A 121,366-nucleotide genomic window follows, 5' to 3' on the forward strand; every position below is an offset into this window, starting at 1 on the left:
GAGTTATCCGAGTTTATTTGCAGTCATTGTAGGAGTCTTGCCTTAAAATATGAGGTTAAGTGCTCAGTGGAGGTTCCTTTGAATCCCAGTTTGTTAGAAACTTTATTCCACCTGTTGCCTGCCAGGTTTGTCTCCTAAGGAGATCTGGAGGCAGAGAATACAAAGGATAAAACATTAGAGAATGAGAAAAGGCAAATCAAGGACAAAGATGTGGAAAGAGTAGAGTATATAGGTTACACTGTAAGCAAAACATTCCATCTATTGCTCCTGGCATGTGGTCTTGGGGACCTGTCAGAAAACAAGAGGGTCTTTGAGTGGACCACACTTCAACTCAAATGTTTTAAAAAAAGGTCAGGATAGGGTCCCATTCTCAAATAATGAAGGGGCAGTTTCCTTAACAGCTTTTGTTATAAGTATTGGACAATTAATTCATGTTTTATAGAAATATACTGTATCAGATAATTCTACTTCCACAAAACAGAAGTGATGGTGAAACTATAAGCCGCTTCCAGGAATAGGGGGAGCCACCCATCTGCAACACAAAGGAGGGTGTCCCCACCAGGAGATGGGTCCTCTCTGGAGATGAGATTGTCAACGACCTGGTGATCAACACCTGATCAGAACCTTATCTACATCGGACTGAGTGGGCATGTGAATGCCAAGTTCCTGTAAATGTAATCAGAAGCCTCAGCCCTGCCTAGAAAACCATTCACCAGACCGGCAAACACAATGGAGTGGACAATGGAATGAGGCAATCTTCCATCTGGCAAGAAAACCTGTATAAAAGTCAGCCCTGCAAAGGCAGACTGTGTGAACGGGGAGAGATACCGCATGCTGCTGGATCTGAGGTTCACCCGGTATCGATCCTGGGCTCGATGCTGTCCATTGATTGTGGCTTTTTCCAAAATTCCTATTTCGCAATATTTTCTAATAAAATGGCATATTTCATATTGATGAAATTGGACTGATCATTTATTACAGCTTTTATTGCTCTTACCAGTATTGCTGAGGAGTCTTATTGCTAAATAAGATTTCTTGACATTCAGCCTGAATTTGCCATCATCCTTCAGCTTTACCTACTCTGCCCGTTCAGCTTTACTCTGAACATTTTTCTGCTGCCTTGATCTTAACTTTCCTGTAGTTTCTAGGTGGTGATTCTGCTTCCCTCTCTTTAAATTCATGCTCTTTTAATGAAGGTAAAATCATATCAAGGCAAACAAATGACAAATGTGTTGTAAATAGGTATAATTTTTCTCTCTCCCTCTCTGACTTTCCTGACTTTTGTCTGTTTCTCACTGTCCTGCCTCACTTTAAACTGGAAATCCTCAGGCACCTCTGCTAGTGCTGCTTGCATATTAAATTAAATAGTGAAATGTGGCTTCATGGAAACTCTAATGTCCTGAGGGCCTGAATGCCACGTCCCTGTACAAGTTGAAACAAAACAATTTAGGCTGGACAGATATTCTTGGTATCTTACAAGATGCCTGGAGACACACTGGGAACACAGGATGGGATTAGGGTGCCAATGAGAAGAGTAGAACCATTTTCAGAGCATCCAGTTTTGTTTAGCTAAGAGAATGAGGTAGGAGTAGTTAAAAAGTGAAGAGAAAGTCTCATATGGCTATTTGCAAGCTTTTTTTTTCTTTAAAAAGCCCCAGCATGAAACAGCTGGTGGGGGCTGTGCCTTTGAGCCTTGCAATGGAGTTAAGAACTTTCTTCAACTCTTCCCATGGTTCTTGGGATACTTCCCAGAAATCACTCTACCTATATGCAAGGACAGGAAAAAGCAGAATATACTGGTATGGGCTTGTCAATACATAGAAATATAACTTATTTCTGAAACCTGTGTTCCTTGGTTCATTAGGTGTGGGCAAAGTGTATTGAAAAGAGGTGTTGAACACCTCAAAGAGGTGTTGGAAGAGGGGCTTCCCTGTTACTGACTCCAACAACACCCTGATTTCCAAATATTTGTGACTGGAAAATTGCAGTAGTGGTAGTTCAAGGGTACAGTGCTATGCAAATATGCAAGAAGACTTAAAGCCACAAAGGAAATCATAGGTCTAGGCTTATGCATACATTCAGCATGCAAAAAGAGGGATATAAGCAACTTTTGTTGGAATCCTGGAGCTTCCAGGCTACTGTAACACCTACTAGAAGGCAGATGAATAGAAAATAACCTGCATGCATCAGTAAAACAGAATTTTACTTTTACAATTTGAATCTCAGCAAGCAGTAGACCCTCCAAAATTTAAATCTGTAGATAACCTTCAGAAAAGGCTCATTCTGAGCAGTGGAGAATTGTTTCCATTGTTCTCTCTCAACTTTTGCAGCCTCCCCTTTGAACAGCCTCATTCCAGTAACTGCTTTCCTCTGGCTAAACGAGCTGTTCATCCAGCTGCTTAACTGTTTACTCTGTTCTTCCCCTGTTATCTTGCTGTCTTTGTGGCAGCAACTGGCATCTGAAAAAGTTTCAGTCTGTCTCACCTGCCCCACTTCGGGCCTAACAGTGACTAAAACTCAAACTGTGCCCTAGCTTCTCCAAGATCAAACTGGCAGACTTGACAAGTCGTAGCTGTAAGGCCAGATCGAATTGATTCCTAGTGACAATCTGATTTCTCCCAAGTCAAGGTATCTGGGAAAGATTCCAGGACATTGTGCTGTTTGTGTCTTGTAAAGATGTTTCCTAGGTGAGTCAATCAGTACCTTTGAGCTGTCTGTTAAATCTCACAAAGATGAGCTATCAAAGCTCACATTTGTGATCTTCTGCCCCTTCAGGCTCAGTGGAAATAGCAGCCACAGCACAGGAGCTGTTCTGCTGTGCTGGTGAGTTTTAGACAGAGCTTGGTCTACTGAGAGCACCTACCTAGTAATACTCAGGAATTTTTCCTGTTTCAAGTACTTTACAGCTTGGATGGATGTTGGATGAAAGGTCTGATGGCAAAAGCATAGCAAAGGCCTAGGGAATACCATGGGAAGAGGAAGGGAAGGAACTGGCACCTTGGTTGGAGTGTTCATGTATTATTCTTCACTTAGGGAGCTCAGGATACAATCGGTTCCCAGTGGGTGTACGTAGGTGGATATAATGTGATAGGGGAATCACGAAGAACACTTAGGAGATTTTTTTCCCCCCCATGGGGGGGGTGGGGAAAGAAAGAACACTTATGGATTTTTTCCCCCTTTTGCAGCCAAAAGGACTAAAGGAGGGAGAAGCTGGACATTTTTGTGGTTTAGTATAACTTTTTTGTGGGGGGACTGTAACAGGGGCTTTGAAGAGCCACTAGCTTTTTGCTGAGAACCTTTTAAAAGAACTACTCAACTAGATACTATTTCCCCTCTCCAGTTTCACACTCTCTTTTCTGTTCTTTGTAACGTAGAAATAGAGGAGAGGGATAGTGAAAACCTCCTCCTCTCATTCCACTTGCCATGGGTTTTTCCCTACAAGGAATAGCTAGTCACTGCCAAAGTGTCACAGAAGGCCTAAATAATTAGTTCAGATGTACATTGCTTCAAGATGGCCAAGATGAATCTCACACTCAGTAAGTCATGTTCTCTCTGCATAGCTGGTTCTTTCCTCTATTTTCTTTTCAAGAGGAGTTTGCACATAGGAATCATGTGTATTAGCTGGGGACATACTATCAGAGGGGGTATTTACACCTGCAACCACAGTGCAGCACCCCAGGAGATACCTCAAAGCCAGGGCTGTGCTTTGGGTGCTGGCCCGTGCTGGAGCAGGAGGTCTGGATGGATTGTGATATTCACCCTGTGGATCACTTCCTTGTGAGAAGTGAGAGGGGACTTCTGCATGAGGCAGTGGTGGCCAAAGCCAAGATGCTGTGGGTAATCGAAAAACTGGTCTTGACTGCAGCTTTTGTGCTCTGTGCTTAGTCCTGGAGGTGGCTGTTGGGTACAGTCAGCTATCCTATTCCACAGCATCTTTCCACCCCTTTTTGCTGTTGGTTCTCCTTTTCTTCCAGGCAAAGTAACGAGCTGTGACCTTTGCACTCATTTAGATATCCCCAGGTGCATTTCTCTGCTGCTTCACTTCTTGCTGTCTGATCTCATTGTATTTTTCATGGCACTAATAAGGGATGAAGAAATGTGAAAGATTTGCAGAGAGGGGAATTTTCAACTGGACATGCACTGCACTCTCTTTTCCAGGTAGTGGGAATGACAGGCTTGCTGTGGATCTTCAGAAACTCCTTGACCTCGAGAAGGATGTTGGAAGTCTGGAAAGTAGTTTCTGAAGTAAAGGACACTGCATCCTTTTAAATGCAGGAACACCTCCAAATAAGATGGCATAACTGAGGAAGGCATGTCTTGGTGGGCTGGGGAAGGATTCTAGGGGGGAATAGTGTTAGATCTGGCTAATTCAGCTCTGACTTCCTCCTTTGTCCTAGCTCTGAAATTCTCTCTTCCCATTCCTCTTTCTGCTTCTTACTCTGCTCCCAGCCCCTCACCAATAGACAGCAGGTCTCAGTGCTGGGAAAAGAGATGGACTCACAACTGCAATATTTCCGAGGTCAACTGATGCCAATTTAAGTGCTATAAATTATTTGATTAAATAGATTTCAATGAGCAAAGGAGAAGTCTTTGTTTAATCAATTTCATCTTTGGAGCTGGTAACCAGTACGCACTGAACAAATATTGTCAACATTGCCTTTTAAACCTATTTTTGCTATCCAAAAGTGTGTGCTGTAGCTGTGCATGTTTGATCAACCCTGCTAGGATAGTGCTTTAGAGTATTCACTTTTTGTAGTTTTTCATGACAAGAATATAATGAGATAAATATAATTTTTTTTTCATTTCACAATTCATTCCTGTACAGCTTAATGGAATGTAGACTTCAATTACTGCACAAATCCCTCAGCACCTAAAATTCGTCATTAAGTAAAGCTACCTTAGATGTTTTGGATTCACTGAAAGTAAGCTTGTCTAAACACATTTGACATTTACATGGATTCAATTTAAACAAGGCAAGATTTATCACTCAAAAAATAATTAACTGATTGATTTTTTTTCCTCCCTCTTTTTCTGGTCAATGTGTTCCTCAGGGTTTCAGAAATTGTAGAGCTTAGCTCCTCACTACTTCCTATTTGCAGATATAGAGGGCAAAAGCAATTTCCACACTTTTGCAGTCCCCAAAGGCTTTTTCAGTTTGAATAAGCTAGTCAGTGCTTTGAAACAGGTGAAAAAACAGAAAAAAAAAAAAAAGAGGAAATATTCTGTGGAGGCATGAACAGACCTCTCTTGTTAAAAACTGGCAGAACACTTTTGTAAAGTGTTTTCTGGACATTCACCACTGACTTTTACTTATTCGATGGTTTGCCTTTTAGACATTGTAGTAAATGCATAGGGCTTTATTAACTTTTTTACTGTAATTACTTGACTGTATTCTGAAACAAAACAGTGTCCCACCACCCTCATGGCACATAACTTATTCCTTATATCCAAACTAAATCTACCCTCTTTCAGTTGAAAATTTTGCCCCTTGTGCTGTCACTCCCGGCCCTGCTAAAAAGTCTTTCTCCACCTTTCTTATAAGCTCCAGTTAGGTACTGGGAGGCTGCTCTAAGGTCTCTCTGGAGCCTTCTCTTCTCCAGGCTGGACAACCCCAAGTCTCTCAGCCTGACTCCATAGGAGAGGAGCTCCAGCCCTCTGACCAACCTGATGGCCTCCTCCGGACTTGCACCAGCAGGTGAATGTCATTCTTGTACCAGTGTCCCCAGAACTGGATGCAGCACTCCAGGTGGGATGGCATTAGAGCAGGGTAGTGAATAATGCAAGTGAACATGGAAAACTAGTTCTAAAGTCTGAATCTGAGCCTGTAAAGCTGCATGGTTTTTTTCTTTTCTTTAGTCCTGCAGACCTTTATCCTGGAGTCTGATTTTTTGCTCTGCAATGTCTCAGGTCAGTCTGCTGGAACTATTCCTGTAGAAGATCAGTTTTGTTAGGTTTTTCCACTGAGGAGTTCCTTGGTTGTACTCAAAGTTGCCAGTTAACTGAGAAAGTAAGTGGCTTGGCCAAAATTAAGAATCTAGCCTAAAACCTGACAAATGTTCCCACAAATACATTACAGGTAGTTAAATCTTTACCACAGATTTTCAAGGTAGAACCTGCTTTATGTAGGACCCCAAACTTTACCACTAGGTTCTAGTTTGGGTTTTGAGTCTTTGTTAATACCAGAGATGATTCCTAAGCCACAGTTAAGATCTGGAAATTGCTGTGGGCTTGGCTGAGCCATTTTATTAATTTGTAAACAGTTTTCAATTTCTGTGACTGCTTATCTACTTGATGACCAGATTTGAATTAACAAGTCAGGATGTTGTGGTTAAGAGAAGTCACTCTGCCTGGAGTGCTGCTGAGATTTCCTCCATTTGGTGGGGTGAGTAAGAGAGATGAAGCAAGAGCAGGGTTTGGTATTGGTGAAGGTTCAGAAGGTTCAGAAGGGAACAGACTCTTTTAATGGCATGTGTGGATTTTTTGAGCGTTAGCTGGTGCACTAGTTACTGATCCCTTTTGTGAGAAGTATGGAAAGTTGCAGGTTTCAGGGTTCACACTTCTCTTTTGAAGAGAGATCCATGCCTTGCCTGTGCTTTGAGCACCTACTTATGACAGTTTCCAAAATCCCTTGGGCATCATTTCGAAATTGCCCAAACTGAATTCCAACTAAAGAAATTAAAGCCTACAGTCTAAAAGCTGGGCAAAAAAAACTACTAAGATTTGCAGCTCTTTGAATGATCTTGGTGTAGGGGCCAAGCATTGAGAGAGGCATAGAACAATTTACACTATGTTGCCTTCAAGCTTTCTGACCCAGTCAGTTCCTGCTCCTTCTGCTGTGTTTGTCCAGGTGTGTTCTCAATTCCTTGCTTGGTTTTGGTGCAATGGACAAATCTGCTGTCAAGGCAGCAGAAAGAGGGTGCACAGTCTACTCTGCCATTGTGGAGAGATTATTTAAAGGGATTCCATTATGTTACGGATGCTAGTCAGGTTGCAGAAACACTAAGGCCTGATAGATTTTTATGAACCTTACATGAACTATGAAATATCCTTAATGCGAAAGTTTACTTCACTATCAGAGCACAAGGATAACAAATCTCATTGTCTTTGAAAATGCTACATAGCAGTTATGGAGTGAGCGTGTGTGTGTGTGTAAGAGACGAGTTGGAAATGTCACTGATAAGGAGCATGAAGTTTGTGATTGGGAAGGAAAGAAGGCAACAATAGAGGAGGCCCAAGGCCTGTACGATGGCAGTAAGTGTCTAGAGGAGGATGAAGAGTGATTCAGCTGCTTTGATGAATTACTCTGCACTACAGGCTCTCCAACAGATGTGATTCTTCAAAGAAAGTGAGGACTTCCTCCTCTCTGCACAGTCTCCTATCAAAGTGCTCTGCAGACATCAATATTTCTCTGGTACTCTTCTCATGCAGTTCATTGAGACCACTGCCTTTTTATATTCTTCAAAGACATTAAAACACAGGAGTGATTTCCAAGGTTCTTTTCCTCATTCTGAACCATGGACAATGTTATCCATTTATCATAGGTATGACCTTTACTAAGACTTCTCTTCTTCCTTTTCAGTTTTTGACTCAGGTTTTAACTGTGGAGAAGAGGTGTCTATATGGTTTTGCATTACCAATATGGACTATGTGCTTTGCTCCAGCTGAAGTGTGTTTTCAGGAGGAGTAGATCCCTTACTCCCCATGGGAATCTTGGCTCAACACTTCTATCAAAAAGGGCTTGTTGGAATCCATTTAGAGAAAGAAAATGAAGAACTAGAAATGCTGCACAACCTTCCTTGCTTTCTCTGTTGCAGAGACTTTGTCTGGGTTTGTGACACCTGTGCAGCTGTCAGTCACTGCCTTCGATGCAGATCCTTCAAATGTACGTTCAGGTGACCAAAAGCCAGGTTTGCCAAAGCTAAACAAGGAATAGAGAGCACACCTGGGCAAACACAGTAGGAGGGCATGGTGGGACAGGGTCAGAGAAATCTCCCCAGTGCTGGCCGCAGTGGGTGCAGCTCCTGCCAGAAATCTGCCAGCATCTAGACCTCTCCGACTGTGGTAGATCTGGTTCAAGCTTTTTGAAGGAAAATCTGGTTTTAGGGGAAAAAAAAAAAAAAAAAGAAGTAAGTTTGCCTGGCAGACTCTTTTCAGTAGTGCTAAGCGATAGGAAAAGAGGCAAAAACTGATGCACAGGAAATTCCACATGAATATGAGGAAGAACTTCTTACTGTGAGGGTGACCGAGCACTGGAATAGATTGCCCAGATTCAGAATTGTGGATTCTCCCTCACTGGAGATATTTGAAAACTGACTGGGTGAAATCTGGTGCAATGTGCTGTGGGAGGAATCACCTTCAGCAGGGAGGCTGGGCCAGATGACCCACTGGGGTCCCTTCCAATCTCACTCATTCTGTGATTGATTCTCTGCCTGTCATTCTCAGTAACGTGACTTCTTTCTTAGAGAAGGACACAGAGACAAGAATGGGGTGAATGTGTCCATCAAAATAAAAAGCGTCTGGTCTCCCTTGCCAAGGAGCCTAACAGTGATTTAGACCAAGTCAGAATTGACTTCTATCAGCCTCTGGCCAGTTATCTCAATCAGCTGAACAGTGAGATGTTCACTTGAGACAGAGGCAATACTACCTACCAGCAACATCCTGTACAAAATTTGCACCCCCCACGATGCATGTCAGTCTTCCCAACTCCATCTGGGAACAGACTGTGGAGGGCCTTGGGAACAGGGCTCCTGAGTTAGTTGAACATTTTTGTGCCTCCTGCTGGTTTTGCCAGCTGAAGAGATCCCAACTACCTGCTTGAGTAACATCATGTTGGGACCCAGGTATGGAAAGCTTAGGCTGCATTGTCACTATTAAACAGCACTGGGAAATATTTCCAGGCACAGAACTGTAGCTGTCTGTATTATAAGGGCAGTCCCTTGTACGTTTCAGCCCAGGCTAACTAATGCTGTCTCACACAAGACTTAGATGTAGTTTGTGGACTGCTCACAGCAGGCAGTTTATGTGGTGACTGTGCTTTTCTGGAGGCCAAACTGGTTAACCAGGACTACAGGCTGCCATCAGTGCTTACAAAATGTCCCACATATTTAATTTGCAAGTTTTAACCTGACCCTCAGGTCCATAAGCAGAACCAAAAGGGTGTATCCCAGGATGCCAGACCTTTTAGATCCAGACACGAATAATGAAGAACGGGGAGCTGTTCCTGAGGCCCCCTCTTTGCAGATGGTGCTGTGACTAAGGGGTGTTGCAGGACACTGCTGGAGACCTCTGTTGCCCCGTATTTGTTTCCATTTTCCTCATGGTGTGCAGGGAAGGAAAAGGCAAAGTCATTAGCTCATTAGTGGTTGCTGGCTGGTGGCAGTGTTGCTGCAGCCCTTCCTTATGCACATGCAAGGATTTGCTCCATTCTCAAGCCAGAGAGCCTAAAGACATCCACATGTCCCTAATCTGATCCAGAGCTCCTGAGCTCTGTCCTGAATGAGGACACTGCTGTGTGCAGGGGGCAGCTCTTGCTGCAGGCTGCACAGCAGCAATCCATCTCCAGCTGAAACAAAGGGATGCAAGTGACAAGTGATCAGGACCTGGCCTGGGTCACTGATCAGCAAAGTTCTCACTGTTTTTGTGCTGTGAGAAGTCCATTTGGTCAGGTGTCTCCATGGCAGCCTTGCAGGAGGGGATGTTCTGAACTGGTGGATGGCAGCCAGAGTGGCTGCTATTGGCTAAAGGACACTTGGCACAGTACATTTGTCCTTATAGCTGCCTGTGTGGAATCTCAGGAGAGGGGGAGAGGTGAGGAGAGGCTGGCTCCTCCCCACATCCCACCTCTTCATTTAGGCTGTGCTAGAAAGAAATTACACCCCCTATAAACAGCCTCAGAGATTTCAGAGGAAGAGAGCCATTTGAGATTGGGCAGCAAGAACTCCCAGGATGAGGATAACCATCCTCCTGAGCCTTCTGTTCCATGCTGCAGCTTCTTCTCACCAACTGTGAGTGATGTTGAACTCTTGTTTCAGTCTCCTTCATGAAGGCATCAGTCTAGCTAGATGGACCACATCCCGTGCCATCATGCTTCCTACATGAGATCAGTTGTGATCTATTAGACCACCCCAAGGAGTAGCTGAGTCATATACCTTGCCTCCCATGCCTTAATTTGACTCCTGCAGGTCAATATAAGCCAGCTTTTTGGGGGTCGTCCAGGTCAGACCTTAGGCCCAGAGATGATTTGCTCTGCAGTTGCAATGCCAGATCAAGCCATCAGTGTCTAGACTACAAGGTTATGAAACTGCTTCTGAAGACTGTACGGGATGTTTTTGGGGTGTTCAGGAGATTGCTTGAATAAGGGGTTTGAGAAAGATTATAGGGCTATACTTAAGCTAATCAAGCAGAAACTGTTTCTCAAGTTTCAGTGAAGCAACCACTTTGCTGGGCTCAGTGTTGCTTTTGAATGCTGATGGAAGCCATGGCACATTGCTGAGGGATTCTGCAGTAGTGGGCCACAACGGGGAACCTGACACCTCTTGAGACCTCAGACTGATACCACCTTTGCTGCCTCCCCCCCCCACAGACACTACCTGGTGGTGATCCCTGCAGCTCTCCGGTACCCATCCACCCAGGTTGCCTGCCTCCATATCACCTGTCATGAAGCAAAGATTCAAGTGAATCTGGCCTTGGAGCGCTCTGCAGGACAGGAGATTTTGATGCAGGAAACCATCCAGAAGAAGAAGACTTTCCTGTGCACTAAGTTCTGGGTGAGCCACCCTAGGCAAATGCCATCACTGATTTTCCTTTCAGGAAAATGCTTGTGTGACTCTCTAATCAGGGATGATGTGGGTAGGGTCTACTTTGTCTTGGTGTGAACCTTTCAGGAAGGGAATGGGTGGTGTCTAGGGATACACAACCCAACACAATCTGTTAGTTAGCACTGAATTTCCTCTCTGAATCAAATTTTTAAATGGAATTTACATTTGTTAAAATCTGCCAGAGTTCTGGATACCATCTATGTCCTTCTCTTCTGTTACAGACCAGATGAAGCAGCTTTAGCTCTTTCTGAAGGACTTGTGCAGGTTCACAGCTAAAGCTTGGGGAAATGGTGCCTTGCAGAACATACTGCAGTTTCTGTAGTGCTTGAAGTCAGGCAGCAACTCAGCTCTTGGGAGCTACTGAAGACTAGCTGGATGGAAATGGATACACTTGTTGTTTCTAAACAGCATCTTAGAGGTTATTTATTGTTGGTGAGAACTTAGCAAAGATCTGGGATAAGGCAGATGTGTCTAAGCAATGTCCCTTCTGTTGTACTGTATATTCTGTGCTGAGGCTGCCTGGGGTCTTTGGCATCCAGAATCTTTCTGGTTGTGTTTTCTACTTTGGATTTCTTGCCTGTAGGTTCTGGGTACTTCTAAAAGCCTAACATTTGAGGCTGTGCAACTGCTCAGTTGCTCTCTTTTGATTCTCTGCTACCATCTCCTACCTTCCTGTCATCTGCCCATCTTCCTGAACAAGTCTGAAGACTCAAAAGTGTCAGGTGCTTTCTTGTCACCAGCGGGAAAAAGGACAGATTCTAGGGCCTCCTACTGTTCATGTAGGACTATGTAAGATCTGGTATCAGAGGTTGTTGGTGATTGTTCCCTCCTGGCACAGTGGGAGGGAACTAGTTAGTTGTTCTACTTTACTCTCAGAAGATTACCTGGGGCCTGTGTGCTCTCCTCTCTCTGTCTGTACAGGTTGCCCCTCCAGCTGATGGCACAGAGGAGGTTGCCACTGTAAAACTGACCATCACAGGAGATGGGGTCAATGTTGAGGAGCAGAAAAAGGTCCTGATCTCCAAGGCCAGGAGTGGCACCATCATCCAAACAGACAAGCCCATCTATGAACCAGGGCAGACAGGTGAGATCCAAATGGGAGCAGCTGAGGGTCCAGGCTGTTTGCTGGTTGCACCATATGGAAAGACTGTGATGCCCTGAAATGCATGAACAGGCCTAGCAGGAGGCTTTGGGACCATGTCTCTTGCTGAGTGGTGTTTTCAGTGTTTGTCATGTCTGGCTTGTGATGGCTGTGGAGTTGCAGGAGGGAGTAGATAATGATAGCCATGTCCATGGTACCTTACATGTGGGAATGGTAGTGTCTGATGTTGCCACAACTGTGTCTAGAATGGAGACAGGAGCTGGGGAAGCACACAGAACCAGGAGTCTGCAGGGAAAAACTGAGATCTGATAATATATTCCCTGATTTCCTTGCCTTCAGTGAAATTTCGCATTGTGACTCTGGATGAGGAATTCCTGGCACTCAACGATTCGGTAAGCAAGTCCTGGGGGCTGTGGAAGAGGCTGCCTTGTACCACACATGGATCCTACCTCCTTTCCACCCTGCTCATCTGCCAAAGCTCCAACTTTTCCAGGTTCCTCCCTGGCAGGTTGTATGAGTATGCAGAGGGGAATAGTAAATGCCAGGAAAATGGTAGAGGTGGCAATGTCTCTTGTTCATCTTGGTAGAATAAACACGCAGCTGCAAGTATGGGACACATCGATTCCTGATGTGATGGTGTCATGGGGGAGTGAATAGATTGTAAATCAGGTTTTCCTTCTTGTGGGGAAGGGTGCTTTTAATCTGCACCCTACAAGCTGGAATGTGGGAAATGCTGCTTAGACATTAGGACAAACTTTTTGATTCCAACAATGTGGAAATGTGTCCAGAAAAGGCATTTTTATCTCTGGAGATGTTCAGGTCACAGCTGGAGAAGGCTATGAGCAATCTGCTCAGGAACACATGTTTCAGCAGGATGTTGGATTAGGTGGCCTCCAGAGGTCCTTTCCAAATTATGTGATTCTATATCTCTGTAACCCTTTTAAGACTGCACCTGAACCAGAGCTAGGTTTGTTTGGGTTATCACTTCTGAGTTTTTCTGTCAGGAAGTCATTAGCAAGTTCTATGTGGCCTCTAGATTAGTTTTTGCTTTCCATTTCTCCAGACCTTATTGTAATGATCCCACTTGGTATTTCTCCTTTTCAGTGGCATTTGTTTTACTTTGTATTGTTGTCAGCGCTCTTAAGTTTCCAAATCACCAGTTGCACATCCTTCAGAGAGGGCTCTGAGTCTGAAGTACCTTGTGTGTGGCGCTGGCATGTGTTTCTCTTTTCTAATGTTTTTGCTTTTTTTTTTTTTTTTTTTCCTCCCCAGATTTCCCTGTTTCTTCTGGTGAGTGATGCTGAAATCTCAAGTTAGAGTAATTGTGATGGCAGTCATTTCACTGTGCTGTTCATGTTCAATTTCTGGTAGATTTTACAGACCTCTGAGTGGAATAGTAGACCTTCTTTTTTTGTTGTTGGATGTTAAATTCTTAAACTAAGGTACTCCTTTCACCTTCTTTTTTATGCACTTCTTCGAGGTTGTGCTCCCAGGCGCTTAGTGGAAATCTGTTGTTCTAGACTTACAAGAGAATAAATAGAAAATGTAGATGCTTATGAAAGAAAGTTAGAACTGTGAAGGATCTTTGCTTAAGATCAGAATTTAAATAAGTATAGAAGAAGGCTCAGATACTGGGAGCAGAATCTGAACATTATCATGTCATCAACATTTCCTGATCAGTCTATACTAAACCCCATTTCATTAGCTGTAGAACCTGGTAGCCTACAACACCGAAATCCTGAAGCTCAGTTTCTGCGGGATGTGGATCAATGAGATGCTGGAACAACTCTTTCTTTTCCTGTGTGTGTGTGTGTAGGACCCTAAGAACAACCAGATAGAGCAGTGGCAGGACGTGGTCCCTCGGGATGGCATTGCAGACCTGTCCTTCCAGCTGAGTGACGAGCCCCTGCTGGGGACGTACGTCATCAACGTCACCAGTGCCGGAGCCTACGGCAGCTTCTCCGTCAAGGAGCACGGTATGAGCACACAGGGGCTTGTCTGAGCTGCTGAGAGGACCTGGCACTCCTGGTTATTCCTTGATAACCATCCCAGGAGTAAATGGGAAAGTAGTAGCATCTGTCATAGAAAAGAGTCTAAGCTGAGGCTCAGGAGAGGAGACCACTTAGGGACCTTGGTTTAGTGTTTGGGAGGAGTGTTGTGCATGACCCCAGACCTTTGACACAGCTGATCCCTATGGATCTTGGAGTCAGATAAAAGAAGGCAATTTAGGATGGACGTTTCCAGAGAATATGAAGTCCAGTGCTTCCTCACTTCCCTTCTATTCCCTAATCAACTGTATTGGGAGGCCAGCCTTCTCTCAGTGAAAACAGCTGTCAGAAGGGGAGGGACATGGTGGAGGGCATGTTTGGATTAGTATGGGAAGGAGCAAATTATCCAGGGCCTACACACAAATCTGTTAAAAATACATGAAAAATCTTTCCTTTCCCCTTTTCACCACCTTCCTTCTCCATTTCCTGTCACTTATTCCACCACAGTCTGCCTTTATGTTAATTCTTTGTGAAGGCTGTCCCTGGCCAGTGTTTCCTACAGTCGTCTGTTTTTCCCTTCCAGTGCTGCCAAAATTTGAAGTGATCTTGGAGGTGCCAAATCAGATTTATTCACTAGATACAACCTTCCTGCTCCGGGTGTGTGGCAGGTGAGGACTCTGATGGGAGGGATGGTCCTGTGTTAATTTCTGGCCTGATGTGCACAAGCTGGATGGGTAACCATGAGGAGCTAAGGGCAAGTTTACTACACTTCAGTCCCAGGAAGACAGAATCTTCCATGGCAGCTGTTTGCACCCTGAGGCAACACAAAACACTCCTGTAACTATCATTCTGATACTCAAATGCTGCTTTTCTAAAAACACTCCACAAATCTCCACATAAAAAAAACCTGGGGGAACAATTTACCCTTTGACTGTAAGGGTAAAATTTACCCACAGACAGAAGAAACTGTTTGTGGGACAGGCTGTAGCAGATATGAGGTGTTCCTCTCCCTGAAGAACAAACTCATGAGAAATGATGGGAAGCTTTTCCAGATTATGCTCAAGTGGAAACTAGAGGGAGGCAAAAAGGAATTGCCCCAGGTATGATCCAAGGACAACGTTACAGTTAGCCCCAAGTAAAGGTGATTTTTTAATAGAAGGCACTTTCTTAGTCACCCATGTTTCTGCCCTTAAGATGATGAATGCCTTCAGCACATCCTGGGGTTATTGCAGGTGATGCTGATACGTAGTGCAGTCAGCGCCTACAACACTCTAGTTACTCAAAACAATTTAGTTTGATGCTAATTATATCATAAAGCCCTTGATCTCCCATCACTGTACAGCCCTGGCCTGACCCAACTTGCTGGGTCAGGGCTCCCGGGCCTGCTGCATGGCTGCCACTCTTGTGCTCTATTGTGAATATCCAGCAGTGAGTGGTCTCTGGAGCTATGCAAAGCAAGCCATGTGGTCTCCCACTGTCTGACTGTCTCTTCCTTTTCCTGCTCCCCCAAACAGATACACTCGTGGGAAAAGCGTCCAGGGGAAGGTTCATGTGAGCCTTTGTCAGAAGATAGCCCCATTCCTGCCCAGTGATTCCAAACCCGATCTCTGTCACAAATTCAGCAACCAGGTGAGATGCTTAGGAAGAGCTGAGCCATATTGAGAGGCATTTGTGCTCAGCCTCAGGGTAAGACAAGGCTGCTGGGTCCTTTAGCTGAAGTAATAGCAATGTTAGCCCATAGTTTTGGCTGCTTGGCCACTGCTACTGGTGCTGCCTCTCAGCAGCTGTGTTTGATGACTGTGCCTGGGCGTCATCATGTGCCTGCTCCACACCCTGGGCTGCAGTGCCAAAAGGCAAAGCACCTCGAGAGCAGCAGTTTCGTGCCACTGTTCCTCTGCCATTTCCTTAACTTCTAATCCAAGTGCCTCACTCAGACCGTGTTTCTCCTCTCTGTACTTTCAGACAGATGAGGCAGGTTGCTTCCTCACAAATGTGAGCTTGTCCTCCTTCAGCCGAGACTTTCGGTACTATCAGGACAGCATTGTCGCAGACGCCTCGCTGGTGGAGAATGCCACAGGTAACTCTGGAATTTCTGGTGCCTGGCAAGAGGCAGGTGAAGATGTGCTGATGTGACCAAAAGCACTGGAGACTTTCAGGCTTAGCAAGGGATTTGAGCCTTCTGAGCCCATTGGGGCCTGGTATCCAGCCCCACAGATAGAGACAGCAGCTCTTGATGGCACGACGTGCTGAGTCTGAGCGGGGTGCCAGGTGGTGAGGCTCTCTAAAAGCTAGAAGTTAAGTGGGAGGAAGATCAGACACCCAGGATCTTGGGCAGATCACCATTGGGAAGTGAAATGTGTGTGCAGCTCAACATGTCCATCTGTGTTACCAGTGGGTCACTGCAGGGAAATTACTGAGGAGTGCTTGGCTTTGTTGCTCCCTCTCTCATGTTTCTGTCTTGCTGCTTTCATTCAGAGATACAGGTCAATGCTTCCCGCAAATTACTGATCTCCAGGATTGGTGGGATGGCTTTGTTGGATGATGTGAATTCTTACTACCATCCTGGACAGATGTACACAGGAAAGGTAATTCCCAGTTTCAGTTCTTTGAAGGGGAGAGCATGAACAATATTTCACAGTAACCTTTACTTACTGTCTTTTCTGACCTCATCTCTAGTCAGGGGCTTGGGAGGGCACAAATGACTCCCGGAGACAAAACTCTTGAATTGTGCAGTGTCAGAATAACACCCAAGACTGCCATTTACCAAATAACCCATGAGGGGGAGCAGCTATGGGCTTCAATATGGGGGGTGCAAACCCAAACGTTTGGAATTTCAGCAGCCAGGCAGTCTTCTGCTGTGAAGGAGTGGAGAGCATTGGAGGTTGGACCAGATGACCCACTGTGATCCCTTCCAACCTTACCCATTCTGTGCTTCTGTGAATGAACATGGTAGTGCAAGTGGTAATATGAAAGGAGCAGTGGCAGTGTTGATAAAATTATTAGTGACTGAAAGAGTGATCTTGCTGTCTTTGGAAACACTGCTCCTGACTTGGGGAAGCCAGAGATTCTGTCTGCTGACTAGATTCTTCTGCACTTCTCTTGCTCCCCATGATGTTCTCAGATTAAAGTAATTGATTACCAAGGCAAGGCACTGAAGAACAAAGAAGTCCTCCTTGTAGTAAACTGTGCTGAGCGGCAATTTAGGCAGAAGTACATCACTGGGGACTCTGGAACAGCTTCATTTAGCCTGGATACCTCTGCCTGGAACAGCACCTTGGTCTCCCTGGAGGTAAGTGAGGAAGGGTGTGTCTTGTGGCAGGGGTATGTGTGCATGTCAGAACTTTTTATTATGCCCCACAGACATCTTCCTTGTTCCTTCCTGAGGGAGAGTAACTCAAACCTGAAACACCTCATCATGTTCTAGTTCTTGGCTGAGATCTTGGCTCTCCCTCTGAAAGCTTATTCTCCAGGTCCCGGTTGATTTTTTCATGAGCTCTCCACAGAGACACCTGCCCTTTGGCATTGCTCAGATCATCTCACCAAGGTGATTTGCAGCTGACTTGCTTAACTAGAGAAATTAACTGGTTTGGCTTTTTTGTCTCACCAGGCAAGTGTCCTGCATCAAGATCCAGATAGAGAGCCTGGGACAGCTGACTCGAGTTACCAGCGTGCCTCTTATTTCATATATCCATTCTACAGCACCAGCAGGAGCTTCCTCTCTATTGTCCGTGTGCCAGAGACAATGCCCTGTGGTAAAACACAGTCTGTCCAGGTGGACTTCAGAATTTATGAGGAAGACCTGGAGCATGGGCCCAAGCGTGTCATTTTCTCCTACTTCGTGAGTTTCTGGGAAAGCCCTAGTGGGGAACAGCTGAAGGCCCAAGATCAGCATCTCTTAGAGGTTCAAGCCTGATATTTGATAGTCTTGGCTCAGGCCAGGACAGGGAGTTCCTCCAGTCATCATGGAACAGGATCCTAGTTTTGATTCTGGCACTGCAGTAATAGCAAAAAGGCAGAACCTTTCTTTTAGGCTCCGCACAAGTGCAGGGCAGGTATTGGCCTTACCTGTTCTCCTTGTCACTTCATCCCTGAGCTCTCCTTACTAGCTGATAGCAAATAAAGCTAATATTTCTGCCCCAACCCCCATTTAATCTCCCAATTTAGTTTCAGGGTTACTTTGATCTTCTTGGTGATCCCAAAGGCTATGTGAATATGTGACCATCCCTTTCTGTGTTCTTCTCTAGGTCACAGGGAAAAGAGGGATAGTCCATGCAGGTCAGCAGACTGTTTGGGTTGGGCTGCCAAGAAGTAAGTGCACTCCCCAGTGTCATGTCTAGCAAACACTCAGTGGTCTGTGGCAGCCACTCTTATTTGGATTTGTGGCATAAACCTCCCCACAATGTAGGGGTGGCTCACCACTTGTATGCTGCATCAGAGCACAGTGCCTTTCCAGATTTCATGTTCCCTTTGCCCTCCTGCTTTGTACCAAGAGAAGAATACTCAGCATTTCCCAGCCCATAGACTCATCTGTTTTCTTCAAGTCTCCTTTTGTTTCTGCTCCAGCAAGCAGCATGAAACTGTCGCTTTACCCTCCATAGCAGATCTATCTACAAATAATCCGGGTAATTAGGATGCCACAGTTCATAATTTTGATGTCTGTTGACCCACTGCTGTCTATTTCTCCAGCTCTTGTTTTTCAAAACCTGAATTGTAAGTATTTTGGGACAAGGTCACCTCTTCATTGGTGATGGGATGGGAGATGTTGGGTGAGAGGAGGCTTTGAAAGATATCTGAGACTCTCACTCTTTGTGGAGCCAAACTTGAGCTCCAAAGTACTGTTTCGTGTCCCCAAGGCAATAAACAGGAAAGTCTTTTGCTGGTCTTGAATACCAGATCCAGAGATACGCTGATTGTTTCAGCAGTCTCCAGAAATCTCTTTGGTCTTGAAAGACTTCACTAAAGGAGGAAAGGATTTAAGCAGGCACATGCAGAACAGCAAAGCTGATCAGACTCATTTTTCATTACCAAATCTACTTCGTCTGTTCCCTCTCTTCTCCATCTAGTGCTGGAAAGCTCCTTTTCCATCCCTCTTACATTCAGCTTGACCTATGCCCCTGCTCCAAGACTTGTTGTTTATGCCATCTTCCCTAATGGAAAAATCATTGCTGATTCTGCCATCTTCAGCGTCTCCACGTGTTTCAGAAACAAGGTAGGGTTTGTGTTGGAGTGACTAATGATTGAATGTGTGAGCGTGGACATGCCTGCTGCAATGAAAGGACAGCTGTGTGTGGCTGTGTGATGCTGTCACATGAACTGCAGTTTGTGATTGCTGAGGTGTGCTGTGATGTTCAGAGCAAGTGTGTGCTCAGCATTGTGGGGGCTGCTGCAATGTTTGGAAAAGGCAGAGAGTTGCTGTCTGTCTCCATAGGCAACTGCAGCCTGGTAGGATCATAGATAATCCAGCCCAGCACAGGTCATTTGTGTGGTTCTCAGTAGAGCTGCTGCTCTGCTGCAGCAGCAGGCAATTAGATTTGTTAGTACATGGTATTGGGATGACATCTGAAAGTGGACGATGGAAGAAGTGGATTTCACTGGCCATCCAGAAAGGGCTGAGTGCATCTGGTCATTGTGACGTCCTTGGGAGTCTGCTTTCTTGGCTGTGTCTTGCACTCCAAAGGTGAATTTCTGAGAGGGCATTACCCCTGCTCCACAGCTCCACAGCTGTTTGATTGCCGTAGACAGTCAGATTCGAGCAAGAGCAGGAAGAGTTTCAGGAAACTGAGGCCAATCCCACAAACAGCCTGGAGATAAGGACTAGGCTTATTTTTGATCTGGAGCTCCAAAAGAAGGGGCTTCAGAAGACAGCTGTGAGATGTGTGACCATGGCTTGCTGATTTGCTGGGTAAAGAAGAGGGAACTGTTCTCTGACATGGGAATGTCTCCATGTGCACACTGATGTCTTCCCCTCTGCCATCTTTCCTGTTAGAACCTCAATGTGGTGTTTTTTTAATACCTCCTGGGGGTCCTTGGGAGGTTCCTTGGGTTTCTATTCAAAGCAGGTCTTTGGAAAATGTCTTTATGTAGGTCCCTTCCTGCCTGGGAAGTGGTAGGGTAGTCACCCTTAGAAATGTCACTTAGGCGTTGCCTGCATTCTTCCCACCCAGGTGGAGCTGAGCTTCTCAGTGCCAGAGACTCTTCCTGGCTCACAGGTTGGCCTCCGCCTGCAGGCAGCTCCTGGCTCCACGTGTGCTGTCTGGGCTGTGGATCCAAGTGCCTTTCGGACAAAGCCAGGGAAAGAACTGAGCAGCCACTTGGTGAGCTTTTTCCTTTCCCTGCTGACACGATGCCAGTGCACCTGTGCAGAACTTAACTCCAGGAAACTGAAAGCACAGCCTGGAGGGATCAGCACTGCTTCTAGTGTGGGTGGGTAGGGATTAGGGATTAAGGAAGAGGTTGAGCATCACTCAGTGGTAAAACAGCTTCTGTGCTGGCACTATCAGAGGAGAGCCCAGGAAATGACAGCAATCCTGAGCTTTCTGGAATGCGTTCACACACAGTAGCCAGAAACAACTCAAACAGGCCTTGGATGCATGAGAGGAAGGAAATGCCAGGTTTATTTGGCACTGATTTTTTTTTTCCTTGCTTTCTCAGATCTATGGGCTGTTCCCATCTGTTTATAACTCCAGGTATCCTCGCCAAGTGTCTGAAGATGATCGTTCATGCGGGTTCCCAAAATCTGATGAGCCTGATGTCTTTACAGCATTCAGGGTAAAAAATGGTTGATTTGGTGGGTTGAGATAACTCATGAAATGAGAGAAATGTGGCCCCTGACTTTATCAATATCCAAGGGATGCCAATTGCAGATGAGGCAGTGAACAGCTGCAGTTTAGGCCTTGTAATTCACTTATTATTTGAATAGGTGACTTGAAATGTATAAGGAAAAATCATTGTGCAGTTGCCACACTTGGATTGTGTGACTCAGGATGCCAACGATTAATCATTACTTTAATTGGATTTCATGCAATTTGTTTAATCTTCATAGCATGAGCAATTTGCACCCTGCAGGCAGAGAAGGCATAGTACCCAAATGACCATGTGTTTGAAAAGGAATAAATTTGGCTGTCTCAGGCCAGATGAATAACCTTAGAAGACTTTGTTTGCCATTGCTGGGGATCTGAATTATTCCTTCCCAAAATGAAACAAAAGAATACAGAGGACAGCCAACTGTCCACCCCACTTCATAAGGGAACAGGAAGGCACAAGGGCAGAGGGCAGAGAGGAGAGGATGATCTTATGGTGCTTAATTTTTTCCTACAGGAAATGGGTTTGAAAATTATGTCCAACACCAATATCAAGAAACCCAGAGTATGTCCAACCACTCCACTGACACCTTTACTACGGGGAACAGGAACGTTTATTTCCAGGCCCATGTTGACGTTTGGCCAGCCCTATAAAGTATATAACAGTAAGCATTTACCAGCTGTTTCTTCTTACATGGGAGGCTTAGTCTTTCATGTGAAAGCAGCCGTGGCTTTGAGCCAAGAGGCAGCACTTGCTGCGAGTGCAAATGGAGGAGAAAGAGGGTTTCCTGTCTCTAAACCTGTTGTGCTAATGTGAAGGATGTCTGGATCCCAGGTTTTAGCTCTGGAGTGAAGGAAATGTTGCCTGTCCCATGGTGCCTCCACATGCAAATAAAGCCCAAAGCATCTCTGATATTTGAAATGAGGCAAGGGATTTTAACATTTGGGATAGCAACATTTTGTCCTGTTGCCATGCTTCCCAAGAGCTGACTGAATCTGCAGCAGCCTGAGCTGAGCTGGAGCTCCTCTGCTCCTAACCAGGACCTAAGGACCCCGTGCTGACTGTAGGTCTTTGTTGTTTCCAACAGAGCATCTGACATCAACCTATCAGCCCACTCTGTTTCCACCATTTTCTTCAGCTGAAGGGAAAGTACACAAGCATTTTCACCAAACCTGGCTGTGGGATTTGTATTCTGTGGGGTGAGTAAACTGAGCAGTGGGGGTTTAGTGGGTCGTTTTGTGTGGGTGGGAGTGGCAGCAGATGCAACTGAGTTTAGATGATAGGCAACTGTGCAAGACACTTAAGGACATACATCTTGGAGCTCATACCTGTAGGCTGTTCATTGCTGGAGCTGATCTATGCATTAAATGCAATCTCCTCTACTGGAAGTGCTGGTCATCCATGAGAGGTGGCTAGCACAGGAAGATAGAAAAGCATGAGGTGCAGCAAAACAGCTTCATTTACTGCCTATGCTCTGCTTTTGATAGTCCTGTGGGCTTGCATCTCCCAAAATGTGCTCACAGATGTATCCTGGTATCCAGGGGAAGCTGATGTCCATAGAAGCCCTTCACAGGACTGAGGAGTGTGTCCTGTGAGAAAGGCTCAGTGTGTACACAGGGTGTGCAGAGAGAGCTTTCGGAGATTTTTCATCTGAGACTTCAAGATTTTCCTGTGTGTTCTCTGAGGACTGAAATATGCTCAGGTCAGATCCTGAGTATATTTTCCATCAACATCTGCCCTCTCCCACCTCCACCGTCCTTACAGATACATCCACCTCTTCACCCCTAGCAGCAGATATTTCCTCTGTGACTTGTTCACCAACCTGATCTGAGCCACCAAAAGGTTTCCGTGTTGTGTGCTGCCTTCCTATTTCACACACCTGGTGAAATAAGCCAAATAATACCAGTATCTTTAGCAATGTCTGCTTTTTGTGTCAGCTGTGGTGGTAGCTGCAGAACAGTCTGCTCCTCTCAAAAGTTATGATGTGTGCACAGGACAAGTCTTTGCCCTTTCCTCATGTTGGGCTTTAAGCTGTCAGTGTCTCACAGGACAGGGAATGGCTGGATCAACCCTCTCTGCTAAGCCCTACTGCTGCTAGTCTTGCTGCTCTGCTGGTCTCTGGTTCTCCATTCCTAGGCCAAGAAGGATATGGCTGACATCTGTAAGCCATATTTAGATGTGCAAAGGGCAAGTGCTGTCTGTGATTGATGGCATCTTGTAGCCATGTAACCTATTGACCCAAGTGTTCTGTCGATATAAGCACCTGAGGCGGGGCGCCCACTTCTACAAGGACTTACTTGTAACCCTGCAAGGGCTGCAAGTTCAGCAGGGGTAGGACTGAGGTGAGGGGATAAGGTGCTCTGCAGAGGACACAGATCAGGACACCTGGCGTGGCATACAGCATCATTCAATTAAATGCTTCTGTCACTGTCTACTTCTCCCCAGCCCCAGTGGGAATAAGAGTATCCCTGTCACTGTGCCTGACACCATCACAGAATGGAAAGCAGGAATGTTCTGCACAGGAAGTCATGGCTTTGGGTTTGCTCCGGCCTCCCGGCTCATTGTTTCCAAGCCCTTTCATGTGGAGCTGCCACTGCCATCTTCTGTCGTCCAGGGTGAGACCTTCAACTTGAAGGCCACAGTCTTCAACAACCTGCAGCAGTGCATGAGGGTAGGTGAGCCCTGATAGCCTCTGCGAGGAAAGTGGGACATGGCTGACCCCTGTGATCATAGAAACACAGGGGAAGGGACCTTGAGGATCACCCAGTTCCAAGTCCCCTTTTGAGAAGTCATGGAAATTCAGTGATGTTCCCTCTGGCTGGAAAAGGGAGAACATTACCCCCACTTTTAAAAAGAGATATAAGGAAGCACCCTTGATAGGCCTGAGAGATAGGCCTGTGCAAACCCCATGAAGTTCAGCAAGGCCAAGTGCAAGGTCCCACACCTGGGATGAGGCAATCCCAAGCACAGACACAGACACACTTGTTGCCCTTGATAACCCTGGCCAGGCGGGCAGGACTTTAGCTTTCCCAACCTGATCCTTGGCTAATCAAACAATCTGTGTGTATTCCTCTCAGGCTGTGCCCCTGCTTCCATCCTCTGTAGGCTTCCTTTTTGTGTTGTTGATATTTATTTATTGCCACCTGCCATCTCCCTGCTGCCCCTTCAGATCCAAGTGACCCTGGAGGAGTTTGCACACTTCCAGCTGAAGCCATGCAAAGGCTGTGTCTACAGCAGCTGCCTATGTGCTGGGGAAGCCAAGACTTTTCAGTGGAGTGTCACAGCTCAGCAACTGGGTGAGGAGCATGGGGAGGTGGAGTGGTGGACTTGGGAAGGGATGGGACCAAGGTGGGGATGTTTTGTAAGAGCTGACATAGAGTGAGGAGCTGTTTGCTCTGTTACCCAGAGAGACCTTATTTTTGCTTATCCTATGGTCATGGTTACTCGCAGGCCTGTGCTAGGAGGTACAGGGACCTATAGGGCTCTGATCAAATTTTTTGTTGTCAGCAGGCAATGTCGATTGTATTAATGGGAAGTGTTTCCTCAGAAGGTGTCTTATGCACCTAAATGTGTGTTATTTTCAGGGCTCGTGAACATCACCCTCAGCACAGAGGCTGTGGCCACCAAAGATCTCTGTGGAGAGGAGATACCATTCATCCCAAAACAAGGACAGAAAGACATAATCACCAAACTCATTCAAGTCCGGGTCAGTCAAGCTGTTCTGTTACCTAAGCCTCAAAGTAGGCTTTGTGCAATTTCCAGATTTTGTGTGTGTTATTTTTGGGAGTTACCCCTTGCTATTCAAAATGTGTAATTATCATCTCGGGGTGTGAGGGTTGATAGATGCAGAAGGTAGAGGGAAGACCTTCACTTCATACCATGGAAAACTTTAAACACTCTTTTATGTCCTTGCCCCCTGAGTTCTCTGCTGAATCTTACAGCACCATTTTCATAGATATTCAGAATTTAGGATATTCTGAAAATGCATGCTGCTTTCTGATCTGAAGTGAAAATGATTGAAAGTATTTTGCATTTTTGTATGATAATGATGATACTCCAGCTGACTGTCCACCCTGAACCAGGATTCCAAATATACCTTCTTCTAATCCACTTGTAATCCCATTTCTCTCCTGGGTGCTCATTAAAATGCCACTTTTATGTGCTCCAACAGCCAGAGGGAGTGTTGGTAGAAAAGGCTCACAGCTCCATCCTGTGTCCTGAAAAAGGTAGATGGATTTTCTTCTTTCACCCTATTTATCCCCCTCTTCCTGCCTAACCACCTTCTGAGTATTTCCACATGTTGAACTATTTTCTCTGCTGCATGATGAAGCTACAGACTTCTACACTCTAATTGTGGGGCCAGCTAAGGCTGTCTCCTAGGCAGGGATGTGGGGACATCTCTGGCACTAATGTGACATCTTGAGGCCTTTCTCACCTGTGGAAACAAAGCCACACTACTGAGCATGGTGACACTGGAGGACATGGCTTAGGATTGCTGCTCCTGTATTGAATTTTATGGTGTATGATGGGGCCATCAGATGATTTTGAGAGCATGAGGAGCATTGAGAAGACAATCCTGCAACTGAAATCTTAAATGAGATGGACTAACTTCTATAGAGAAAAATAGGTGGCTTTGACCCACGAGGGTTTCCAGATTTTTCATCTGAGACTTCTGAGACTTTCATCTGAGGGGCATTAGAACAGCACAGTTACCATGAAGTGGATGGAGGAAGTCAGGGGTGGAATGGGACATGTATTTTTGAAGTGATTTACAGTCTCTGTGACAGGAAAATGGGAAGCTATCACAGAACATCCTTGAACAGCTTCTGGGGATTTTGAATGCTTTTTTCAACAGAATCTCTTTCTTTTTTGTTCTCCCCACACCTTACCTGACTGGTTTCAGGGAATCCAGCAGAGGAGTCTGTGTCCCTGGTGTTGCCTCTAAATGTGGTTGAAGGTTCAGTCAGAGCCACTGTCTCGGTCACTGGTAAGGAATTAAGCTATGGTAGTACCCTTGCAAATCTCATATCTCTGAGTTTAGCCCTAGGAAAGTCCAAACCTAAACTCCCCCCAGACCCCTTTTGAGATTTCCAAAGCTCCACTGCCCTGTTCCTCCCACGTGTGTGGCTGTGTTTCCTGGTTACTGACAACCTAAAACACTCAGCAAGGGAGAGAGTGTTGTGTTACTGAGCTTCCCTGCCAGGATGGGAATGTGTACAGTTCATATGAGGGACACAGCAGAATGGAGGTGGCTGGACAGAGGTGTCCCCACACTGCTGGGACAGGCCTACCTTGCTTGGTGCACTGCTGGGAACGGTCACAGGTAGGAGGAGGTGGATCCTACTGCCCAGGAGATGGTCAGGGGGCTTATGTTTTGTCTCAGGGGACCTCATGGGGATGGCACTGCAGAACCTGGACCACCTGGTGCAGCTGCCCCACGGCTGTGGGGAGCAGAACATGGTGCTGTTTGCCCCCATTGTCTATGTGCTGCAGTACCTGGAGAAGACAAGGCAGCTGAGCCCTGAGATCAAGGACAGGGCAACAGGATTCCTGCGCAATGGTGAGTGCAACAGGCCCACCTTGCCCCTCTGCCTTCCCCTGTGTCCAACAGTCTCAGGTTCCTGCTCCCCTTCCACCTGGAGCACTCAACCACCCCATTCCTTACAGTGATTTTGCTGCAAATACCACTGTGAGCGCTCATGTCCTGTCCTGCTTCCCAGGGTACCAGATACAGCTGCAGTATCAGCACCCCGATGGCTCCTACAGTGAATTTGGTACCAAGGATGAGTACGGTAATACTTGGTAAGCCCAGGGCTCTCTCCCTGCTGTCTACCTGCTCTCTGACAGCCAGGAGATGGGCAGCTTTCTGCATCCAGCATGAAGCCCTTGCTGTCCTATTGGATCCAAAGTGGTTTAGAAGCTTTGTGGACTAGGGCACTCCATGGGTAGGCATCCCCAGTCCTGGGGATGAACTGACCTTGAACCAGAACATTAGAAATAGCACAATAGGTAAAGAGAGATCCACCAGTTTCAAACTCCCACTTTTTTCCCCTCAACTTCTGCTTAGATTCTTTCTTTCCACTCATTCTTCCTGCTCTTTCATGCACTCCACCTCAATCTGATTCTTCCTTCCTTCTTTCATGCCTTTTTTTCTGTTCTCCTCAATCAGGCTGACTGCATTTGTGATTAAATGCTTTGTCCAAGCCAAGCCATACATTTATCTGGACAACCGGATTATCCAAGCTGCTCTCACCTGGCTGGAATTCCACCAGCTTCCCAGTGGTTGCTTCAAAAACGTGGGACAACTTTTCCACACATTCATGAAGGTAGGAGCCAGTGCACCTTGAAGGACAACACCAAGCAGTTCTTGCCAAGTGTGCTGGTAATTGTTTAAATTCACTTGCCTGTGTTGTTGTGCTTTCTTGAGAGGGAGCAAGCCAGGGGTAGGTGAGAACTCTCCTGAAAAACTTCAGTATTTGCCTATTAATTTTCCCAACTTTTTGGATGTATATGCTTTTTTTTTAGGGAGGTGTAGATGGGGAAGTCCCCTTGGCTGCCTACATCACTGCTGCATACTTGGAGGCAGGAGCAACACCAGAGGTAAATACTGGGATTCTTTGCCATGCTGTTGCCTTAAGACCTGAATCTTAAAGAGCTTAGTGGTGACACTGGGGTAGGCAACAGAGCACCTTGGAGGGACTTTGTGGGCAAAGTGATAGGGTGGGTGAGGAAGATTTTGCAACTTCTCAGGAAAAGCTCTCCCTTTGAGGAGGGCATCCCTGCCAGGGAGAAGGTGAGGTTAAACTACTGGGGTCTGCTGTGCTTCATGGCTAAATATTCTGTTAGCCATTTCCCAGGAATGAGCTGCTCATTCCCACTCCCCCCACCTTCCATCCCCTTGTTGATCCTATAAAGCTGAAGGCTGATGGTGAGGGTGGGTGGAACTGCTCCCACAGTCAAGTAAATAGACATAATGTAACTCCTAATAGGGTTTAGCTTCACAAAAAAAAGCAGGAGTCTGGGAAAGGAGTGCTGTAGGGCAGCTGGAACTACATGCTTAAGTAATTACAATAAGAGGAAGCTCTTACAAGTGTTAAGGATTGTAGCTAGTTACTAGACTGTGGTACAGGCAAATAAAAAACCAATTAACTTGATGGAGAAACACAATTGTAGCCATTGAGAAGTGAAGTTCTCTGGATCACAAAAGTAAGTGAAACAGCAACGGTTTTCAGTGGAACAGAAAGCAATGGGCTTAGGCAAAAAAAACCAAAAACAAACAAACAAAAAAAAAACAAACAAAAAACCAAACCAAAACAAAAAAAACCAAAAAAAACCAGATAGAAATTAACCTTCTTTCTGCAATAGATATCCTTCAGGTCACCCTTTTTTCGCCACAAGTACAATTATTCACTCTGAAGGTGAATTAAACACAGTTCCTCTGCTCAGCACGTTATGTGTACACATTTGCAGTTGTGTGATTTTGCTGTTGTTGTGTTTGGAGTGGGAAAGTAAGACATGGTGGTGTTATTCCCGAAGGAAAGGTGTTCATTTCATTGAGAGAGCACTGCTGAAGCCCAAAACCAGCTCAGGGGGGGAGGTCTGTCTAGCACCTTCCACCAAGGGCTGAAGACACTGGCGCTGCACTGATACAGAGAGAGCAGGTCTGGGCACAGAGTCACCTGAGTGAATGAGTGGGGTGCTTTCTGTGCTGGCATATCCCAGTGCACGCTTCTGCTCGTGTCCCAGGGCCTGCCTGGCTCACAGGGGTCTGTGTGTGTGACCAGGACCGTGTCCCTCTCTCCTGCAGAGCACAGTGGTGCGCAGGGCTCTGGGCTGCCTGGCTCCTGCCCTGCCCAGGGCTGCCAGCACCTACACCCAGGCCCTGCTGGCCTACACCTTTGCCCTGGCCAAGGACTTCCAGCACACCCAGGAGCTCCTCGATGTGCTTGACCGAAAGGCCATCAGAGCAGGTATGTGGGCCTCAGTGCCAGGGCAGCATCAGAGAAGGGACAGGTGACCTTTCTGAGCCCTTGGTAACATGCAGCCTGGGAGCAACACAGCCTTACCCTCCAGTTCCTTCACTAAGGAGGGTTTTTAGACATCCACTGAAAGAGCTCATGGCCTGTGCTGACAACACTGTGGTGTGGGTGCTGATTTCCTTCAGATCTCTTGCCCTTTTCTGGTACCTAAAGTGGAGGTTGGGGTCTGGGGAGACTTGGGCATTCTTGTGCAGGACTGCAAAATGCCAGAGAGGAAAGCAAGCTGCCCCCATGTCTTGTTAGTCCCCAACCCTCAGGGCTGGCTAGTGGACAGCTGGCTAGTATCAGGTAGTTAGTGAACCTGGCAAACAAGGCAATACAGAATTTGGACAGCTGGGAGGTCATGCATATGCAGAATTTTGGCATATTAGTTTTTGTATGTCACCGTGATGTGGAATATGGAGTGTTAGGTGTTGCCAAATACATTGGTTTTCAGCTGCCCTGGTGATGTGATGATCCAACCAAAAGGTGTTTACCCAATGGTCTCTGCAGACACAAGCCACTGTGTCTAGGAGGCTAGGCTACAGTTCTTCCCTGGCATCCCTCAAGATTCCCTCTACTACCTTCCTTTCCCAGATGGGCAGATCCACTGGAGTCAGACCTCATCCAGGCCCAGAACCAGTACCAGCCCTTGGTCACAGCCAGTGTCTGCGGATGTGGAGCTGACATCCTACATCCTCCTGGCCCTGCTCTCCAAGCCAAATGTCACAGAGTCTGACCTCACTACAGCCTCTGGCATTGTGGCCTGGCTCACCAGGCAGCAGAATGCCTATGGAGGCTTTGCCTCAACACAGGTAACTCATGGCCAGGGAAAGAGATGTTTCTTGAGAAAGAGCCTCTGCAAGATATGCACACAATGTATGCAAGTGTAAATGCTTTGGGCAAATGAGCCCTTGGATATAGAGGTCCTCAGGATGCTGATTTCAAGTGTCTCTGGATGTCAGAGATGCAAATGTAATTGTGTTTTCCTTTCCAGGACACAGTAGTGGCCTTGCAGGCATTGGCTAAGTATGCAGCACTGACACACAGCACACAGGGGGATGCAGAAGTGAGGGTGAGGTCCCATGGAGGCTTTGGGAAGAAGTTCCAAGTGTCCTACCAGAACAGGCTGCTGGTGCAGGAGGCGGCACTGACAGAGGTCCCGGGCAAGTTCCTGGTGCAGGCCCACGGCAGCTGCTGTGTCTTTACCCGGGTAGGTTCCCACAGACCCTGCTGTGACCACCCTCACCTCCTCACCTTGTGGAAACCAAAACTGTGTGTGTGGGAGGAAACAGACAGAACCTGCCCAAATATGAGGACCATGATGATACCATGGCTCTCAAAAATGTCTTATAGTGGTCCCACTGCTGTGTGCCTGACTCGCACAGTCTCTATTGAAAGTTTGAGAAGGAGCCCGTGGAAGGCTTCCAATCTGTGTAACCTTTATTTTGGGTACTGGGATGAGTGTGCTTACTGCGTATCATTTATCCATTCACTCTCTGGGGTCCAACCTTGAGAAGTTGAGTAGCCACTGGAAAAAAAAAAAGGTGTCATAGATGATATCAAGCTAATTATCAACGTCTTAGTCTGTCTTTTTGTCTTTTCCTGCAGATGGTGCTGAGGTACAACACCCCCTCCCAGCAAGACTCAACATCCTTTGCCTTGCAAGTCAAAACTGACCCGGTCAATTGCACCAAGGACAATACACGCTCTGTTACTGTCCACGTCAATGTCAGGTGACTCTAAAGATCTCATCCCACTTGAGAAGGAAAGATGGGCAAGCGTGGAGAGCTGAGGGGTGCTTCTTGGCTGCAGTGGAGGCAGCAGGCAGCAGGAGGGCCAGATGGAGAGCCTTGGCTCTTGCAGGAGAGAGCTGTGCAGTAGTCAGCTCAGACTGAGGATGCTCAGAGCAGTGCAGCCAAGCCAAGCCATCCTCTGCACCCTGTGAGAGGGAGCAGTGACTGCCCTTGCTGGGCTGCCTGGCTCAGGGCACTGCACACAGGGGCTGGTGGTAAAGGGAAGGGAAAGCTGGGAGACACTCTCTTTTTAATGTTCTTCCCCAGAGACTCTCTTTTTAATCTTCTCCCCAGGTACAATGGAAAGAAATCCACTTCCAACATGGTGATTTTGGAGGTGTCCTTACTTACTGGATTTGCCCTGGCTCCAGGATCTGAGGTGTCTGTAAGAAGTGTGGAATCAGGGTGGGGATGTGGTGTCAGTGGAACCATTTGTGCCCAAGGAGAGGGGAAGGTTGCATAGGAAGGTGTTGCCTGTCTCTTCCTCAAGCAATCTCCCCATCCCTTCCCCTCTGCCACACAACTAACAAGAACACATACCGTTGGCTCTTTCTTTGAGTCTTGAGGATGGTGATACTTATGGCATGATCAGTTTAGCATATCCCTGTCACCTAAGCAGCTCTTGTCCTTGGGGATTGCAGGAGCTGAGTGGCCCTGTAGGGAGATCAGCCTGAAGAAATAATGAGTCCAAAATACATTTGGAAGAGAGTGAATGAGAATCTGCCCACTCAAACTTAGATAAACCTTGTTGGGATGTCTCACACTTTCCTTTCAAAATACAAAACGAAATTGCTTCCTCCTCTCTCCTGTCCTAGCTGCAGCATGGGCACTCTGTGAGAAGAACTGAGAAAACACAAGGAAGTGTTGCCATCTACTTGGACAAGGTAATGTCTGTGCTGCTGGAGAAGCTGCAGGAGTGGAAGGCACTGCCAGAGTTGTTGGGAGAATCCAGAGCTGGGGTTAGCAGATCAGAATACTCAAGATTCATCTTGAAGTCCAATGTTTGAGTCTACAGAGTTGTTATTGTCAGTTAATAGGATCAAATTCAGGTGAGGAATAAAAAGAACAGCTAGCAAGAGAACTGTCATTTATTTTCTCCCCCAGCTGAGCCATATCTCAGACACATATGTCCTGCAGCTGGAGCAGGAGATTGAGGTGACCAACCTGAAACCAGGCCATGTCCGGGTCTATGACTACTACAACCCAGGTCAGTGTGGAGCCATGGGGTGCCAGGGCTGCCTGGGTGTTTGCACTTGGCTCTGTGCAGGCATAACTTACATCTCTCCTGTTCTGTTGCAGAGGAGCAGGCCCTGGCTGACTATAATATCTTCTGTATCTGAGGTAGGTGCAAATCCCCTCCTCAGCCCCTTGTACAGACCTAGTAGCCCTGTTATGCTTCCTCTGCACCCCATCCACTCCTTTGTGTCCCACTGAAGCCCTGTGTATCTGATTCAGCATGTTCCATTCATCTAGGATTGTACCTGAAACTCCCTAAGCAGAATTCATGGTACTAGTTTCAGTTTATTATCCTTGGGTATGGAGAGTTTCTCTTTCCTGGGAGGGGCTGAAGTAAAACAAAGATTCTGGATCAAACAAAAAAATCCCCCTTTCCTTTCAAATCCTTAGCAAGAGCCTGTGCTCTCTAGCTGTTAGCATCCCAAAATTAATAATTTGGGTCATATCATTTGCTCTCTGGGTTAGTCTCTCTTCTCCTCTCATTTCTCCAGGGACTTGGACTGCTTCCTTACTGTCCACTGCTTTAGCTCACAGGAATCCCACTGGTGCAAGATGCCTTAAGACAGTGGGGCTGCTGCTGTTAATTGCTCCTGGTGTAATGAAACCTGTGTCATCTGGAAAGTTACCTCTCAGGCTTTGGACTTTGGTGTTGTGTTACATCTCAGGTTGGATTTCAGGACTAACTCCAGCCTAACGTATGCTGCTCATCCTGACAGCCACTACCTGGTGAATATTTGGGGGTATCTGATTAATTCTGATTGTTTTAATCCAGAGATTTCCTTGCTTGTAGAAAAAATGAAAATAAAATACAAATCACAAATTTGGGTACTCTGGTGTGTGTTTCGACTCTGTGACAGTGTTTACCTGGGAAGAATGGCAGAAGCAAACTCTGCATCTGAGCTGTATCACTGGCATTCATTTCCTCCAGCTCTGGATTCTCCTCCAGCAGTGTTGGGCAGCCATAATTATGGGGTGAGGACTCCTTGTCCTGCATGGAGACTGATCCCACTGAGCATCACCTAATGCACACAGATGTAGCTGAGCCATAAGGTCTTGGCTGCTAGTGCACTTATGTGGATGTAAATCTGCCCTGCTGTGTATCTCACAGACTGACTCTGTTTTTCTGGCATAGAAAGCAGAAAGGGAGTGATTTTAGTTTCTGCACCTCCTGTGGAGCTGGATCTTGTGCAGGACAAGTCAAATCTGGGTTGTCAGGAAGGGGTGGTGTCCTGGTGTTGAACCCCCTGCCAATGAGCAAGGAAAGTGAGCAGCGGTTTTGCCACATTACAAGGAGCTGGGTAGGCAATTCAACAGCCAAAGAGTATGTGAAAATTCAACATCTATCACTACTTTTTAAAATAAAACCTCTCGATTTAACTGCTGGTGATCATGGACCTCTTAGGTTGACAGTAGCATGTCCCTGTATAAACAGGTAGATCTCCACAGACCCTCCCTAGAGCTGGCTGCAAGAGTGTGATGGCTAAGTGCAAAGGCAGGCTTAAGAGTCTGGAAGACAGGTGAGGGTTGAGGGTCAGGATTTGGTTACAGCCCTGAAAGCTCTCCATACCCTGCAGCAAGGCTGGGATTTATGGTGGTTTAATGGGAGAGATTTAGAAAGCTTGTTCAAATTTTAACTGTGATGCTCCAGAGTAATCCTGAAGACTCAGCAAGTCCTGTCCATGAGACAAAGATATGAGTGTTTCAAGTTTTTTGTTTAGGAGCAAACACACCGAGGAGATGTGCCAGCAAGGCAGGCTGCTGACAGCCTGCTCTGTGCTTCATGTGCAGTTTAGCAGGGCTAGAATGAAAGTATGAGCTCAGCACAGCAGCTGGATGGTAGCAATATCTTGTGCAGTGCCAGAAGTGGCTGAGCTGATGCTGCAGGTGTCACTTTCTCCTCTTGCACCTTTATTTAAACAGGTGCTTTTCCTCCTCCATTTATTCAATTTTCCTCAGTAGTTCATGAGCAATGCAGGTCTCAGCTCTTCAGAACAGAACTTTATATTATTTTTGTTGAAACTCTTTTTTAAAAACACTTTACAAATATTTCTGCTTTCTTTGCAAACGTCTTCTCTCTCCCTTGCCTTTACCACTTGCTGATATCAAAAAGCAGAACTGCAGCCAGTCAGGCCTGCAGCTGGTAATGGTACTTGGAGAGTACATTGCCTAGAGCTTGGAATCTTGCAGAGTGGGAGGAACTCCACCTATCACTGTCAATGCCATCATGTTCTTATAATCCATTTTGCAGAGCTTAGCAAAGCAGAGGTCTGAGAAAAATCCCCAGCACAGAGATTTATTGTGAGAACAGCTTCCGTGGTGGTTCACACATACAGGAATCCAACCCTGCCCTTGCTGACACCATGAGGGGTAGCTTAATGCAGGAGCCCATCATTTATCAGGAGGTCACACACAACTCCTTGCTGCTCCTATGTGTATGTGTACACACACTCTGTGTAAAAATTACACATGGTGTCACTTTTGACTCAATATCCATAGTCATTTCTGTTACACTCTCTTAACAACTCTTCTCTGTCATTTGAAATGTTCTTTATGAGATTTAAACACTAATACCTGTGATGTCTGGCTACTAAGAGAGTATTTGGAAGGAGGGGGCTGTCTTCCAAGACAATTTAGACAGGGAAAAAAATCACTTTTGTACAAAACACATTGATTTCTCTCTGGCATAAATGTCCCTTCTCCGCTTAGAGCAGCAGATGTCAAACATCCCAGTCATTTTTTTATCCTTGACAAAACTGAAGGGTTGTGGTGATTCAGGCTGGAGCTTGGTGGTGCGCATCCTTCCATTTAGCTTGTGATCAGCTCACTGCTGGAGCACTGAGAACTGCTGGCCTCCATGGACACAAATCCACAATGAATGTGCCTCTTGCCTGTCTCTGGGCCAGGTGACGCATGGATCTGTGGGCTGAGGAAAGATCTTAGCACAGAACAGCACCCAGGTACTGTGTGCCCTGTCACCAAGTCCTAGGGGTTGCAGAGTCCTGCTAAGACATGCTCCCTTCCCCAGTGCCTCCTGCCCACCAGCAGCTCGCCACTGCGCTGGTAGTAGGAGATGGAGATAGGACTGAAGCAGATGAATCACACACACCTATCCTGCCACTTTGTTTTTGTTGCTCCTACATTTATTCAATTCTGTTTCATGAGGAGGTAGACTGCATTGGGTGCTCTTGGGTGCTCACTGCTTTCCAATCTGTGCCAAGTTCAGAACTTCAGAGGTGTTTTTTGCTCTCACAATACAGCTGCTGGAGTCAGTAGGAGTCAGGAAGCTGAATACCTTTGTCAGTGTGAGCCCCTGTGCTGTTATGAGGGATCTGGCTGCCCTCTGGAACTGCTCTGGATCTACTAGGAACAAACAAATGCCAGTTGGGATTGTTCAACAGGCACTGCCTGTACTTTTTGAGACCCATGGAAAGAAATGAAGGGCAGCTTAGTGTCAGAGAATGATTCATGTTCTTGCTCCGGTTCATATTTGCTTGTTTGTCCAGGTGAATTTATGCATTTTCTCAACTGCTGGCACCAGCTGCTCTGACCTGAACAAAGCCCACGGAGAGAGAAAGGAGAGAGAGGAGTTCTGTCTGTCCTTTATGTATGTGTGCATGAGTGTGTAAAAGGAAGCCCCAAAACCAAGTTTCCTTGTTATGGTCAGCCTGTACTAAAGCAAAGGAAAATATTACTAGGCTCTACATGTTTAAGAGTTCAGTTTGGTACTGAAGAACAAGTTAGTGGTACATTTTGATATGAAATGACTTTGAGACTAAAATTGAAGAGCTTCTTATTTTAAGAATAAGTAGTTTTGAAGAAGCAGATTCTCTTTTCAATTATGGTAAGATACTCAGAAAAAAGTTCAGTACAATCAGTGGACTAACATATAAAATTAGCATGTGGAAAGAAGGCCCCAAGATAGTGTGTGTTCACATTACCCAGGGCTTGAGCACAGCCTTTTGATAGCTAGACAAGACCACGTAGGACTTCAGCTATGCAGATTTTTATCTGCCTGACCAATATTTGGCCCTCATTTAATCCACTGGTGAGCGTGTGAGTAGGTTGGCCTTGAAGTTGAGCACAGAGCAATGTGATACAGCTGGGGTGAGCTGCAGCTGTTCAATTTTCTCTTCAAACTGAATTACCTGTAGGGCAGAAGCAAGGTGAGGATTCCAGCTCTGCTTGCTCTCTGTGGTTTCCTCCTCTGTGAAGGAGCAGAGAACTATGCAAATACATTGAATCTGTACAAAGTCTGGTTTCCATTTCAGGACTAAAACCTGCCTTGGGTGCTACAGACTGAGAAAGCCTGGGGACAGTATGACCACAGGAGCTCACAGTGAGCTCCAGCTGGGTGCACATGCCAAGGGGTCATGGGACAATCCAGCTGGAGGCAGAACAATGGGACTTGGGCTACAACTCGCCCAGGGAGCAGGGGCAGTGCAGTGAACAGGAAACAGGCTGCTGGTTAGCAAAATAAAAGGCACATTTGTCTGCATGATGCTGATCCATCCACAGGGGAGTAGGAGAGCAGTGAGGCTGGAGTCCAAAAGGACTTGGATTGGCTAGGGAATATCCTGGACGGTACAACCCTGTGCCTGTGGCACTATAAATGCAGGAATGAGGTGGAGGGAAGGAAACCTTGGGGCTTTGTGTCTGCTTCCTGGGAGAAACAGCAACAACAGCAAGTGTCTTTGGAAGGAGAGGAGCAGCACCCTACTTTCTCTCCTGACCAGCCCTCCAGAGGAATCCACCCCTTTGGGGCTCTCCCATGAAAATGTGGACTCCCTTCCTTGTGAGCTGCCTGCTCTACACCCTGGGGATAGTGGCACAACCGTAAGTGCCATTTGAAAATCTAGTGATTGATAGTTCTGAATGCTGAGGGAGGGGCCATGATAGCAGAGAGAGAGTATGAGACCCTGTGAGTCCCCTCCTGGAAGGGCTAGACTTGGGGTAGGGTGCAGAGCCTTGTTGTGAATGCAGGGCCCTGCTGAAGGTGGAAACCTCTCTCATGGATATGGCTGCAGTACAAGAACTAGGTGAGCACTGGTGGTGGGAACGAGAGTGAGGGACTGCAGTATGAGATGGAATGAAGGGAAAGGTGTAGGACAAAGTGAAGGGCAAATGAAAAGGGCTGCAAGGCAGAGGATGGATAAGAAGGAACCAATCTGCTGTCAGGGTAGTCAAGGAGCCATGTCAAAGCTAGAAGGGCAAATTCTGTTCTGTCACCTGAAAGTATTTGTCTTGTATTTATCTGAAATGCACTCTTTACCTTCTTTCCCCCTTTGCAAAGTTCTCGCTCTGGCAATCTGTCACAGTCTCTCCAGTAGAGCAGCACCTCCTACTCTCAGAGAGATGGCAAACTCTCCTGTCCCTCAGGCCAGCCTTTTAGTGCCCAGAGTGGGTGAGAGGGCTCCCGGGGTGCAATGATATCTTGTTTCCCCATTGCAGGAAGTACCTGATCATCATTCCAGCTGCCCTGCCCTACCCCTCATCCCAGAGGGCATGCTTGGACCTCCGTGGGGTTGAAAAGCCTGTTCGTGTGGCCTTAACTCTTGTGCACCCATCTGGCAACCTTAGCCTCTACCGCAAGGTCGTCCGGAACGACTGGATCTTTGAGTGCACCAGATTCCAGGTCAGAGTCACTCTTGGCAGGGAGCCCTAGCTGGCAGCTCCCAGTGTGCTCATTTGCCTCTGACAAAAGAAAGAGAGAATGAGGAAGACAGAGGATAAGAGGGCATGGAAAGGAGTGAATGCAGAACCAGGGGGAGTGTTTAGAGGCAGCCTGGTATCTTTGCTCCTTGTCTTTCTCGGTCCGTGTGGTACTCTTCCTATGGGATATCCTGGTGGCACACTGAGGAAAGGCTGCCAGCCTAGGCAGCAAAGATCTGAGGAGGATGGATACCTTAGAAACACCCAAATGGCAGTCTTGCAGCTCATTCTCTCCCCTGAGGAGGATGCACTGTCACAGCATGTTATTTGTGAATCTATGATGCAGAAAGAGTCAGAGCTCTCATCTCAGACAGCTTCCCTCATGTCTGCTTCCTTCCAGGCTTTCTTTCTGGGCTTGAAAATGTCCTGGAGGACTGGGAAAGACATGGGAGGGTGTACACACAAGCTCAGCACAAATCTTTCTTATTTGCCAAACTCAATATCCTTATTTTCTTAGTTTGCACTGATAATAAGAGGGGATTTCAGTCTCTATGACCTTTATACTCTAGGAAACAGCCTTCTCATCACCACAGACCTTTTCTTCCCTTGAGTTAAGTCTCCTCCATCTTGCTCCATGCGGATTCTAACAGTGGTTCCATGAAGGAGTTAACAAAATTTGTGACAGAACAGACTCCTTTTTCTCTTGTCCAAGATCTATCCCAGCTGCTAAGCGTTGTTCCCTGTGCTTCCACAGAACACAGCTTTCAGCCACTGAGGTGACACCCTATGCTGGCCTCCAGAGTATGACGGCAAAGAGCCTGGCCTTGCAGTGCAGCTGAAGTGAGAAGAGCACTGCTCTGATACCTGCTAGCCTGGTGGCTCTTCTCTTTTGTGTCCTAGGTGCCCCGACCTGCAGGCAGCCAGGAGGTGGCCACTGTACACCTGCACATCTCCAATGGCCACTACTTCAGTGCAAGAGAAGAGAAAAAAGTCCTGGTCCGCAGGGCTGCAACAGGCTCCTTCATTCAGACGGATAAGCCCATCTACAACCCAGGACAGACGGGTGAGCAATGCACAGAGCACCCTGACAGTGGCCCTGCCTTGACCCTCCCAGGCTTTGCTCCCAATTTCCTGTGGGTGGAACACAGTGCTTAGTGCATGGGGACAGAGGGGGGTGGCTGCCTTCTGCAGTAAGATATGCATGACCCATGTTATAGCAGCAGGAGGGGCCTGGGAGGGGAGGCTTCACATGCTCTAGGAGCAGAGCTCTCTTGGAAAAGGGAGCAGACCTGAACATGGTCTTCTTGGCCAGGGCCAGGTCTGCCTTCATTGCAGGCAAGGAAATGTAAGGGTAACCCTGCCCATGGAAAATCCCTAAATTGTGAAGCAGCTGTGCTGCTGCCACATTTTTGGGGCAAGCAGAGGTGAGCAGGGCTGAGCAAGGATAAGAGGGGCTGCAGGGCAGGCATGGGGCTGCCACCATGGCTGGGTGTGGAGCTAGGATTTTGGGGTGAGACAAGTGCAGGGCAAGTCGATTCCCACGTGCGCTCTGTCTGTAATGTGCTTTACTCCACTTTCTCCCTCCAGTGAAATTCAGGATTGTGACACTGACTGAAGGTTTTGTTCCTGTTAACAGCAAGGTAAAGCCTAAGTGGAGGCAAAGAAGTCTCCAGGCTTCAGATGGTTCTGCTTCCTCTACCAGCCCCATGCCAGGGAGGCTGGGACAGTCCCAGTATCCAGGGTGGCCAATGCCAACCCTTGAGTAAACCAAATTTGAACAATTCCTGTTGGCTGATGGCTCTGCTATTGCTCTCATAGGATAGCTGCTGGCTGATGGGAGGCTTGGATGGTATTTGGGGAGTGGGCCACCATTCCCAGCTAGCTGAGTTAGCTGGGTGCACTTGCCCTTGCCAAAAATGCAGGCAGGGCTTCTGGAGACCAGTCTGTGGGTTGCTGGCCATGGGCATAATTATCAGACAAAACTGTCTACAGACTTCACCAGACTCAAAGATCCCCTCCCACAGCTCTGGAAAGCTCAGTGATTTGTACAGTGTATGTCACTTGAGAGTGTAGGAGAACTTGAAGCTAGCTGCAAAATTAAAAAAAAATTAATTAATATGGGGATGGATACACAGGAAGTCATAATAGAAAAAAAGAGAGAAAAGAGTACAACCAAATTATACTGACTTGCCGCTGCCAGCACCTCACTGTCTCCATGTCAAAGGAGTGACAATTTGCCAGAGACTTATGTATGTGGTGGCCAGGAAACTGCAAGGCTAGTGCCATTCTCCTGCAAGCAATTATATCTGCAGCCAGCAGCTACAGCTATTTCACTCCTCAGTCCTCAAGCAGTTTAAAGAGAGCCAACAGGAATTCATGCCATGACAATTAAATGCTGAAGGGCACGCATTAGGGGACTTGGATCAAATCCTTCTAGACTAAAATAAAAGGAAAGATCCTTCCAGCTTCTTTACTATTGACTTAATTTCCTCTTTTTTTGGGGCGATTGGTGTGATCTTAGCATCAAATAAATACTCCATTCTTCTCCCCAAAGGGAAGGTCTATATCTTATAGTAATTAGATAATAAAGTATAAACAATATATTTGCTTCCATGCCTACAATTTGTTCATGTACATATTTGACCATAAATGCTTGATGTCTATGTGTAAGTATAAACAAATTAACATTATAACTGTTAATTATGCTGTGATGTAAATTCAGAGATCATGTTTAGCCCAAGCTGTTACAAGGCTTCAGTCCATCACAGCATTAAAGCTGTAATACCTAGTTTGTAAATTAGATGATTTGAAGTTAATATGGATGCTGTTCACCAGCAGGTTAACCTGCACTTTTTTTTTTTTTATTTCAATGAAAACAGAGTTGCCCCTGATAACTTGTATGAAAGCTTAGAATGATGAATAATGTGAATTACATGTCAGTTGCATGCTTACAGCCTGGTTACTTTTCCAAGCCCTGCTCCTGCCTTCTTATGCTTTGTGCTCCCAAATTAGGGGCTCCTCACCTGCCTACCAGATGATAGATGCAGTGATATAAGAACAAACAGAGAATTAATGGGCCTAGAAGGGATGAAGTGTGTCCTCCTTTGTGCCTCCCTGTTACTGCCAGTTGCAGCCAGCATTGATTCATAACTCCCAGCCTTACCTCCTACACCAGGGATTTTAAAGGAAGTTGTGTAGATTATTCTTCCTATAGGTGATCCAGTTTTGCTAGTTATTGGGATATATGTTACAAAACTGAGGCCATTTAATATTTGTGAGCTTGGAATGATGGTATTTGAGAGTCTTCCTGTTCTTCTCCATTTTAATACAGCAAATTCTAGCTTTCGTGGTTGTAGAATACCTATTAAAATGTATCTTAAATATTCAGGGATCAAAAAGTAAATCTGAAGAATAGCATAGATTTTTACTATTCCTTACTATTTCAAAGCAATTGTCTTCTTTCAGTAGGATTCTTGTATCATAACGTTTGTCACAGTACAGGGGTTGGGTGGGTAAGAGAAGTTTATATGCAGGTTGCTGTGACATGCCAGTTTTTGACAGTGCTGTCTGTTTGCTTTGCAGTACTCCATGGTGGAAATCCAGGTGGGTGTTCCAGACTCCTCTGATGTTATGAGGAAAGGTATTTCAGTATGGATAGTACCTAGGATGCTGTCTTAGTGGTTCAAGTTACTTTTCTTAGGGTCTGTGCATGCACATTCTCTCTCCAAATGCTTCTTGTAACAGGACTTGATGATACAAATGGTCTGACTTCTTCCATTTCTACATTCAGGAATGCCAGTCAGGCTTTTACAATTTATCTTTACTGGTGACTGGAGAGTCTAAATTTCAGGACCTTCCATACCTTTTTTTTTTTTTTTCTGTGGCTGTACAGAGCAGAGTAAACCTGGATGGGTTGGGTTCACCTCTGTTGGCGCTCCAGCATCACCATCTGGGCTAAAACCAGCAGGAACCTGTGAAAGCCTCTGAAATGTCTGATATGCCTTTGAGTCCAGTGGGCTCTGGGTAGAGAACAGCAAGCATTGCTGATGACTGCCTCTTCTTTCCTTCCCTTGCACTACAGGACCCGAACCAAAACCGCATTGGCCAGTGGCTGGATGTGAGACCAAAACAGGGCATTGCAGAGCTCTCTTTCCAGTTAGCTGCTGAACTCTCCCTGGGGACTTACACCATCAGTGCCCAGTCCTTCAAGTCCAGCTCAGTCCAGTCTAGTACCTTTAAGGTGGAGGAACGTGGTAAGGAGAATGAAGAAAGGGATGGAAAAAGTTTCTTGTTTGTTGCTTGTCTGTCTGTATAACAACATAAAGCCAAATATTGTAAAATAGGATTTACTACCTGAGGGCTATGACTGAACACGAATCTATGGGCAATATCAGAAATTAACACAAGGGAGATTGTACTGGAGATTTCTGGAGAAGGTATCTTCTGGCAGATTGAGAATACACTAAAGACATCTGCAAGACTGTTAGAAAAAAAAAAAAAGTCTTTCTTTGGTTTCCCTGTTTTTAGTTAATACTTCTTTAACACATTCCTTCATGAGAACATACTCTTCCCTTTTGTGATCCTGTGCCCAGGTAGTCTTTTGCCCTTGATGGAGTAACTCTGAGGTTTTTTGTTCCAGTGTTGCAAAAGTTTGATGTTTTCTTTGAGGGACCAGCTCAGATTTATGCTTCAGATAAGACTTTCCCCCTGCAAGTGTGTGGCAGGTAAGGAGAATGTTCAGGGGAAAGGAAAGATTCCATCAAAACTGTGTCTCTCCTTCCATATGTCTCCTATCTTTTCAATCCACGAAAGAGAGGTGGCTCAAGAAGGGTCAAACAGGGCTATTCCTTTAGAAGAATCCCAAATAGTTGAAGAGTCAAGGTAATGGGTTCTTCCTTGGGGAAGAGGTCCCTGAGCCACACACAAGAGAGAACATCCAGCTATAGGGAGACTTGCCCTAGGCAACAGATAGGAAGCTGTGTCTGTCCAGCATTGAAAGATCTTATGTGGGGAAAATGCTCACCAGATATGGGACAGACATGTAGAGGTAAAGGAGCAGGAGCTTGCATTTCTTTAGGAGTTTATGCCTTTCCTTCTCATTCACTTGCTACTGAACTTATTACCTTCTTAGGAGCAGTTAAATTTCTAGCAGATAAATTTCTCTAGTTATGTGCTTATCAGCAAAAAATGAGCAGATAAGGGTGGGAAGGAGGGCAGGACCTCTGAGAGTATAAACACAAAGAAGGGAGGACAATGAGCTCAAAAGCACTCAAAACCTGATGAGCTCATTTGTATTTGGGGCTGCATTATCTGGAGACTTTTGGTGTCTTTTTTTCCACTGATTGGTCTGACATAATTTCTCATTAATTGGGTCATTGACAATAAGGTCATATGAGGCTGTAGTAGTAAACAGTACACACCACTCTACATCACCAGGATGGGTCACTAATGTTATCTTTCTACTGATACCCTCAGGAGCATTGCTCCAAAGGGCACATCAGAGACGAGTCAAAGCAAGGCAAGGCAGCAAAGCAGGCAGAGGAAATATCTAAACATCTAAATCAGCAGAGCAGGTCTGCTGATGGAAACAAGAGCCCTGGTCATGAGATAGGCCCATAGTGAGGGAAGTCTGAAGTCACTCTGTGGCTCTGTTACAGCAATTTGCTGTTGCTGTCTGCAGGGACACCCATTTCTGCTGCTTACCCCTGCAAACTAATATCTTTACTGAGTGGATAGATCAGGTCCTCTCTCTGTATCTGCCTGCAATTCCAGGACAGCAAGTGCCCAAAAGTGGGAGAGCTGCAGAGGGCGTGGGTCTGTTCCTGTCCATTTCTGCATCTGTCCCTTTGTTTCTGCATGTTGGATGCCACACCACGCTATGGCACTCCCAAAGTACTCAAAGTGCTATATTTTAATTTGTGCCTGCCTGCTTGCCAGCTGCAATAAGACCTTCATCACAAAAGGCACCTTTGTGGAGCAATGTGCTGGACAGAGCACACAGCGCCTCTGCCCAGAAGCTCCTGTGGTGTTCTCCCTGCAGGTACAGTTATGGGAAAGCAGTGCGAGGGACCATGCACGTGACTCTGTGCCAGAAAGCAAGGAGGTGGCCCCAGAGTGCCAGCAAGGACATCTGCAGGGAATACAGCGGTCCTGTGAGTAAAATCTTGGAAGGCAGACAGGCAGTAAAGAAGCACCACAAAGGACAAAGAGTCAGGGGCTGAGTGAACTGAATGAACTGCTCAGAGCCCTGCCCAGTCTGACCTTGAATGTTTCTGGGGATGAAGGATCCACCACCTCTCTGGGGAACGTGTTCCAGTGTTTTACAAGTTCTGCCTTATTATTTATTGTAGTTGATCATTATGACAGAATGACTAATCCCTTGTTCTTCTGACCCCCTCCCTTCTCCCCAGCCCCAAATAACACCCATCACTCCCTATTGCAGACAGCAAGCAATGGCTGTTTCACCCCTTCTGTCAGCACATCAATCTTCAATCTGACTCCCAGCGAGGAAAACAACAAACTTTATGCAGAAGCCTCCCTCCTGGAGATGGGCACAGGTACCCAGGGGCTCAGCAGGGAAGGTACAGGGGAAAGAGGAACCATTCTGGGGATTTGAGGGTTAGAGAGGGCACATCTCCCCTTCTCCTCCTCCCTGCTGCTGAGATCATTGCAGGATGTGGATGATCATTACAGCAGCAGGAGGGTGAGGAGTGGCTGGGAGCTGGATGGGTGGTGTGGGCCCATGAGGCTACAAAGAGGCTTGCAGACAGCTTAACTAAAGAAGGAGCTGCCACAGGAGCAGCCTCCAAACCTTGAAGAATGCTGGTGTTGGGAAGGAAGTTTCAGACACTGCTAAGAGGGGGTGGGAAAAACAAGGTGAGATTAAACTATCATGCCAGATCTCTGGCACTGATCCTACTTCCTTTGCACTCTGCATTCCAACAGGGGTGCAGATCAACACCTCCAGCCAAATCCTCATCTCCAGGACAGCTGCAAGGGCAGTATTTGAGACACCCAATGAATATTACATCCCTGGAGTACCATACAGGGGGAAGGTGATTTTCTTCCCTTGCTTTTTTGCTTCCTGTTATTTGCCAAGGAATTTGACATCTGGTAAATCTAGCTGACACAAAGCATTTCCTGCTCCTCAGACAGAGTACCTTACCTTGCACTGTGTCACATTGCTTGACAGTGTGGCTACAGTTGCTGCATTTCAGGTTCCTTGTTGTGTTTACACCTCCAGCATCTGCTGAGAGCAATGAGTGCTGTCTCAGCAGGGATGCTGGGATGCAAGGATGTCTCAGCTGTTGGCTAGGAGAGAAACGCCTCGTGTTCTAGCCACACACACCTTTTGGAGCAGGCAGATTTTAACCATGCTTTTAACCAGCTTCACATTAGAGATGAAAAAGTTGTCCAATTCTCCTAATTTCTTGGGGCCAGACTGAAGTCTTTAGGTGGCCTACACAAGAAGGTCTATATTTGTCAGAGAGAAGAAGGTTTTGGGTATGACATTGGAAGAAATATCTGACTTTGGCTTTCCTGCCTCACTTTGTTGTCACCAGATTAAGGTTCAGGATCACTATGGGACTGCTATGAAAACCAGGAAAGTTTATCTCGTGATAAGGTTCATGAGGCGTCGGTTTATCAAGACATACATCACAGATGACAGTGGAATAGCATCATTCAACCTTGACACAACCGCCTGGAACAGCTCATCTGTCACTTTGGAGGTAAACACCACTTCTGCATATGGGAAAGTGAGAATCCTTGAGCTCTAGCTGTGCTCCCCTCTCATGCCCTGCAGCCCCACTGCCAGCTCAGGCCTAGGCTCACCACACAGCTCTGCAAAGAGCCAGCTGGAAGGCACCAAGCCAACAGCCTTTCCCAAACCAAGCTGATGACAGCCTAACAAAGCACTGAAGCATGAAACTCTTCATTTCTGTGTGTCTCTGGTGCCCTTTCAGGGGAGGTTCACCCTGGAGGAGCTCATGCGCTCTCCTCGAAGGACTGACTTCAGTTACACGAACGCTTACCATCACCTGCAGCCCTTCCACGTCACAACCAAGAGCTTCCTGGACATACACCCACCCATGGAAACACTGCCTTGTGGGCTGAGGCAGAATGTCCAGGTGACCTTCACACTCAGCAGGGATGACCTGGGAGAAGACACCAGCCGTATAAGTTTTGCATATTATGTGAGTAAGGGTAGTAGATATCCTGAGGGGAAAGGTTTTACTGACAGGACCAGCCCCCAGTGAAAAGTTGAGGATATAATTTAAGTCATCCCTGGAGGGATGAGTGCTAAACTTTGTTCTCAGGGGACTGGGTGAATGCTACACCTGGTGGGGCTCAGCCTGGCTACACCGTGATCTTGGTGCTGGGGCTCCAGTCAGCTCCATGGATAGGAGGAGGTTTCTGTCTTTGTAGCCCAACCACCCCTTGGCCTCTGCCAAAGCTGCAGATGGAAGTGTCTTTCTCCCTTTAAAACTGGACAGGGTATCTCTTTTTCACCCTGGTCATCAAACAATTGCTCAGTGGAAGTGGATTTTGGTCTGGTCTGGAAGCCTGCCTGCTAGAGGAGAAACACTTCAGTTATCACTCACCAGTCTGCAGTGGACCCACTACTCATCCATTGTCCTCACTAAACAGTCTAGACCAGAGACTACTGTGTTAAAGCTTCTCTCAACTGTGAGGTCTGCAAATCTCCTCAAGTCTGGGGTTGGATTGAGACCGTAGTTGATTTTGGGAGTCTTATTTTGCTTTTGAGAGCAATATGCACATAGGTATGTGTCGATGCAGTCTGGTGGCAAACAGCAGTCTGCTCATCCCATGTTCCTCCTCCTGCAGGTCACTGGCAAGTCCGGAATTGTTGTCAAGGGCCAGAGGAATATCCAGATCGGGAAACTGAACAGTAAGTCCTGGCAGAGAAGTGGAAACAGCTTCACCCAGTTGGTTTCTAGGTTGGACATGAGAGTTGCCTGGGTTTCTCCCTAATTTCCTCAATCTATAGGTCTGGAGCAGTCAGCAAACAGGACAGAGGGAGGCTGAGGAAGCAATTGTGTCAGCTGGGAGAAGGCAAAAAGACAGAATGAAACAGTGATGGGAAGAGACTGGGAGGATGTAGGGGAAGATGGACTACATAGGGTCAGAGAACGAAGGGAGAGGGCAGACAGTGCAGCAGCAGGAATTGGTTTGACATTTTGAGATTATATAGCACAAAAAGAAGGGCACAAAGAGGTCTCGGTGGGCCTATGATGAAAATATTTTGCCTTTCCTTCCTCAGTGTTGAAGGGCTCATTCTCCATCCCTTTGACCTTCACTGCCAACTTGTCCCCATCACCGTCCTTAGTGGTGTACGCCATTTTCCCCAGCGGAGGGGTCACAGCTGACAGCATCCGTTTGGATGTTGCCTTGTGCTTCCAAAACCAGGTGAGACTCACCTCTGTGGCTGGGGGAGAGCTGGTGAGCAGGATTCAGGAGGCCTGAGGGAAGGAGACACTCAGATCCTTCCAAGAGAGAGCTGGGCAGAAGAGATGGAAGGGATGTCTGCAGCACAGTACCCAGGGACCAAGAAAGCTTCAGCAGTAACTTCTGATAGCAGTGGCTGAGCAGGGGAGATTCCAGCTAGTCTTCATCTTTCTGCCTGTGCCATCTGTCTGTCATCCTCCTCACACCTCTTTCATATTCCTTTCCTGGTGTGTTGCTCCAGGTCAAGGTAGGATTCCCAGATAAAGAAGCCCATGCAGGGTCAGCAGTGCAGCTCCAGCTTCAGGCAGCGCCTGGCTCCCTGTGTGCAGTCCAGGCAGTGGAAAAAACCATGTTTTTCAGCAGACCAGACCATGAGCTGACCAGCCAAATGGTGAGTGTTTGTGCAACCAGGCAAAACCTCGGGAGTGATGGATGAGCTGGGTGAGGCAGGCAGAGGCTGTGACAAGGTGAGCCGGAGGCCAGTGGATGAGGAGGTCTGTGTGTGAAGGAGAAAGCAGAGCCTGCCTAGGAAGAAGGACAGCAACTGGTGTGCATGCTAGGGGAGGATGGAGTGAAGCATCTGGAGGTATCTGCTCCTTGCCCAATCCTTCCCTGCCTGTGAGTTTCCCTAGGTCTATGGTTTGTTTCCTGCTGCCTACCAACGTGGATACCCTGCCCAAGTAGAAGAGCATTCAGGCCACTGTTTGCAGCCCCACTCCTCATCATCTCTGCTACGAGGAAGGCCACAGGATTCCTTTCAACCCGACATCTTCAACCTCTTCCGGGTAATCACTCATGATGTTTCCCAGAGCTGTTGCAATTATGAACATCTGAGGTATTTTCTCCCCAAGCAGTGTGAGAAGGCCTTTCCTCTTCCAGACAGACCCTGCTGTCTGCCCCAACTGAACTGTGTTGTCTCAAAAGATGCACAACCCCACTGAGTAGGAATACCTGTATTTCCCTCCACACATGCACAAAGCAAGGTGATGAAATCCTGGAGCAACAAATTCCATTTTTTTGAACTTGAATGGGAATGAGGCCCAGGGCTGTTTACTGTTTATCTACATTATTAGAGAAAAGAGAGACAGGGAGTGATCCCAAGCATTAGACTGCTCTTTGCCACTGTTTTGGGCAGTGCCCAGGCACATCTCTTGGTGTCTTTAGGGCAGATCTCCTCCATGCCTCCCTCAGCACTGTGTCTGCTTGGGCCAGTGCTGCTCTGGGCTGCCTGGGCACTGGGTTCTCCTGACCTCCATGGTTTCCAGAGTAATTTTGAAGAGCAGCAGTCAATCTTCCCCACTCACAGATGCTTTTCTGCCTCCCCTGCTCTCCTTCTTTTCCTCATAGAACATGGGACTGAAAGTCTTCTCAAACCTTGTAATCAAGAAGCCCTCTCAGTGCTCTCGTCGGGGGGATAGGAAGACAATCACAGGTGAGCTGCACTTTGAGCCTACCTGGGACATGAGATCACATCAAGTGGCAGAGCCCTCTGATCTTTGGGGTTTGCTGGTGGTGGATATTGTCTCTCTTAGGAGTATCTGATGCTGCTGCCACAGTCTAGCTGCCCAGTCCACCAGACTCAGTAGGAGTGAGCCAGCCCCTATAAAAAAGGGCTCTGAAAAACATCATTACCTGGATATTCCATGACACTAAAGGACGGCACTCTCTTTCCTCACAGACAAACCCAAGCAGGGCCCAGGATCTGTTTCCTGGTGTCTATTCCCATTCCCCAGGCTATACAGAAACCCAGCTTCTGTCCCCACTTGTGGCCACAGAGACGGTCATGTTCTTCCTCTCTGTTTCAGTTTGCACTTGATAACTGTACTAAACTCAGTTACGTGCCTGCCTGTATTTAAACCATTGCTTGCTGTGGAATGTGAATTTTGTGCAGCAAGCAAACAGTCCCATTACTCACAGAATTACAGAAGTGTTGGTTGAAAGGCTCTCTGGAGGATCTTAGTTTCTTAAGCAACAACTCTGGGTCAGGTCAGGAAAGGGCTTTGTGCAACCAAGTCTTGGAAACTGTGCAATCAGCTCACTGCCAGCTGCTTCTCCTGCTATCACTCTCTTTTCCCTTAATTTCTGGAAATTTCTGGACTGGAAATCAGTCCAGTCCATTGTGCTTTCCTTTGCCTCTTCTCATATCTCTCTTATTGCTTGCTTTCCCTCCAGCCCCACTAGGGCTAGGCTGTCTGTGGTTGGCAAGGTTCACCTCCCACTCTGGTGGGACTCCTTCCTCTTTCTTTCAGGGTTGCCTTCTACAGAAGACCAAAGAACCACTGAGGAACAACCCAAATTTACAACTCACAGATTTCACCGCTATTTCCCTGAAACTTGGATCTGGAATGCATACTCTGTTGGGTTAGTGATTCCTGACTTTACAAATGGACAGAAGGATGACCCTTTGCTATAGAGACTTGGCTGACTTGAGCTTGTGTAAAAGAGGTGTAAAGAGATCTCTGCATGCAAATTATGTGGCTGTTCCCTGCATTTGGGGAGTGCCAACCTAGTAGACTTTGAGGTGCAGAACTGAAGTGTGCATAGATTTAAGGAACAGGAGTACACTTCCAGACCAAACCACCACGAGTGTACAGAGCTGGAATGCTTGGACAGTGTCTCGCTCAGGAGAAGGATATAAAACCATTACTGATGGCATTTAAAGAGGGTTTATGGTTCAAGGGAAAAAATTGCTGAGAAATGCCTTGCTGCGAGCCACTGGAGCAAGTGTCACTGGCAATACAGCAAGGGTTGATCCAAGCATGAGGAACTGTGTCATCTCCCTCAGAGGGGTCATGAGCACTCCTCATTGCATCTCCACTAGCAGACAAATCTCTTCATGCAAGTTCTCTCTTCCTCCCAGCTCCAATGGCAGCAGGAATGTCTCAGTTATAGCACCTGCTGCTGCTGCAGAGTGGAAAGTCAAGATGTTCTGCTTGGCTGGGAGGGGGTTTGGCCTTGCCCCGAGCACGAGCCTCAGAACAGTCCAGCCCTTCTTTGTGGATGTGACGCTGCCTTATTCTGTCATCCGTGGGGAGACCTTCCTGATGAAAGCCACTGTCTTCAGCTACCTGCAGCAGTGCATACAGGTGTGTGCCTATGCCACAGTGTGGGACAGGCCTACTCTGCCCTCCAGTTTTGGAGCTCTTTGTGCCAAGCCATCTCACCTGAGGTGCCCAGTCACTTGCATCTGTCATTCCTGCATCTGTCATTCCCTCAGATCCAGGTGGCCCTGGCTAAATCCTCAGACTTCCAGGTGGAGCCATGTCAGACTTGCAGGGACAAGGAGTGTCTGTGTGCAGAGGAGTCCAAAACCTTCATGTGGAATGTGACAGCAGTCCAACTGGGTATGGCAGCAAAAAGGGACTGCTGATGGGGAACCCTAAAACTGAAGTGAAAGAGTGTGGGAGGTCCAGAGAAGTTGGCAGAGCCGGGTGTCCTCTGAATCCTGAAGTTTGCCCTTCATGGTGCAAACAGGCAATCCATTATCTTTGCTTTCTTTCTTCTTAGACAGACCCACCAGAGAGGGCAGGAACTCCTGAAGAGAGGGCTGTGTGACCAGCTGGGGAGGAAGAGGCTGTGTGGATGTGGGTGGGGGAATTTTGTATTGCTGGTCTTGTGCTTCATATGCAATGGGAAGGGTATGCTGGGGTCCAAGGGCTGCTGGACCCTCTGCTGTTCAAGTCATACTGCAGTGCAGTGAAGTCACTGCTGGTGGGACATTACAGAGTTTCCTCATGCTCAGGATACCTGAACAAGCTGTCAGCACTGGCTGGCTCACCTTGACTGGCCAAACCACTGAGGCCATGAAGACAACAACCCAAAGCATCTCAGCCCACTATTTACAGAAAGTTTACTCCATTTGGCTACAGGTATAAGAAAAGGACTCTGTTGAATTTATTTGCTAGGGACCCTGAATATCTCAGTGAGGACAGAGGTACTGGACAGCACGTCACGGTGTGGGGGCAGGAAGCCCTTGCCAGCTGCTGTGAGAGGGAGGCACACCCTGACCAAACAATTGCTGGTCCAGGTCAGTATGAGAACAGCCTCACTTTTGTCTATGGTATCCCTGCCCAAGGGGGAAGGCAGACTGAGGTGGGTTAAATAGTTTTATCACCTCAAATTTTGGCCAGCAATAGTATACCAAAGCTGTGGCTTAGTTCACTTTATTTCTCCCAGGACCTAGCCAAGACTATTCTTGCAGAACTCTTTCTTGAGCTGAATTCCCATGTCTGTGTTTCTCCCTGTACCTTTCTCTGCTTTTCATGCTGTACCTGAGCTTTTGTATGTGCTCACTGGCCAGACAGCCCTGTCCAGGCTTACTCTTGATCCTTTGAGCAGTGAAGCAGGCAGACTTGCCAAAAATGAGGAGGGTAGAGTTCCCTGACCTCTGAATTCAGACTTGAACTTCCTCTGAAATGTTGCTGTCATTTGGGAATTTTATGCATATTTTTGTTTCTTGTGTTGCATGTGCATGTTTCTGCCCTGGCAGCCAGAGGGTGTGTTAGTGGAGAAGTCCTACAGCTCCCTTCTGTGCCCAAGAGGAGGTATGTGCCTGAGATGAGGTATGTGCACAGCCTGAATGGGTTCTGCAGCCTGAAATAACTACATCTAAAAGTAGAACTCAACTGTGGGAGGTCTCATGAAAGAACGCTTTGAAATTATTTTTCACATAGGAAATTTTGCTTCCTATCAGACATGAACAAATAAGAAATATTACTCCCACATGTGCTGTTCAACTGAATTTGCTGCTGAGTATGAGTGGTAAAATCCTGCTCTGTAGTCTCCTTCCCACAGTGGGTGTTCCTGAGGCTTGACAATCACCAGTGAGATATGCTCCAACCCTCCCACCCTGTCCCTGCAGCATTACAAGTCTCCCCAGGCTGTCCTCCAGCTGAGTGATGCCCAGCTGTGATTCTTGCGAGCCTTCTGCAGTGTAGTGAATTGAGCTGAAGTGAAGCTTGGTGGGCCCTTGGCCCTGCCAGCAGCTCTCATGTATGGCCTCACCTGAAAAGTGTCCAGGCAATGCACCTTGGTGCAAAGACCAGGACAGTCAGTGTGAGCAGGATGGAGACAGTGTCCCACTTACCTGGGCCAGTGTTTTCTCTCCAGTTAGAGGCTTTTGGCTTGGTTTTTCATGCCTTTTATCCTACTGTTATCAGGAAATATGGCTGAAGAACACGTGTCCCTTCGCCTCCCTGACAATGTAGTGAAGGGATCTGCCAGGGCTTCCATTTCTATCACAGGTAAGTGACTTCTGCTGTGGGCTCACAGACTGCTGGTACCAAAGAGCAAGGCTTAACTTGGTGTCAGAGGACCCACTGGACAGGAAAGCGTCCAAAAGAGAGGATGCTGTGTTTCTATTCCCTGCAAACACCAGGCTTTCAGATTTTTGCTTTCATGGGAAGAGTATTCTGCACAGGAGAATAATCCTTTTTCTAGCTAGGACCTTGGAGCAGAGACTCTAGGACTTTGGCTATTTCTGTGTAGATACAAAGAGTAAAGCTCAAAACTATGCTACAGCAGAGGCTCCTGGAGGGAAAAAAATCTTTCTCAGCATTATGAAGTTGGAAAATAACACTTTGGGGAGGGTACTGGGACTGACCATACCTACCACTAAATACATCTATTTGTATTGCAGGCCAGAACTGGTATGAAGCCAGGCCTGGCATAGGTAGCCATGAATGTTGTGCTACAGAACCCCAACAGAGGAAACCACAAAAGGCTTTTCTGACTGGCTGGAGGATATATGGACACCTTCACACCATCTGACTAGCACCCCTGCTGGCTTCCTCACATTTTGATGGTTGACATATGTGACATATGGCCAGGTCAAACAGGCCTGGCTAAAGACCAGAAGCATTTCAAGCTTTCCCTGAGTGCTGTTATATTTGGTTGTCTATATGACACAGACTGAGCAGGTGCAGCTCTGCTCATAGCCTTTTACAAACAGTATTTGTTAATGCTGGGCCTCTTCAGAATGCAAAAGCTGATATAAGGGGAAGTTCTCCAGGGACTACATAGTGTAGTCATGATGGCAAGCTGGAAAGAGGCAAAACAGTCACCACTCTCCATTTTGCACTCAGTCATTTACTGTTCTTTCCTCCTTTCTCCAGTGCTTTCCTCCTGCTGAGATAAAGCACTATTATTCCCTGCCTGGCTGAAAAGGCACCTCAAATCATACTTACACTTTTTTACACCCTTGCATAGGTGACCTCATGGGGATGGCACTGCAGAACCTGGACCACCTGGTGCAGCTGCCCCATGGCTGTGGGGAGCAGAACATGGTGCTGTTTGCCCCCATTGTCTATGTGCTGCAGTACCTGGAGAAGACAAGGCAGCTGAGCCCTGAGATCAAGGACAGGGCAACAGGATTCCTGCGCAATGGTGAGTGCAACAGGCCCACCTTGCCCTCCCCTGTGTCCAACACACTAGTAACTCCTGCCCTTGCAGCCACTCTGTCAGCACTGTCCCTTCTGTGTTACTGTGCCATGTTAATCACTGTTCCCCTCTCCCCAGGGTATCAGTCACAACTTCTTTACAGGCACAGAGATGGCTCCTATAGTTTCTTTGGGCAGAAGGATGGAGAAGGAAACACTTGGTAAGCACTGCAAACATCCCTCACCTCTGATTTTTCCTGTCTGGGTCAGAGCACCTAATGTATCTGAGAAAACTGACAAGATGTACCTTTTTTGGGATGTAGACAAAAGGAACACTCTGACAGGAAGAGTCTGAGGCACTTGAGCCACTTGAAAAAGCAGTCAGGCAGGGGAGCAGACTTTTTGTGGAAAAGTGGAACAGCACAGATGTTTTCCCAGGGAATAAAGGTCTTTCTTTTTGGCTCTATGCCCCTGCTGTTGCCCACAGACAACACCAGGTCATGCTACTGGTGACCTGGCAGCCAAGAGGTGTACACATGTCTAGAAAAAAAATCAGGTGAGAGCAATAAAAAATCCTCTCGTCAGTGAGTGAAGGGGAGGTGCCTTGGCACAGCTTACACCTATGGTGCTTGGCTAAGACAAATGGAGAAAGGAAGGGAGGAGGAAAATGGGGAATTCCAGATTGTCTCTAATAGTTCGGAGAAGATGAATGAAACAGGTAAAAGTAGAAGGAGTAGGCGGGTTTTCACCTGTGAAATTACTGGGTAAAACACTAAGTAGTACATAAATAGTATATCTGTGGCGACAGAGGCAGGGAGAGGAGCCACTGGAGTGGGTCTTGTGGACCATTTCCACTTTAAATTGACTTATTTTAAAATGAAAATTACTCTTTTTTTGCATCCCCACTATGTCACTAGTTCAGGGACAAGCACCAGGAGACTCTGACTGTCTCTTTGCCCTTTTTTATTGTTTGTCTCTTTTTCTCACAACTCATCCTCTTCCTAGGCTGACAGCTTTTGTACTCAAGAATTTTGGCCAAGCCAGAAAATACATCTATGTAGATGACAAGAACATCCAGGATGGCCTACGCTGGCTGGAGCAAAACCAGCTCCCCAGTGGCTGCTTTGCCAACAAAGGGAACTTTTTTCACTCCTCCCTAAAGGTACTGGTGGGCCAGGAATGACTGGACAGATTTGTGTCAGCAGAAGATTGTGGGATCCCAAAGGATCCTAGAAAGTCATTCTGCAACCTGTGCAAGCCCTAAAGAGAGGGAAGACATGACAGGAATGCTTTTCCTTCTGAGGAGTGGGCCCTCCTAACACCCTGTAAGAGTGAACGATGTGTCCCCTTCACAGAGCAGCACGGATGATGGAATCTCTCTGGGAGCCTATGTCGCTGCAGCACTGCTGGAGATGGGTCTGCCACTGCAGGTAAGCATGCTCTGCTCCCTTCTGCTCTCCTGGGCACCACCACGGGGATACACCAGCTTGTGATTCTGGTGTTCTCCAGGCCATGAACTGGGAGGGAACTTCTGGGAATGAGCCAATGTTTGGTCAAAGGATGAAGTCATTCCTCAAAAGAGGCAGTGTTGTGAAACTTGCTTGATGGAGTGGTGCTCGGTGGCAATGGCTCCCAGTGCACACTGGGACTGTACTGCCTGTTTTCTGGAGACAGTCTGTAATATAATGGGTTTCCCTGGAGCTACGCTGAGAAGACATAGTACGGCTCCCACACTATGTGTGGAATAAGTTCCCCAGCCCAGATTTCACCTCTCTCAGAGTTTGGCATGTGTTTCCTCCCAACACAGAGCAAGCTGATGCAGACTACTCTCCACTGCCTGCAGAAGGTGGTTCACAACATCACCAACATCTACACAGAAGCCTTGCTGGCCTATGCCTTTGCCCTGGCTGGGGACTATGAGACAACCCAGGAGCTGCTGTACAAACTGGAGGAACAGGCCATCAAATCAGGTGCTGCCTGCTGGCATTCTGGACTAATGTACGCCCAGCTACAGCAGTCAAAAATGATATATGGATTTATAGATATTCCTTGTATTTGTGCAGTAACTGCACTGTGTGAGTGAAAATGCAGTAAGGTATTTCACAAGCTGTGAGGGTGACTTAGAAACAGTTTCCCCAGACTGGGATCTCAAGATCTCTTTGAGGGTGGAGGTAGGAGTCTGTGAGCTAAAACAAGATGAAACCTTGGAGAATAAATTCAAGAAAGGAATCCTGGCCTGAGTACAGGGGGATGTACTGAAGGAGCCCTGAAAGCACTGTGGGGTTTGTTCCCTCTGAAACCCAAATTATGTCCTCCCTAAACAGCCTTCATAATCCTTCTCCTTCTGCAGGAGGACAAATCCACTGGAGCCCCAAGCCAAGCTCTCCAGCTTCCACAGACTTCTGGCCTGGTACCCAGTCAGTGGACGTGGAGCTGACGGCCTACGTGCTCCTGGCGTACCTCTCCAAGCCACGGGTGCACGCCGGCGACATGACAACTGCAGCCGCCATTGCGGCCTGGCTGACACGGCAGCAAAATGCCTACGGGGGTTTCGCCTCCACCCAGGTAACCAGCAGCTCCCCGTGGATCCTTTTGTACCCCAGCCTGGCAGCACAAGGCCCCTTGGTCCTCCTGTTCCGAGCCCGTTTCCTTACAGCTGCCGCTTCCAGAGGAGCGGCTGTCTCCGGAGTGATTCTCTCCTCTCCAGGACACGGTGGTCGCCGTGCAAGCCTTGGCGCAGTTCGCGGCGCGGACGCTCAGCACGGCAGGCGCGGCGGCGGTGAGGGCGCGCTCCCAGCGGGGCCCGGGGAAGGCATTCCACGTCAGCCGCCACACGCGGCTGCTGGTGCAGCAGGCAGCGCTGCCGGACATCCCGGGGCAGCTCCTGCTGCAGGCCCACGGCGGCAGCTGCGTCTTCGCTCAGGTGAGGAGGTGGGATGAGCGCGGAGAGAGGAGGAGTCCGCCTGTCCTCCTCCATGAGGTCATGCCTGTCCTGCCTGCTCCCGGCCCTTATCCTGCAGGCAGTGCTGAGGTACCACGAGCCTTCCCCACGGAGCCCTGTGATCTTCACGCTGCGTGTCAGCACGGAGCTGACCAACTGCAGCCAAGCGAATCCCCGTGTCCTCGCCGTCCACATCCTCACCAGGTGACCCCAAGGGCTGTGTCCTCCGCCAGCCACACGGAGTGAGCTTGGGGACGGCAGCCAGGAAAGTCCCAGGGCTCCGGTGGAGAGACCTGACCCTTGGGGTGAACAGGACAGAGGGTGAATGGGGCAGGAGGAAGGCTCGGAGGGGGAAGGTGCTGGCGAACTCCTGTGGGAGGGAGCAGTGGCTGCCGTGCCCCCATCCCAGGTGGGATACCTGGCTCGGGGTGTGGTGGTGGAGGGAAGAGGGGCTGGGAGGGCACTATCCTCACAGAGTCAGACCCTCTGTCTGTTGTCCTTCTCCAGCTACATTGGGAGCAGGGTCACATCCAACATGGTGATCATAGAGGTCTCCCTGCTGTCTGGATTCATCGTGACTTCCAGATCCAGAATGTTGGTAAGAACTTTGGAATAAGAAAACCCAGCTGTGGTAAATGGATCCTGCCTGCTTACTCTCTTGAGAGTTGTTCCTTCCAGGCCAGGTGGCAGCTAAATTTGCAGGAGACCTTTGCTGTTGCAATTGCAGAACTTCTTGTTTTCCTACAGCCCCCACAAGGGAGATCAGAGGTGGTTCAGCTTCTCCCACTGACAATATTTGGACTTGGACCAGGAACAAAATGAGTGCTGGGTGTGCTGACACCAGGATTTGTTTGTCAGAAATCTAAGACAGGATTTCTCAGAGAAACTCTAGCTCTAGCTAAAAAGATTAATTTGTTTTCCAGTTAAATCGTAAATTAATTCACAGCCCCCACACAGTTCTTTAAAAGCAGTTGAACACTCAGTGAGATGAAATAATAATCTCTACTGGTGCTTGCACTCATATCCTGACCAGTATATCAGTCAGATGCACTCCCCACACAGCTTTTGGTCCCCAGAGGGGGAGATTCCTCTGCCCTGGGCAGGATCAGTGTGGTTCATGAGATGCTCACAAGGGACGTTGAAAAGGGACTAGCAAAGATATAACCATTAAAGCCCTTATACATAAGAAAGGCACAGTTCCACACAGAGTCCAGCTCAGTACCTTCCCTTCACTAAAACACTGGATCCCTCAGGTCAGGAATCCCCAAGGAAAATTCTCACAAATTTCATTCTATTATTGTTTCCTATCCTAGCTCGAGAACAGAACCATTGTTAAGAAAATAGAAGTGAAAGCTAATGTGATCTACATTTATCTGGAGAAGGTAAGTGAGAACAAAAGCATTTGGTGTGGCACAGTGAGAGCAAAAGAGGACAAGGAGCTGTGTGAGAAGCTGTGTGAGGTTGGTCTGGGTAAGAAAAGAGCACTGGTAGAATTGGGGGCAGAGGAAGTTTGCTCACTTTGTCACTGGGTTAGAATAATGCTATTTCTCACACAATACTCCATTTTAAAGCCCAGAATCTCTAATGGATTAAAGAAATGTAGTGCAAGAAAACATTCAAATCTGGGATGATGAAGATGCTGTGACTTCTTTATCCCCTTCCTTGCTAATTTCCTTCCATCTCCACTAGCTCAATGATGAATCTCAGACTTTCCTTCTGCAACTGGAACAAGTAATTCAGGTGAAGAACCTGAAACCAGCCAGCATCAAAATCTATGATTACTACCAGCCAGGTGGGTTGCAGATTTCCTACTATTCCGGGGTGGGGAGCTGGGCTCCTGATTCTCTGACTGGGGAAAGACATGCAGTCTTCTCTGTGTGCATCCATGTCTAATCATCTTCCTCATTTCCTTTTGCAGAGGAGCGAGCCTTGGCTGAATACAGTGCTGTGTGTAGTTGAGGTAGGCAGCAAGTTCCCGTGGGACACCAATAGTGGCATCAGGAAATGGTGGGCCTTGGGGGCGGGGAACACAGAATATAAGCAAAGACAGGAAGGGGAATGGTAAACAGTGGGGATCGTGTACCCAGCTAGATAGAGGAAGTATCTGTTTCTAGGTCTATGGATCAGGTTTTTTTGATGCTCTATCTCCTGTGCAGTTCTGCACCTGGAAGGGCAGAGTTTTGTATGGGAGCAGAGGTAGAAAACTTATTTTTCCCAGCTGCTCTTAAATGCAATTTTCCTGGTTTGGGAGAAAAACAGTAAACCTGAATAATCATTCAATCACACAGTTCTAGTCTTCTACTTTTAATAAGACGCCACACACAGTCTGAACCTTCCAGAAACTAACTGCTCAGCAGGAAATTCCAAGCATTTTCTCTTTTCTTCATATCTCCATGTGGTGACAGTTGGCAGGGGTGACAAAGGACTTATGGACAGAGGCTGGAGAGGAGGGATCTGTTCCTGTGAAGACAATAAGGGACAAAAAAATAAAAACTCTTCCTGAAATATTAAAGCTAACCTCTGGGAACCCAGGGGCCTTTTTTGTGCCTTGAGATCAAATGGTACTGTCAGGCCAAGAAGAACAGAGCTTTTATCACCCAGAGGGTCATTGGGCACTGGAACAGGTTTCCCTGGGAAGTGGTTTCAGCACCAAAACTGATGGAGTTCAAGAAGCAACAGTTTGAACAACTTCAGGCACATGGTGTGACTCTTAGGGCTGTCCTGTGCAGGGCCAGGAGCTGGCCTCCATGATCCTTGTGGGTCCCTTCCAACTCAGAATATTTCATGACCTAAGATTCTCTTTCAGTTTTTCCTATACAAAGCCCATGTCAGAACCTCCTGTAAGGGTGTGGAACTCATGGCAGATATCCCAGGACAGGGCCATGTGCCTCCCTACAGGTGATTCATGGAGCAGGTGGTTTTCCCAGTCTTGTGGGCTTTGGGCAGGAAAGCACACAGGTGCAAGGAAAGTTTACAGCAGGGGCAGGCACTGGTCAAGCTTAAGCTTTGTTTTTGCTCAGCCTGGAAAGAAGCCAGGCTGAGATGGAGAAAGGTTTGACACTGAAATGGAACCAGGCCCTGCAGTAAAGGTGAGCATGGCATGTTGTCTGCACAGGGCTGGAGGGATGTGAAACTACAGGGAAAGTGCCAGGAAAGGGAACTGTGGTGACTTGAATAAAGTGTATGTGATGCAAAGGCCCAGGACTTGTGATGGTACTTGGTACATGCAGTCCTTGTTTTCTGGAACATACCTCCAACTTTGTCATGATCTTGTCACATCAAATCTTCTACTTCAGTTCTTTTTCCCTCAGTTTAACCACTGGGATACAGGAACTCACCCTTACTTGGCATTGCAAATTGCTTTCTACCCTGGACCTGCAGTCTGGAAAGTTTCTTGACCAGGGGCCTTTGCCTGCATCTCCCTCCCCTTCCATATTCTTCAGGACCATGCCTGTGATAAGAGGTGCTGGGCCCTCACCTCACTCACACGGGACACTGTAGCTCATCACTGCAGTTTCTTCTGGAAGACAACAAAGAAAGTGCTGGTGAGACACACTGACAAAATCCCACAAAAGCTATCCAGCATTGTGCTACTGCTCCTAGGAGAGGTGTTCTCTCAGTTTACAGGCTACAACTCCCCTCTACTTGACACATGAAACCACTGCTGTGTGCTCATGGCTCTGCAGCTGGTCAGGATTCACCCAAGGTATGAGGCTGCAAGTCCCAAAGAGCTCCGTCACAGTTATGAATTCCTTGCTTTCTGAAGGAATAACAATCCCCAGCACACTTCCAGCTTTTCTTCCCACTAGGAACCCCGCAGAACAGAGGACGAGTTGTTTTTGGTGTTATTCTTCCAAGGGGGCCCTTACTCTTCTGAATCATCCTCTCACTATGGTCCCTCTACATTTGCTGTCTGCCACAAGGTGTTCAAAAGCACAGCTCCTTGCTCCACCCTTGCTGGGAGAGCCAGACCCTCAGTTGTTCTACACATCAGCCTCAGGCCTGCAAGTTCTGGAGCCAGAGAGAGGAAGACCTACCATTTTAAAAACCAACAGGCTAAGTTCATGCCTAGAGAGCTTCTAAGGAACAGTCAGATAACCATGCCAGAGATAGTATTGTCATAGACTCAACAAAATTCAGAAATTTTCTTTCCAGAAGTACATTTGGGTGGTTTTTGCTGTACAGCATCTGAACTCACCTGGCATATAGTAATCATAGATCTTGATATTAGCTGGTTTATGATCCTTCACTTGCATGTGCTGCTCCACCAGGAAGGTGTAGGTTTGAGGCTGCCTAGTCAGCTAAGACCAAGAAATGCAAGGATTAAAACCAGAAAAGGACAGAAATCCTGTAAGACAACCCCTTTTACTTGCTTGCACTCAGGCTTTGTGGAGACCTCACCACTTTAACAGTTATTTTCTGCTTTCTAGTCCATCTCAGAAACACCTTTTACTTCCCATTCTGTGACTATCTCCCCTTCTTGGTCACCAAATTTAAATCAGCTCATGAGGAACATCAAAAACCTACAGAGTCAGTGTGCACTACCTAAACGGAATGCTGGTATTCCCCACCAATCCCACCTTCCCATCCAGCTCTACTCTGAGCTCCTTCGTGCACCTTGCCTCAGTAGCTACTTTCTTATTCACAGTGACATCAGCCCTTATTCTCCAGTCTCACACAATCCTCATCATTATGCAGACAAATAAAAGCTGTGGATGAACATCTGCTGTAGGGTAGTAGTTACATGACCTGCTGTTGATTGGGATGCACCTTGTGTTATTTGGCAGCTTGAGCTGAGATATTTCTCTGTATTGCCTTTCTGCTCTGTGCTGTAGGTGTAATGAAAGCAGCAGCTCTGCAAGCCTAATGCATCCACATGGCACTAACCCATTTTCTATGGGGCCAGCTTAGCTCAGCCTACTGGCAGAAACTGAGGGATGAGAAGGACAGAAATGCTCCTTAGAAATGCTGGAATTCTAAATACATGCCAAGTCTCATTTCTGGTGCTGTTCAGGTATTCATGGAGCTAGAAAAAGGCTGGAGTGGTTGTTAATCTGTTGATTCATGAGGCTGTGGAGTGAGCACTTCTGTTCACACAACCATCTGGTTTAGCTTCAAACAATCTTGGCAAAACCCATGAACAGTCTTGCATGCTCTCTGCTACTTTCAGGTTGCTTAACAGCTTTCTAAGATTTCAGGCTTGCTTGGATTTGCTAGACAGATCTTATACACTCCCCAGTCCTTATCAGGCACCATATATATGGACTTTCAATACTTCTGAATAGTGCCAACAGATGTAGGCTTAACATAAGAGTTTGCCTTGTTTCACTCAAGTTAAGTAGCCCTGTAAGTGGCTCTATGGATGAACAACTGCTGACTGACACTTCCCCAAATCAGCAAATGTGGCTGGTATGCAGGAACAACAGCTCTGGATAGTTAAAACAGTAATGAAACCAGTAAACATGGTTTACAAGCATGAAAACTGTCAGTCCACAGCCGCTTTAATTGTGATGTTACCCCAAATTACACTCACTTCCTCCAGGTAGAGAACGACTTCATCAGCGTTGCTTTCAACTTTCTTCACTAAAGGCATTTTCTTTAGCTGAAAATAGGGGGGAAATATCAAAAAGGCTTTAATAAAAAGAAGGAATATTCAGGGGTATTTGTCCTTGTGAGAGTATTGGCAAAATATTTATGTGGCCAGGGAAGCTGTTGATGGCAAGGTGCAGCTTGGAAGAGACTTTGAGCATACAAGGATTTCTTAGGAAGAAAATAACCCTGTTGCTCTACCCACAGGAATGATCACATTTCAGCATACAGTCCTGCATGGTGAACATCCATCACTGCTCCCATCCCAGCTGGACACAATTTCACAGTCTCACCTCTTCCAGTGAACCTGCCACGGGGCTGTATCCAGACAGCAGCTCCACTTGGATCAGGACCATGTTGGTGGACACACGGTTCCCTGTGTAGCTGCAGCAGGAACCCAGGGGACAGCACTAATGTTACTTTCTGAGCCATGATCTTCAGATACTCCAGCCTAGCTTTGGTACTCAGGTGGAGGAATGTGCCTTTCTTTCCAGTGTTTCTCCTGTAATCATACCTGTTTCTGTACTGTAATAAATCTCTCTGCTTCCCTTGATCTCACTTTTAATTGTGCCAAGATAATAAGTTCCTTGGAAGCCTTCTGGTGTTACCTTCTTTAGGCATGGCAGGGAATATCACATCCTATGCCTGTTCTCTTGGCAGTTCTGCTCCAAGCCAGGCAGGAGTACAGCAGAGGAGAGTGGTGTGACAGTCAGCCGGGAGCAGAGGAGGGAACACTTAGGAATATGTGTCAGTCCCACAGGACCTTCACATCATTAGCATTTTGACATCTAATCCTAGAAGGGGGTGAGACCCACAGACCTTGGGAGAACTCATGGTGAGAGACATGGGACAAGACAGGACTACAGTCTGAACCACCCCTCAGCTGCCTCTCACCCAGCTGGGGAGAGCACAATGGGGTCACCTCAGCACTTGGACCCCATGAGTGAAAGGGAACCCTGCCACCAAGAGGCTGGTGTGGTGCCAGAAGCCTCTCAGCACAGGGGAGGGAAGGAGCAATGGAGTGTCTCCTACCGAGCACGAATGGTGACAGGGAACCGTGTGGCGTCGGGCACGGTGCACTCCGTCTGCACAGATACAGCAAAGGTGGCCTCGCTCCTCAGGGGAGGGATGTGGTACCTCAGGACAGCCTGCCAAGACAGAAAGAAGCTGGATGGCAGAGAAAGCAAGGTTTTTTTTTTGTTTTGTTTTTGTTTTTGTTTTTGTTTTTTTATGGAGAGTATTCTTGTCTATACTCAGCTAGTGTTTGCTGTCTTGTGTGACAGAGGGTCACACTTGTGGCTGCTGTTAGGAGCACGAAAGGACGACGCAGGCCAGTAGGAAGTCAAGCAGGAAAGCTTCTACTTTATTTTTCTGACTCCATATATATACAAATTTATAGACAGGTCAAGATTGGCTACACAGGTAGCCACCTCTTCAACCTCATTGGTGACCATCACCATCGATCATCATTCTCCTCCTAGAGAGGAAGAATGTAAACAATTTTAATAATATACATAGTTTACTTGAAGCTGCGTGAGAACAAAATGCAAAAAGTGAAAAACAGGCAAACTTGAGGCAACAGTCTTGTATTGGTGTAAGAGAAAACTATGTGGCAGAAGCAGAGGTTCTGCTAGTAATGCACTGCTCCTGGTGGATTTCTTGGAGGAGAGGAGCTGCTCTGGCTGGATGGAGATGATCCAGATTTCATCTGGGGAGTAGATGTTACCTTCCTGTTGGATCACAGTTACCCTCACCAGCCTTGAAGCTCAGATTCTTGCAATTTACTACAGCAGTTTGTTTTCACTGTTTGCTAAGTAGAAAGGTAAGATGTTCTCTGGCCTTTCAAGGCTTTTCACCACACAGACTTTCTTCCTGGCTGGGCTTACCTGCAGGAAAAGACACCCGTGGCCCTGCACACGCAGGGTATAATCTTGGGGAATGGTTGGCAACTCCACTGTCTGTAGCAGGAGGCGATTGCTTTTGTCTACTTGGAAGTTTTGGCTGAACCCCTTGGAAGTGAGAGAAACCTGAAGATCAGGGCTATCCTTGCTGAAGATGTTGGTTGCATACAGGGCCAGGGCTTCCAGAGCAGCAACTGTGTCCTGAGGAAAAACATCAGGAAAAATAAGATTCCTGCTTCCTATGCATGCCCAGTCCTTAGCCTTTCCCTCCCTCATACTGCAGCTATAGCACAATAAGGGTTGCGCTTTTCCCTTTGGCTTTTAGCATGGCATTACCCATAACTCCCAGGACATGTAAATCCATACATCCTTTTTTTTTAATTTATTCATTTCTCTTTTTTTACTATGGGCTGTTAGAACCCATTGCTCTCAAAAAAAAACAGTACCAAATGACGACGATGATGGCTCAAGGGGATTACCTGGGTTGAAGCAAAGCCTCCATATGGGTTTTGCTGCTTGGTGAGCCAAGACACAATCTGGGATGCCTTTTTGATTTCATCTGATGACAAACTTGACTTTGTAAGGTGAGCCATGAGGATACTAGATGTCAATTCCACATCAACAGATGGAGCCCGATACCAAGATAGAGAACCTTCTTCCTGTTTGGACTGTTGACTCCAGAATATTTGGTCATCTACAGGTGGAGTGGGAATATTTATGGAGTGTATAGCTATATCTAGTGATCCTGGAGTTCTACTTAGCCCCTGTATATAGGTATTAAACAAACATGTACATTGGACATAATACAGTTGGACAAGATTTACATGCATTCCTATTTGCTCCCCAGACCCTGCTTCTCCCAGCAAAACCTTAGGCCTGCAGGCTGGGGAGGAGCTCCACAATATCCATGAAGCTCTCCTGGTTTGGGTGACTGGGAGCCCAGGACTCTTGAGATCATCCACAGAGACAATCTGTCTCACAGTGTGGATATAACCTGGGACAGCTTGGCAAAGTGAGGCTTGGGTAGCCAAGCCTTGGACTCCCCACAAAGCTCTGGCAGTATCCATCCACACCTCCCTCCTCTTCTATCCTGCCATCTATTTCCATGGTTGTTCAAACAGGGATTTCCACACAGATCTGCTAGTGGCCCTCCCTCCTGCCCCAGAGTCTTTGGTACCTGATATTATGGCAGCCTTATCCAATCTTTTGAGGATTTTCTGCCTGAGGGCCTTGTCACCTGCCACTGCAAAGGCATTTGCAGCCAGTGCCAGGCTGTAGAGGTTGGGGCTACCAGTGTCAGCATTGACCAGGTCCCTTATACATTTCAGAGCTCTCTCCACAACTGGGTCCTAGGATACAATTGAAAGCACTCTCGTTACAGGCAGGGTGTTTGGGAAGGGAATGCAGATTTCATGTGTGCAGAAGAGGGTGGAGACCAAAGGCAGAGCCCAGGCACTGCTGTGAGAGGCTGCTCACACAGCCCGCTCCTGCTGCCGGTACTCACGGAGTGAGGCATTCCCGAGCGTATGAGAGCTATCACAATCACAGAGCTCAGCCCCAGGCCTTCCTCCACTGCACCCTGCAGACACCACAAACACAGAAGAGGGATGCTATGAGAAGGGAGAGGGAAAAGTTTTCCAGTGCCTTCTGGTTCCCTAGCAAATGCCAGCAAAAGCAACAGTGATGGTCCTCTTCCTTCTCCTAAGGAAGTAATAGGACTGGCACCCATTTTAAAGGTCCTGCATACCAGAGCACTTCTCTGCCAGGGTTCCCCAATCTCTTCTGGGTAGCTGATCCCCTCCCTCTGCTAAGCACATTCCCCTTTCCCCTCCCAAATGTAAGATTTTCAGTAGCAGATTTCAGTGCCAGGGGAAAGCGATGTTCCCACAACCCTGCTGCAAGGGTGGTGTGTGTTAGCTTGAGATGGAGGTAGGGCAGGGCACTGTTTCAGTTCCCAAGTGCACATCATCAAACGCAAACCTTCATCACTCACAACTTTGAAAAAGTTGTGACTAGGGAACTGTGACTAGGGAACCCTGAGTGTCACCCAAGGGTTACCCTGGGCACGTCAGCCTTCCTCCTGTAACAGAGTTCATTTGTTCTTGGCACCCAAACTGGACCACAAAGTGAAGGAGCTCTGAGGTACCTAGTGAACCACCAGGACATGCCATACCATCAGACCATTGTTGAAGAGCTTCCCCACACTCTTGAAGCAGCCAGATGGAGTCTGACTTTTAATCAGGGCACTGGCAGCATCCTTTATATTTTGTTCATCTATGTGGATGAAGTCCTGGGCTTGGCTGAAGGTCTTCAGGACAAGAGCAGTAAGCCTAGAGCCAAGGAAGGAAGAAGGAAATAGAACTGAACTGTCACTTGATGCATGTCTCCAAGAGGAGACAGGAATCCCTGTGTCTTCTACTACATTCTCCCTGTAGAAATACCAGCAGGCCACAGCCCCTATGCAGATGGAGAACTGGAAGCAATGCACATGAGCTCAAGAAGCTTGAGTTCAGAGCCATCTGCAGCAAGAGAGAAAGAATTCAATTCTTCAGACCTTCAGAGCTCTGCTAATTACAACAGGTTGCTTTGTTGCCCTGGAGGGCTGACATTTAGTGAGCTCACTCAGACTCATTCCCAATCCTGTCTGGGCACCAAGCATTCTGAAAACCTGTAAAGAAGGTGCCTTTGCTGCCAAGTTTTCAGAATCAGTCTCATTTGGGGTGCCCAAGAACAAACAATTCAAAAGGGGTACTTCAAGTTAGTTCATTGCCACATTTGACAGAGGTGTTTCATAGACTAAGAGGAAGATTTTGTATATTTGTCAAAACAGATAAATAGAGAAAGTGATGGCATACTGGGGAGTGTGAAACCTGGCATGACATAAATGTTATGGAGTAAGAGATGGATATTGCTCCTGTTTCAGCTAGAGTGGAGTTAATTTCTTCTCAGAGGCTGTTACAGTGCCATGTTTTGGATTTGGCAAGATAATGGTGTTGAGTGAACAGCTGTGTGGTGCCTGATTTCCATCTGGGCTTAAGCCATGACAATTTCCAAAAGGTCTTAGAGCAAATTCTTTTCAAAACTCCACACCTTCAGACTGCCTCAGTTTCCCAATACCAAAATCTAAGCGAGCTCAAGCCTGACCAGGTCAAACTGTTGTTCCTCAGTTATGTCTGGATATCATTGCTTACCAAGTATTTCCTGGCTCACTTCCTTCCCCAAAGGCACTGTATGAGCCGTCTGTGTGTTTGTACAGGAGCTGCTGCTGATATCCTGCAGGAAGAGGCTGGGGGTAGTGAAGATGCTGTGTGCCTGTCCTGTTCTCCAGGTGCCAACCTGCCCCACCAATCCTGCTGATCATTACAGAGAGCATTATCTCTGAGGAATTAGGCAGAAGGTGCCGTCTACCGCTTGTTCTGCTGACATGCACTGACCTGATTTACAGTGCTGCAATTACCATTATGTCAGGCAAGTGATGTTGCACAAATCCTGCTCAGCACCAGGCCTCTGCTGAGGCTCCTTCTACACAAGTACTGTAGTGGACATCACCAGCTCAACAAGGAGAAATCCACTCACCACTTTCCAGATAGCCAATTGCCTTCTGTTTGATTTCTGGAGTCAGCTGTCCTGTTTCTTCAAGGTATCGTGTAATAAAGACATTTGGGGCAAAATGAACCATGTTCTGCTCACCACAGCCACTGGACATCTGCAGAAGCTCACCTATGTTGTCCAGGGCTGTTCCCATAATGTCACCTGTAGGACAGAACCACAGCTTTGGGGGCCATATGTATTCTTGGATGTAAAACAATTCTGGTCTCACAGATTCTCCAGATAACCTGCTAAGACTGCTCTCAGTTCACCTCTGCTCATGTGATGCCCACAGACTGTAGGAACAGTGATATGGTACTTGTCTGTCTTTCCCCTGGCTTGGTGAAATTATATATCCATCCAGTGCCACTTGTATAGGAGAGATAGGATACTGCTCTGGAAGACAGTTCCACACCTTTCTGTCCATATTCCCTTTCATTACTTTGTTTGCTAAAGAAGACACAGTGGCACCAGAAGAGACGTGTCCTGCAGGGGAAAATACTACTTCCTAAGACTTCTAAAAACTCACCTAAGAAAGAGATGTGGGCTCTCTCTGACCCAAGGACAATGTTCTCTGGGACAGTGAAAGAGATTGTCTCTGAAGCTGAGGTTCCTGCAAATGGCAAAAACATCAGAACACGCATGAGGAAGATGGCAGAGTCATAGGGGTCCCCCAGGAGATGGTGTGAACAGGTCTGGGATTACTTCATCCGTTGGTGAAATCAGCATCAAAAGAGAGGATGACACAGAGATCCAGCCACCCGTTGGTGAGGGTCTGTGATGTGGTTAGACTGTGGTTAGATGTTGCCAGGAGCTTTTGTTACTAGGTAGGGCTGAATGGCCTTGCTTACCCATAAAAGCTCCAAAAATCCCTGACTTTATGCTCCCTACACACCTCCACAGAGTCCTAGAGTTGTTCAAACATCAATCTGCTTTAATCTGATCTCCTTGTTCTGTGCACAAGCACAAACCCAGTAAGACAGTATTTGGGGGTCTCTGCACCTACCTTCAGGGCACAGGATTGAGGTGTGGGTTTTTTCCTCCAGCTGCCCCTCTGCCTGGTAGGGAAAAGGCTGGTCAGCACAGAAGAGAGAGCAGTAAAATCAGAAAGCAGCTATGCAGCATCCCACCTTTGTGCAAGCACCTTTTCCATCCTTGTGGGCCTTGGCAAAGGGCTTCACACAGACTGCAGAGATGTCCGTGCCAACAGTGAAGTTGTACTGGGAACCAGGTTTCTAAGCTGCTGCATGGCCTTTGACCCTACTGCCCTGCCAGTAAGCAGTTCTGACATTTCTGTCCCATCCAGTGGAGGAGCTCCAATCCCATCTATCCTTAGAATCGCTCCTTGACCAGTCTCCCTGAGAAATGCACCCACCTCCCCAGCTGACTTTTCCTTCCCAGAGCCACCCACCAGAATGTCTTGAGCCCAACCCAGCTCCAGCCTTGCCAGAACCCTGACCTTCACCAGCAGGTGTTTAACCACTGTGTCCTTCCCTCCGGACTCTGGCACAACAGCTGGACGCTCTGTGCAAACATCTTCCCACTCCATCGCCTCAGCAGTGACAGTGAAATTCACTTTCCCTGAAAAACAAAACATCAAGAGGCTGGTTGGCACATCTATGCTTGTGTTTTCGTTTGCTCAGCCTTGGGCTGCTCACTCATGCTTTGCACAGTAGGCCAGTCTCCCTTCCAGCCCAGCCCTGGCTTCCTCGAGCAGCTCTGCCAGTGCCTCCCATCCCTGCCCCTCCCTTGACCCCTCACCTAACTTTGTAGCCTTCACGTCCCAGGAAAATGTTTTTGCTGAATCAGGGCACAGGCAAAGAGTGAACCTGACATTTTCATGCAAAAATTCAAAATCCCTGGAGTCCATTAGGCTAAGCTGGAGCTAGAGGTGAAACAAAAGGGAGTTCAGGTTACAGAGCTGCTGCTGCTGTGTTTTTCCATTCAGGTCTTTGATTCAAATAACAATCAATGCCAGAAGCGAGGGGTGAGTATGACGATGGCCTGTTGCAGTATCTGTGGGACACCAGCAGTGTCCCATGGACATGCAGTCATGTAAGGTTTAGCTTCTGGGGAGGAATAAACCAGTCAGTGATGGCTCTGTATGGAATTAAATCGAACAACTTCTCTGGTGTCTTTTGCCCAGTGCCCAAGCAGGCAGCCCCTTTGTTTGAGTCTCTATTAGTGAAGTAGTTTCCACACATCTCTCTGCCACTCACCGCCATGCACTGCTTCAGGTAGCTGAAGACTTTGACTTTCAGGGGAAATGACTCTCCCCGGAAAACAGAATAAGGCAAAGTGGGTTCCACAAAGAAGGGCTTGAAGGTCCGCAGGCCGGCAGCCTCTGAGATTCCCAGTCCATGGCTCTCCGAGGTGCAGAAGGTCATGGCTCTCCAGTCTGTGATACTGTCAGGTACTGTGACAGCTAGCTCAGCAGCCCCTGAATCACTGAGGAGAAAACAGAGCAGAAGAGGTTGTCCCCACCCTGGAAAGATTTCTCTTGGGAAGACAAATGCAGAAATTCAGACTATGAAATGGAAGTGCATGTCAAGGCATGGGGATTCCTGGCTAGTAGGACAGAGGTATGGGAAGGACAGCAAATAAGTGGGCAAGGAATGACTTGAGAGAAAAATGCAACTCAAAATTTGCTTTTAAACAGTGCTGCAGCTGATATTCTTCTTTTGAGTGGACCCAGAGGGCTCACAGGGGTCTGTGTTATAAACCCAGTCTGTGCCATATTCCTACGTCTCTTCCTATTGGGAAGGTGTGGAGACAATGGAACATGTCTCTTCTGAGGTGCATACTGACAGGATAAAAGGTAACACACAGCTGGAACATGGGAGATTCTGAGCTGACATAAGAAAATACCATGAGGATGGTCAAACATGGAAACATAGCTTGAGGAATCTCCGTCCTTGGGAATACAGAGTACTTTACTACAGCTTGATCTACCAGGACCTGCCTTGTGTAGAATGTTGAACTATGGATCTGTGGAGGCCTCTTACATCCTGCAGGAGTGTGTGATGTTAAATTCCTAGAAGCATTTGGAAAATCTCAAGCAGAGACAGGAACTGAACAAAAACTCCATTGCCCTTATTCACTTCATACCTCTCTCTTTTACTTTGTGCACAGAAGGCAAAAATGCTCTGTCTCTGCTCCTGCCCATTCCCTCTACTGTGTCGGGCAGAAATCTGTAGACCTGTGGAGCCACAGCCCAAGTGATTACTCACTTGATGGGAACCAGAGTCCAGATGAATGTCTCTGGGAACCAGGTACGTGCTGGTGCTGACTCACTGCCCAGCTCAGTGTGCTCTGCCTCAGCAGCTTCAACAGCAGCATCTGGATACAAGCTCTCCAAGTCTGCCAGCTCATCAAGAGCTATTGGGAATACAAGCATGCATTCAAAGGCAGAGCAACTGTGAAACCAGGATAGAGTTCAGCCAGAAAAACCTCAGTTCTCCATCCCTCCCACTCCCAGCCCAAACCCCCTTGTCCTCTCCAAGATGACCTCAATTATTGTCTTCCACAAGACAATCGAGGAGGCCAGGAGTATTCCAATGTGTGTGTGCTCCCCCATGAGACATTTTACCTGCTCACAGTTTTGCTCTTGTTCCCTGCAGAAAAGCCTAGATACTGCCCAATACCAGTCATTTGTTCATTCTCTGGTTTTCAGAAAGATCCTTCCTAGTCTCACAAACAGATTTTCTTTCCTGAGACAGATGCCTCATTTCCCTCCTTGACCATATTATCTTCCTGCTCACCAGTTGAAGCTTCCAAACAGGTTTGAACCCTGCAGCCACCCCTCTGCCTCTCCAGTGCACTGGACACACGCTCATGCCAGGGCCTTTCCCCTCTCCCTGTGGAGCACATCTCCTGTGCAACCTCCCACACATCTCTGTAAGCCATCCCCAGCTCCTAAGTACACTGCATGTTCAGCTGCCCATGTGCAGCCTATATGTTACCCGTAATCTCCAAAGAAACAGGAAAAATCGAGATGTACACATGTAGTCGTAGTCAAAAGTGGTCTGTGTGCGGCACTCAATTGGAGACTTGATTTTAAGGCTGGTTAAAAATGTTAGACCTGCATTCTGGAGGAAAGAAGGGAAAGAAATGAAAGCATATTTCTGTGGAGGGGTTGTGTGTCCGAGGGTCTGTCTCTTCCTCTGCCTCCCAGCATATCACAGCTACTCTGTGTTGTTGCATCTCAGCACACCCTGCAAATTTATATCAGGAGAGAAGGCAGAACTGTCCTGCTTACAGAGCCTGGTCCTCATGTGAAAGGATTGTGGGGTGACCACTAGCATGTGCATGCCAGTACAAAAAGTCATTATCTTGGCTCCACAGTCTGCTGTCCACCCTAACCCAGGCTTTTCTTTATCCTTCACTGCCATTCATTTCTACTGTTCTTTCTCTCCTTTCTCTGGGTCCCATTTTTCTCCCAGGTGCTTTGCATTTCCAGCTTCCAATTTTCTCTGGCACAGGCTGACAATCCATTCGGCTTCCAATCCCTAGAAAGTCTAAAGGGGATTAATGGGGAATTGGGTTCTAGGAATCTTCCTGATCAATGGGAATTTATCATGCTGTGAGCATAGAGTGTCATTGATCTTTTAGTACAGAAGCTTAGCAAATTCAAATCGTGAAGTCACCAGCATTTACAGGAAACACAAGCTGTTAAGCTACCCAGTGGTGACCTGGGATACAAAAGGGCTCAGCTCTGATATTTCAGGCTTTCTGGAAATTAGATTTACCTTCAGAAATTCATAAACATCTGGCTGAGACACTGCATAAGAGTATCTGTTGTACATGAATGGTGACTTCATTCCTGATGATAGGGTGGCCTGAGAGGCATCAGTGATTCCTGGGCCCCTCTGGATAGTGCAGTAGTCACTGTAGATATCTGTGAGGGTGCTGAGCTGCTCCTGAGTATAGCTGAACATATTATACACCTGTAGAGAGAGAATGAAAACAGTACAGATCAGTGTGAGAAGTGGGAAGATTTTCATTTCTATCCAGAGACTTCCTGTGACCTCAGAGGCTGAGCTCAGATCCCTCCTGACACAAAAATCCAGCCTCAAGAGATTTTGAATTTTATGGAGAGCCTCCACAAATTTTGGATGTATAGCATCAGAGATGAACATGAGCCCCACACTCTGGGGTATGGCTGCATAGCTGTGGCCACTTCTAGCTTAATAATTGTACCTGTGAACTCAATGAAGACAGTAAGGACATCTTCCCTGCATGGGGGAAACATTGGACAGCTTCCTGTCTGACTGAAGACACATCCTGGATCCACCAAGACAGTGTCAAGAGGCAGTTCAGGTGTCCTTAGACCAAGGTCTAGTGGATAAAAGGGACCCTTCCACTGCCAGTACACCACTTAGTACACTCCCTGAATGGAAGGACTGTCTGGTTCATGTGAGCTGGAACAAAGACATGGAACCTCTCCCATGTTTGGCTTTTTTTTTTTTTTAGCATGACTTTTTTTCAGAGCACTCTCATGAATCAGTTCAGGAGATGGATTTCTCTTGCCTTCTGCTTGCCACTGTGGTAAAGCACCGTAAGATTAACGAGGATGGGACTTCAGGCTGTAGCTGGGGATAACAGTGGGTTATTCTCTTAGAATAAATCACCCTCTGTATAGACTGGAAATTTTGGCTGGTGTTTCATGTTAGCCTTCATTTTTCCTCACTAAGCCATGCCCTGTCCCGATTCAAGTACTTGTTGGTGTATCCAACAATATCCACCTTGCCTTATTAATCAGCAATATTCAGCACTGAAGTGACTCACAGTATCCTTGGATAGCTCAGCCTCTGGCCTCAGGAGAAGGACACTCTTGTCTACTGCACGGATGCTGCACAGGGAGCCTGGTGCAGCCTGCAAGTGGAGATGGACGGTCGATCCTGGGAGAGCCACTGCGTCTGAGAAGCCAAGCTTCACCTGGAACAGCAGGAGAAAGGGGGACTGCAGACACTGAGAGATGAAGGGGGGGAAGCCGCGCTTATTGGATTCTGCTGGATATCTACTGCCAGTTTGCAGATCATTAGCTACCCTCCAGACTACCTGCCCCTCTGTTTTGTGCAGTGCTTACATGGTTCCTGAAGCAGCTGGAGACTTTCAGGCGTAAGGTGTCAGCTGCCACTTGTCCCTCAGGGAAGGCAATGTAAACAAAGAGGGTAGCCATGGATGAAATGAGGTCAATGGGCAGAGTGATGTTGAAAGCCCCACTGTACTGATCTGAAGGAAGAAGGAAAAACTGAAAAAGTATGGCAAGATGAAAGGAAGTCTGCAATCCGAGGATTACAGCAGCAACGTGCTCTTCCTCTGTAATACTTCTGTAAAGATTCTTGGATAAAAACTATTCTGCCTTGCTTCTGGGGAGGCCATGGCCAGGGCAGGATGGAGGTTTTTATAGCAGTGACCTTGTATCATGACACTCTTTGGGAACAGTGAACACTTGGAAGAGAAATGACTTTCCACTTGAGCCCAGAAAGACTCCATAAGTTACATTGGAAGCCTCTGATAATTTCCTGCTTGGCAGGTAAACTCTGACAGTTCCATCATTTGATCAGCAGGAAAAAAAGGGGGAAATTAAGACAGAAAAAAGATAGCATATTTCCTATACGTTTTTTTTTTTTTTGTGCCAGCTCTGTGGTTTCCTGTTAGTCTCAGACCTCTTTTCTCTCCTTCTCCATAAAGGCTGGAAAAACTTTCTCGCTAGATTCTTAATCTGCTCCTGGTAGTTAGATGCTCTTACCTGATGGCGGATCAAGCAGCACTGTTGTTTGGCCATGATGCACAAGGGACCCTCTGGCCATAACCTAAAGGGTAATGAACAGAACAAAGGGTTGAGAGTGCCTCTGCTCCACGTTTCTGGGCCAGCAAAGGGCCCTGTGCTGACACAGACATGGCACAGAGCTGACCTCACTGCCCCACACTCACCAGGTGGTAGAAGTGTGCCCTGGCAGCCCCGTGGCCCAGCTCTGTGGCAAGTATGTGGTAGTGCACAGTGACCTGCAGCACATCCCCACAGGCTGGCACTGCCTGCCCCGGCTGGATCCTCACAGAGCTGTGGCTGGAGGAGTAGAAGGCCCTCAGCGGGAGCGATGCCGTGCCGTAGGACACCTTCACGTTCCGACCGCTCGCGTCGTCCGGATGGGACTTGGCCTGTGGCACAGAAAAAAACGTCTGAGGATTTCTCACAGTTATTCCAATGCCAAAACCAAGACTGACTGAACAGTGGGATCTGAACTATCCCAGGGTAAGGTGCCTATTTCCACCTAGGCCAAGTTGCATCAGTACAAGTTCTCCTCTTCCGTGGAGCTTAGCATTACCTGCTGTACCACACCCTGGGATAACTGGCGCCTAAACAGGAGCAGGGAGCTGTACCCTACTAGAGCTTTGGCTGAAGTCTGAAATTCTGCAATGCTGCTGCTACCCTGGGAGCAAGCTAGACCATTTGACTATGTAAAGTGGCTTATTAGCCCCTGGATCAAACCACTGAGCCCTTTTCTTCTGTCCAGTATATGTGGATAAAGTATTAGCATGGATCTGCTCTTAGAGTGTATTTAAATTCTATTTACCTGCTCAGCTCCAGACTGGTCTGCAGTAAGTGTTTCCTAACCTGTAGTATAACTTTACTGCTGTTGTCCCATGCTGATGTCTCTAAGACAAAGGAGGCCATCCCAGTGTCGTCCGTGAGGTAGGTCTTGGTCTGCTTCCTGCTCCCATAGGACACTGTAAGAGTCACCTTCTTCTCCTTCAGGTGTGTCCCATTGGCACTTTTGAGTTCCAGCTGTAACAATGCAGAGAACAGACAGAGGATTGGAGGCCTCAGAACTGAAAATCCACCTCCCAATAGAAGTCCCAGTCCCCCACTCTGCAAAGGACTCTCAGCATGGATTTTAACCTCTCCAACCCTTCCCCATTTATGCAGCAGCCATCTCATCTGGCAAAGCCACAGATCCTGCAGTCACACTATTGGAAAACCTTTTGGTAGATATGTCAAAGGAGGGACTGGGGCAGAGGAATGTGCTGGCAGCTTTGGGCAGCTCAGAACAAGGGGACCCCTGGGCAGTTCTGTGCCTACCACCTGCTTAGGCCCAGCTGCTGGGCTTTCTGTGTTTCTTCCCTTTCACTCACATTTCCATAGTAGGGAGCTCCTTGCTGATAGTAGTAGCTTGTCCCCCAGAACTGGAGAGTTGTGATATCAAAAGTGACCTTGCAGTTTTCAGTGGTGTTGAACTCCACTCCTGGGAAAGACAGGAGGAAAATGCAGGTGAATATCGTGTCTAAGCAGGCATCAAGATTGGATGAATTCAGTTAAGGAGTGGACTGTCACTCACAGGGGACTGTAGTTTCTCTATGCAACTTTAGTTTCTCCTGAAGTTGCACAGAGAAACTACAATCCCTTACATGTCAATGTGTGTGTTAACACATTCAGCTGTAGGGCCTCCTACATTCTGATGTGACAGAATGACAGCAGTGTATCTGGAGGCCTGTTCAGAAAATTCTCAAACACTCTTTCCCACTTTAAGATGGTCCTACTCATAATTGCTCTCTTCCATTCTCCTTCCCTCCTCACAGCAGTCACTAGAAGGCAGCATTTTTCCTTGCCTTTCCCATGTCAGCTTGCAGTCTGATGTCTTGTCCTGCGTGTCCATCTGAAATCCCTGCAGTTGTTTGTTAAGTGAATGTGTGTCACTGTTTCTGGTAAGGGGCTGCAAAACATTTTCCTGTAAGGAAGGCTTTGCAAAATCTTGTGAGAGAGGGAATATTATAGGAAACCTGATCTCCCTATCTGGGATGTGGAGAAAAATCTAATGACAATACACAGTCAGGGCCTTGGTTATCTCTAACTTGCTCTGAATAACATCTCATTCTTGGATTGTTCTAAAATATGGTTTAAGAACAAGAAAACCTGGCCTAGCCCACCTCTGTACACATTTTTAATGTGATGAGAAGACAAGAAAAAGCAGCTCTTGCCCATCTCTGTCAAAACAAAATGACTGCCAGAGCAGGCATCAAGACTGGATGAACTCAATTATCTTACTGATAAAAACCCAAAAATAAGTTAAAATTAGAAGATTTTTCACGAAGTGTAGAATCAGTTTTTTCTACCTGTTCCACTTTCTTTCAGGAAAGCCTCAGCCTCCAGGTTAAAATCATAATTATCACCATGCTTCCGGTGGAAAATCTTAGTATTCACTTCAGTGGAAAAGCAGCCATCTTCATTTGTCTGGGAATACGAAATTGTATTTGTTAACCAATCATGAAGGCAAAAGAGTATCCTGTCTCTTTGCCCTTGTTCCTCCCTTTTGCAAGAGGGGTGGGTGTCTCACGCACTCACCTCTCCAGTGTAATCCCTACAAATATTGCGCTTGGCTTTGGAAGACCTCCGGCCATAGCGGATGTGTTTACGGCACACCACAGCCTTCACGCTGCCCTGGACTGCTTTCCCATAGGTGTACCTGGCAAAGGGAGCACAGAGGACTTACAAAGAAACATTGGCTCAAGACTGGGTAATGTCAGCTCCATCCTGTGGTTTGCAGCTACACAGCCCAGCAGCCTGCAGTGTATTCATCGGCAGAGGAGGCCAAAAAGTACAAATGACCTCATCAGATTGAGACAGAAGGTGAGGTTGGGTGAGTTCCCTCCAAGTCAACACCAGTCCCACAAGGCAGGGCTAGGGGACATTGTGTTGGCCACAAACTGAGCCATTTTTCCTACAACACTGTCAACTAACAAACACAGCAGAGGTGTTGTAGGGCACATGCTACATTCAGGGAATCTACTGCCGCACTTTCAGACTCACAGAGAAGGCAGGGAGAGAGAATATGGAGAAAGGTGAGAGACCAGGAGAATTGCTTAGCAAAGGATGCCAGGGTACCAACTCTCGGGGTGGAGGTAGGGCTGGCAGAGAACATTTTGAGCTCAGTTATTGATGGCTGTGCATTTTCCAAACCAGTAAAAATGCACCCTCTGCCACGATAAGTCAGCTCACATGCCACAGACGTGGAGAGGGAAGTTTTCCTCTAGGATGGTGACCACCTGAGGCATCTGGATGGAGACACTGAACTTGGGCAGCACTGTGTGAAAGCAAGAGAAATATAATTCAGTGAGAGCAGAAAGACTTAATTTGCTCTAATCCTTCTTAAGTGGTTGTTTACAGAAGAAAAGAAAAATCTCTCCTTTCATTCCCTGACTAACAGCACGGGGCCTGGTAGGAATACACCAACAGCCCAGCTAGGAGAATGGGGTGGGAGTAAGCAGCTTGAGTCTGCTCCTCACTGCACAGCTGTGGGACACTGTCTCAGTCCCATCCTCAGGACATGGGGGAGGAAAAAGCCAGTGGGCCTGGGTGAAGGTCAGTGATTACACCTATGGGCAGGCAGTTGCACTTCCCAGGAGACAGCACAGCTGTTCACAGCTGCATGGGCCATCCAGCTCTGTGTGAGGGCAGGGCTGGAGGCTGCCAATACACCTTTCTCTGCTGCCACCAGCTTCCTGAGACTCTTACCATACTCCTCGACCCTGAAGGTGCGTGTGAGGTGAGGCATTTTGATGGTGTACTCTCCAACCGGTGCTTCTGCAGCCAGCGGGAAGGACAGATCCACAATGCCTCCCACAGGTGTAACATCCAGCCACTGTGCAATTCGGTTCCCTTTGGGGTCCTGCACAGGTGTAGTAGAGAGTAGTTATTTTCCAGAGCAAAAAGACTCTTTTGCAGGACGTCCAAGATACCAGGGTGTGGTCTGACCACATATTCTTTTGCCACGAGAGCCCAGGTCTATGGCACAGCTACAGTGCTCAGGTGAGTCCAAGCTCAAAGAGGAAAGGACTTTTCTCTCTGTCTCATTGACAAAGTAAATCTATCATATCATTGTTCCCTGGCGGCACTGCCATCTCTGACTGCTGCAAAGCTATTATTTACTGCCTGCCTGTCTCACTAAGAGAAAGAAGTGGTCCTTCTTAGAGATCGCTGTGGTCACCTGAACTGGAACAGCCCAGAGGGTCACTGTGGAGACATTCTGCCCAAGGCATGAGCTACTGGGGAGTGATTTCTGGGGAGTGATGTCTTGAATCGTTGGGAAAGAAAGGGGAAACTCCCTGCAGGGGAACCAATGAGGCACAGTCATGAAGGACAGTGTTTTCCCACTACTGGTTCTGGGAGGGCAGGAGGCAGAACTCTGGGTAGAGCCATCCTGCCCAGCCAGTAGGAACTTTATGATGAGTTCATGGGTGAGGGGAACCTCTTGTAGAATGAGTGGCCACTGCTGTTGGAAAAGGTGAAGCCAGATGAGAGTGCTATGTTTGCACAAACTGGCATAAAAGTATTGCACAGATGTCTCAGAAATTGTGTGTTTATGTAATGATTCCTTGCTGGGTATGACATGTACATTAACTACTGCCCATTCCTAATTGGGACTCTGCATGGGTATTACAAACCCTACCACCACTTTTAGGTGTCTTTCCTCAGCACAGTGATTACACTGAACAGATTTTAAGAATAATAGCCTGAAAGCTGCCTTAGGAAGTGTTTCTAGCTGTGCAGTCACAATACGAACTGGTCAAACTTTTGTTTTCTGTATGGTAAATATGAAAGTCTCCTTAAGGAAACATCAAGATTTTCACAAGTCTTCAGTTCATAGGCTAGAGGGACTAGAATTCCAGTAACCACTCTAGAAAAGTTTGCCGGTTTTCAGTGGCACTCATCATTTACTGCAGGGATCCCTGTGTGATCAGTGTCATGACACTGCTCTGCCAAACTTTTGTCAACACGGAACGAAGGAAGGACAAGCAATCAAGGACTGTTCCCATTCATTCTGAAGTAACTGACTTTTTGCATCTGTATTTCCCTACCACCATCTCCAAACCTGTGTCTTCCCCAGTGTGAGAAGAGTTCATCACTGTCAATAAATTAGGAGCTTTACCTTCAGTTCCACCAGGCGCTGCTGTGGGGAGGAAACAACAGTTACTGGTGTGATGCGTCCAGGTAAGTTACCATCCACCTCACTGGTATTTTTTTATTTCCCCAACCATCCATCAGTCTTCTCTAAGCAATTCTCAGGGACTTCCCATAACCCAACATCATGAGCAGCTCCTGTCTTGCAGGTGCTGCCCAACACTGTGAACACCAAAAGGAATTTTGGGACCAGCTGTACACACATCTCCTGACTAGCCCAAGCACTGATCTAGAAGACATGCAGGTAGCTCATAACATTTCCAGACTTCAGGTATGTTCCCTCTTGACTTACTGTTTCACTGCTGGCAATAAAGTTCTGATCCAAGGTCACAATCCGCAACTTGACTATAAAGCAAAAGGAAAACAGGATTGGCTGAAATGAAATCAAGCCTCTCAATAGTAAATAACAAGAACACATGGCTGAGAAAGATGTGTACACTTCTTCACGGAGAGGACGTGGGCAGCAGATAGGGCTATCCACTGCTAGGCCCATGTCCAAAGCCCTGCTAGGAGCTGGCAGCCAGAAAAATAAGTGTTAGGAGAGGCAATGTGGGGCTCCTGGGAAGGCTGGCTGTGCTGGTGGGAAAGAGCATTTTTATGGACAGTGGAGCTGTGGTGGGCCACTCAGTCTTGCCTGCAGTGAAGGTCATCCCAGTGGAAAGTGGGGAGAGGCATGGGGCAAACAGCTGAACCCTGTGGTGATCTGAGCTGTGCTAGGGCAGTGATGGGACCTGTAGCACTGCAATCCTCATCTGAGGAAGTCTGGCAGGGAAAGAGGGATTTAGGACCGTGACAGACAGTCATGGCTTTGACTGGAGCAATCATGAGTATAACACTGTGGCTTCTAAATCTTTTCTCATGCATCAAGGAAAACACACAAGCCCTGTTCACTTGACATGTGGCACACTGACATATGACAGAGATATTCCCAAACCCCTCAAAGCCTAAAAGGAAGCCTGTGGCCCATCACCCTTCCTGAGCAAGTCCTGCTCAGAGGACTAGAGAGTACCCCACATTTTGTGACCTGTGGACCACTCTCTCTCTCACAAGACATGGCATTCTGTCCATACCAATCTGTCCAGGTTTGTACACAGGTTTGTCTGTTTGGATAAAAGTCTTCTTGTCTGCGTGCTTGATTAGGACTTTCTGTTTCTTCTGGAACTCTGAGTTGGCTTCTATGACTGTGATAACAACAAAAGCCACTTCATCAGGGTTTCCAAAAGGAGGAGGGACCTGCAGGTATAGTTATAAACATCATTCAGGGGGTATCCATTCACTGATCCTGAGGTTTTTGGAATAACGATTATTATATTACTTTTGGGTTGCTCTAGTTCTTCTTGCCTGGAAAGACTTCACAGAACATTTCAAAAAGTTTTCTAGAAGGGTAAAATATTAGTGGGGCTACACAGCAGGAAGAACACTGGCAGCCCTTTGCAGGCTGAAGCAGAAGATTCACTGGCCAATTAAGATGTCCTCTTGGGAAGACACAATTCCTTGCATTCCTGCCCGGCAAGAGCAGAACTCATGCAATATCCACCCCAGTGAGAACCCTTGAAAGTATCTTCCTCACCTGGAAGCTTGTGCAATGAAAGAAGGGGAACTGAGGGATGGACTGAGAGATCAGAGTCTCATTCCCAGCTCTGCTTTGCAAGGTGACCGACACATGGATGGGGATGGCTTTCTCTCTGCTGAGCTGGAGACACACTGTCTCTGAGAAGGGGTAGTAGAGCTGAGATGGTATTGCCACAGCATAGTTCCTGTTGAGAAAGAGAGGGAGAGAGAGGGAAAGAGAGAGAGGGAGTCAGGTTAAACTGACTTTCTAAGAGGACAGGTTTTGACCTGTATTTAGATACTTCCTAGAAGACTTGTGGTCCTTTCATTCCGCTTTCATGGGATGTGACACTGTTCTCATCTATGGGTAACTGCAGACATTGACAATAAGGCAGCACATTACATGCGCTGCATGCACATATAAAATTATAAAGTCACTGCCATGCAAACTGAAAGGGAAAATAAGGTGAAGGAACCTCCCCATGTCATCCAAGGCATCAGCAGCAGCTCGGCTCTCTTGCAGGTTTCCCAAGTCTTCAGTGTTTTGACTGAAGCACACTCCATTATCTCCATCAGTTTTGTTGGTCAGTATTCCCTACACCTGGGCTCAGAAACAGTGCCCTAGATCCCTGTGTGAGGGACCCAGTGTCCCAGCTTCATGTCCCAGCCATAGAGACTCATGAGCACCTTCACTTCAGCTCCTGACACTCCTGGCCTCTTTGCTCTCTACTTGCTCTCCCATCTCTGCATCTACTCTGAGCTGCATCCATAACACCAAAAAGCTGTTCACAGTTTCTTTGTTTTCATCTTCTACTGTACTGTAGCATCTAGGACCAACAAAAAAGCCAACATTCAGGCAGATTTAAAAATTCTTATCACTGGCTCCTCCCACTCACTGCCTCTGGACAGGCTCAGCCAGCAGCATGTTTTGCAGGAAGCAGAGGGCAGGACCTGGAATGATCAGAAAAGCAGGAGGAAGGGAGGTGACCTACTGGCAGTTTTCAGCTGGAGCTCAGCACCCTGGTGAGAGGGAGTCAAAGTCCTGCTGGCCAAGAGACTTTGACTGCTGTCACACTTGAGTCCTGCCAAGCTGCTGTGGGGATCTCAAAACACACGCCAACAACATTTTGTTTTTCCTACTTGAGCTGACTCATGGCACCTCCCTCCTGCCACTTGTGCCAAAGGATGGGATGAGCACTGAAAATTCACTGCTTGAAGCCTCCCATATCTCCCTTGCTCTTATGATCCTTTACTCTGGAACATTTTCTTACACTCCTTTAAAAGTTCATCCCTTGCCCTTGCTTTCTGAGCTATAAAAGTAAGAAAAAACATCTCGGGCTGTCATCCAAGGGTCCCAAGATTCAAGCTGGATCATGAGCCTATGAAAAAAATTGGAATACAGGCAGGACAGCAGACAACCTGTTGAAACAAGTGGTATTTCCATAAAGCAAAGCTTCATGCTGAAGGTTTAACAGTGGTAAGCAGACAGCAGTAAAGCACATCCTTTGCATGGGAGCTTGTCAGCCTATGGAACATGCCCTAGAGGAAGTAATCCCACTGGAGAAGTTTTTCTAAAACTAGACTTGTGCATGTCACACCACATGCAGCAGGAGGGAACCAGCTACAACCCACTGCCATATTTTTCACTGTAACATCTATTGTCCAAGCACAGTCATGCTTTTGTTTGCACTTGTGCCATGGCTGCAAAAGTAAATGCCTTCAAAGAAGCAAGAACAAGTTCACAAGCCTGGATATCACAGCAGTGCCTGCTGGAACAGGAGTTGCATTCCTGAGAAAGTATATGAAGAGAAGCTGTGCTGGGAATTGTCCTTGACAGAAGTCTGAGAAAAGGTGTGGTGGGAGCAGGTGGCCAGCCAAGCCTGAACGAACACACTGCTTTACCAAGAGCATCCCTATCAGATACATGGGCTCACATTTGCTCACTTTGTAAAGACACTCAGCTTTGCTGGCTAAACTATTAAATGGTGACCTATGACTCTGGGAAGAAAAGCTTAGTCCAAAGGAAACATATTCTGGAACACAGTAGGAGGCATGATGTATTGGCAGGTCAGAATTAAGTACATGCAGAAAGCTGGCAGAGTTGTTCTGCTTGAGTCCTCGCTGAAATACATGGTCTACATCAAAGGCACTAAAGGAAGAACCAGTTAGCAGGGGGAATGTGGGGAAAGGGCACATGGAAACAAAAAGCCTTGGGAACATGAGAAATTATGCCTCTCTGGAGAAACAGTCCTCACCTTAAGGCTTCCATCCCATTTGTGTCATACTGCCACCCCCTCTAGGATCCCTCACAGACCAGAGCACATTTGCAAAGCAGCAAATTTCTTACAGCATTGCAGGCATTCCAGCCGTGCTGGGCAGGAGAAGGATGCAGCCCCACAGGAAAACGATCCTCCACATAGCTGATTGCAGGTCGAATTCCTCCAAGGAAAGCTTAGCCACTCCTCAGTACCCACTTTGCCCCTGCTCCTGCTGTCTTCCTTGTCCCCCTCATCCAGAGCCGAAGGCACACACAGCTCCTGCCCTGACCAGACACCCGTTCCTCCCTTGGCTTCAAAACCAAGGTGGAGATCACGCTGCTCGTGGCTGGAATGTGGGCGGGAGAAAGGGGTGGCGACAGTGTTTACTGCCTACAAACCGGAGGCAGCTGCTTCGAGACTTTGTAAGGCTCGTCGGTGTTTCTCTGGCAGAGGGCTTGTCTGCCTCATGCAGCACAGCTGCTGGCAGCAAGAGTACTTAGTTACTGTACTTGGTACAGGCACCCAATTTTTAATTTTTTTTCACTCCCCAATTTTTTCCTGGGACGTCATCAGAAGCATTTGGATACAAATTAATTCTTTGTGATGCCAGCGAATTTTTCTCCGTGGTTCTTCTTCTGGAGGACTTCTTAGGTATTATTTGCTTCTTACTGAAATTTCACTCCGGACCTGCAGCCTCCAGCTGGATCAGCCCAGGGCTTCACATGCAGCTCTGCCACTGTCCCCATTCCCCCCTGGAGGAAGGGAAGAACGTTGGCATTTTATTACCTTTTGGTTGTCTTTGTGTTGTCTCATTACACTTCAAGTTTGGACTTGAATTTAAACCCCATTTTAATTTTGGAGACTCAAATATGCTCCCAGATCAGTGACATACAGTGCTTTAAACCTGAGGTTTATCTGCAATGCCAGTGCTGGGTTAAATGCTGGTGTGCCCCTGTTACACCAGACTGTGATCTAAGAGAGTGGGTGCTAAGCACACACATGGGGACTGAGCCAAAGTAAATCCAGGGGATTGCTTCAGCCGAGAGCAAGGCAGAGGTGGATGGCAAATTCTCTCTGTGCTCGTGTCCCTTTGGTTGTGCTCTGCTAAAACACAGCAGGGGCCAGGGCAGAATGAGGACATACAACTTCATGTGAGGTTGTAACTAGAGGGCAAATCCATCCAAGTCCTGTGCACTTCACTGCTGCCACTCAGGAGATGGGAACACGAGGGGGCAGTGCCTGGGATGAGGCAGGAGGAGATGGGTGATGGTGTCACCTTATGGCTGGGGGAATCTGTCAGAAGTCTGGGCATCCAGTTTGGGCACATGTAAAATAGAGATTTGATAAAATATGTGAGGACTTAAAATGTCATGCTTTATTTGGAAAGGCCTAACAGTGGAACTATGAGAGAAGCTGGCATAGGTAGCAGGAACTACCCTGGAAAAGATTCTGTACCCAGGAGGATCAGACATGGCTGGGATGGATGGGTAGACAAGAGGTAGTGATGCATGGAATGGAGGTGATTTGAAAGGTTTTTACTCCAAGCTCAGAGTAATGACTGGTTGAGGGGAAGACCACTAATGTTGCTTTTTAAAAGCTGAAGATGCTTTTTACAAACTGAGGACGGTAGCTGATGTGCAGATTTGGCTCTCATCAGATACTACAGCCAGGATCCAGATCAACCACAGATGAGACGAGACTCTCCCAAGATCCCTTCAGCCTGAGTCAGAGATATGTATTTCCACATATCCCTTCTCAGTGTCCTGGCACCCATGGCCTGGAATACCACCTGAATGTAAATGTGGATGGAGAGCTGTGCTATGTGACCTTCACTCTGCTGTTGGTGGGAGCAAGTAAATATTAGCTGATGTCATTAGCCTAGGAAAGATATTATCTCCATATATTAACTCCTCTACTCTTTGAACCTAGGAGTGTCTGAGGGGGTATTTAGGATTGCTCCAACCTATCAGTACATGCAGTTCTCTCCTCCAGTGTGGATCTTATCATCTGCCTGTCCCAGCTCAAGCAATGGGAGCACCACTGCTCCTCTTAGCCCTGACCCTATTCCCAGTTGCAGCTGCAGCAAGCCTGGAACCGTGAGACTCTCTCCTTTTGATTTCGGGGGGCTTGGTGGAAGGGCCTGTCATTGAAGAGTGGTGCTGGGGGGCTGCACTCTCTGGCATCACAGAGCTGGATGGTGGGGGCCTGGCTCCCAGGAAGGCTGAGCAGAAGCAGCTCCTGCAGAGTCATGGGCACCGAGCACTGCTGCAGGGGCAGCCCCTGGTGTTGGCTTGTGCAGGAACTGCCCTGCACACACCACAAAGCTACAGAGGACACAGGAGTTCTGCCTCTGTTCATGCTGTGCTCATGGGGGTGAAGTCTGGTATGAGGATGGAAGCCTTATGCCTCAGCCACTGAATGTTTGGCTTCTTTGGCTTCCTCACACAGCCTTGCTCTGTGTACTCACAACTGGAGCATTGTGGATTGGGCAGCTGTCTCCTGGCTGGTGGCAGGGTGGTGACACAGAGAACTTGGGAGTTCTCTACACTGGCCATATTCCTCCTTTCTTGTTTGGAAAGGAGTTTAAAAGTGCTAAACTTCCATCAATGCAGTCCTCCAGACATTTCTCACCCTTGGTCTACTTCTTCGTGAAAGCAGCAGAGATGGATTCCGGCCTGCCCACCCGAGTCTCTGACCTGTTTTTGAACATGTACTGCTCTCTTCTAGTCACTATATGGTGGTGTTCCCTGCTGTCATTCAGCAGTCCCATGAGGAGAAGCTCTACATTCACTTCAGCTCCCTAACTGAGGCTGTCCACCTGGCTGTCACCTTGCAGACAAAAACTCAGAATCACACACTGGTGGAGCAGGATGTGGAGAAGCCAGGCACTTTTCAGAGCATCACCTTCCAGGTGAGTGTGGATGTTTGGCTACTGATTTGACAGTAGATGCTTTCACATTCACACAAGAGCACAGAACTTCTCTGGGCACACTGTCCTTTTCCTTGCCATAGGTTCCAAGCAGGCTAAGTATATTTCCCTACCAGTGCTAGGCAAAATACAACAGTGTCCTAGAGTCTAAGACAGTAGGGAATCTTTCCCGTGTAGAAAAAAATCTGGTTTTTTTTATCTGTATCAGCACATTTCATCCTACTTAAAGCATGGTGCTAAACATTTATTTTCAGTTCACTCAGTGTTTTGTCCCCTAAAAGTGCTTGTACATCACAGCAAAAGTCAATGCATTGGGAATATGTTCTTTTCATCCTTGTTTCCTCAGGAGCCTGCCCCTTCATCTCCAAGAGAACCATTCTGCTAGAAAGCTGCACCTACACTGCCAGATGTAGTTGCAGCCTGCATAGACATTGAGTTTGCTTTAATTTAGCTGTGGTGGTGCTGAAGCCACAATTTCACCGAGGCAGTCTGGATATTTCTGGAGTGGCTTGAGTTCCTGTCATTGCTCACTGCTGTAGTTAACTTATCTAGACACACTGATTACAGAACCTTCAGCTATGTTTCTGGAGAGCCATGGAGACATGTGTGGTGCTGAGGCTCTGCAAACTGCCCCAGTCTTCCTCAGCACTGCACAAAGTCGCTGTGCCTATGCCCTGATTACCCTGCAGACTCAGCAGAATTCAAGGAGGGGCTATAGTCACTTTTGATTTTTACATCAACACGACAATCATTAACTAGGAGTTTGGTGCCAGCCCTTAGGAGAGAGCAACTCCTGGTTCTGGAAAGCCAAGGAAGCCTGCTGTTAGCAAAAAATAAAAACCACCAAAAAAATCTTTCTCTTGCTCATCTCAGTCTTTCTGATGCTGAGATGTCATGTGTTTGCTTCATCAGTATCCCATATCCCATTACTCCAGATCTGACTTTCCTATGGTTTTACTTAGTTCCATAAAACTCTCACATTTCTGTTAAGTGGGAGAATGGCATGTTGGTCAGTTCACTATTAAGTTCATGAACAAGGCAGTGACTGCTTCTCCCTAAAATCACAAGTGGGTTACAGAGTCATACAGAAGAGTTTGGACTCTGAAGTTTGGGCATTTTTTAACAGTGAGATGATGTCTTATGTCTGTGATAAGATGCAAAGTTTCTGATGATTTTTTTCCCATTTCCTTGTATCAATCAATCTAGGTGCCAGACCTCATGTTAATTCCCAAGAAAACAGATGATTCCAAGACACAGGTAGGATATGTCTCTTGTCTGCCTCTCCTGTACTTGAGCCATGTTAATGTTGGAGATGCGGGGCAGGAAATAAAGTAAAGAGGAAAAGTAAATGTGCAAAGAGGCAAACATGACAAGAAGAAAGGCAAAGAAAAGAGAATGAAGAAGCTGAACAACAAAAAGAAGACTATGACTAGGGAAAGGAGAGTCTTAAATCACAGCAGATGAAAGGAGGAAGGAGACATTAGAGATTTTGGAAGGACAAATGCCTCTTGTTCTCTTTCAAGCTCTTTGCAGTCTAAGGTAATTTTTTTTTTTTTTTGACTTAACAGTCAGAAGAGGTGGCTTTTCTGCATGTCCTGATCCACAGTGGAGACAATGTGCTCCTTGAGGGTCACAAGAAAGTTCTGGTCAAGCCCCAGAAGAATATAATTCTGATAGAGACAGACAAGGGCTTATACAAACCTGGAGAAACAGGTAAGGCAAGAAGGTGGCATATGGAAATGGGGAGGGAAGGGTCAAGATAGCAGCCACACCTGGTGGAAGATTTCACCAAGTGCAGCGAGCTAAGGTTGTTGGAGATGGAAGGAAGTAGATCTCTATTATCCAGTGCTTCTAGGAATAGACTAAGTCAGGATGTTCCCTCCAAGGTATGCTACACCAAATTCCCAGCCCACTGCTCCTGGGTGTTGTTTTGGTGCCATATCTCTAGTGAGACCTAAAGGGAAAGCCAGGGCTCTCCAGGACACTGGACAACCTAGAAGGCTGTTGTTCATGTTTGAGTAAAACCTAGAGTGTCAGTTCCAAGCTGTAGAATCCCAGAGGCCCCAGTCTTCACCATGTGAAGGAACTGAAGACAGACCCCACTATAGACAGCTCCACTGTTGACCACAGCTTTGTAATCTTTCTAGGTAAAGGCAGTGGGTTTCTGCAGCACACAGCTTGTATGAGCCCCCCAGACAAATCCCTCTGGGGTGGGAGATGCTGGAGAGGGCTATTTGGGAAAAGACCTGAGTATCTCTAAGATAAACAGAGAGACATGAATACTGGAGCATGGAAAAGGAGAAGCAGGTTTGTGCAAGGACATATTGCAGCCAGAATGCTTTAGTATGTTTTTCTTTATATCTACAGTGAAATTTCGAATTGTGAACCTTGATGAGAACCTTAAGGTCATTAAAAATGAGGTGAGTATCACCTTCTGCCTTTCTAGAAGTAGAAGCTTCAGCATGAGACACATTGAGAGGCTCATGAAAGAGATATCTCCCTTCATGCCTGTTAAACCATAAGAATAAATTATCTCAGGAGGAAACCACTTATCCATCTTTCCTTGGAGAAACACCAGTGTAAGCTGGCACAGAGGTATGAGGAGACGTACTGTGGGGTCTGGATGGGACAGAAATTTCTGCTCAGGGACCCATGTCAGGCAGAGCTCTTTATACTGGTTCATATGGATGCTGTTTTACAAAACTGAGATTGTATTTCTCTTGTTTTTACAGTATTCCCAGATATGGCTGCAGGTGAGTGACAAAGAAGCGACCAAAGGGATATATTTGTCTCTTCTACCGTGATCTTTTCGCTCCCAGAGTTGTGCCACAAGTGTAACTTAATGAAGTTATAGTTATAGTTCAGGTTCAACTGAAGGGTTGTTTATGGGGTCAGCCTGGGTTCCTCTCAGCTCAGTACCTCTGTGGTGCACAGAGCTCAACAAAAAACAGGCAGTAACAAACCTTTGCCCAACACCCTGGCTGCACAGAGCACAGGGACAGGTGCTCAATAGATCCAGCACAGCTGCTTCTCCTTGCCATGGTGTTATGATATTGCCACTTCCCAGGAGCTTTACTGTTCTTGGCAGCCTTTGTAATTCCAAAGTTTACTAAAATAATACTGGAGGGAAGCGAAGGTATCTCTCCTGGAAGTCTGGAGCCCTCCCTGCTGGGTCAAGTTTAAGCCCTTATAGTGTCTTCTTGTGCCTGAGTATGGCTGGACCTGCCAGGTACCTGTGCTCCCAATGTGATTTGTGGTTCTGCATGTCCTTTCCCAAACAGGATCCTGAATACAACCGTATTGCTGAGTGGCTGAATGTAAAGTCAGATCATGGCATTGTGGATCTCTCCTTCCCCCTGGCGTCTGAGGCATCCCTTGGGAAGTATACCATCTCAGTGCAGCAGGACATGGCTCAAAAAACCTTCACTGTTGAGGAATATGGTGAGACTCCATCATCACAGGGGAGGGAAAAGCAGTGTGGGTAGCTGGAGGAGAGAGCAGGGTGATGCAGCTGTGTTCATCCCACCTTTTGCCTTGGGAGAGCAGCAGAATGGGGACAAGGATGGATGGGTCTGTGTGCACACCTCACAAGGGACTGGAGTTCTGCAGCTGCATGGGATACAAAGGAGAGGCTGTAGGCTGACATATCCCTCTACCTGCATCTGGGCCCCGTAATGAGCATGTTTTGCTTCTCATTTTCACCCTTTTCTCGGGTAGGTTTGTCATCCACTCCAGTCAGCTGCTATAATGGGAAGTGGAATCGTGTCTTGGTCCCATTAATTAGCATTGGTAAAAACAAGAACCTGTGCCATTTAAGTGTTTAAGCTTGACTGAGCTGGAGTAGAAAGCAGTCCCATGTGCAATTGCAGCAGCAAATACAGGGTGGTGTGGCTGGAGGGAGTAACTTGATTGCAGCATGGTGGTGAAGAACTGGGGACATCACTGTCTTTCCCTCATCTGAGCTGCTGCTATAACACAACTTCTGTCAATGTCCATACTCACCCATACCATCCATTGTTTTTTTTCTCCATCCTTATCTTACTCTCTTCCATACAGTGCTGAAAAAATTTGAAATAAAAATTGAGCACCCTCCACATATCACTACAGCAGATGAGGAATTTCAGCTGGATGTCTGTGGCAAGTGAGTACATGATATCATTGTGATCTCTGCCCTTTGGCTCCACTGTCTACTCCATATTGCTTATAAAAAATAAGTGGTCTTCCACTTGTCAGTATCATCTTTTTGCATTACCCTGTGATTTGGGGAGACAGATCAGTCTCTGGAATGGACTCCTTCTCACCCCTGGTCACTTACTGTGAGGCTAAAGATGCTGGCTTTAGTGAGTGGAGAGAGATGCAAAATGATTTAAAAGAATGTGCTAACAAGGTACAAGGCAAAGCTCTCCAGGCTCCACTTCCCCTGATGAGGCTGGGAGGTGTCCTGTATCAGTCAGCAGACTGTCTTTTGGTGAATGTTTCTCTCTTTTGAAATAGGTATACTTATGGGAAGCCTGTTCAAGGGAAAGTAGAAATTGCTGTTATGACACTCTCCCAGGCTGTGGATGAAAATTTTACAAGTTCAGAGATGCAGAACCAAAGCAGCTGGGTAGGTGAACAAATAGGAGATCAAATAGTATGATGTGCTGGAAATGTGTTTCTGCCCCCCTTAACCTGCCTCAATGTACCTCAGATGGGCATCAGCCTGTTCAGTCTGGTGTCTTCCCAGTAGCTGGACATGATCAGAGCATTGACTCCTCTTGCCATAAGCCTGTTGTTTGAATTACTGCTCTAGCTGTGCGTGCCTGACTTGGGAGAAGGTGTAAGCTGTGGGAAACAGTGGTGATCGAGACCTTTTCCAAAGGTCTGTATCATATTGTATGCAATCAGATCACCCCATCAGATGAGGCTATTCGCATCGCTGGCCTGTTCAGCCCTGTGACCACTCCCACTAATGAGCAGGCAATCAGAGAATCACATGGACTGTGGATCCATGCCCTGTTTCTTGCTCTATCCCTGCACAATGGATCATCTTAAGCTTGCTAATGTCTGGTCTGAAATTATGTCTATTGCTGGTTACACTTCCTTCTCATCTGCGTCTATTATTTTTTGTGGCTATGCTTCGCATTTCTTTTTTTCCCACGGGTTTCAGATGCAACTCTCTTGGCCTGAGAGGCACAGGAAAATATTTCTAAATGTCAGACCAGCCAGCAATGAGCCAGAATATAAAAATCTAGCTGGATCTCTGCATCTTTTAAAATGCACTCCAGCTGGAATGCTGCACAGTCTTAGCTGTGCAAAACATCAGCTGAATGCCAGCTCCACATGGCATGTAAGAGGCCCTGAAAGGTTCTGAGGAGTGCTTCACAGGCATGGCTAGAAACACTGGCTATACCCAGGCTCTGCCTCAATGACTGGCAAAGCTCTTGCCATCTGTACCTGGCAGGGTGCCTGTGTTTAATATGGCCATGTCATAGGAATGGTCATGTCTGGAAAGCCCCACTGTCAGGCTTTATTCATCAGGGCCATAGCATTTCAGGGAGACCTTCAGCTCACATATTGAAACTCATGCTCTCTGCTACAGGATTTGGGCTGAATCCAGTCTCCTGAGTTTCTCTGTGACATAATTAACTCTTATGTGCTTTGCCTTAAGTACCTCCCCCCCACACACACTCTTTTTGATGACTGTTTAGTCCAAGCATATTGATTTTCTTTTCTGCCTAAGGTATCCATGATGGGTTTCTGCATTTAGGATTTGGGAGCTTTCCTCTGTTCCAAAAATATCTGGAAGTACTTTGTTAGGATTGCCTGGCATCTGTTGAGCTGCTTGTCTTCCTCCACACCATGCTCTTTCTGTTCTCCTCTCCTCTCCTCTCTCTCTGCAGACAGATAAGGATGGCTGCACTACTTTCACAATCAAGACAGCAGCTCTGGAAATAAATGAAGCTGACAACTATGTAATTGCAGCAGGAAAAATAGTGGAAAATGGAACAGGTACTGGATAATACGTGGAGCATTCTGTTCTTCACAGGCAACATTTTTGGTTTTGGTCTTCCTGTGGCAGTGGAATTTATTTTGAAAAAGTAACCTGAAGGTTCCTAAATCTTCTGTCATGGTAATAGTCCCTGTTCTAGTACCTCTTCCATCTGTTTTCACCGGATTTCCTAATCTTCTCCACCATTCACCTCTCTTTGCCTTTGTAAAACTTTTTAGTGATTGCCTGGAAATCGGGATGTTCCTCAGCCAGTTGCAGAGTGCTGGACTGTTTATAATTAAACAGTCATCTAGTTTCCCTTTATCTCCAGAAAACATAAACAAATGAACATATAAATAAATACTTATCGGCTATGATGCATCATGTCATGAAGCAGAAAGCCCAGAAAACTTGAGGGAATCATACCCTAGAAGAATGTATCTTCTCTCCTAAATGTAGAGCTTGTAGATTTTGTAGGTAGTGTTGAAATGCCTTTTTTTCTTCTGCTTCCCTAAGAGCACTTCATGTTCAACAGATTTTTCATCTCCCCATCCAGGAGCCCATTCTGTGGAAACAGCTTTAATTCCTGTTGCAACGATAATGAAATCTGTAGAGTTTATCAACCTCCATCCGTTCTACAAACGTGGGATACCATACACAGGGAAGGTAACATTCATGGATCCCTTTTCTGCTGAGAATGCATCACAGATATAACCTTTTGTGGGAAGAAAGGAACAGTGTCCAGAAAAGTAAATGCTGATCTGCTGGCACCCAGAAACTAGGAGTGAAGCCTCTTGTAGGAGAAATTTTTTTCTCCCCATCTGAACATACTGTATTTCCTGGACTGGAATTCTGGAGCCAGCTGCAGTTTCTGGAGGCTTCCCCAGGGGCATGTCCTGAAACTAATCTGGGCATATGGGATGGGGGTGGCACCAGCAGGCACATAACATTCCCTTTGGACCAAAGCTGATTATAACTTGGCAGGAATTTCTAAAGCCTTGCATATCAGTTCACTGGCAGTCATTTCTGACTCAGGTCCCCTGCGTGTTGTTGTCCTGGGGCTAGAAACCCTGTCACCTGGGCCAGTACTGACCCCAGCATGGAGGGCAAGGAACAGCAAGAGTTAAGTTTTTGGAGACAAACCACTTTCTGATCATCAAAGATCCTGCAGCATTGTCCAAGAAACATCTCAGGATCTGAGGAATTCACCTTTTCCCCCAACAGAGGTGTCTCATTTGCCTGTATCACCATTTTGTTCTAGCCCTGAACAGCTTCAAATTGGTTGGTTTTGTGTATTTATTGGACTTTTATTTGGATCCTTCCAACCAGTCTGAAAGCTAGAAGGACTGAGGGAACCCAGTGATAGAAGCAATCAATATTAAGCACTGGCAGGGAATTAACTTCCTCCCCTTCCCTACAGATGTTCTGCCACAGTGCAGAGTCGCCCCTCAGAAATCAAACAGTCCATCTAATTGTTGATGTCAATGATGAGGAGACACAGCTGTCATTCCTCACAGATGAGAATGGGGAAGCTCACTTCACACTGGATACCACCAGCTGGAACAGCACGATGGTTTCTCTGAGGGTGAGTATCAGCCGCTGAAAATCTTTTGTCTGGTGTGGAGTGTGTCCCATGAAAAGATGAAAGAGGAAAAATGATCATGGTCAAATCTACCAGGCTGAGATTTTTCCTAAAACTTTGCAAGAGGAAATCTCATAAGAGACTTTAAAAGGACATTTCAACAAATTACTTTAAGCATACAGATGAGCAGTCTGCCATCAGGTCAGGTGATAACAGAGTTTCAGCAGGTGTACAAGTTCCCTTGCATCACTTGATGCTAATTGTATTCCCACCTTGTGTTTATGTGCTCGGAAGGGTACCTACAACCCTCCAGGTGACGACAGTCCACTTCCTGGTGAAAGTGAAGAAATGGACAGCTTCCACTGGCTGAAACCTTTCTACTCTGAGAGCAACAGCTTCCTTGAGATCAAGGCCAAGAATGATGTGATGTCCTGTGATCAAGAGCAGGAAGTGCAGGTGGATTATATCCTTTCCCAGCATAAGCTCAGCTCTGAAGAAGACCACATTCATTTCTACTACTTGGTGAGCAGAAGACAGCTGATTCTCAGGGCAAGGTTATGCTTACTGGCATTTTACCCTTTTCTCAAAGCACAGAGATACTCAAAGGAAAGGTAAAGCTAATCCTAGACAGTCAGTTTGTGACTTCTGTTCTGCCCAAACCTGTGCCTGATTTCCAGTTCCTGGACCTGCTCCTAGTCCCCAGCTGCATTGCTTTGTTATCCATGTCCTGACCTTAGATTGGGTGATAGATGCCTGCCATTTGCCCTACTTTCTTTTATGTCCACATAGATGGCAGTGGAGGGGTAGCCCGAACTCTGCCCAGAAGGTGTGCCCCAGATCTATCTGTGTCTGGGACAATCTGTCTGAGAACTAAGAGGCAATCTCTGGGGCAGCTGACATTCCCTTGCCTGTATCTTCCCAGGGAAAAGCTGAAAGGCCCTTGCACAGGGCCTTGGTGCACCCCAGAGGTATGTAATAGCCTTTTGATGAAGTCCACTTTCAAGGAAGTGAGTCAAAGCAAGGGTGTGACTAAAGCCTAGCTGAGAGGTTATGACTGTCTTGGTTACTGAACTGGACTCACTCATGCAATCAAAAAGTACTTTATCCTAGTAATGCAAAGATCAGAGTTCACTGGGTCTTAAGAGCAGCAGCCCATAGCTTCAGAAGTACCTCTGGCTTTGCAAGCAGCCCCACCTTCTCATGGCCCAACCAACACATCTGAAGTCCTACCCAGCTGTACCATCAGCATCTCTGCTGCAGAACTCTGGAAATCATGTCTTGCCAGAGGAACTTCTGGGGCAACATTTGTCAGACATCATTCTCTCCTTTCATATTATTTTCATACACTCTTCATGCTCTCAGAATTCAGACCCTTGAGTGGCACTTCTCTTTGTTCTTCAGGTGATAGCAAAAGGCAAGATCCTTTTCAGCAGAGAGAAGAAGGTGCCAATTATCCAGCATGAGAGTGAGTAAAAACCTGAGAAGTTAAATGCCTCATAACACACCCCAGAAAACTGAGTGCTCTCCAGTGACTGTCTGCAGGTGTTATTCTTATCCACAGGTGGCAAATACTGAACTGAGTTCTTAGTGGTGATCTTTCTCCTAAGACCATCACAATCTCCTCCTCAATTCAATATCTTTATAGGCAACTGTCCTCCTTCTGTCTTGTCTAATTGATCTAATATCCAATCTTATGACTTTGCTGCTAACTTTTACCTTTGGAGAAGACATGAGTCAAATACATTACTGGTATGCTTGGTTTATTGTTAATTTGTGACACTGTCTCTGTGGGGTGTTCTTATCTGCAAGGTAGAAATTATTAAGACCTCTTTTGGTTCTTAATATGTGTCGCCCTCCAATGAGTTGATCCATTTGGATGTTGTTCCTCTCTTCCTTGCTGCTGTCTTGTGCAGATCTGCAAGGCTCCTTCTCATTGACTCTGCCTGTTGGCAATGACTTCCTGCCTCACATCAAGCTCCTGGTGTATGCAGTCTTCTCGGATGGAGAGGTGGTGGCTGATGTGGAGCAGTTTGAAGTAGAAAAGTGCTTTAGACATAAGGTGAGCAGAAATCACACAAGGAGTGTGATAGCATCGTTGATGTTCTCTGGTCTTCTGTGGGTCCTGGTCCTGCTTTATCCTCATCTGAATGGTATAAACTGGATATATGCAAAACCAGATGCCCAGTATTTTTGGCTGGGAAACAAGATAGGTAGCCTCCTTCTCCCTGAATTTCTAGTCCTGCTCTCCACAACACCAACTGGTAAGCTTTGCTCAAAGAGTAAACCAGGTCCTCTTGAACTCTGTTTTCTCCCCCTGTTCCCCTTTACTGACTTGGGAACACACTATCCCTCATGCGCTCCCTAATGCAGAGGAGAAGCTTGTCTGCTTAGCTCCCTGTGGTAGCTCTGGATCAGAGGGTTATGGATGTGTGGTGGCAGAGGAAATCTGGCTAAGGCTGTGTGCAGGGCAGCCTCTTCAACCTTCCCAAAGGATCTCCTGATGGCCTGATTCAGCACTTCATCCCCCTTCCCTACCTTTATTCAAATGCTTTTGCTCTGCTATCCAGATAAATAAGAGTCACAGGGTCCCACTCTCCAAGGCTGCACGCCCTGACCCTTTCTTCTTTTGCAGGTGGCACTGGAATTCTCACACAAGGAGGAGGTCCCAGGATCAGAAGTCAGACTGAACCTCAAGGCTGCTCCAAGGTCCCTGTGCTCTGTGAGAGCTGTTGACAAGAGTGTCCTGCTGAAGACAAACCAAACCCTAACAGCAGACAGGGTGAGTGCACCCTGCCCTGACCAACCCCCTAACATCTGCCTGCCTTCTGCCTCCATGCATGGGTGGCAGGAAGCCCCCAGTACATCCCAGGACAGTGCAGGATTAGGTGGCTGGCCTGCCATTCCCCTTCCTCTACATTTTCTGGGCAGTTATGAGGTGATCCTGTTTCTCACCCTCAGCTCTGTGCTGTCAGCCTCTGCCTGAGGGTGGTGGATGCTGCACAGCACTGCAGGGGGAGCTGCTTCAAGGAGATGCTGCTGCTTGCTGCTTGGAGGGAGGGTGCTTAGCAGCTTCCCTCACATCCACATCTCCGCTCTACCATCTTCCACCAACAAGTGAGATTAAGCCTTTAAAATGGGATTTTGCCCTGGCAGGGTCCTCCTATCCCTCGGCCTCAACCACTGCTGAGTTATAACCATGTGACAGATCTGTACTTCAGAGGAGTTCTTTAGAAAACAGTAGCTAGACGAGAGCACCCAGAGCACACTGTGGCTAGTGAAAAGTAGTCAGTATTTTGTCAGCACCCAGGTGGATTCTGAGAATCAGGAGGGTTGGAAGCACCTACCTTAAAGCAGCTGCGTATTTCAGAGGAATGAATTTAAAACTTGGAGCAGAAATACTGCAAAATTTGAAAATCCTAACATAAACCCACAGTGTGTACCAGAGTTAAAACAGGTATATACCTTATGCAAAGCTGTAAGTTAAACTATATCAGTACAGTGTGTTACAAAGCCTCAAGGAATCCAGGGGGATGCACTACTCCTGTTGGCAGGGCCCACAGTGTGATCTGTTGGTCCATTTCATAAGGATGCTGTTCTAGTGCAGAGCACTGCATCATCTACTAACAGGTATTTAAAGTAATAATCTTCAAATATGTAGGTCAGGGGTGCCAATGCCTTGTGTTTAAACTGAAGCATTTTTATCCTAATTTTGCATCCTAGTGTAGAAAGGCTTGAACTGTCTTGCAGCCTAAAAGCTGCTTGCCTACATCCACTGCTTGGACTTATATCCTTCAGTATATATTATCCTATATGTGTCCTTTATGTTATGTCCTTTAGTGTAAACTGGGTCAGTGCCAACTTTCTCAACCACAAAGCTCTTATATGTAACAGAGGGCTACAACCCAACAGTTTGACCCACACGCGTGCTTGTTGGCCAGCTCAGTTGGAAGGCCTGTGTTTTCCCATGGCAGCTGCATGAGGAACTCTTCAAGGACAGCTTCATGGTTGGAGGCCGAGGCTTGCCTTACCGCCTGGAAGACTTTGAGGGATATCCTTGCCTGCCCCAGCAGCCCAGCCCCCACAAAAAGGCTCGGATGGGTGCACCATGGTACCAAAGTGAGGCTGATGTCTACAGCCTGTTTAAGGTGAGTGCCTGCACCTCCTCTAAACTTCTCCTGAGCTAGTGACTTCCAGTATGCTGTCCTGAGTGCCTACAGGAAGTCATCTGTCCCTTGTTGCTCAGTGTAGCCACACCCATTTGGGGACTATGGGGAAAGCTGAGTAAGCATATACAAACCACCTGATAAAAAAAAGAGTGTAAAAATGAACAAATTTACTTCAGGCTCCCGTAAATACAAAGGGGGAATGGCAAGAATACAGCAGTAATACCTGAGCACCTAACCATATTCTGACCAATCACCACTTGGCTATTATGTATTTACAAGCTACTTTACTGTGTGTTTCATTGACTGTCTCCTTACTTATCCTCAAAGCAGTTTTAATAAAAGGAAGTCTTTCACAGTTTGTCTTTGTAGCTAACTGTTGAGACAAACAACAAAATAAACTAATGTGCTAACAAGCATGATAGCCAGAAAAGTGTTAACATGTCTGCTAACTGAAATGCAAGAAGTGCTACTTCAGGCAGAATGCTACTTAATAAAATACATGCAAGAACGTCAAAATAGGAGAAGAGGGTAACAACACACTGAAAATAACCCAAAATGTATTCTGAATTGCATGGGTTTCTTAAGTTGACAGAACTCTACCATACAAATACAGACCCTGATTCCCTTCAAAAGGCATGTTACTGTGCTGTCTCCTGGATGCTTATTCCTCAGACTATGTATCATTGCTAGGGTTGGGCATATGGAGTGCACATCTCGTTGAAATTTACTTGTATGAGAAGTAATATCTGGTCCCAGCATTCCTCAGAAACTGGTTTCCATTCATCATGTGCTAGTCAGAGTCTGAGCCTATAAGGTTATGCGTGTTGTTATAAACAAGCAGCATTTAAGTGTTTCACCACTCACCACCAGCTCCCATTTGATACCCATGATCACGAGATAGTTTCAACATTCCTTGTTTCCTTTTATTTATAAATTATTTACTGTCTGCACTATTTTCCCAGAAACTGCGCATGAAAATATTTACCAACACTAGAATCAAGAAACCTGTTTCCTGTGTGCTTCCAGACTTTGAAAAGAAGATATATCTAGGAAAAGAGCCTATTCTTGGTAAGGAACACACATGTCCAACTTCTTGAGTGAAAGGTCTTTCCCAGTTCTGGCCAGCCTGCAGCTGAGACAACTGACCCCCATCCTGCTGTGTTTCTTGTTTGTGTATTGAGAGCAATAAAGCTTGTGTCCATTTCAATGGGCCTGATTTAAAAAATAACAGGTAAAAGCTCAAATCTCCATGCTTTCTTGGTTCAGTGTTTTTCATATAAAATGTAGTGTGCTTTCTGCCAGCACTTTCGCAGATTATGTAAAGGAGTGTGACTCCATTTTAGCATGCTGTCTCTCCTTAGATCCAGACAAAAATTCGAATCCATCAGACTGAGCCTTGGGCTAAACTCTGTCCAATTCTGTCTCCCTAAAACTCTGTTCCCCAAAGATACCCACACTGTGTCAGGTTTTCATTGAAGCATCAGCCCTGTCCACTATTGTTCTGTGTCACAGAACACTTGTGGTTTGTGTTAGATCGCCTGTGAATGAAGAGCTAGTTTCACCTGTAGCTATATATGCTGTTTTCTGAGGTATCACTCACTTTCTACCAGGCAACCAAGCTATCCGTGCTGGTTCTAAACCTCACTCTGATGACAAGGAGAAGCCAAAACCACGGACACTTTTCCCAGAGACCTGGATTTGGGATTTGGTCTCTGTTGGGTTGGTAACAGCCTCTGCCTTCCTTCCCCAGGGACCCTCCTAGGGTATTCTGAGTGTTCCTAAGCCAGTCCTCTTCTTCCTGCTGTAGGGGCGATGGACGTGCATCTCTCCAAGTTACTGTACCTGACACCATCACAGAATGGAATGCCAACACCTTCTGTGTTGCTGACACTGGCTTTGGCTTCTCACCTCTGACCCCTCTTAGGGTCTTCCAGCCTTTCTTTGTGGATGTGTCATTGCCATACTCTGTAATCCAAGGAGAGACCTTCAAGCTAAAAGCCACTGTCTTCAACTACCTCAAGGACTGTATCCAGGTGAGTTCTTGCGAGTGGGTTTCCCCAATTACATGAACTCTATCAGAACAAAACCTTGAGCCCAGAGGCAAGCTCTGAGCTCCTCAGGAGCCCTAGATGCTGGTATCTGGGCCATAAAGCACAACCTTGCAATTTATGACCCAGAGTATTTGCTGCTTGGTGCAGTGCCTGTTAGTAACACTAACCCAATGTGTTCTGGTACATCCAACCACACTCAGGTCCACACCACCCTCACGGAGACCCCAGAACTAAAGGTGGATGCCTGTCCAAGCTGCCAGTTCTCCAGCTGCCTCTGTGCCAATGAAGCAAAAACCTTTGTGTGGAACGTGACGGCAACCAGCCTGGGTGAGGCTGGCAAGAGGGACGTGTGGCAGCTGGTGGGAGGAGGGGTGGAATTTGCCCATGTCTGCATGTCTGGACCTAATGCCTGTACATACAGCTGAAAGTGCTCAGAAACGTGTCCCTGTGCTCCCTGCAGGCAGAGTGAATGTCACCGTGAGCAGCGTGGCAGAAGAGTCACACAGTCTGTGTGGTAACAGGATTGCTGTGACACCTTTGCAAGGAGGGAGAGACACGGTGATAAAATCTCTGCTTGTGAAGGTTGGTCACATCTCAGGGTGAGAACCCCTGGGGGCAGGGGTTTGTCCCCTAGGGCAGTCAGCAAGATGCTAAGAGGAAGTTTAACCTCTTCTTGGACATCAGACAGACTTGCGGGGTGACTTCCTTTCCTGTCTTCCTTATCTGAACTACTCTTTCTCCATCTGCAGCCAGGAGGTGTCCTACAAGAGAAGACCCAAAATGCCTTTCTCTGTACTGCAGGTAGGGGACAAAAATTCTTGACTGCCATTGATCATGAGACCAGTATGGAAGGGACAGGGTTACTGAAAATACCCAGGGATGGGGAGGAATTAATCAGAGAGCAAGCACCGGTGGCACCGTCCTGCCTGGGGAACAACAACTACAATTTGTCCATGTCAATCTTTTACTTGGCAAAATTTCCTCTATTGAGGCATTTGTTTGCAAATCTTGGCTCCTGTCACATTATGCTTCACCTGAGTCTCCTTGGATGCTACACTTGTATGAATGGCTTTTCCATGGATAAATGTCTGGGTTCTGCCTTCCTCAGATAACACCATCTCTGAAGACTTCTCCCTGACTCTGCCTGCAGAAGTGCTGGAGGGATCTGCCCGAGTCATGTTCTCTGTGATTGGTGAGAAAGGCTTTCCCTGCTCTTGGATCTGTAGTGAAAAAAAATATGCACAGAACTTTGGCCTTACTGATGCATTGACCCAGCTCCTCATGAGATCATCTGTAAGGGGTGTGATGCTAGCCTCAGAAGTGTGGATCAAGTAATCTTTTCTAATATTTATTCCTCTCATGAGGAATGATTCTAGGCGATCCCCAGGTGTCTGGAGGAAAAGGCACAAACCAGGATATACTCTCTGGCTTCTGTTGGTGCCATCCACCTAAGTGAAACCATCTCCACGTATTTCCACCAGCTTTGTCTCTGTAATTCCTCTCCCACCTTGGTACCCACTCAGGAAAGACAGCTCTCTTTACCTTTCTTCAAGCTTTCCTTAAAGCTTTCCTCCTCCCAGAACCATTCTGTCTTCCTTTGTGGTGCTGGCCTAATGTAGGAGGGGTCACCAGAAATTTCAATCACGTTTGTTCAGTCAGGGCTCTTTTCTGGGATCCCAGCTGGGTCTAGGGAAGGCAGCAGTCCTTTTGTTTCACACTGGTCAGTGTCTGTGCTTTTCCTTTCTCCTGTCTCTCCTCTCAAATGTAAGGTGACATCATGGGTCCAGCACTTCAAAACTTAGATCAGCTGCTGAGTATGCCCTTCGGCTGTGGTGAACAGAACATGGTCCAGTTTGCACCAAACATCTTCATACTCCAGTACCTGAACAAGACTAAACAACTGAATCCAGAAATTAAGGATAAAGCACTGAAGTTTCTGACAACAGGTAAGCATTGTCCTTTTTCTGCTGCAAAATGAAGCTGCAATAAATCAGGAGTGTGGGGCACAGGTCTGGTGGGGAGCTGAAGGGCAGGAGTGGGAGCGCTACCACAGCTGTGACAAAGGAAGATATCACAGAGAAAGGAGAAATATCTCATGGAAAAAAGAGTTTCTGAAGAAAGCACAACTTGTCTCTGCTGGTAATTTAGGTATTAAGTCCATTTTTTTGGAGAAAGGTGTAGGTAATTAGTGATTTCATCATTATTTGATGCCTGTTTGTTCCCTTATCAGTCCAAGGCTGACAGAAGCACCTTATGAAAAGAGGACATCAGCTTCTATTACATGGAATAAAAAGTGGCCTTTGGAAATAGATAGGAGTCCAGTAGCTTAGTGTTTCCCCATGTTTTAGAAAACATATTTTGGGGTCATGTCAGTTCTCTCCAGTATAATCTGAATTTAATATAGTGCCAGTGTCTGTCTCATGTTGTAACGTGCCTCAAATTTCAGCCTGCCAGCCTCCTTGTCTGGACAGGATTTGACTCCTTTTCTTTCCCCCTTTTTCTCTGGTACTACAAGCAGGTACTGAGAACATATAAATGTATCTGGGAGAGGGAGCCTACCCAAGAGGGCGGTGGTGGCAGAGAGAAAAGACAAAGGGTAAACAATAAGGCTGTGAGGAGGGTGGAGGGAGAGCAAATACATGCAGACAGCATTCTGCCCTCAGAGCTCAAAGGCATAGCCTTGCTACTTCATGTACATCTCATAAAAAAGTGGTTTATTGAGTCCCCCCAACAGGGCTAGGAGAAGTGCTGAAAAGCAATTAGGATTTCATTTGTGTCCCCTTTAGAAAAAGCCTTCCTCCTCACTCCTACTGCATTTTTTATTTGCATCTCTCTGGCACATAGGGAGCCATGAGGTGGCTGAGCATGTCACCCTTCTGCAAAACAGCAGGGCAGGAACCCACAGCACTTGCTCCAAACAGCTCCAGAAATGCAGAGCAGCCACGTGGCCGCTGCAGCAGTGCTGTGCAACTGCTTCTTGTCACACTGATGGCTGTGGGATGCAGGGGGAACTGGAGGTGGTGTGCTCATCTCAGCGGCTCTGACTGTAGGATGTGGTGATGCCTCTTGCTGTGAAGCCATCTTCCCATGGGCAGACACAGTCTGAGGTGCTACAGGTGCTCACTATCAGTCACATCCTGTTGTCACAGGGTACCAGCGCCAGCTGCTCTACAAACACGAAGATGGCTCCTACAGTGCCTTTGGGAAAGGGGATGAGCAGGGCAACACGTGGTGAGTGACCAGAATTTCTATGGTCATCCTAAACCTATCATCCCTGCTGGTTCATCTCCTGGCTGTGACATGAGATTCCCTGTGCTCTGCTCACAGGCTGACAGCTTTTGTAGCCAGGTCCTTTGGACAGGCCAGCTCCCACATTTACATCGATAAGGACCACGTGCGCAGCGCTCTGCGCTGGCTGCAGGAGCACCAGCTGCCCACTGGCTGCTTCCAGAGTGTGGGGAAGCTCTTCAACAATGACCTGAAGGTATGGCTGCCTGACGTGGGAGTGGGAGCAGGAGGAACTCCATGTGAGGCACAGGGTTGCTTCCTCAGGCTTTTCCATTGTGAACAGTAGCCCAAAGCAATGTCCCCATGACCTGGCACAGCTAAGGCATCTGCCCAGAGCAGGATGAAAACATGGCCTAAACCAGCTGTCATTTCCTCTGTGTGAGGTTTTAGACTCTGCTAGGCTTTCTTAATGCTCACTCTAGCCAAAAGACAACACAGCTAGTTGTGCCAAGGCACTACAAAGGCACAGGGAAATGAGAAATATTTTTATATTTTAGTGTTTGTCTAGAATAAGCTGGCTGGATTCTCCCTCTTCTTGTACCTTACAGTGCATAGTATTCTATGTGGTCTAATACAGAATTGTCTGAAGATGCAGTTGACCCTCCACTGCCCCAAAGATATGGCTTCTTCTGGAGCTTGGCATCCCCCAAATGATCCCTGCAGTGTAGCTGGAAATGCATCAAACTCTTGGTGAAATGCCCTAAAGCTTAGGTACTGAACAGTGTATGTGCAGTATGGCAGTACTTGGGTTCATTGCCTTTGTAAAAGTACAAATAATCCACACTGGTCAGATCACAAAATGGCCCACATTAAATATATGGCAAATTTATGAAACAAAAGAGGCTGCTATGGTTACACATTTTTTTCCTAAAATTTGGATGCAGTACCAAATAAAAGCAGACTGTTCATTCTTGTCTGACTGTCATTAATTTCCCACCTTGAGCTTTCTATAAGAACAGAACGTTTTGGAATAGGTTTTGCACCTCCACCTGCCTCACAAGTTTCTTCTAGTCAGTGTGAATGATGCTTCTTAGCATCTTAGCCCAATTTCCCCCTCTCATTTTAGATGTACTCTTGTCTCATATCTGAGGATATAAGCAGAACCTCCCCAAGAATGAATGTCCTCTGAGATGAAAAGCAGCTCCTGAAAGCCTGTTTAACACATATTAACCTATAATTTCTTGAAATCAGATGACATATGTAAACTTGCATAACTTCTTGTATGCAAATCCTGCACCATAAAAACTTTATTCAAGTGTATAGTGGTAACATATTTAATAAAATAAGTTGCTTTACAGTTTGCTTTGTGCCTTTCTATGAGAAGGGGTGTCTAGGCTGGTGGAACAACATGGCTGAGATTGCCCTCAACAGCAAACTTTCAGGATATTCAGCAAGTGAGCCTGGCGGGCTGTCCTGTCTAAGAATGCCTAGAAGCACATTGCTGTACTCTCTCAGATGCAGTTTTTGGGGCTATACAATGACAAGCAAGCAGAGGTTGGGTTTGTCCTTTTCTGATGACTGTCTGTGTGCTTGCAGGGCGGTGTGGATGATACGATCTCATTAACAGCATATATTGCTGCTGCACTGGTGGAACTCCATCTGGAGAGGAATGTAAGTCACGCATGAAGTCCTGCAGGGCTTGGGAGCATGCTCCACCATTCATTCCTCCCCTGGTTGGGGGCTTCAGGGAATACCCAGCTTGAGCTGGTGAAAGGCTCTGTCATTCCCACCTTGCTACAAAATAAGCTAAACAGGAAAATTTTAACTTGGTGAGGAGTTCTTAATATAAATGGCCTGATTTGCAGCAAAGCAGAGCACTTGCTTCTCCCAGCTCATCTCAAGGGAAACAATTGTTTCTGAAAATAACAAAGGGCTTGCAGGGAGAGGCAATGGTTTTCATTAAACTGATCAACAGAGCTAAAGGAGAAAAAAAAGACTACTTTTCAGGTATGCACTCTCCCCAAATAAAAGCGGTGATCTTCAAGACAAGTGTAGACTGTTCTAGAAAAATAGAACTGATATTCCAGGCTTAATGGTAGTTCTAAAAACATCCTACTCTTCGGGATCAGACACCCACAGCATGTATGTCTGACAATTCTGAGCCAGCATGTTACCAGATACTTCCTACAGCTGGATTCTCCAGTGTATTAGCAATCCCTTATCCCAATGATAAGTCCAGCACACCTTTGCCTTCAACCCACAGTCAGTGATGCTTTGACCACTCTACCTCATGCTCCACAGTCCTGGGAGAGATGCTAGCACTAAAATACCTCAAGGATGTGTCTGGGATAGATGGTCACAACAACATGTTGTTTGGCCAGAGGAAATTAATTCGGTTTGGATTTGTTTTTCAGGACACCATGTTGGATAATGCCTTGCATTGCCTCAAAAAAGTAACACTTGATGAGACAAGCCTTTATGTGAAGGCTTTGATGGCTTATGTTTTCACACTGAGTAAGGACATGGAGATGAGAAAGCAGCTCCTGGATATGGCAGAGAAGGAAATTGGTAGGTTGTTGCTTTGGGGTCCTAGAGATCATGACTGTGTTCAAGGTCTGGTATCTGCAGCATTTAATTGCATGATTCTGGGAAATTTAGCTATTCACAAATGCACTTTTGTGTCAGAAAACCATAATTTATTCAAGCTATGAAAATCTCTAGTTTTCTCAGACTCAGGAAACAATTGCTAATCAAGAGCAGCAGAGGTGATCCATGCTTCATTTGTGCAGTTAAAATGCTTATTTGTGTCATGGTGCTCCTGTCATTATTTAGCAACTCATACATAGTACAAGAGATCTTGCAGAGCAAACTTGTTTCACCAAGTCTCTTCAGCTGCTGGTCAAGACATAGACTTGAAAAATTCAAACCTTTTGACTGCTTTCCCATTGCTGCTCTACTCAGCTGAGGGCCCTTGGGTGGATGGACCTTTAAAGCTCTGCTGCTGAGCTTGGTACTTCCTTTTGTCTCATTAGCTTGGGGAAATAAATAGAGTTCTGTCCTGAGTGAGGATACTGGGGTGGGTGTTCAAAGCACCTAAGCCTTTGGCTAGACAGTTGGTAATATTACCTAAGTTGGTTTAAGTCAGTTCTTCCCCACATTTGCTTGTCTGGCAGTGTGGTGAACCACATTGAGGGCTGTAAAGTAACATATAAAAAAAAAAAAAAAACAAATGGAGAGAGAATTTTTCAGCCTAACCAGCTACCAGTGCTGGGTGTTGGTCACTGCATAGCCAGTCAAGCTGCCAGCTGGCTTCACAGGACAGCCAGTGGGCAAACTGGAAGGAGCAGATTAGCACACATTTAGTGCAGTACTTCTTCAGAGCTGCCTCTGTGATAATATACACGGAACAAGGAAAATTACCTACCACTGTGATAAACATAATGAAAGTTCTCTGTAGAGGACCTTAGCTAAATTTTGAAGTCTTGAGGCTGTTATTATGCAAACAAGTGATTTGGTGGTTCTCCTTTCAAAAGTGGAGGTTTGTTCTGGAAACTGACTTTGAACTTAAAAGCATATCAGGTTTTCACACTTGTACCATGGCAGAAGATTCCTACACAATTAAGCCTGGCACAATTAGGCTAAATTCGTAGCTGAATTTCATTAGGCCCCTACTACTACTGCAGCAAAATATTCAACTGGACTCAGATGTATTCAGTGTTTGTGACCTTGGACCTGAAATGGGAGCCCAGCTCTTTCTTAAATTGCCTTTCACTATGCACTGCATAGTGAGAATGCCAGCAAAGTTGGGTAGTCTTTCTCCTCCCTTGGCCTGACAGCGATGCACCCTCAAAGACTGAGCAGTTCTTGTACAATAGGTACAAGTGACTGTAAATGGGTCCTAGAGCTTTTCAGCACAGGGTGTCCTGTTACTCTGTGGTAGGCAAATGTAGAAACAGCAAAAATGCTGAAGCTTGGAGACATAACTTTGAATATACAGGGATCTACAATTCTTCTCTTCCATGTATTTCTTCCCCCATCAGCACAGCTACTGACATCACAATCTGCTGATGAAAAGTCTTCTTCCATGATTGAGACAGTAGCCTACATTGTCCTGGCTCATGTCTCCAAACCAGACTTGTCACTCAATGAAGCCTCAGTGAGCAAGCTTGTGCGCTGGCTCAGTGCACAAAGAAATGCCTTTGGAGGATTTGCTTCCACACAGGTAACAAAACAGGGAAAATCATGGGGGAAAGACTTCTTGTGCCTGGAGTCATGTGCACATCTCTCATGTGCACATCACTATAGACCCATCCTTTGCAGGGAAAGATATATGAGCCCTGTTTGCTCAGGGAAAGAGAGAGAGCCACGGGGAATTCATCTCTCTGTAGTGTAATTGGGATTACTCAGAGTCTCTGGCACTGCTAAGCCCAGAGCTCACAAACTGCCCATTCCAGGTAACAGAAATCATCCTGCTGCCTGTGGCATAGACCCTACCTATGGACTAGTGGGATAGAGCCTGCCTGTGTCAGAGTGTGAATCCGGGCCATGAGGGCTGTAGTTCTCTCTGCAGGCCCTGAACTGGTGTGCTGGGTCTTGTCCCGCACGGCCCCGCAGCACAGTGACTCTGACTCTCCCTCCAGGACACGGTTGTCAGCCTGCAGGCCCTCGCTCAGTATGCAGCCCTGATTCCTCAGGAGATCAGAGATGTCAAGGTGGCAGTGAAAGGCAAGGGGGCTTCTCCACTGGACTTCCATGTGCACAGGAACAACAAGTTGGTCTTGCATCAGGCATCTCTCCTTGCAGACACAGGGACCTACACTGTGCAAGCAATGGGCAGTGGCTGCGTTTATGTCCAGGTGTGTATGTGTAAGGAACAGAGCTCTCAAGTTTTGCCTCTGGCTGCTGAAGTGAGCTTTGGCTTTACGTAGCTACTATAGCCTCAAGTTCTGAGTAGGATTTTGCCTTCTATGTGGAATCATGCCAGACTTGAAGGTACTCAGGTGTACTTTGTTGACAGGGTTTCATGTAACCATCTTTGGTATCTTCTCAGAAATGTCTCAGTTTTGCTGTCCTATCCTATGGAGGCATGTGATTATTAAGAGACCAGTAGATCTGAAGTCAGGAGTAATGAGACACAGAAGAGTACTTGCTTCTATTTTGAATGTGTTGTTGTTGATGTCACTGCTTCAGGAGCAGGGCACTGTATATCTTCTGAGACAAAATTCTTTGGGTCACTATGCAGAGATGAGGAGTGATGTGGTACCACGACCTTCTTATTCCAGTACACCAACACAACTGTTCCATCAGGAGGACACATCTTATTTTTCTGGCAGTTTTGATAGTCGTTCACTTGTGAGCCATTCATGCAACAAAGAACTCAATTCACTCCCTGTGAAAACCTTTATTGCTGGGTCACTTCTGTTCAGATGATGCCCACAGAGAATCTTATGACACTCACAGAGAATCTGCAAGCAGTGTCTAGTCAAGGGGACACCACGATTATTAATTGCTAATGCATGTAGGAGATAACTAGAACCATACTGCTTGGATAGACTTGCATACAGTCAGTGAGCGTAAGACATCTGATGAGCACATGCTGGGGAGGCAGTCAGTCACCAGGCAGGTGGAAGAAGATTGGCCTATGCTGCTTTTTGATGAGTGTGATCATCCCACCTGCTGAATTATCTTCCAATTTTGTTCTTCTTAAGGGATTTGTAATTGTTTTACTGGTATTTTCCCCTTGAGACCTATTGACTATTAGCATGTCAAGAGTTAACAGTTACACTTCTTTCTCTTTGTGTTTTAGCTAATGTGCTGCCTTGAACCTTAACAGCAACTTTTTTTTTTTTTTCTTTTTCTCTCTCTCTCTCTTTTTTTTTTTTTTTTTTTTTTTTTTTTTTTAATGAGTCTGAATGAGGCCTTGAATCACATATAACTGAGTTTCCAGGTTTGGGGTTGCATTTGGCAGGTGTATCTGATGCAATGTGCTAAACAGCATATCTCTGAACAAAAAGTGCATCTGGGTCCAACTGTGTCAACCACTGGCTAGCAATCTGTTAAAGCTGGAGGCACAGGTAGTGCTTTACTCAGGGAAACTCTGGGGCACTTCACAGAGATGTTTTCTCCCCCACCAGACTACTTTGTACTATAACATCCCACCACCAAAAACAGAAGAGGTCTTTGTCCTGGATGTGGAAACAGTACCAAGAGAATGTGATGGTGTCGGGAAAGAGTTTGACATCCATGTGTCTGTCAGGTATGAGATCCCTTGAGGCTCTTTCTTCAGTGGAAAAAAGGATGAACTCAGTTGTATGATGAACTTCATGAAAGCCTCCTGTCTGGAGAATTAAAGACACAGAGATAACCTCTTCTTCTCCATAGATCCCAAGGAGATTGTTGACTGAGGATTAAGTCCTGGAGAAGCATGGCAGTGCACTGGCAGTGTCTTGCAGAACCACAGCAACCATCTCAGGCAGCACAGAGCAGCTCAGCAGTCCCCAGAGCACCATCAGCTGAGCTTCCATGTTGGGGGACCACTGGCATCCTGGGCTGAACCAGCCCTGAGGTGCATCCCCCTGCAGTGTGAACCTCTGCTGGAACTAGTCTGTAGAAACTCCAGTCCCTATCCACATCTTACTTGCCTGCATCTGTCTAGAGTGAGAGTCTTGATCCATATTCTCCATGCCTTACTGTCCTTACTTAAAGAGAACAATAGCAACGTTTCCAGTCTCAGCATGGAACAGCAAAGGTCATTTCCAGCTGTTGGAGAAGGCAACAGGAAGCCACATTATTTCCACATTAACCATAATGCATTTTCTGCACAATATTGAGTGAGTAGATGGGGACCATTTTTTGTCCCTTTATCCCACCAGTTAGACATACTGCTGAGCTTTCATATCACTGTAGGGCAGGGCAAAGTTTGGAAGTGTCCATTAGTATCTCCTAGAAATGCTGTGCTGCCTTCCACATCTAATGTGCTTCTCTCCTCCCTCCTCTCCCCCCTTCAGGTATGTAGGGGACCGTGGGACGAGTAACATGGCCCTGCTGGAAGTGGAGATGCTGTCAGGGTTCATTCCTGTTCAGAGCTCTGTGAAAGAGGTGAGACTTTTCCTTTGGCTTTCCTTGAGGATATCAAAATCTGTTTTCCAGATCTATCTCAGTCAGAAATATCCAAACATTTAAGAAATGTCAGAAAACAGATATAACAGGCTATTTTAAAAGGCAGCTTTCCACTTACATAAGTGGTTGTGCAGTTTTTCATGTTCATAGAAGGATGGTATACACAGGAAGAGGTCAGTGAGAAGATGAAAAAGCACCTAGTTAGAATCATCTAGGCTGCATTGGGCCCCTTTGCAGTTACCATTGCCATTTTTAGGGATATTCCATAAAGTGCTGTTGAATCCCACAGAGTTGTTCAATGACATGCTCCAGTGTTCCACACAACAGCTAGGAAGATCTGACACAGACTTGTACTAACCTGTTTTCCCTTTGCTACAAGTCATGAAAGTAGGAACACGGCCCAAAGACACTTGTAACCAAAACTGAAAAATATTTTCTAAGGCCTAATGTGTGCTCCCCACAATCTCAAGGCTGAGGAAGGCAAACCTGACTAGTCCTCAGGCTGGGCTAAGTGCTCTTGTCAACAGTGATTCACTGACAAATAACAAACCTGCTGTGAAACAGGGAAGGTTAATAAGCTGATGTTAACCAAGCTCATCTCTTGCCTTCCTATACAGCTGGAGAAGATACCTCTTGTGAAAAAGACAGAGACAAAACCAGACAAAATCACAATCTACTTGGAGGAGGTAAGAGGAAGACCACAGGGAACTGCCCATTCAAGTAGTAGCAACTGAAGTACTTTGCATGGGGACTTTTGCAGATTAAAAATACAAATCTCTAGGCTGCTCAAGCAGGCTAAACTTTTCACAGGAGAGGAAGAGGGTAGAAGAACCTGGAAAGATAGGAAAAAACCCTCTGATGCAGAGGGAGTAGAGTTAGCGTGTAAGTGATTTTGAGATACCAGCGCATTTCTGCTTACTTGCATTCTTCTCTCCAGCTGGATGAGAATTCTCTGAAGCTTAACATCTCAGTGGAACAAGATGTAGAAGTGCAGAACCTGAAAGCTGCAACAGTGCATGTCTATGACTACTATAAGCCAGGTGAGATTTCACTGACATTGGTGTAAAATAATTATTGTACCCCCCCTCTCAGACAAAATTATGTCTGTGACCCTAATTCCCTTTAACTCCCTTATTCCAGTGCACGCCCTCCCGCAACTTCAAACTTGGGTTTCCTCTGTACAAAACTTCAATATTCAAGTAGCCATTTGCTTAGAAAAGTTCTTGAGACAAGGCTGTGTGGCACTATGATTATGTTGTGGAGTGTTATGTGTTCCCCAACTGTGTTTGTTTTCTTCCTCTCTAGCTTCAAGCTAGAGGACTTCTCTGACAATTTGCCATGATTTCTCCAGCTTTTTAGCTCCCTTGAGGATACTTAGGCATTTATCTGAAATCAGTCTTGCACAGTGCTACCCTGATCCACTAGAAGGCAGAATTTAGTTGTATGCATTACATGTATGCATTATTACACTATAATCCTACCATCCATTTTGTCCTGCTATGTCTCAGAGGATAACAGGAAAATAATTTGTTACCCTTTAAAGCTCTAGATGAATTATTAGCACAGAAAAGAGAGATCTTGATATTTTGAGTCCCTCCGATTATTCTGTTCTCAGTATGAGACAAAACAACAGATGGAACATTAATAATTATTTTTTAAAAAAATTGAGAACAAAATGGAAAAACTGCTGCTGGAGATTTAGAAAGCAGCACTACATGTCATATACTAAATTCCATTCTTGCTCCCCCTTCTGCACCATGGCAAGAAAAGGACACTTTTTAATCCAGCTGTTACAGAGCTAAATATTGTCACCTAACGTGCTCTCTCTCTCTGCTATTTCATCCTGTACAAGAATTTTTGTGCTTAGTACATACAATTTAAAGAGTGTTATCTGACATGAAAATACTAACTATCACTAAATAAGCATGGCTATCAGGACACCCTGATATTTATTTACAAAAAATGTCCTTGCATTAGAAGGTATCACAGTGGACAAGATGATCTTTTACAGCTGTATGGGATACATGTAGGGACAGACTGTTGGCCTGACCCACTACAAACGTTTCTTTGTTCCTGCATTCACAGTCTGAGGAGTGAAAAATTAAGGTAGTGGGATCGTAGTGCTACTGAGAAATAAGTTTGGCAGTACCCTACAATGCAGTCCTTTCCCTCTTGTTTCTACAGGTGACCGCACGGCAAGAGAATATGCTTCCCCTTGCAGTTCAGGTTAGTGTTAACAGGCTTCCAGCTGGAACAGAGCAGAGGACTGGTGGTAAGCAGGCAAAGCATCCCACCTCTTCTCTGCATTTAATCCTGTCATGTGAAATAGAGCCTTCTTGGACTGCAGGTTGAATTGGGATCTACTTACTACTTGTGGGCATAGTTCCTAGCCCAGGTATTGATCTCAGTGTAGACTAAGGCTTGATCATACCATGGAAGGTTAAAATGATCTCTTTTTGTTTCATTTCCATACAGTCTTCACAGCATCCCAAATCTAAGTACAATTGGAAATGCCTATGTCAATGATAAAAAGATGTTGCACTTCATCCCATAAGATCTCTTAGTCTGCAGACACCTTCCTAAAAATTCATCAGGCGCTTTGCCTTTTCTTTCCTCTTCCTTTCTACAGATGCCTCAAAGCAGGTTTCCTCCTAGCATGCTCTGACTCTGCAACCTGAGCTTTCTGCCTCCATAGGGAAAACTACATTGCTCCAGCTCTCCTCTTCCCTGCTGTGTTGGAAACACCCTATTTCCTTTGCCCTATGTTTCTATGTGAAAACTGGCTTAATACACATTAGTTTGGGAGCAAGTGAAATAAAGTATGTGGAACCTGGAAAGAGGGCAGTGACTTGCCAGTTAATGGAGATTTCAGTGCATGAAAAAGAGGGAAACACTGTGCGTGTTATGGTTACATACTTTGCATTTGGTCCCCATAGTGGTTTAAATCTCTCTCCTCCCCAAGTCCCATCTCTAAGCTCCCTTTTCAATTCAATTAACCCAATAGTTGATCTGCAACCAAACTCCAAGCAGAAAAACCCCTCATTTTTAACCCTGATCTGGTTTACTACCTGACCCTGTGAGTCATTTTTCTCTCACAGCTGAAGAGTAGGGACAGGCAAGGGAAAGCCAAGGAAGAAATATTTTACCAGTTCATGCAGATAGAAAAGGACTGTACAGCAATGAAACCAAAATAACACCCACTCCAAATTGACTACATATTTAGATTCTGACAACACCAAGTCCCATCCTGTCAAGACATTAACCTAAATGACTAATCCTTACCTCTGGCACTACTTGAAAAAGACAACAATCTGTGGAATTTCGGGATGTAGCATATGCAACATGACAACAGAGTGTATGCAGATGGCTCAGCAGGATATGCAGTGCCATTAGGAAGATAGCACTCATAAAAAGGGGGATACTAGATAAGAAAAAATGGGTACTAGTTTTACAGAGCCGATTGCCAAAAGAGAAATTACCAAGACAGTCATGCCAAAAAATTTGAAGTAAGGTATGAAGTCAACAAGTCCAGGGGCAATGGAAAAGAAGTGAACAAGACAAGCTTGGAATTTGGGAAGAGATGACACTTCTAAACAAGGTAGTATTTTGGGAGAAAAAAATGGAGAAAAAGGAAGATAAAGGGAAGCAGGTCATGTAACAAGGATTGCTTGGGTTATCCCTGTGTAGAAGCCCCTTGCCTGATCAACACAGCTTGCAAAAGGACAACAAATGTATTTTTTTTCTCTGACTGTTCAGAACAACTGGTCCATAAAGTGGGTAGAACCAGCCCTTCCACACAGGGACAAAATGAAAAGACTCACAGCAGTGCTTAACAAGCATTTAGGGGAGGTAGAAAACCTGACGAACCAAGTCATACATTCTGTGAACAGCTGATACAGAAGGCAGACAGGGTTGAGTTCAAGGAAGCAAAAATATGAAGGGACTGAGTAGGTAGGCCTCCAAGGATCGTTCCCCAGCACTGTCCCTTCCCAAGACATTGTAGGAGTGAACAGACTATTCATTGGTGCTCTGCAGAGGGAGCAAAGTGAAACCGGTTGCCTGTCCTGGTTGCCTTCCTGGCAAGTCTCTTCCTCTGGCTATTTGGGCTGGACTGGAAGGGTTTGGGGGTTAAAGCGCTCTGATCTGTTAAACTGCAGACAGGGAGGTTGTAAATAAAACCTGAAGCCTGTAACCCAGCGTGCTCAGTGTGCCCATAAGCCAGTCTCTCCCATATCTAAATGGACATGTGCCAAGGGTCTGCTTTACTGTTCATAGGATCAGATTGCCACGGAATTAGATCTCAATAGAAGCAGGCCCACCAAGATTCCACTGCTTCTGATGATAGCATGGCTTGGCACCTTGTACCTGCATAGGGTAGATAAGTGAGAAAAACAAGTGTGTGAAATATGAATACAAACAGATATTTCCAGGCTGTGGTTTCAAATCAGATAGATGTTATTCAGCTGCAGATGAGAGGCTGAGGAAGCTGGCAAAGCAGAGAGCTGAAAAAAGCTGCTGGCAGCAAGCTCCCATAAGATAGAAATGTACAGTAGCAGTCAGTGAGGTCTTTGCCTCTTGAATTAAATATTAGGGAATGCAAGAAGTGGCTAGTCTGTGCTGGATGGGCAATCTGATGCTTCTCAGTTCTGTGGCTGTTGAAAAGTGCTCCCTGTCTTTGGTGACATCCATAGGAAATACCTTCCAGAGCAAGAAAGGAACCTTTGTAATGTGTAAGCACAGGTAGGGTTGGTGGCCAGGAGACTCCCTTCCTCACTACAAGCAGCTGTGTGGGTCTTGGTGGCCCAGATGGTCTGGAGGCAACTGGGAAATTTCCTTTTTGTTGCTTTAATCTGTAAAAAATGAAGATCTAGAACAGTATAGTACAGGTGGCAGCTAACAGGCAACCTGGTCACCAGCATCTCAGACAGCAAGGGATTTTTCTGCAAAGAGAAGCTCTGAAAAGAAGTGCAAAGGCTCCTTCAAAGGAGGATGACTGTAAGCACACAAGATGGCCCCAAGTGGATTCTGACCTTGTTAGGGCACCATCAGAAAAAATAAACGGCATATTTAAAATCTGTACATGAAAAAGGTAGTCGGTACAATGAACAGTCCACCACAAGAGACAGGGTTTTCCTTCTGAGGTACCTGAAGGTGATGGTCTCACTTCCAGACTGGAGTGAGTAAATGGGTGCGGGAAAGTGGAAGAAGACAAGTACAGTTACATAGATTACATGTCTGTTTATATGTCTGTACTATAAGAATCTGTACGGCACTTTATGCAGGCTCATGTTCATGCTGTGCACTGTTTATTTACCTGTATATAAGGTTCATTTACTACAGTCTTCCTGATAAATTGGAAAAAAAATCCGTGAGCTCGGAAGGTGCACTTTTCCTGCAGGGCCACTGAGTGTCACCATCGCTCCGTGGCTTGCTCTGCGAGATTCCGTTTCTCCAGGGACTAAACCTTTTCTAAAAAAAGGGGCTGGAATGGTGAAAAAAACCCCCATTGGAATGAAAATGGGCTGCTTCTCGCTTCTTCCCGGCGCTGGAAAGAGCTGCACGTAAAATGTGAGCTATCTATGAAATGAATTCCACCTTATATGTAGGCAAAGCATTTGATAGGTTTCCAGCCAGACCTCTAAGCTGGTTTTACAATTCTCAGCATGATCTTCAGTGACAACAATTATGGGACTGAACAAATGCTTTGTCGGGAGACACTAAAAAGGCTGAGATCTCATCATTTGATGAGCAGAATTTGTTGAGAAAATTAAGTATTGATATTTACAAAAATAATGAAGGTGATGGATAAAGTGAATGGAAAACCGCCTTTCAGCAAATCTTTACCTGGCATGTGATAAAACTAGTTGGTAATTAATTTAAAACAAAAAATGTACCTTACGTTATAAGAACCTACTGCAACAGGAGCTACGGAAGCCAAAATATCATCAGGCTCAAAAAGCTCATAGACAGACCAATGGAAAGCCAGCTTATACCAAAGGGAACAGGTTGTGGGGTATTCTCCACCATTTCTACCACCATGTTTGGATGTGGGAGTAGAACAAGGGGAACGGACTGTAGATATTGGCCAGGTGCACCTGCTTTCCCTGAAAAGTAACAGGGGCAGCTGAACCTGGTGGACTGAAAGGTCCAGTGGCTTCCTTTTTTCCTGGGTCAGTGGAGGTGAGTAAGAGCTTACTTATTTCACACCCCAGCAGTAGAAGAGTGGTGTGCAAGTCCACAAAAGACATGCACACACAGGTTAACGCTGACAGCAGACAATACTTCAGAGACACTCATATCAGCACAATGTCACTGTCCTGATCCTGTTCCTAAGGATCGGCACTCAGAAAAGTGCATTTTCATAGGTCTCAGATTTTTTGCCCTATAAACCTTTCTTCCTATTTGCTGACTAGGTAGACCACATGCACACAACAAAGAACACAATATCACGGGAAACATTTCAAGTAATTTATTAAAAACGTAATACAGGCTCTGGTGATCAGATACAAAACTTGTGCAGACAAACATACTGACTGTATTTGACTGGCTTTTTGATCCCTACCTTCTCTCCATTTGATCCATCTTGATTCCTCCCTTTCCCTGCCTGTGATTTTTACCCCAAGCATACCAGTGCAGTTTTGAAAACCCTAAAATTCTCTTTGTGAGTTCCAACATTCCCCCACAGCTGCTAAGTACTCCCCCGGTAAGTCCTAAAGCCTCTTTATTGCAGTATTTTCCCCTAGTCCCATTGCAGTAACTGCCCTTCGTTTGCATACATTCCAGAGAGTTTCCTCCTTTGAATCCACTTCAGTGGGTTTTGCAATTGGGACAAATGGCTTAGTCGTTCATCCAGTTGTTTGGGCTTTTAGGCGTGGTTGATTCACAGGGATTACTGTTTGCTGGGTTTCCTGCCTTGTCATTGTTTCTTTGTTCACTGTCTGACCTTTTGTTTTGAATAACCTTAAATATCTCCTTGAAAATCAGCCAGACAGTTTTCCATCTGAATTGAAAAAGAATCCTCAGCATTTAGAGCAAGTATGTTTGGTAACAGCCCGAATGCCCTCCTGTACAGTGTATTTTACTGCTTTTCAGGCAGCAGCAAATATTATTCTGTGATTCTAAGTCAATGGGAATTGACTGCAATTCATAATGAGATTTTTTTCCTGTGAACTATCATATCCCAGCACTGTCATTACAGTGCCAGATGCAACTTTCTTGCAACATGAAGCTCAAAGATGCCATTTGCAGGAGAATTTATGCTGCTTATAGCCTCAGTGGTGCTTGAGCTTCTGCACCTTGTACAGGTACATGGTGCATGACTCACTCCTGTTTGCCTTTTGCTGCATCCCACATGTCCTTCACGCACATGATGGCATTCTGAAAGGAAACTCAACAGCTCTCATCAGGATGAGCACTGGTCTGACCCGATGAGCATTTACCTTCTTAGAAACAAATAGGTTGATCATAATCATACAATGCTTTGGGTTGGAAGGGATATTAAAGATCATCTAGTTCCAAACCAGTAGGACATGGGCAGGGACACCTTGCACTAGACTAGGTTGATCAAAGTCCTATCCAACCTGGACTTGAACACTTCCAGGGATGGGGCAACTAGTGCCAGTGCCTCACTACCCTCACAGGAAAGAATTTCTTCCTAACAGCTAATATAAACCTGCTCTTCTTCATTCTGGAGCTATTGCCCCTTGTCCTGTCACTACGTGCTTACATACTTCCTCTCCACTTGACCATGCAAAGATGATGACGTTAAAAACTCATAAATTTACCCTGATCAATCACTCATACCCTAAGCCAAGCAATTGACAGACAACAAACTGGTGGTCTTTGACAGTAACCAAGAGAAGCAAGGTCCAAGTGCCTGCACAGTGCAGCTTCTCTTCTTACAAGCTGTCAGCAAGCTCTGGCACTATGGGTTTTTTTATCCTGTTCATGCAGGTTTCCACTGTGCACCTCCACATGTACCGTACACATGTAGAAGGCAGAAAACCTCTCGCTATGTCCTGTTTATTCATCAAAGCTTGTTGCAGGTACCAACACAAACACTTTACAACCTGTTTACATTCTTCTCCCAGGCGACTAGCAACAGGACGAAAGGACCTAAGCCTTCAGCTGGGCCAGGGGAGGTGTAGGCTGTACAACAGGAGGAATTTCTTCATAGAAAGGGTGATTAGACACTGGTATGGGCTGCCCAGAGAGGTGGAGTCACTGTTCCTGGAGGTGTTTAAGGAAAGACTGGACGTGGCACTTAGCGTCATGATCTATTGCCATGGTGCTGTTCGGTCACCACGTTGGACTCGATGATCTTGGAAGTCTTTTCCAACCGAATTGATCCTGTGATACATAAACCCACCAAGCTTTAACAAGGTTGATGAGCCTCCAGAAGGACGGACGGCAGAGCAGAGGGGAGCTGGCTAAGAGCGCTGCGCGCCCGCCGAACACCGGGGCTGTGACTGCGATCGGCAGCGCGGCGCCGGCCCCGCAGGCACGGCGGGCAGCCCGGGCGGGCAGCGGGGCCGGCTCGGGCGCCAATCCCGCCGCTCCCGCCGCCGCCGGACCGCGTCCCGCCCGGCTCCCGCTCCCGTCACCCGGGCAACGGGCAAGCGGCGCCCAGGGAAGGCACCACGTGCCCGGAAGCGCCTCGAGGGAGGAAGTGACGGAGCGCCGGGGGAGCCCCAGAGGCCGAGATTTAAAAAAAAAAAAACAACAAAAAACCCCACAAAAAAACAACAAAAAGACCAAAACAAAAAAAGGCATAAAAGGGATTTAAAAAAGGATACGGGGAGAGGGGCGGGCGGAGCGGGCGCGGGTCCCGCCCCCCGGGGCGGCCCCGGCAGACCGCGGCCCCGCCGGAGCCGCCGCCGGGCCCCGCCCCCGGCCCCGCCCGCCCCGACACCGGAGCTGCCGCCCCGCCCCGCCCGCTCGGCCGGGCCCGGCTGCCCGCGCGCGGGGGGCGTGTCGGGCGCGGCGGCGGCGGCGCGGGGGCTCCGGTGCGGCGGCGGCGGCGGCGCGGGTCCCGCGGGCGGGCGGGGGGCGGCGGAGCCGAGCCGAGCGGGGCAGAGCCGCGGCGGCTGCAGGTGAGGCGGGGCCCGGGGCGCGGGCGGCCGCGGCGAGGAGAGTTCCCCGGGGCCGGCGCGGGATGGAAGTTGACAGCGGCGGCGGAGCAGCCATTGTCTGGCCGGCCCGGCCCCGGGCAGCTCCCCTGCGCGGCCCCGCTCCCGCCCCCGGGCGGCCGCCGCCCGGCTTCGGGCATCCTGCGGCGCATCCCGCCTCCCGCCGCGGCGGGGCTGCGGGCACGGCACGGGCGGGCAGGGCTCCCGCTCGCCGTCTCGGATGAACTTTGCTGCCGGAGTTGCCGGCGGCCTGGGTGGCCGCCGCCGCGCTGTCCCCTTCCATCCTCCCCTCCTTCCATCCTTCCCTCGCTCCGTGCCTCCCGCCGCCGGCCGGGCGGGGCGCTTGGCGGGGAAAGGCGGGCTGGGCACCGAGGGGTGGGGACCAGGTGGTGCCAGAGTCCTGCAGTGCCGGAGCGTCGCGCCCACTGCTGCTTCCAGAGCATCCCAAAGCGGAGTCGGCGTGTCCCGGCAGTTCCACACCTCTGCTTGTGTGGCTTGGAAACTGTAGTAAAAGCATAGTAACAGCAGCGAGTATGCTGTAGTCCTGGGTGCTGATTTTTCTCCACCGAACCTGGGGTGTAAACCCGTCAAATCTTACGTGTTTCCTAACTTAGTTTCTCAAGGATGAAGTGACAAAACCACTCAGAAAATGTTCTGCTGGCAGCAGTCATGTCCCGGGGGGAATGAATGGGGTGAGCAAGTAAAACTTTTCTGTCTCCTACCTTGTGCTCAGTGATTGGAGTATTGTTTGCCTTGAGTTTTGTCTGCCCTTGTGCTGGAGAAAGGTCAGGAACTTGTAGATGGGCCACCTGTGGTGGTCTCGGTGTGTGCCGAGATCAGCAAGTGTGGGTTAGGCTCTGGAGTGGCCCGTGTTCTCATGCTTGTACTGAGCCAGTTTGCCCCCTTCTCCTTCCCATCCTTTCTGCTATGTGGTCGTTCCTGCCATGGTGCTAAAAAGCTTTTGTATCCTTCTGTGTCTGCCTTTTAGGGCTGCAGTTCTAGCTGTTGTTCAAAGGTTAATTTCCAGTAATGGCCACGCTGTAACTGCGAGTTGGGTTTTTTGTTTTTTTATTTGTTCGTTTGTTTGGAAAAATCTGTGGTTTAATAATTTTTAGTAGGTCATCCATCTCATGGAGCAGTTAGCTGAGTCAAGTGATGTGACAGCCCAGTGATCACTAGTTTTTTGTTAAGAGGAAGGTGCTTGGAGATGCAGTTGGAGGAGGGGTGAGGGTGTAATTCTCCTCTATTTTGTGTGGAAATGGCCTGTGTTTGGATCGGATTACACTAACATGGAGCTGCATCCTTAGATGAACTTCCTTGGGGAAAGGCTGTGCCTTTTCACTTCTGTGTTCGGAAGGGGTTTTGCTAGATAACTCTCCTTGCTGTGAGTGACTTTAAATTCTTACTGCCCTTCTGCAAAGGGAACGCATGCTTCTCTATCCACGTCTCCAAAAGGCCTTCTGCCTACGCAGAGACCACAGGTTTTCTATGCCTCATGCCAGAGGTGTTTCAGTAAGATTCTGTTTATGCTAGGACCTGATTTTAATAAGATCTAGATCAATATGGGACTCTCAAAAATGCTGGAAATGTTAGGAATCAGCGGTGCTGCTTACTGGGGAAACACAGATTGACTGGTGGAGCAGAACACCAAGGCAGAAGCCTGGTTTCTCCTGGTGAAGCTGTTGAGGGTAAGGGTATTTGCTGTAGCTAAGGTGAACATGAGTTACATCCTTTTCTCTCTCATGAGCACTTTACATCACAGGTTAGGTAATTCATCTCAGTGATCTGGCAGAAAACAGAGTTTTAGGGCACCTTTTCTGCAGTTAGCAAGGTGAATGAGGAGGATCTGCCTGGGGAAGTTGAGGGTGGGCAAGGGAACATAAATTGTCTCTTAATGCCATCTGAGCTACTAGAGAAGTTAGTGTAATGTGTGTAGCTTCATGTGCATTTTAACCCCACTCAAAGTACTTTATTTATCAACCACAGTCTCATTTTTTCCAAAAGTCTGTATTCTCTCCCTTTGCAGTGTTTATTTTCAGGCTTCATTTAATTTTTTCCCATCCGGGGAAGATCTTTAAGGCAGTTGCTTCCCCAGGAGCTTTTATATTCTAGGTAGGTTTATTGACCAGGTGTTTCCAGCTGAAATAGGG

The 121,366-nt window shown here is 46.8% G+C and overlaps 4 protein-coding genes across 5 annotated transcripts; 3 read left to right on the forward strand and 1 right to left on the reverse strand.

Moving 5' to 3' along the window:
• Positions 1-10,603: 10,603 nt before the first annotated feature.
• LOC136375601 (alpha-2-macroglobulin-like protein 1) lies at positions 10,604-32,330 on the forward strand. The gene is made up of 35 exons (XM_066341206.1): positions 10,604-10,766; positions 11,739-11,901; positions 12,259-12,311; positions 13,192-13,209; positions 13,736-13,895; positions 14,491-14,575; positions 15,422-15,536; positions 15,870-15,984; positions 16,383-16,492; positions 17,029-17,196; positions 17,515-17,745; positions 18,152-18,215; positions 18,971-19,116; positions 20,072-20,221; positions 20,559-20,675; positions 21,225-21,372; positions 21,796-21,907; positions 23,154-23,379; positions 23,878-24,004; positions 24,293-24,414; positions 24,880-24,934; positions 25,612-25,695; positions 26,092-26,268; positions 26,429-26,510; positions 26,878-27,034; positions 27,234-27,308; positions 28,516-28,678; positions 29,324-29,541; positions 29,724-29,939; positions 30,338-30,462; positions 30,817-30,907; positions 31,338-31,406; positions 31,627-31,729; positions 31,822-31,863; positions 32,250-32,330. The coding sequence occupies exons 1-34, from the start codon at positions 10,716-10,718 to the stop codon at positions 31,860-31,862; spliced, it is 4,137 nt and encodes a 1,378-aa protein (XP_066197303.1). The 5' UTR covers positions 10,604-10,715; the 3' UTR covers position 31,863; positions 32,250-32,330.
• Positions 32,331-36,532: 4,202 nt separating this feature from the next.
• On the forward strand, positions 36,533-58,152 carry LOC136375599 (alpha-2-macroglobulin-like protein 1). The gene is made up of 35 exons (XM_066341205.1): positions 36,533-36,591; positions 37,207-37,390; positions 38,308-38,470; positions 38,995-39,047; positions 40,990-41,010; positions 41,489-41,660; positions 42,047-42,131; positions 43,448-43,559; positions 43,850-43,964; positions 44,353-44,462; positions 44,970-45,137; positions 45,372-45,602; positions 46,255-46,318; positions 46,691-46,836; positions 47,117-47,266; positions 47,508-47,660; positions 48,223-48,307; positions 49,125-49,236; positions 49,736-49,961; positions 50,093-50,219; positions 50,781-50,902; positions 51,365-51,419; positions 52,035-52,118; positions 53,083-53,259; positions 53,392-53,473; positions 54,258-54,414; positions 54,608-54,682; positions 55,060-55,222; positions 55,603-55,817; positions 55,960-56,175; positions 56,273-56,397; positions 56,701-56,791; positions 57,507-57,575; positions 57,883-57,985; positions 58,112-58,152. The coding sequence occupies exons 1-35, from the start codon at positions 36,533-36,535 to the stop codon at positions 58,150-58,152; spliced, it is 4,311 nt and encodes a 1,436-aa protein (XP_066197302.1).
• Positions 58,153-58,481: 329 nt separating this feature from the next.
• Positions 58,482-83,375, reverse strand: LOC136375602 (alpha-2-macroglobulin-like protein 1). 2 transcript variants are annotated; one of them, XM_066341207.1, is made up of 36 exons: positions 83,132-83,372; positions 80,804-80,990; positions 80,304-80,466; positions 79,526-79,578; positions 79,202-79,222; positions 77,788-77,941; positions 77,272-77,356; positions 76,618-76,738; positions 76,389-76,506; positions 75,411-75,520; positions 74,893-75,063; positions 74,211-74,435; positions 74,026-74,089; positions 73,360-73,505; positions 73,059-73,208; positions 72,020-72,217; positions 71,272-71,359; positions 70,502-70,649; positions 69,491-69,719; positions 69,033-69,156; positions 68,731-68,852; positions 68,278-68,329; positions 67,801-67,884; positions 67,260-67,436; positions 66,875-66,956; positions 65,857-66,013; positions 65,188-65,262; positions 64,861-65,032; positions 64,163-64,377; positions 63,669-63,884; positions 62,815-62,930; positions 62,076-62,166; positions 61,727-61,795; positions 60,392-60,494; positions 59,672-59,713; positions 58,482-58,653 (listed from the first exon to the last, which is right to left on the reverse strand). In XM_066341207.1, the coding sequence occupies exons 1-35, from the start codon at positions 83,200-83,202 to the stop codon at positions 59,673-59,675; spliced, it is 4,398 nt and encodes a 1,465-aa protein (XP_066197304.1). In that variant the 5' UTR covers positions 83,203-83,372; the 3' UTR covers positions 58,482-58,653; position 59,672. The 2 variants fall into 2 exon arrangements, with proteins under 2 accessions (XP_066197304.1, XP_066197305.1); XM_066341208.1 differs by lacking the exons at positions 58,482-58,653; positions 59,672-59,713; positions 60,392-60,494; ... (2 more) ...; positions 62,815-62,930; positions 64,163-64,377 and having other exon boundaries at positions 63,704-63,884; positions 83,132-83,375.
• A 1,615-nt stretch (positions 83,376-84,990) lies between these two features.
• Positions 84,991-112,925, forward strand: LOC136375610 (alpha-2-macroglobulin-like protein 1). Its single transcript, XM_066341217.1, has 37 exons — positions 84,991-85,138; positions 85,770-85,953; positions 87,178-87,228; positions 87,540-87,684; positions 88,339-88,391; positions 88,704-88,724; positions 89,253-89,412; positions 90,028-90,112; positions 90,466-90,577; positions 91,854-91,962; positions 92,499-92,608; positions 93,363-93,527; positions 93,819-94,046; positions 94,926-94,989; positions 95,438-95,583; positions 96,157-96,303; positions 97,496-97,669; positions 98,653-98,758; positions 99,301-99,409; positions 99,498-99,723; positions 99,942-100,068; positions 100,202-100,323; positions 100,491-100,542; positions 100,850-100,933; positions 101,511-101,687; positions 102,891-102,972; positions 103,069-103,225; positions 104,566-104,640; positions 105,384-105,537; positions 107,010-107,191; positions 107,610-107,825; positions 109,104-109,225; positions 109,977-110,067; positions 110,706-110,774; positions 111,026-111,128; positions 112,273-112,314; positions 112,718-112,925. Exons 1-37 carry the CDS (start codon positions 85,071-85,073, stop codon positions 112,741-112,743), a joined length of 4,344 nt encoding a protein of 1,447 aa, XP_066197314.1. The 5' UTR covers positions 84,991-85,070; the 3' UTR covers positions 112,744-112,925.
• Positions 112,926-121,366: the final 8,441 nt, after the last annotated feature.

This window comes from Sylvia atricapilla, chromosome 2 (genome assembly GCF_009819655.1).
Source record: "Sylvia atricapilla isolate bSylAtr1 chromosome 2, bSylAtr1.pri, whole genome shotgun sequence".
NCBI classification, from domain to species: domain Eukaryota; kingdom Metazoa; phylum Chordata; class Aves; order Passeriformes; family Sylviidae; genus Sylvia; species Sylvia atricapilla.

Bases quoted from the DNA above. Each gene is read 5' to 3' on its own strand.
- LOC136375601 (XM_066341206.1), top strand. From the start codon at position 10,716: ATGCAGGAAACCATCCAGAAGAAGAAGACTTTCCTGTGCACTAAGTTC. The intron at 14,576-15,421 runs GTGAGGACTCTG...TCCCCCAAACAG, and splicing joins CTGCTCCGGGTGTGTGGCAG to ATACACTCGTGGGAAAAGCG. The intron at 15,537-15,869 runs GTGAGATGCTTA...CTGTACTTTCAG, and splicing joins GTCACAAATTCAGCAACCAG to ACAGATGAGGCAGGTTGCTT.
- LOC136375599 (XM_066341205.1), top strand. From the start codon at position 36,533: ATGTGGACTCCCTTCCTTGTGAGCTGCCTGCTCTACACCCTGGGGATA. The intron at 41,661-42,046 runs GTAAGGAGAATG...TTTTTGTTCCAG, and splicing joins CTTTAAGGTGGAGGAACGTG to TGTTGCAAAAGTTTGATGTT. The intron at 47,661-48,222 runs GTAATCACTCAT...TTTTCCTCATAG, and splicing joins ACATCTTCAACCTCTTCCGG to AACATGGGACTGAAAGTCTT.
- LOC136375602 (XM_066341207.1), bottom strand. From the start codon at position 83,202: ATGTGGAGGATCGTTTTCCTGTGGGGCTGCATCCTTCTCCTGCCCAGC. The intron at 79,579-80,303 runs GTATGGACAGAA...TTTGCTTTATAG, and splicing joins GTACAAACCTGGACAGATTG to TCAAGTTGCGGATTGTGACC. The intron at 61,796-62,075 runs GTGAGACTGTGA...CCCTATTTTCAG, and splicing joins TGGCAGGTTCACTGGAAGAG to CTAAAGAAAATGCCTTTAGT.
- LOC136375610 (XM_066341217.1), top strand. From the start codon at position 85,071: ATGGGAGCACCACTGCTCCTCTTAGCCCTGACCCTATTCCCAGTTGCA. The intron at 100,543-100,849 runs GTAGGGGACAAA...TGCCTTCCTCAG, and splicing joins TGCCTTTCTCTGTACTGCAG to ATAACACCATCTCTGAAGAC. The intron at 111,129-112,272 runs GTGAGATTTCAC...TTGTTTCTACAG, and splicing joins CTATGACTACTATAAGCCAG to GTGACCGCACGGCAAGAGAA.